The sequence below is a fragment of the Gossypium raimondii genome, chromosome 13 (genome assembly GCF_025698545.1).
Source record: "Gossypium raimondii isolate GPD5lz chromosome 13, ASM2569854v1, whole genome shotgun sequence".
NCBI classification, from domain to species: Eukaryota; Viridiplantae; Streptophyta; class Magnoliopsida; order Malvales; family Malvaceae; genus Gossypium; species Gossypium raimondii.
Window position 1 is genome coordinate 9,524,780 of NC_068577.1, and position 144,179 is coordinate 9,668,958.

The 144,179-nt window shown below is 33.5% G+C and overlaps 2 protein-coding genes, 1 non-coding gene and 1 pseudogene across 5 annotated transcripts; 3 read left to right on the top strand and 1 right to left on the bottom strand.

Moving 5' to 3' along the window:
* Positions 1–10,459: 10,459 nt before the first annotated feature.
* On the top strand, positions 10,460–77,225 carry LOC105782105 (ubiquitin receptor RAD23c). 3 transcript variants are annotated; one of them, XM_012606605.2, is made up of 12 exons: positions 10,460–10,627; positions 11,525–11,686; positions 12,046–12,099; positions 12,613–12,683; positions 12,763–12,810; positions 12,972–13,149; positions 13,488–13,640; positions 13,724–13,792; positions 13,892–13,939; positions 14,059–14,168; positions 14,255–14,333; positions 14,601–14,957. In XM_012606605.2, the coding sequence occupies exons 1-12, from the start codon at positions 10,562–10,564 to the stop codon at positions 14,715–14,717; spliced, it is 1,155 nt and encodes a 384-aa protein (XP_012462059.1). In that variant the 5' UTR covers positions 10,460–10,561; the 3' UTR covers positions 14,718–14,957. The 3 variants fall into 3 exon arrangements, with proteins under 3 accessions (XP_012462059.1, XP_052481881.1, XP_012462055.1); XM_052625921.1 differs by lacking the exons at positions 11,525–11,686; positions 12,046–12,099; positions 12,613–12,683; ... (6 more) ...; positions 14,255–14,333; positions 14,601–14,957 and adding exons at positions 73,323–73,484; positions 73,858–73,911; positions 74,635–74,705; ... (6 more) ...; positions 76,468–76,546; positions 76,814–77,225 and having other exon boundaries at positions 10,465–10,627; XM_012606601.2 differs by lacking the exons at positions 10,460–10,627; positions 11,525–11,686; positions 12,046–12,099; ... (7 more) ...; positions 14,255–14,333; positions 14,601–14,957 and adding exons at positions 72,214–72,381; positions 73,323–73,484; positions 73,858–73,911; ... (7 more) ...; positions 76,468–76,546; positions 76,814–77,225.
* On the top strand, positions 43,563–43,668 carry LOC128036380 (small nucleolar RNA R71). The gene has a single exon (XR_008193177.1). It is a non-coding gene; the product is annotated as a small nucleolar RNA R71 (small nucleolar RNA).
* LOC128035893 (NAD(P)H-quinone oxidoreductase subunit H, chloroplastic-like) lies at positions 58,150–59,021 on the bottom strand (annotated as a pseudogene).
* A 41,607-nt stretch (positions 77,226–118,832) lies between the features above and the next one.
* On the top strand, positions 118,833–123,690 carry LOC105782103 (ubiquitin receptor RAD23c). Its single transcript, XM_012606603.2, has 12 exons — positions 118,833–119,015; positions 119,901–120,062; positions 120,436–120,489; positions 121,154–121,224; positions 121,304–121,351; positions 121,509–121,686; positions 122,212–122,364; positions 122,448–122,516; positions 122,616–122,663; positions 122,785–122,894; positions 122,982–123,060; positions 123,328–123,690. Exons 1-12 carry the CDS (start codon positions 118,950–118,952, stop codon positions 123,442–123,444), a joined length of 1,155 nt encoding a protein of 384 aa, XP_012462057.1. The 5' UTR covers positions 118,833–118,949; the 3' UTR covers positions 123,445–123,690.
* Positions 123,691–144,179: the final 20,489 nt, after the last annotated feature.

Genomic DNA, 144,179 nt, shown 5'->3' on the forward strand with positions numbered 1-144,179 from the left:
TTTCAAGTGAAATAAACATAAGTACCTCCAAATTCTGTACAATGAGATATTAATTTTTAGTGAAGAGAGGTCAGAACTGTTGAGCAATGAAATAGGGGAAAATTGAAAGAATGAACTGTACTTATTGGCTAAGCCAAAAATTATGAAAATTTTATGGTAAGAATATATGTGAATCTAGTTTCAGGGAAAATTAATGGATCTTAATTTGGAGCTCTGTAGCTCCAAATAAAAATAATTTAGTGACTCTGACTCAGATAGCAGCTTTGAATATACATGTGAGTGAATAGTAAAATTATAGAAAATGTTATTTATAAGAGTGTTATGTACATTAAGGATGTGGAATGGAGAGGAGGAGGAGGAAATATAAAATATATGAATGATTTGTATATAAATTAGTCATATGCCCGATTATATTTGATAAAAGTTTAATTTAAAATGACATAATGTTTCATTTCAATTAGTTATTATGAATTGAATTGTAAATTCATAAGGCTGAAACCAAACAATTATTTGTTAGTATTATGCATGATATAATGTATTATTCTATATACATATTCATGGTTGAATTATGATTGTTGAGAAAGATAGATAAATTGGAATGAAAGTTCAAATTGAGTAGAACTCAGGGTTGAGTACTTTCGTTTAGTGATAAAGATGAATTGACGGAAAATACCATGGATGGACCATGGCAATAAGTGATATGTGATTCCATGTAAGACCATAGCTGGGCTATGGCATCGGTATATGTTATGTGATTACGTGTAAGACCATAGTTGGACTATGGCATCGAGAAAATAAGTACTCAATTCCGTAAGACATTCACTAATTTGACAAAGTTGGTAAGTGTTACATGGACTCATGTTCAAGTGATAGATTTGTTGTGATTGTTGAAGTTGAATTCAATTAAGTGATTTCACCAATTGGATATTGTATATGGCAAGATGTGTTAGTGAATTACATATTTATGAAATGATAAATGAAGTTCAATAAATGATACATGAAATTAATATGAAAAGATTTATGATTGTTATTGGTATTGTTTCTGGCATAATGTGGATTCTTCGATGTTGAAATGATTTAAAGGATTTATTGAGCATATGAATGAGTATGAGACTCACACGAGTTAGTATAGATATGTACTTGTGTCTTATAAGCTTTGAAATGATAAGACTTGTGAATTGTGAATTAATCTGTGTGAAAGTATATGGGATAGATTAGCGAATCTTTATGAGATATTGAATATTTAATATATTACAATGGTGGTAGCTATAAGGCTTGGATCAAATGAGTATATATTGGGCCTCGTAAGCCTTAATTAGCGATTAGAAGATAATAATTTGAAAATTTTAATTTGTATGAAATTTTATAACTTGGTTTAATACGTTTATAAGTGTATATGTTCTGGTAATGCCTCGTACCCTATTCCGGCGTTGAATATGGGTAAGGGGTGTTACAATGTGACATCGACAGATTCGGCCATAACGTTTAGGCCGGGTTTGGGGTGTTACAGACAAGATCTGCTATCTTTAGTCTGCTTCGCTGCAAACTCAGGGAGGCAAGATTGGTGTCTTCGATCTGTTTCGCTGCCAATACAGGAAGATAAGATCTGCTATCTTCAGTCTGCTCCGCTTCAAACTTAGGGAGGCAAGGCTGGTGTCTTCGATCTCCTTTGCTGCCAATACAGGAAGACAAGATCTGCTATCTTCAGTCTGCTCCGCTGTAAACTCAGGGAGGCAAGACTTGTAGCTTTCACTTGTTTCACTGTAATTTTAAGGAAATAAGGTCTGATGCGATCTGCTCTACTGCAACTTCAGAGAGATAAGATCCATCATTTTAATTCGCTCCACTACAACTTCAGGGAGATATGATTGGTTTCTTCAATCTACTCCACTGCAACTTCAAGGAGATAAGATTGGTTTATTCAGTCTGCTCCACTGCAACTTCAAGGAGATAAGACTTGTAATTTCATTCTACTTCACTGCAACTTCAAGGAGATAAGGTTTACTATGATCTGCTCTATTGCAACTCCAGAGAGATAAAATCTGTGATTTATAGCTTCAATCTGTTCTACTATAACTTCAGGGAAATAAGATTCGCTATCTTCAGTCTGCTCCACTGCAACTTCAGGGGGATAAGACTTTACTTCAATCCGCTCCACTGTAACTTCAGGGAGATAGGATTATTGGCTTTAATCTACTCCACTACAACTTCAGGGAGATAAAATTTTCCATCTTCTTCAATCTATTCCACTGTAACTTTAGTGGTATACGTTTGTAGTTTCACCAATCTGTTCTCTGGGGAACATGACCTATAGAATGGGTCTGTGCTTATGTCAAATGACTAGGATGCCATGATCGAAATGAGTCAAATTCTCCTAATTAGATATGCTATGAATGATATATGAATGCAAAATGAGAATGATCCCTTTTTTAATGCTTAGGGTGTCATCATTCATTGTTCATCAGAAGTCTTATCACTGATGTATTGCACTACTATCTTATTCGACTGGTATTTTCCAACAGAAAACTCGAAGAAACAATCACATTCTGCTCAACAAGCTTGCCCCGTTGTAATTTCAGAGTCCCTTCCACTATATCGTCTGGGACATAAAGTTTGTACCTCCCACTGCAACTTCAAGGGAATAACATTTGGTTTCTTCCATTCATCCTGCTGCAACTAAAAGGTATAGAATTTGTATCATCTTCAATCATTTTGATCTGTTACACCATTCCCTGGGTGTAACGACCAGATGTATATGCTTGAAATTTTCATGAATGCAGAGTGTCATTTTTTCCCAAGAATGATCCCCTTTTACACTTGGGTTGACATTGCTCGTTATTTGTCGAGATGGTATCACCGACAAAATGTCTTGTCTTTCAATATTTCCAACCCTTAGGCTTGATGAGTTCTAAATAATAGTCTTGTTTCAGATTCTCGTATTATTTAGAAGCTTCTAGAGCAATATGCGAAACTCCTTTTATGAAAGTATTATTTGTCCATTAATCGTTATTTCGATATAAAATGCTTGAAAAGATCATAACAATAGACAAGAAGGAAATTAATTAGGAACATAGCTCGAAACAATTAAATTAATCAAAGATAGCTAAGGCAATAAAAAGAAATTGATTGGGGCGTATCTTGAAAAGAATAAGGTAATCAAAGATAGCAAATTCAAAAATGGGTAAGATGGAAAACTAGGTGCCCTAGATATTGTAGCCTGAGCTTCTCTGTACGAACTTCTTGAGGACCATTTTGAGCTTAATATGTGTTTAGGGGATCTGAAGTACTTTGTCAATGCCCTAAGATGTAGCATACTTCCTCATTGTTAATTCAGGCATAGCAAGACTACCACATGCCCCACTTTTGATCAAAATTTAAGCTACTTTTTTCGAGTTTTCAACTCAAAACCCCTTTGGTCTCAAAGCGCCTTTTGCGGGTTTTCGCCTTGGCCTCTCCTCTTTTTCTTTCTTCTCTTTTTTTTGAATTTTTTTCTCAAGGCGCCCTTTGCTGGTTTTCACCTTGGCCTCTCCCCTTTTAGGTAAAATACTTCTTGACTGGATCTGAATTCACCGGATTGGGAAAGTCTTTGGCATCCATCTCGGTCAATATCAATGTTCCTCTAGAACAGACATTCTTTACAACATAAGGTCCTTCCCAATTTGGCATCCACTTTCCTTTAAAATCCTTTTGTATAAGAAGGATCTTTTTCAACATCAAGTCCCCCTCGTGGAATTCTCTAGGATGAACCTCTTTGTCGTAAGCTTGCATCATCTGACCGTGACGGATAGCTTTTAACCCTTTTTTTATTGGGTTCAACATTCCATAAACTAATGGGCCAGGTGTTGCCCCGGTAAAGGTCCTGGCCGACGTTTGATGAGCATAGAGGGTAAATAGTAACTTTTTTATGCCAATCTTTACAAGTCACGGTCATCTTTCCCACGTTCCTTGTTTTATTTTTTCTTTTTTGGTTGCCTATGGCGTCTGATCTTTGAACAGAATACAAACTTTTGACATTGTCCTTTTTGGCATTCTTTATCGGGGCCTGATCTTTTTTTTTGAAATTAGAATTTAATAACTTCGACCTTGTAACATTGGCATATGAAGCTATTTCTACCCTCTTAGTGAAGTAATCGAAGACCACAAAAATGAATCGATATTGGCTAAAAGCTTTTGAAAAGATTGGCCCTATCATATCCATGCCCCACATATGGAAAATTTGTGAAGAAATAGAGGAGATACATAGGTTTTAGCTTCCTCAAATTGGTATTTATGGCATAACTGATATTATTCACTTTCATGGTGGACTAGCAATACTGAAACTTCGTGATTAACTTGGCTATCGTAAAACCATTAGTATGTATCCTTCTGACACACTTATGGACCTTTTAGCCTTAACAGTATCCACAAGTCTTAGTAAGCCAGACATATCTTAATATGATCGTGCGAAAGCATCTTTGAATTCTTGGAATAATTTAATGACGTTTCACTTTGTTTCGATAGTAAGAAAGCTCCAATCTCTTTCTCTTCTCCTAGGCTCACTGTCCACTGACTTTTGTAACGTAGGATCTATTTTTTCATCTTGTTCTACCATTCTTAACAAATCAAGAGATAGGCTACAATCTCAGTCATATTCAAAGCCTGAGCTCCCCTTAGACACATATCTTACTCAAAAGGAGATTCTGAGTTAGTAGCAACATCGCTCATGTCGTTGATATCTGAAGACCTATTGTAGGTACAAAGGCATATTCCAAAGAATAAATAAATTTAAGGACAATTATTTGTATGAATAAAGAATAAAATAATATTTAAAAGAGAGTCCAAAGAACAAAAGAATCTATAAATGAAAAGAATGAAAGAATGTTTGCTCAAAAAGATACATTTTATTGAAATAAAGATTTTGGACGTAAGCCTATTTCAAAAAAGGATTCTTATTGCCTCTAGGCTTTAAAGTAACAAGTGTGTTTTGAATATTACTCTAGATTATCTCTAAAAATACAGTGATCTCTTCCACAGTCTCGTTGTTCAAAACACTCCCAAGTATGCAAGGGCTTGGAAACTTTATTCCTCAGTTCCCTCTTCGGAAACATCATTAATGTTTAGATTCTCTGATATTCCCTTTGGGCTTTTGACTTCTTCAAGGAGTCGCAACTTTCTTGCCTCTTCCTTCAATTATCGCATTTACTGCCTCGTCAAAGTGATTAGGTTCTGATGAAACATCAAACTTCGCAATTCCCATTTTAATGAACCTTTCGACCAACTTTTTAAACGTAGTGCATTTTTCAATTGAGTGACCCGTTATCCCACGTGGTACTCGCATTGGGCATTCTCAGTGTGTATCGAATAAACTTTGGTACAGCTCCCTATACGACATTGGAATTGGCTTGAACTAGAGCTTCTCAGTGTCTTGTGTCGGACTCTTGTCTTGATGAACCTTGTTGGTTAGCAGCCATCTTTCTTGGTTGATTCACCGTAATCAATTTTGAGTAACCCTTTCTATATGTACTCATGTTGTTCACCTCATTTTCCTTTTTCTTCGAGGCTGACCTTCTGTTACTTTCTCCAGCATTAATCTTCCTACTCCTATGGTGTTTTCAATCATTTTACCATTCATGATTATGTTAGAAAAGCTTTTTGTGGCACCTCCTAACATATGTGTGATAAATGGGGCTTTCAGTGTGTTAATAAATAGCATTGTTATTTCTCTTTCCAGGAGCAATAGCTAAAATTAGACGGCAACCTCCCTCCACCTTTGTACGTATTGCCTAAAACTTTCATTTGACTTCTTTTCCATGTTTTGTAGGGTGATTCTATCAGGAACCATATCTATTACGTGACTGTACTGCTTCATGAATGCTTGTGCTAAATCCCTCCATGAACTAATCCTGGTACGGCTCAATTGATTGTACTATTTAGATGTTGCTATCTTAGAAGCAATGTATTTGCAGTTGGTCGTTGTTAACATATCCAGTCATCCGCCTACAAAACATGGTGATATGAGCTTCAGGGCAACTGGTCCCATTGTACTTCTCAAATTCTGACATTTTGAACTTGTGAGGGAATACCAAATCCGGGACCAAGCTCAGATCTTTATCATCAATCCCATGGTAGTTCTTAGTGCTTTCCATTGCCCTGAATTTTTCTTCGAGCCTTTTACACCTTTCCTCTAGTTGTTTTGGCAATTCCTCCTTTGTCTTTTCCTTTTCAGCCATTTTATTGAAATTAGGGATAGTAGGATTAATAGGGTTATCTCCGAGGTTAGAGCCTGATCCGGCTTAGAAATTCATTGGTATTAAGGCACCGGCCTGAAACTGCTGAGGCCTGATTGTGACAGAGGATTTGCGCTGATATACCTCAGCTTGGGTCTACACGTGTGGAGGAGTAAAGCCTGAAGGATAGAAAGGTCTCTCATTGTCTCATTCTTCAGCATTAGCCATAGGGCCCTTTCCTTTATCGTTTCCCCCAGCCAACAGTTGAGTCAACTGAGTCATCATGTTTCTTTGAGACTCCAGCATTTTTTCCATCATATCTTGCTGAATCTTAGCTAGCTGCTCTTGCATTTGCAGCTGAAGTTGGTCTTGCATATCCTTTTGGAACTGTTCAAGTCTTTTCAATCTTTGGTCCATGTCTTTGGTTTTTGCTCGAGTACCGTAACGATGCTTAGTCGATAGACTCTTTTTAGGTTCATAGGTTAACTAGAATAATTTTACCTAATTAGGGTCATTTTGTGAAAATCTAATACATATGATGCAATGTAATGCAAATGCATGGAATGAATGCAAAAAGAAAGAGAGGCATTGATTCTGAATTCAATTCTATTAGAACAACTTTTCTAGAAAACAAATTTCTTTACATAAAATGAATTACATATGTAGCTTTGCCCTTATATTTTAGGCAAAGACATCGATCTTTTTCTTCATATCTGGATGCTAGGATCAAATCTTGCAAATTTTCCAAAATCTGTCTCTATTATCTCCTTTTTGTTTGATCCAAGCCACGACCTATTGCTCACCCCGTGATGCTCTTTAGTTTCTTTGAGATGTGACAACTCTCGAATAATCTTTGTCGGTTTGAATCCTCAAGCAACGAAGCATAGTCGTATATTCCTCTACGAACTTCTAGCCTTCTCTCGTTGTGTTTAATCAGACCATATTTGGGTAGTCGCATTATATTCCACTTTATCAAGAAATTCGTTTTCCATGACAAGCTTTTCTATTTAGCAATTAAATTTGAATCAACACCTCTTTCTATGATGAAAATGCAAAGCAATCATAAACAAAATAAAACAAAATACGTCAGTACAGAAGAAATAAACAACAGAATAGAACACCTATCTGGGTGACCACTAGGGTTTGGCGCGGCTTTACCTAGGGTAGGTTCTTAAGGCTCTCTATATGTGGTTCGGTTCTAAGGCAAGGGTACCTAAACCAGCAGATTCCTCGATCCTCACCCATTATAGGTTCATATGGACCGAGTTCAATTCAGGGGGATACATTTCCCTATGGCTGCACGGAGATGAAAATCTCACGAAGACATAGGTACAGATGTATCCCGAAAGCGATCTACTATCCTGCACGGAGGTGAAAACCTCATGAAGGAGTAGCTTCTCACTTCCACTTGAAAGGGTGTGACCAACGGTCATGCAATGTAATGTGTGGAGATATAAAAATTTAAAATACAAAACATGATGAAAACTATAACTCAAAACAGATGAAATGCAATGAGAAGCTTATATGTTAAAAACCAAAATTTCAACTTTCGACAAAAAAAAGGCAAAAATTAATCAATTTACGGCTTGACACTCTTATGGTCCCCAGTGAAGTCGCCAAGCCGTCGAAACCATTTTTATTTTGAAAAACGGGGTTGACTTTTAAAACGAAAATAGAGTCGCCACCAATTTTTTTTCGAGGTGTGAACGGGTCACCTTGAGATTAATTATTTTAATAAAACATTTTGATTTATTAAAATAATGATTTTGGTCTACAAAATTCAAGAAAACGGGCTTGGGAGTCGGTTACGCACGAGGAAGGATTAGCACCTTCGTAACGCCCAAAAATTGGTACCTAATTGATTAATTAACGTCCTAATGTAAAAAATTTGAAAAGATTTTAAAATATGATCCTCTTTAAAAACCTGAATAAATTGAATTTGATGTTAAGACCTCCTTGTTCCGAAGTAATAAGATGTCACATCCAGTAAGTTAGGATACGACATTTTAACCCTCGAAACTAAGCTTGTCTCATGCATTAAAGTTTAAAAAGGATATTTGGTTATTTGGATAAAAAAAATCGAATCCCAGTAAGTTAGGACACGATTTTCTCAAAGCTCCAAAGTACCAAATATTGCCTTATTTTTAAAAGTTTTCTTTTTTAAAATTGGGGAAAATTAACGCAATATTAAAACGACGTGTAAAAACTTTGATAAAAAACAACAATATGAAAATACAAATAAACAATTTATAAAACACACAAAGGCAATTATTTAAATACTAGCATCAATAATCAAAGACCAATGAATTTAAAACAAACAAGATAAAAAAATATAAGGTAAAATAAAATATAAACAAATTTAAAAATAATGAATTTGAAAATGAATAATAAGGAAAAGAAATTTGAAATCAACAATATACAAATCAATAAATATAAAAAAGTAGGTAATATATGTATAAGTTTGGAATAAATAATATATAAAAATGAAAATAGGTAATATATAAAGTAATAATATAAATGAGTTTAAAATAAATATTGTGTAATAAGGAATTTAGAACAAGTTATACACAAAACATCTTAAAAATAAATGATATATAAAATAGATAGTATAAAAAAATTTGCAATTGATAATATATGGAAAAAATTTAAAGCAAATAATCAAACAATTTAAAATGAATGATTTATAACACGAGTTTTTAAAAATAAACAACATTTGTGACATAATATTAAAAACAAATAAAGTATATAATTAATGAAAGAAAATAAAAGAATGATAAGAATAGTTAAATGAATGAACAATATGTAAATAAGAAAGTTGATGAATAAATAAATGAATAAAAGTAAAAGAATAATTAATGATTAAACAATTAAATGGATAAATAAAAAAATGTTAAAAAAACGCTTAAGTCAGCCTAACTCTCACAATATGAAGATTAAACGAAATTCCTCTACCAAAATCCAACTCAAATGAAAGAAACTTAAAAAGAAACGAAAATGAACGAAGAATAAAATAAGAACAAGCCACAGAAAATAAGAACGCAAGAGAGGGAGAAATTTGAGTGAATACTCTTAAGAATTATTATTGCTCCAAACTTAAGTTTTTTACAATGAAGGGAGAGGCCTCTATTTATAGTTGAGCCTCCCCAAATTTAACGGTACAGATCAATTACATCAATGGCTAAGATTAAAGGATATCTATAAATCTCTAAGATTACAAAATCATATCTTTTAAGATTGCATATCATATCTAAAATTGCATATCCTTGAAGATTATATTTCCATATGCGTCAAGCTTGTAGATGGACCTTCAACTTTTTCAAGTAATGGACCATTCCGATCGGACTAAATGATATAATTTTGTACTGGAATTGGGCTTTGTTTTATTATTTTGAGTTTATTATTATTTTTTGAGAGCCCGGATTAAATTAGCTTATTACAGCTAGTTATTTTCTTGCAACGTTGATTAATAAATATAGGATGTTTCGTTCTTCTATTCTAAATACTAGAATCAAACATATTTCCAAAAGAAAGAAATTAGAGTGGGGTGATGTAGCAAGATTAAGAATCAACCTTTCTGTTTATGACCTATGAACATATTAATTATGATTTCACTATTGTATGTAATAAATCCTTGATGAGATTTTGTTCTTTAGTTTAAAAGAAGCCTTTGACCCAACCGTTGAGAGAATAATTATGTAATCTTTCTTTTCTATCCAAACTCCTTTTATTACAAAAAAAAAAAGAAAAAAAAAAAGAGTGGCGTCTTTAGTTTTTTTCTAGTGCTACCATATATTCCTTGCTTGCCAACATTTCTCTCCCCCTCTCTCTTCCATATATAAAGGGTTAAAATGTGCCACAAATACTTATAATTTCAAAATTAAAAATTTAATCCATTTATTTTTATTTTATAATTTTAGTTTTTCTTTTTTAAGATTTTAAAATTCATTCAAACTCAATTGTTACCATTATTAATTTTTGGATAAGTTTAAAACAAAAAATTCACTTCATATCTATATAATTTTGGATAAGTTTAAAATAAAAAATTCACTTCGTATCTATATAATTAAACACTTAAACTTATATTTAATTTAAATTTAATAAAATTATAGATGTTAACAGTTTAATCAAAAATAAAAACTCTAAACAAAATTCCATTAAATAAAACTACAGGATCGACGGACTCGTAATTTTCCTAATTTTTATGAAATAAAGAAAATAAAAATGTTAACAATTTAACCAAATAATTTGATCTAAATTCCTTATTTTCGAAAAGCAGATTCGTGGAACATTTTAACATATATAAATAGGACCGGCGGATTTTGACAAACGTAGTGAAAGATCGAAATTGGCAAAAGATGAAGGTTTCCGTCAAAACTCTCAAAGGCACTCACTTCGATATCGAAGTCAAACCCGAAGATGCGGTTCGCTTCTCTCTCCCTCTTTTCCCAGGGATTTTACGTTTCTTGACTAGGGTTTTCCGTTTTCCCCTATATTTGAACATTAATTCGCGTTCATCTAGGACTGTATTAGTTGGACTTATTATGCACGTAGTTGAATTACCATGCCTGACATGTAAAATCGGAGATCGTGAATGATTTGTTCAATTTTAGTGTCTAATTCATTGAATATGTTTATTTAGCTTGTGAATAGTCTAGCTACTTCGATTAAGTTTTAGTGGACTGATACTCGTGTAGCTTGAACGGCAATATCATTTTCTTCTGGCGACAATTAGCAATTAAGTACTTCTTCCTACGTAATGCTTTTTACTAGTTCATTGAAATTAGTGAATAATACTTTGATTTGTGGGCTTCATTTTTGTATTAGTATTTCATTAACTTGTATCATTGAATATTAATTCATAGATTGCCATGTAATTGCTAGTTGTAGTTTGCTAGATATAAGTTTGAACTGGGGTATACACAAGCTTTGAACATTGAAATATGCTAATATCTCATATTTTGCAATGTTCTTTCACCTTTTAAAAAAAAAAATTTAGTGTGGCTATAAACACCGGATTAAATGTACAGAGGCTTCTTTTAATAGATCTTCTATAACCAAGGATCAAGTTCTGCATTCTATGGTTACATCTAATCAAGGGTTGTGTTTTTTAATGATGTGGATTTTCTAACTATATAAATAAGCTATTATTATTTTTATTGTTTTTTGCTACTTTTTATGCTTTTAAGGCTTATATATGCATATATATATGCACAGACATGAAATTCTTGGGATAAAATGCATTCTGCCTTCTGCCTTTTACATTACTTTGTCACTTGGTATTATACTATTCTGCTGCAAATGCTTGTCAATTCTTTCAGGTTGCAGATGTAAAAAAGAACATAGAAACTGTTCAAGGGGCTGATGTTTATCCTGCTGCACAACAAATGCTTATCTTTAAGGGAAAAGTTCTTAAAGATGACACGACACTGGCTGAAAACAGTGTCAATGAAAATAGCTTTATTGTGATCATGTTGACAAAGGTGAGTTTGGTTACAGTATCCTGATTTTTATGTTTGTAATCTTTCATCTAACTTGTTCTAACTTTTCTGAACTTTGTCCTAATAAACGCCTAACTGACATAATTATTTTTCACACTGCTGTTGAACTTGAAAGTTATCTTAGATATAACTTATGATGGAGTGTTGTATCATTATATATATATTTTTTTTGAAATCTGGTTGTTGCTTTCCTTTAGGTGCATCTTAAAAATCAAATTTTTGCTAAACTAGAAAATTTTCTTTGCACTATTTTTCGACCTCTTACTTGTATTGTATCTTAATTTATTTTTCATGACTGTCATTTTCATACTAATAATGTCCTTTTTGCTTAAATAAACTAGAATAAGGGTGCATCTGGTGAGTGTTCAACTGCTTCAACAGCTCCTACAAAGAAAGTAAGATTATAATTTTGCTACCTCTCTTACTGCTACTTGCATGCATTTTTAGCTACATTTCTAAAGGCATTTGTGATTGATATAACATGAAAAGCTTTGGGGTTCTGTTTTTGCCGTGATGGTAGGTGTTCTTTACTTCAATGCTATGAACTAGAACTTGAAGTGATAGTCAAGCATCTTGAGCAAATATACTTTGTATACGAGTAGATCATCTAAAAAGTTATAGGTAGCAAATAGAATGCTTTTAAGATTTTGGGTTTATAGATATAGCCCAGGTTTGAGTTGTTTTGAGTCCAACTGATAGATATGTTACACTATTGAGCTACAAACATAATGCATAATTTGGAGTTTGAGTTGGTGTTATTACCAAATTCAACACCTTAAATGTTTGAGTTAGTCACATAATGTCTGTTTTCCCCCCACTATACAATCTTTAGGGTATGTTGCTTCTGAAAACCATGCCTGTTTGCAAAGATTATTGTTGAGTAAGTAGTGATTTTTGATTCTTTGTAGGCTCCTGAGGCAAGTAGTCTGCCAACAGCTACAGTACCAGCTTCGACTGCACCTGTTGTGACGTCTGCTGCGTAAGTCCCGCTATTCAACACTTTTGGTCAGATACAGCACCTTTGCAATTGATTAATTGCTTATTAATTTCTTATTCAGGGCTGCACCTCCCGCTGAATCTGCTCCTGTTGCTTCAAGTACTCCTCTGTGAGTAACTTATTCTTGATAGTAACTTTCATGCTTCTAATTTGAAGGACAGAAGCTTGCATTTGATTTAATCGAATTGCTTTTAGTAGGAGAGATCTTGGTTTTTTTCCTTGTTTTCCTTTGCATAATTGTAATATCTTGAATAATGTCTTTGGAAACAGGTCAGATTCTGATGTTTATGGCCAAACAGCATCTAATTTGGTTGCAGGGAGTAACTTCGAGGGAACAATCCAACAAATTCTTGACATGGGTGGAGGGACCTGGGACAGGGACACTGTTGTCCGCGCCCTTCGCGCTGCTTATAATAACCCAGAGAGAGCTGTTGAATATTTGTATTCTGTAAGTACCTTCCTTGTATCTTGAAGAATATGTGCTTTCTTCTGTGCTTCTAGTTGCTGTTGTTTTATTATTCTCCTTAATGTAGTTGCTGTTGAATATATTTGCTTTCTTCTGCCCTCTCCCCTCCTCCCCCAAAAAAAAAAAAAAATTGTAAACAGGAATGTTGGATTTCTATCATATGGTGTCTTAAATTTTCCCCCCTTGGGAATGGTGGGTTTTGATGATATTTTATACTGCACCCTTTTCTTTTCTTCTTTTTAGTTTTCAACTAAAACAAGCATTCATTTGTTTCCTAAGCTGCATCTCATCTTGTCATAAATTATTGTTGCAAATACTAGGGCATCCCTGAGCAAGCTGACGCTACACCTGTGGCCCATGCTCCTGTAGTTGGGCAAACCACTAGCCCTGCAGAACCACCTCAACAGCCTGCACAAATGGCAGCTATTCCTACAAGTGGACCAAATTCAAATCCATTAGACCTCTTTCCCCAGGTAAAATTGTCATGCGGTAGACATTTGATAAATTTGATGATGGGCAAATGAACCAGTGACTTGATTTCCTTTTATTGATACAGGGCCTTCCGAACATGGGTGCAAGTGGTGCTGGGGCTGGCTCTCTTGATTTTTTACGGAACAGTCCACAGGTCTCTCTCTTTCTCATTTGGTTATATATGGGCTTGTTAGCATGACTGTCATGTAAATACCTACCTAGGACTACACTCAGTTTGCAATTCTCTTTTCAGTTTCAAGCTTTGCGAGCGATGGTGCAAGCCAACCCACAAATATTGCAGGTTATTCTCTGGTCCCTTGTTTCCCCTCTTCAATCTTCATGTGTGTGTTTCATTTTCTTTTCTTCTTCCTTTTTTCCTTTCACCTTTCCTCAATGTCTCCCTTTTTATATTTTTGGCAGCCTATGCTTCAAGAGTTGGGGAAACAAAATCCTAATCTAGTGAGACTTATTCAAGAGCATCAGGGTGACTTTCTTCGCCTGATCAATGAACCTGCTGAAGGTGGAGAGGGGTGAGTTTGTTGTTTTTAGTTGCTCATTTCTTGAACTTATATACTGCATGTATATCAAGTGCTTATTTGACATTCCTGTTGTAAAGAAACATTTTGGGGCAATTAGCTGAGGCGATGCCACAAGCTGTGCAAGTCACACCTGAAGAGCGTGAAGCCATAGAACGGGTATGTCATCTGTTACGTAAAGGCTGACTTGGATGTGTTCACTATTCTCTGTAATCATGGATTATTTAGCTATCTTCCCCACTGCCTCTGGAAATGCTTTCATTTCCTTGGACTTTATCTGAGTTATGAAATATGCATCACTTCTTTCTTTTAGGCAATGGTTTTACTTTTAGATGATTAATAAACTCAAATTTGTTGCATTGATCTTGTGCCTACAAATACTTTTGTAGTCTCCTTATTCTCTTGTTCATTCCCCATCTCTTGCAGCTTGAAGCAATGGGGTTTGACCGTGCAACTGTGCTCCAAGTGTTCTTTGCGTGCAACAAGAATGAGGAACTTGCAGCCAACTACCTTTTAGATCATATGCATGATTTTCAGGATTGAGTTGGTAAAGGAAATGACTAGGGGAAGTACAATTTCATTCTCTTTCGTTCTTTGGGTCCATTGTCATTCATGTTCCCCCTCCCGTCCCCCCAAAACTCTACCGACTTTATTCTTAAACAAGTGATGTAAGTGTTTGGTGTAGAGACAAGGAATGTGAAGATGTTAACTTCATTTTTTTTTCTTTTTTCTTTTTATTTCAGGACCCATTATTTATAACGTTATATACAAGTTTCTTTCTAAGCTTGTGCGTATTGTACTTTACATTTTATGCTATTATAAGCACTTGCGACGAGGAGCTGCACCCAACTTTCAAGTTCTTCGATCAATACTCTTAGAGGTCTAGACATGGAAAAGACTTAAGGCAGTATGACGCAGCCAAATTTTCCATAAGGCGAAGGTAAAAACAATGGACTAAGGAATCGTCGGGTGGTGAACTCACACTTTTGAAGTGACATTTTCTTGGGCCCATTTCCCCCAATTACTCCGTTGAGGTCTAACTCAAAAGTGAAAATGAACAGAATTTCATAATTGCTGGACAATATGACATTCCCAGGAGCAAAGGAGCAATAGATTCATGTTCAACATTGCGAAAACAACAGGATCCACTAGGTTCATACCTCGAAGGATCATAAAATATCGGGTTGAGAGAGGTGTCCACCCACATTTCTAAAGGAAGAACTTTAACTATGAAGGAAGACGAGCTTTCCAAATCAAATTCCAGAGAGTTAGTTGACTACCCGGGGAAATGTCAATAGAGGGAGTACTAAATGCTAGGATGAAAGAATAAGCATTAGCCAAGGTAAAAGTTCCAGATTTCGTAAGCCCCCAACCAACAAAATTTGATCCCTAGAGTGCTTAAGAACACATCAATTAAATCTTGCGGGAATTGGACAAATATCGAATAAAAACCACTACGATCCTAGCTATTGCAGACTTGCTCGAAAGACCAAAACTCCTCCAATGGCAGCAGGGGGCCTTGTACAAGATTGCGGAGAGGGCCTTGTCTTGACCACTTATCACTAAAAAAATTCATTGTTCTACCATCCTTAATAACCCATCTCATCTCTAGCTCAATGAAGTGGCGAATCTTCTTCAAAGAGGGTGTATTCTGTACAAGGTTTGGATTACTAGGGTCAGTGATGTATTTTGATATAAGGATTTTAGCCCAAAGGGTAGCCTTCTCCTGGATTAGTATCCAACCAAGCTTTACTAGCAAAGCTTGATTTTTAATTATTGCTTTTGATATACCCAAACCTCCATAGGCTTTAGGTTGTACGACCAAATCCCACTTTAGAAGTTGTCCATGATTTGTATGATCATAACTTTCCTAAAGAAAGTTCTTGTTGATTCAGTCTAGCTGACTATGAATACTGGAGGGGAGTAAACAACACTGCATGTAATAGTTCTGGATGGAGGCCATTGTTGACTGGATAAGAACCAACCTTCCAAGGGATAGAAAATTTGGCTTTCCAATAGCTTAGCTTGTTATGGAATTTATCAACAATAAAATCATAGTCATGTTTAGTGACTCTCTTCATGTGCATAAAGAACCCAAGATATTTCACTAAAGCATTGGATATGCTTTTTCTAGAGTCCGCACATTTAGGGGAAAAAGCCACTTGGGATTTCTCAAAGTTTATAGTTCGTCTAGATTCTACCATGAATAGCTAAATGATCCTTTGGATAGAGGATACCGGTGTAGCATAATTTTTTTGCCAACAAAATGATATCATATGCAAATAATAAGTGAGAGAACCAGGGTACACTCCTAGAGGGTCGGATAGGAGACCAAACTTGTTGATCCACCACTCTTGAAATTAACAAGCTAAGGAATTCCATGCATAAAATAAATATATAAGGGGAGACTGGGTCACCTTATCGGATTCCTCTAGATGGTTTGAAGCTATTCAATTTTGATATGTTTAACAGCACCGAGGTGGATGTCGTCGAAATACAACTCATTATCAACTTGACCCAACTAGGGGGAAACCAAAGAATATAAGAACTTTATGAATAAAGCTCTATTGTAGCTTATCGTAAGATTTTTCTAGATCTAATTTAATAGTCATAAGATCTTTTTCCCATTACAATGAGAAAGGGAATGGCAAATTTCCTGCACTATCATTGTATTATCCGAAGATAAGCACTTAGGGAGAAAATTGCCTTGGACCGAGGATGTAATGTCATTGAGGATGGGTTGAAGACTCATAACAAGGATCTTCGTGATAATTTTGTAGAAAGTATTGCATAAGCTTATTGGTCAGAATTGTGAGATCGAAGCAACTTCCCTAGATTTGTGAGTAAGCGCGATTGAGGTTTTGTTTAGCTCATTGGGGATCGTAGAGTTATAAAACACCATCACATCGTTGTGATGTGGGAAGACTCCTCGTCACGATGTCACCACCGTGAAAATCCTTCCCATCTTCATCGCATCATCGTGATGAGAGAAATCTTCTCGTCACGACGTCAAGAGTATTTCTGGCCTTGGCAGCTTCGTTGCTCTATCAAACTGCCTTGTCTCGTGGCCCGATGATCATCCCTTGAATTCTTGGACCTGAATTGACATCCTACACACTCAATTAGCCCATTATTCACTTACGAGGCCAAAGTCGGTCTTATGAGTCATCGAAATAAAAGAAAATGCGTAAAAATACTTTTTTATTAATATTTAGTTTCTAACCTAGTAATACTGAAAATGCAATAATTAATTATAAGACGCCTAGAAAACAAGCTCGTTAAATGTAGAAATGACCCAAACTAAATACTACATTTGAAGCCAGGTCACATACCCCCACACTTAAGTCCTTGTCTTCAAGCAAGCAAAACAAAAATAAAAAACAAAACAAATTGAAAATGAAAACTAAACATGCAAGAAAAGAAAGTGCACTTGAACTAGCTTAATGCAGGAAATTGGGCAGAAATGTATTAAAAAGATAATGTAAATAAACATATAATTCTAGCATGATACACAATTGACTCGCAATTTCTAAAATTAGACAGATTAGTTCATTAAATTACAAATCAAATAAATAAAAGAATATTAAGTATAGGTATCCATCAAAATAAATATATAAATATACAATTATGTTCAAATGAATACAAGTGGTAAAAATATCAAAACTTGGCACGACTGCCATCCATATAGAGTACTACTTAGGTCACATAGGACTTTTTGGCTTGTAACATTTTGCGGCTTAAGTTGGTTTGGAATTCAAGGAACAGACTTGACAAAATGGCTAAGCACAAAACTAGTTTGACACATTGTATTGTCCCTGATACTCCCCTAATTTCGAATAATCTCACCACCTTATATCCACTTCCAGGGGCGAAGCTAGAAATTTTTTTAGGGGGGGCCAAAATGAAATTTTAATTTTTAATAGTCTATATTTTTATAATTTTCAAAGGATTAAATCAAATTTTTATAATTTTAAAGGGCCAAAGTGAAATTTTACCTTTACTAAATTAAAATTTTAAAAATTTCTAAAGGACCTAAATAGTAATTTTCTATTTTAGAAGGGTCGGGGCACCTGCCAGCCCCCTAGATTCGCTTTTTTCAACTTCTCTCACCTTCCTTTTCTCTTCATCATTAATGCCCCGTATAGTATTCATGAGTACAATCATTCAAGCTTGAAATAAATTTTTTTTCTTTTCATCGAGATTTTTTGGATTGGCATTTTTCCTTATTTTGTACAAGCTCAAAATCTTATACTCACTATACCATACAGTTCCTTAGTCACTCAATTTTTTTTCTCTTTTCTTTTGAAACCACCATGATGCATCTCAATATCAATGGTCGGACATCAAAATCTGTGCAAGGACTAAAAAATAAATGATCAAATAGATTATATATTAGGCTTAAGGTTTCATTTAGGGTTCACCAAGAAAATGGATTCAAGCACAAATTAGGTACTAGGGAAAATATATATAGGGTTAGCTTTTTGGCTAAAAAAATTGCCTACCAAATAATGCCTTAGGTCGTCCCTAGGTATTTCAATGCATGGATTAAATCGGCTAAGTCTCTTGAACGCTTATAAATGTGTTATTTTTTATAGTATAAATATTGCACCAAAAATATATAAAATTAATTTGCGGTGTCTGCAAGCGTACAAGTCAGATTGTAATATAGTAAAATTTACAACAAAACATTGGTAAGTATTCTAAGGATCATACCCAAGGGAGGATGAAATAAATCTATAAAAACCTTTTTAGAATAATAAATTTAAATAGTAATAATTAATTCCTGTATTATGATAAGCCATAAAATAGATTAATAAGAGAATTTAAATAACTAAAACAAATAAACAAGAAAAATAACAAATGCATTAAATTAGTAAAACCAATTAGGAATATTAACTCGTTTCAGGGTTTGTATTTAACTTTGGATTAGGGTTTTAGGGTAGATTAGCTACCAATTAACCAATTATTACCTCCCGTCCTCTACTAATTAATCAATTGGTTGATACTTGCTTATCTCCCGATCTCACTTTCTCAACCAAGATAAACTAAAATTTACTTGATTCGACTTATCTCCCGATCTCGTCTCACCTATGATAACTTCCTAGGGTTGTCAAGCCTAAGGTTTAAGAACACGTAACCTATACCAACTAATCCTCTCAGGAAACCCTAAATTCTTCGTTAATCACATCCATATCCACTCGTTAAAAAACCCTTAAGGGATTTAGCCACTCATGTTATTCATAATATCTAACTCAATCGAATAAATCATGTAAATAACATGATTGAATCAGAAGAGAAATGAGATTAGAATAATCGTGGATTGATATCGAATAGAGAACAGTGTAGGAAATTATTAATCGTAATAATAAAATATATCGATTGCAATGAAGAAATAAACTGAATACTTTAATAAAATAAAATAACTCTTGGATCGAAACAAATTCCAAGAGGAAAAACAAATAGTTTATGAAAAGCCAAAATAAAATTAATCTAATCCTACTCTTAAGTGCGAAAATAACACGAATTAACTACCACATTTGATGGCAGGTCAAATACCCCTACATTTAAGTCTTTTCTTGTTCTCAAGCAAACAAAACAAAACAAAATAAATACTAAATATGAACTAAACTGAAAACAAGAAATAAATATGCAAGGAAAAGAAAATGTACTCGAGCTAGCTTAATAAAGTAAATTGGATAGAAACATATTAACAAGATAATGTAAATAAACATATAATTCTAGAGTGATATAAAATTGACTTGCAATTTCTAAAGTTAGACGGATTAGTTCAATAAATTACAAGGCAAACAAGTAAAATAATGTTAAGTGTGGGTTTTCATCAAAACATATATACAAATATACATGTATGCTCAAATGAGTATAAGTGGTAAAAACATCAAAACTTAGAACAATTTCATCCATATAAATTACTACCTAAGTCACATAGGACTTTTCGTCTTGTAGCATTTTGTGATTTAGGTTGGTTTGGAATTCAAAGAATAGGCTCAATCAAACAATTAAGCACGAAAGTAGTTTGTCACATGATATTGTCCTCGATACTCCCCCGAGTATACATATGCTCACCACCTTATATCCACTTCCCTCACCTTCCTTATTTCTCAATTTACTAAGGCCTTGTATAGTATTTATGAATACAATCATTTGAGCTCATAAAAAAATTATTATCTTTTTATTTCTTTTTTGAACAAAAGTGAGCGTACTTTTTTTCCAGCTCACATTGTTTTTATTTTTCATCGAGATTTTCTCGATTGACTTTTTGTCTTATTTTATACAAGTTCAAAATCTTGTACTCATTATACCATACAATTCCTTAGTCACTCAAATTTTTCCGTTTCCTTTGAAACCACTGAGATTTATCTACCTAATCCCTCAATATCGATGGTTGGACGTCTAAATTCGTGCAAGAACTAAGAAATAAAAGATCAAGTAAATTATCTATTAGGCTTAGGGTTTCATTTTTGGCTCATCAAGAAAATGGATTAAGGCTCAAAGTAGGTACTAGGGAAAATATTTATGGGATATCTTTTAGGCTAAAAAATTTCTACCAAACAATGCCTTAGGTCCTCCCTAGGTAATTATATACATGGATAAAATAGGCCAAGTCTCTCAATTTCTAAAACTTATAATTCAATTAAATATACATGCTATTTATATACCTGTTTATCATGTGGTATTGTAACACTTTCCACCCGACCCGAATCACCGAGTCTGAATATAGTGGGGTCCACATGACAATCCTACTGTGGGGTAGTTAAATTATCATATCATGAAAAGAACCACTGATAGAGGTCGTAGGTCTTGTTTAGGGACCTTCTCCTACTCAATTTTTTAAAAACATGCAAGGTTTTTAATGTTCAATTTCAATCATGAATGAATAATATATGCATGTCAAGTACATGTGACATTCTTCCCTAAACTATATGACATGCTTATCATACATATGCATGAACATACATTCACAGTCATATCAATATCATCATGATTATCACATATATAAAAGCATAAAAATTTAAAAGACTCTAACTAGCCAAAGTTTCCATGATTCCATCCTAGAAAAAATAAAAAAAATTCACCTCAAAGCATACTTTGGGTCTTCTATTTTGTCACCATGGACTTATGGTACAGTACCAGTTCACGTTTTCATTGTCATTGTCTTTTTGCAGCCATTTTTGTATCACTGTCGCTGAACCGCCATTACCGACCATAGTTGGGTTATCTCAAGTCACCGTCGAATCGCCTCTAGCCACCGTCATCAGCCTCCATCGCTAACCCTTGTCGTCGATCATCACCATTAGACCACCAGTAGTCGATTGTTGCCAGACCACTATTGGTCTCATGCTAGTTTGGTTGGGTCAGGTTTGCATCATCTTGATGGCCTAGATACGTCTCAGTTCTCCTAGTTCCGTTGAAAAATTTAGGTAACAAAATTCCTATGTCCGTTTCCAGCTCAAATATTTTATTCTAAAATAATAAAATTAAACCATGCGTGAAGATGATAGTCCACGATCAAAAATATACATGCCCGATAAATCAATAAATTTAATTTAATTTTCTAGGAATCACAACTTTGGCAAATTTATTTTATCATACATAATAATAAAATAATATCATGAATTCATTCCTTTAGACATGCATACAATTACAAGAATGACACATCTTATCAAAATAAAACTATAAACATAATACAACCCGACACTCTGATACCAATTTTTGGAAAAATAAATCCTATTCGAAAACGATTTTCTTGCATAGTGAAAAAATTTGAAAATCGTGCCGATTTGTGATATTTATAGCAATAAACCCTTTACCAAAATCGCACTTGTGTTTTTAGCTAGATGAATCCTTCTCATTCTTGGCTTTTAATTGAATGACCTTCTTCGTTATTCTCATACCACAAACTGCTTTGAGTGTGGGCTTGAACAATTTGAATCAAACACAAAACCAAAAATAGTTTCCTTAACTTTTAGTGTGAAAATGAAAATCTCTTCTCAATAGAAATTGGAAAAAATTTTATTTTAGAAAATAGATTTAATATTTGAGAATTAACTCTCACTATTTCCGGGCAAAGTAACAATATCTTTGAGTTTTATTTTTAACCCTATCGATGCCATCTATTTATAGGGAAAAGAAGTTAAACCTTTGTTGAATTATAGAAGTGTATTTCCAGTAGAAAAATGAAGTCCTATTATAACTAGAATTATAGGGGATGACAACCCTAGTTAATAATACTAGGGATTGTTGTCCTTCCCTTTAACATGCGGGGCTTTTGGGCCTCTCTCATAACAAGTTAAATTACAAGTACTTCCTGAACTTTTAACCTACTACTTTATAATTCGATCCAACCCGATATTTGTTTTTTTTATTTCCCAAAATAAATATATCAATTTATTTCCAATTAAATAATCTTCTAAACCCAATTCTAATTCTGTTAAAATCACGACTTTACCGTAAAAGAAACTATGAGAAAATATATTTAATATTTCTACATTTAATGGGTTCACTATGACCAAATTATTTATTTCCATTTTCAAACTTCATTTAATTCAAAAACCATAAATTCATTTTCAGGTCATTATATTTTGGAGAAAATCACATTCATTTCCAAATGTTTCTCATTTCTCCATTTTCACCATTTCTATTCATTTAATTCAACATGCAATTTATTTATGGTTTCAACAATATAGTGGAAATATTGATTGGACACATACGATTAGGGCTCAAATAATTTATAATTAAGTCCCCCCTTTTCGCCTATTAATTATAAAGTCATTTAGTCACAAAGTCATTTCACTATAGTATCGTGATTGAGCTCTTTCCAACGGCATACCATTATGAAAGCAACTACTCAGTGCTCGTCTAATGACCTTGTCATAAGTGTGTTACCCTTATAAGATATCATTAATCTCTTTGGGATAATATATGTTCTCCCAATATGATCGTATTTTATTTCATGGTAATCATTACATCTTCTTTCATGAAAGGTCAATCATTATCAAATAGTGATCAAATCATCCATCACAAAGACGGATGAACCTTGGCCACGTTTAATTTTCATCAACTATGTAATGCCAATGAGAGGGTATCATTTACCCATGTTTTGGGCTATGAATTCCACATTTGTGAATCACTCTACATACTACAGAAGTCGTACACCCAACACACCAGCTTTCAGTTCCTTATATATTTGAACTCAAACTTTTACTTACATCAAAGTATACGAGTCATACATACATAACCCGTCATTCACTTAGGATTTAGGTATGCCACACTGTAAACATCACAACTAAATAAATACATAAACGAATTCAGGATGTATTCTTCTTCGGTCCAGTCCAATGTACTATCATTCCAGTTAGTCACATCTATGTCTCTATCTTTTGGGAGTCATCCACTTTGATGCCCAAGACAAAACATCTCCCCAATTGGACTTGATAGATGGTATATTAGTCTTTTAATCGGTTTTGCTCATTTCTAATTAGACTAAGGACATGTTTAGGTTCATCTACTAATATAAGTTTTCTTTTCGTATTACAATACCACCACATAATACCGCTTAGTATTAGTTTAAACATTAGACAACTAGTGAGCCAATATTTGCTTCTATTTTAATTTGCATGCAGAAACCACATAAGGAAAATTATACAAAATAATATTAATGTAATTCATAATTTTTTGTTAATCAATCTGTTTGAAAAAAATACAAGTTTACAAACGAATATACTACACCCGTGGCATGAGATCCAACACTTCCTTCTTTTTCGTGTAACTAGGAATGTTGAATTTTTTCGACCTTAAATCCATACCTCTAATCCTAAACTTCCCTGGCACCTTGTCTTCTCTTTTTCTTTTTGGGAATTATTGCTTCTTAGGAATGCTGTCACCTTTAATTGCAATGCTAGGTATGGTAGAATTAGGGAGCGAGCTTTGGTTGGGGCATGTGAATTCTTTATTGTATCACTAGCTTTGAAGGTAAATACCCACCCTTTTCAATGATGGTTAATTGGAAGTCGCCTCGTCAAAGATGGAAAAAGCACAATACCAATGCATCATCACTTGGCAATCCCAGTAAAATAGTGGCGGGGACAATTATCTGAGATCATGTTGGTGGTTTGGTTATAAGAAGTTATCGATATATCCCCAAAGCTAACATCATCAAGGCTGAGTTGCATGTGTTGTGAGATGGCCTTAAACTTGTTGTTGATTTGAAAATCTCGCATTTAGAAATAGAAGTCGATTGTACTGTTGTTGTTTCTTTTATTTCTAGTATGCTTATTACTAATCCTTTTGATATGTTGATTAATGATTATAGTTTGCTCTGTGCTTCTATCCCGAATACTAGAATCAAACATATTTTCAAAGAAGGAAATTAGAGTGTTGATGCCGTAACACCTTATACCCGACCTGATCGCTAGGTTCGGGTACTAAGTGTCACAATCAACCCAATATACTTAACAATAATTCTATATTGATTTACTTTCAACTTTTACATTCTAAGATAGGTTTCTTATATATACATAACTTCACTCCAATCTTGTAACATCCCGATTTAGAGCTTAGTCGGAACAGTGGTTTCGGGACCACAAATTTGATGAGGAAAAAATTATTTTTACTATATTTTTATGGCCTACAATTTCACGGAAAGATTTCTTGAAAATTTCGTTCAAAAATTTTGACGTTTGGGCACTCAATTTAGTCAAAAGGACTAAATTGTAAAAAGTGTGAAAGTTGAGTTTTATATGTTAAAGGTATTTAATTGTTATGGAACTATAAATTAGGGGTCCTTATATGGTAATTATACCATTAGTTAGTGATGGAAAAAAATGGACATGAGATAAGTGAAATAGGATTTTTTTTAAGTAAGGGCATTTTAGTCATTTAGTAAATAAATAGAATTAAAAGGGAAAAAGATGTAAAAATTGTATTCATCATCTTTACTTGCTGCTGAAATTTGAAAGAAGCCATAGCTAGGGTTTCTTCACTTTCTCAAGCTCATAGTAAGTGATTTCAAGTCCCTTTTTAATGTTCTTTATGTTTTTGGAATCCCGGTAGCTTAATTTAGCTTATTTTAGCAATAATTTAACCTAGGGTTCATATTTGGAAAAATACCCATAGGTGAAATATGTTTATTTTGATGTTTTATGGTAGAATATGAAGTTAGGAATTATGTTAAACAACTTTTTCTAGTCGATTTTAAGTGAAAACGAGTATATTGACATAATCGGCAAAAATACCTAATGTTCATAAGTAAGTGTTAGAGTAAGAATTTGATGTTGTCATAGAAGGAAAAAATTTTCAGCATGTTATAAAACATAATAATAAGATATGAAGTTTAATTTATGAGCTTTGGGGCAAAAGTGTAAATATGCAAAAGTTTAGGGGCAAAACTGTAATTTTGCAAAAATTGAGTCAAGGACTGTTTTGATGAATGTGAGTATTAAATACGCCAAATTTGCTATTATAGATCAAGAAGAACGAATCCGGAGCTAGATCGGGGAAAGAAAAAGATTGAGGACTAAAGTGTTAGATTTGATCACATTTTTGAATTCGAGGTAAATTTACGGTAAATAAATGCAATATTTCAATAATTATTATTAATACTGCTATTTTCCAACAATTATGTACTTATTTTATGAAATTATTTAATGTTGACTTAAGAATGAGATGACAGAGAATCAGTGATAAAAGCCCCGTTGAAACATAAGGAATGTATCGGATACAAATGTCATGACATTTGGATAAAGAGATCTCATGTAATACCATGTCTGGGACATGGCATTGCCATCATTGAGATTATGTGAGGTCCCATGTAAGACCATGTCTGGGACATGGCGTTGGCACCGAGATGAGAGGTCCCTCGTAAGACCATGTCTGGGACATGGCATGGGCACCAATATGAGAACTCCCATCTAAGACCATATCTGGGATATGACATTGGCAGTACTGGAAACATCTCATGTAAGACCATGTCTGGGATATGGCTTTGGCATGTTATTATCAAATATCAGACCCAAGTATCCTTATTATTCCAATGTGGCTCAACGGGCTAGAAAACAAATTATGTTCTATGTAAGTTCAAGTAAAAGTATAATTAGCAGCTTCAGGTGAGTTATAAGAGTTAAGAATATATTATGTTATCAGTGAGAACCAATATTTCAGCAAGAGAAGAGTAAGTTGTAATCTAAAGCTATCTAAGCAGGTAAGTAAGTAAACAAGTAAATGAGATTAAGTAAAGAGAAAGCTTAAGAACATGATACTTGCATATCATTATTTATGTTAAATGCTGTTATTTATTTACTTGTAAACTTACTAAGCTTTATGCATACTTCTTTTATTTCTTTTTTCTTTCATATAGTATTATCAAGCGTAGTCGGGATCTTGAAGACGTCGGAGAGCGTTCACACTATCAACCACCACAACTCGGTATTTTAAGACGATAAATGTTTCGAGCTATGGCATGTATAGGGACTTGGTCATTTCGATTTTATATTCTTAAGATATGACCAAAAGATGATATGTAAATATTTGATGATGAATAGTTATTAAAATGACTAAGTATGAACGTGTTTGTTGTTATAAATGTCTAGGTGATAAATTATGCATAGAAATCATGAAAAAGTAAAAAAAAATGTTAGCGAATCAGTTTTGAGACAACAGTAGTGACGTGATTTTGAAAAATCACCAAGAATAGTAGAAAATGAATTAGAGGGTGGATGAGATATAGAATTAAAGCTTATTGAGTCTATTTTATATAAAAATAACACTGTAGACAAAGGAATTATGTATTATGAGATATTTGCATTTTAGTTAGACAAGGTCAAAGTGGTTTTCGGAATCTCCTGTTCTGACTTTAGAAAATCATTAAAACTTGTACAAAAATAGTTATGAATTGTAATTTATATGTCTAGATTTATTATTGAGTGTATCTTCTGTAGGAACAAGTGGGAACACCATATGAAGTCTGTAAAATGAGATAATTAAATTTTAGTGATGAGAGGTCAGGACAGTCGATCAGTGAAGTAGGGGAGACTTTAACTAATAAAATATACTAATTGGATAAAACCAAAAATTCTGAAAAATTTATGGTAAATATATATATGATTCTAGTTTTAGGGAAAATTTATAGATCTAAATTTCAGGTTTCGTAGCTCGAGTTATAATTGATTTAGTAACTACTGCGCAAGTGGACAACTTTGTTGTGAATAGTGAAATTAATTTCAAAAGTAAAATTTTATTCCCCGAACTTTTAAGTTAAGTCAAGTAACGCCTCATGCTCGACTCCGGCAACCGTCTCGGGTAAGGGGTGTTACAAATATATTTAGTTAACATGTTAAAAAATATCACTACAGATAAAATTTCTACTATTTCTAAAGTTCTTAGTATCAAATTACCTTATTGAGCAGGTTTAAGTTTATAAGTGTACAACAACTTGGGAATTAAAACTTCTATAAAAGCCTTCTATAAAAGCCTTCTTATTCGAACCCCGAGGCATAGCCTCTAAGGGTGCCTCTTTAAATGCATGTACAACTATGGCACCATTTGCGTAACTTCACAACGTTTGGCATAGTCCCTTCCTAACCCTTGAATCATTCTTTAATCCTGCATACAAAACAGTAAAATCATAAGTTTTGATGAACTTAGTGAGATTCTATACATCAGAAATTAAAGGCTCTCAAATTTTGGGTAAATAAGAATAAGAGTATAGAATTTAAAACTCCTTAGCAAAACTTAGGAATTTTGTAGTAACACTAGAGTAGCTAATGCTCATGTCTTCTTTGAACCAATCATTGGCGGATATAACTGCTGATCTGATCATAGGTGCACTCTTTCAAACAACCCATTTCTGGGGCCCAACCTTGTCTAGCTCCATCTTAGGCTCCCATTTTACCTTTCTGGCTCGACTAATCAAGGTTCCATATACACGAATATGCGATTTGACAACTACTTTTGGTGGACTATCAGGTATCTCACCATAACTGTGGATCCTTACCCTAATCTCTTCGTTCCACCCTGAACTCAAAATAGGCTTACTACATTACCCCGATAATTTTCTTTTTATGACTTATCCTGTGCTTAAACCCTTATTCTAAGGAAGACCCATATACTGAGAATCTCATTTGCTATCTTGAATTTGAGATTTGGCTGATACATGATCACCTTGTTCTTTGCAGACTTGTACTCGTCAATAATCTCGGAAGACTTTCCTATTTCAGATCGTTCTATTAAAATACTCCCAGTAACAGATAGTTCCCTACGAAGTATTTCTTTCTTAGATTTCCCTTGGCAGGCTTTCACATTTGATAGTCCTAAGAGGACTTCCCTGCTCTATACAGTCATGATAGACTTTCGTTTCTTCTATTATTTCCCGATGGACTTTCTACTTCAGATTGTCCTTGGTGTTTTTCTTTCTTAAGAAAGTCCTCGATGGACTTCCCTCTTATTCTAGCAACCTCTTTACCCATGAATACTTAGGATTAATATTTGCAGAATCATCTCACTTTATTACAACAAAAAACTTGTTTACTTATCGAACTTTGGTGGACCTTTATGGTGGATACCTATTTGCCAATACTTTGAAGGAATTCCTCTTTCCTCTCACATATACCCTTGTTAAGACATTTTTACCAGTTCTACTTACCTTCGCATTTTTGAGGATTCTCTTATTATCATGTTTGCCCGTGTTCGCAAATGCACGATGCTCATTTTGTTAGACTTCTTGTCGCGCGAATCATACAGTGATTTCCCTTTTTTTGTGCCTTGACAGGTTTCCTACTTACTATCCTGGGAGACTCCATTTCACCATAAAGTCTACCTGTTCACCACTAGATTATGTCATGGCTAACCATGGACTTTTGATTTTGAAAAATTAGTAAACCCCTTTCAAAATGTCGTCTCATAGGGCCTGTATGTCATTTACACAGTGTCGCCTTGAAGGACCTATATATTGTAGTCATGGTGTCACCCTAAAGGACCATTAGATAATCGTCATCACAGTGTCGCCCCAAAGGACTAGTAGATAATTGTTATCACAGTGTCGCCCCAAAGGACAAGTAGATAACTGTCGTCACAGTGTCGCCCTGAAGGACCAGTACATATCTGTTCCACGATGCCACTAAACTCCCTTGTATCCCATAACAATTCATCAATTCCTTCATTACGCTAATTTTTCCTATCTTCATCCAACCGTCATAATAACTCCTTCCATACTTCTCATTTTAAAAACATGTTTTTTTCACTTATTACTATAACATATAACATGCCATATTTCAATACATCAATATTGGTCTGCTGCAATTTGTTAAAGCAGATTAAACCATTTTTCGTACTTAAAGAGCTTGAATAAAAGCAATTTCATCATGTTTTACTTAGCTTTTCACTTTTAGTTATGAAATAATAAAGAGTGTGATTTGAGTCATTTATATGACTTTAGGGCCAAAATAGGTTAAAAGAAGACTAACGTGTTTGGTGAGTGTGCAAGACATCATTCAGATGTATGGAAACACAAGACTAGTCACCATGTTCCAACATAGAGGTTCGACGTCGCAACATAGTGAGAAGTATAACCAAAATAACAAGACTGCCTTTAGTGTCGTGACACAACCTTGAATTTAAGCCTGAGCCAAGTAAACTACAACCAATGTTACGACATAGGGCAGATGATGTCGTGCCACCGGCCTGATGTGAAGAATTAATGAGTTGATGGTGTTTTGGTCTACACAATGAACTTTAACATAAAAACGTCAGTCAAACTAGGGCTATGAACGATAGCCAACCTTAAATTTGTAAATAGGTTTCACTAAACACTTCTTAGACAACTTTTCTATATGTTTAAACTTTTATTCTAGTTTAGGTTACAAATTTTATTTACTTTTCAATTTTTACTCCTTTGTAATTAGGATTTCTTTTCAATTTTATTTTCACTTTTGTTTGACGGAGAATCTGGTTGGTAGATTCATCAAACTCTTATTAAAAAAAATGTTACTTTCCAACCTCCTTATATGCAAATACGCTAGTAGAGGGCCAAACCAAGTGACCATACTGTATGTGGTCAAAGACTGGATTGAATTGAGGGAGAGATACAGTCAATGCAAACTGAAGTGAATCAGGTGCAATTTAAGTGCACCTAAATGATAAAAACATTGACAAGACTAGAAGATCAGATGAGCCAATTGATAAGCATGATGGGGAATAACAAAAGGAAAATTGACACCGGGATCCCAAGTAGTATTGAGAATAATCCTCAGAGAGAAAGGAAGGAGCACATTAAAGCAATTGTGCTCTATTTGGGCAAAGTACTCAGTAGCCCAAAGAACCCAACTCAAGAGGAGTGCAAGAAAGATGTCGATGATTTTTGAGAAGAAGCTCCTTGAAATGATGATGCTGAACTAGAACCAAAAAAGGTAGTCGAGCCGACAACTAAGTCGGTAGCTGAGCCAAATAGAGAACCCGCACCAACCAAGGTACCATTCCCTTCACAGTTAGAGGATAAGTGGAAACAGGATCAAGCGAAATTTGTAATTTTTCTAAAATTATTCAAGTCGTTTAATGTTAACTTACCTCTAATGGAAGTAATTGAAAATTTTCCTAAATACTCCAAGTACTTAAAAGAATTTATGGCTAGGCGTATGAAAATTAAAACGGAGAGCAAGCTAATATAAATGCATCATGTAGTGTGATGATTTCTAAATAGATACCCCAAAAACTGAAAGATCCAGGGAGTTTTGCAATTTCTATAGAGATAGGGGATATTCACTTTAATAAGGCTCTATGTGATTTAAGAGCCAATATAAATTTGATGCCCTTATCGATATACAAGAAACTGAGGTTAGCGGAACTTAAAAACACACATATCACACTACAATTAACTTCTAGGTCTTCGGTAAAATGAAAAGGAGTACTTGAAGATATGTTGGTTAAGGTGTGTAGCTTTATAATCCTGGTCGATTTTATAATTATGGACTTTAAGGAAGACCATGAGATACCTATTATGTTAGGTAGACCATTTTTAGCCATGACAAGGTCTGCCATTAATCTAGAAAATAATGAGTTAATCATGAAAATCAATGGCGAGATTGAAGTATTCAAATGCGGTCACCAGTAGAATGAGGGAAGTAGGGAAAAGTTAGGGAAAACATGTTTTGAAATATTTGTAAACATCCCTAATTACCTTGATTTGGAAAAGGTATTTTTTTGTGATAAGTGCAGGTCAAAAGAGATTCAAGGAGCGGACCAAGGTGGAGTGGCATGATGGATTTTGGACCAACACAGATAGAAGATCGATTAAAGGGACATCTAAGAATACACTGACTAAGCTAACGGACGAATCCGACAACAATACTTGATATTTTTAAATTGAGTTAATTTTTTTGTGTATTATTGCATTTTAATAGACTTATGGGTAGTTTAAGAATTAATTTTATTTAACCTATCTAAAAATATGTTTTGAACATTTTGAAACTCGAGAAGAAGGGCCAAAACAGAGCCGATGTTGCAATACGAACCTGACTGCCTCCGGACGTACCAACATCCAGAGTTTGAATACTAGAACTAAAATATATGGAATTAAGGTAGTGTCCGCAAGTATACGGGTCAGGTTGTAATATAAATACAACGAAGAAGGTAACTTCTCCGAGGATTGTACCCAATGGAGGCGAGTACTAAATTAATGTCAACCTAAATACAAATAGAAGTAATTAGTGGTTTAAATAAATTATAGTATGATAAAACATAAAAGAATTTTTTTTGGGATTTTATAAAGAATGAAATAAAAATAACAAAAGGAAAGTGAGCTTTAGAAATATAAATTCTAACTTAATCAAATCTAAGTATGGGTGATTAGTTCACTTTGGTGATCATAACTAATTCCTATTTCAGGTTTCTACTTAATCAACTAGTTGCTACCCTAGAAGGATCTCTCGATCTTCCACTAGACTAACGAGTTGGAAAGAACTAATTATCTCTCGACTTTACAGTTCAAATCGATTTGGGGTAAAGGTGTTCACGGATAGGCCATACCAATTTTGGGTTAATTCCCACCTAAATTACTTCCTAGGGTCTCCAAGCCTAAAGTTTAAGTTCTTCCTCTCCCTAACAGCTGATCCACTATGAAAACCCTACATAGCAATTAATGAATCACACCTCCACCCACTAATCCCCCATAAAAGGATTAGTTCCTTGTGGATCTCATGTACACAGTAATCTTGATAATAAAGATAAGCATGAATAATGAATCAAGATAAATTTTTAAGAGAACCCTGAATTGTATTGATTGAAGTATAGAATCTATAGCAGTTTGATCACAGTTACAAGTCACGTTCTCTGACGAACACGGAATAGAATAGAACTGAAATAAACCTAACACCTAAAATAAAGGAAAAAATAAAGACTAAATTTACAAGGAAAGTAAAAGTTGTCTAAAATAAGTGTTTTAAGAGCCTATTTATAGAGTTAGGGTTGCCGTCGTCCTCAACCTTAGGTCAGCTGACGTTCTTGTGTTTTAATTTCCATTGTGCAGACCAAAATGCCTCTGATGTCGTGACACCCTAGTTCTTGTGTCGGGACATCAAAGGTAGTATGCATGGTTCAAGGCTAACTTCAGTAGTGTGTCGTGACATCTCTTGGCTATGTTGCGACATCCAAGGTAGTATAGTTGTTCTAGTATTCTGCTCCCTATGTTGCGACATCGAATCCCCGTGTTGCAACATAGCGACTAGCTTTGAGTTTCTATGCATTTGAATGATCTCTTGCACACTTAGTAAGTACGTTAGCTCACATTTAGGCCTCAGTCGGCCCCTCAGGTAAATAAAAGACTCAAAATGCAGTTTTTATTGATTTAACTAAACTAAGAAAACACATGTAAAACATACTAAAATTTCTCATCTTCAAGCTCCTCAAGTGTGAAAACTAGTTTAATATTCTACACCGAATTACAATAGATCAAACTTTCCTACACTTAAGTCATTGCTTGTCTTCAAGCAAAGCAAGACATAAATAAAAACATAAAAGAATACCCTTGAAAAAGTATAGTACAAAGATTGGTTTTGGAGTACATAACTAGGCATTTTCATGTTTACACATAATCCTGAAATGATATATAAACAACTTACTGATAACTCTTGAAAAAAGTTATATCTCATGCTTTTAGACCTAGCTAATTGCTTGTACTTAAGTACATTTTGTTGCATTTTAGAACATTTTAGTTAGCATTTTTAAATATTGCATTAGGACTTGGATTGTGTTGGAATTAGGTGCTTTTAATCGCTTGTAGTGGAGTTTTTTTTAACTAGTAGGAACATGTTTTTGAACGAGAACATAAAGGAGTGAAGTTTTTTCAAGGCAAAGTACAGACAGTTTGCCAGCGCGGATGCCGTTACAATGCCAGGAAGACCAAGTCAACATTTTTCGTACTGCAGTCTCGGTTCAAATTCAAACTTGTACCAAATAAATCCCCCTAAAATAGGAGAAGATAATCATAAGTTGTTAGCCAACCCTAGCCTAATCTATCTATAAATACCGATGAAGGGGACCTCACAAATGACAAAAAAAGGAGAGAGAGATCCTTAGGCATAAATAAGGGTATGACTGCGCAAAGGAAAGGAAGTTGAAGGTAGTCCTTCTTAGCCATCATAGGATGCTTTGCTGCCAAAGTGTGGATTGGGCATGCAAAAGTTATTTCTTGAAGTTCTTCCGTTATTTCCATTAGTGTTCCTTTGAAATAGTGAATTAAAGTAGTGGAACGCAATGTCGGATAATGTTTTCGTTTGGAATTTTATTTCCCAGCCCATGAGTTAAATCCCATAGGGTTGGGATTACTTTCGATGAAACTTTAATTGTTTATGGTGCAATATATATTTGATTTATTTTTCTGTTTCATTTGATTGTTTTTATTTCGTAATTTAAATGCAACGATCTCTAGACATAGAAGGCTATCGACATACTATAAACTGATTCTAATTCTAGAAAGGCTGGAATGGTTGGATAAAAATTAAATGAAATGAGCAAGTATTCGATAGACACTTGTAGTTGACTCTAGACATAGAGTCACAATCATAAAATAGGAACCCATGCAAGATATCTAAAAAGCCTATAGACACAGGCAAGGTAACTTGAGGTTTTGCTCTCGCGAGAGGCAAGCCATTTTATAACTCTTCCGTGTAGTAAAGTAGATACGATTTTGCCAAGGCATTACTGACAGTAAGGGTCAAGTCTGGGTAATCCCGACCTTCCATATCAATAACACTCTATCCTTATTCTTTGTCGTAGTATCTCTGCCACAACATATTTAGTTGTTTATTTCTGTTCGGATAATCACTCTCGTTATTGCCATTACATTTCTACTTTCACTTTTGCCATTACATTTCTACTTTCACTTTTGCCATAGCATTTCCAATCACTCATCAATTTTCATCTATCGCATACTTTACTGCATACTTACCTTAGTTTACCATTCATCAATCTTATCATAGCATTAACCAGATTATAATAACTTGACAACTTCTGTGCCTCGATCTGGTCCTCATGGGACCGGTACTCACTCATCACTTTATTACTTAAACTGACGTGTATACTTACACAAAATCACATATCATTTTACACGTGACACTTACCGCTCCTAATATTAACCACCTAAGTTCAGTATATTACAAAGTACACAAGTATTAAGGTTTTCAAATATATGCATCCATCAACAAATCATATATGTAATTTGATTATCCTAGCAAAATATAAACAATCGTGAAAGCAATTACTTAGTATGATGTCAATTGATCATTAAGTCTACCTAGGTCACATAAGACTTTTCGGCTTCTATCGTTCTGAAGCTTAGGACGGGTATGGAATTCAAGAACAAGAAGCATTGATTACCTCTAGACGTACCCACGTCCAGAGTAGAAATCCTGCACAGAATATATGAAAAACGCGATATCCGTAAGTATACGGGTTAGGTTGTAATACAGTTACAACAGAGTAGAAGAGTAGTCTGAGGATCGTAACCAAGGGAGGCGAACACTAAATTAATTCTAACCTAAGCATAAATAGATCTAGTTATTACTTTAAATAGATTACATTACGATAAAGAAAAAAGAAGGTTTTTATGATCTATACTAATAATAAAATAAATAAATAAGCTCAGGAAATCAAATAATAAAATCTATCAAATCTGGGCATGGGTGATTAGCTTGCTTCAGTAATCATAACCAACTGTTACTTCGGATTTTCTTATTCCATCGACTAGTCAATATCCCAGTAGGATCTTTCGATCTTCCACTAAAATAATGAGTTGGTAACAACTACTTATCTCTCGAGCTCACAGTCCAGACCAGTTCAGGGTTAAGGTGTTTACGGATAGACCATAACAAATTTGGGTTAATTCCCACCTTAATGACTTCCTAGGGTTGTTAGGCCTAGGGTTTAGGTTCTTCCTTTCTTGAATAGTTGATCTGCTAAGAAAACCCTACAAAATAGCTAATCAATCATACCTCCATGCACTAATCCCCCATAGGAGGATTAGTTCCTCATGGATCTAATAAACAATATAAACTTGATAAAACAAAGTAACCATGAATAATAATTCAAGAGTATAAAGTTTAGTAGAAGCTTGATTTGTATTAGAATTGAGCACAAAATCCTCACAGGGTTTGATTGTATTTCACAAATTTGATCTCTCCCAAAAAAGCAAATAACAAGAACTAAAATTAACTTAAAACCTAATAAGGGAAAAACTAAAGACTAAATCTAGGAAGAAAATTATACAATACAAAAGCCCTTCCCTAATATGTGCAAAATGAGCCTATTTATAGACTTTAGAATAGTCGTCGTCCTTAACCCTAGGCAACTGCTGTCCTCGTGCTTAACATTTGATTATGTAGACCAAAATGCCCTTAGCTCGTAATTATTTCCCGAACAAAGGTGATGTCGAGATAGACTAGGTCTTGTGTCATGACATCGAGGGTAGTATGCTCATTTTCCAGGTATCTTCAGGGGTGTGTCGCGACATCCTCATGCTGTGTCGTGACACTGAAAGAAGTCTTAGAATTCTTCTACTCTGCTTCCTAAGTTGTGACATACAATGCTCTGTGTTGCAATACATCGACCAGTATCGAGTTAGCATGCCTTCATGCTCATAAAGTATATTAGCTCACCCTTAGATGTCTTTCGCCCTCTAAGGTTAATAAAAGACTCAAATTACACACTTTAGTAAATTTAACTAAATTTACAAAAACATATTTAAAACTTAACTAAAATGCTTATGTTCAAGCTCCTAAAGTGTGAAAACTAGTTTAATCTACTACATCGAATTACAACAGATCAAACTCTTCCACACTTAAATCATTGCTTGTCCTCAAGCAAAACAAAAAAAAAAGTAAATGAAAAGACGACCCTTGAGCAAGCATGGCAGAAATGTTAGCTTTGGAGCATATGAATAAGCATTTCATATTCATACAGAATATTGGCATGATATATAGCTGACTTACCACTTTTGATATCAAGGACCTATGTTCAGTATATTACAAAGCATACAAGCATTAAAGGTCTCAAATGTAGGAATCCATCAATAAATTATATAAGTAATTTGATTATCCTAGCAGAATACAAACAATCATACATGCAATTATTTAGTATGATTTCAAATTGTGAATAAGTCTACCTAGATCACATAGGGTTTTTCAGCTTGTAACATTCCAAGGCTTAAGATTGGTATGGATTTCAATAACAATAAGCATCAAATAGTTTCAAGCACAAAAATAGTTTGGCACATCGTATTGTCCCATATTCTCCCTTTTAGTGACCCTTTCCTGCTCACCGCCTTATTTCTCCTTCTCTCCTCTTTCTTTTATCTCCTTATAGTAAACCTTAGCATCATATAGTAACTACAACTAGCTCACGAGTTTTTGTGCAATAATGATCAAGTTTTTCTATAGTTGTGACTTTGTCACTTTTCTTTCCTTTTCATAGTACCTCATTCATAATTGTTTCTATTTTTCACGTATTCTTTTCCTACTCGTTTAAATTTTTTTTTGAATATATCTTTTTTTTATAGTTTTAAGCTAACCTATAATCACTATACTCTACTAATCTTTCATATCACTTTATTTTTACAAAGCTACCATAATGTATCTATTTAACCCTCAATATGTATGGCCAGACGTCTATAATCATGCAGTTCAAGACTAAAGAAAAGGGTAAGCACAAATCATCGCTTTTATCTCACATATTGTATAGAGGTTCATCAAGAAGTGTTTTCTGGCTCAAAATAGATACTAAGGATGAATAAATAGGGTTAGCTTTTTGGCTTTGGGTGTATACCAAAGAATGCCTTAGGTCATCCCTAGGTTTCTGAATATTCCCAAATTTAGTCAACCAAACAATCACAAATTCAATAATTTATCATTCATACTAGCATTCTCGTTTCCTAGTATTCTCTATGTCATTTGGTACAATCAATTGCTTCATACCTATTTACAATGTAATATATAGAACTTAATAGTCTAATAATAAAAAATTTAAAATCACTTATCCTCATGCCAAATTTACTATAAATACAATCAACCTATGTACATGCTCCTAACCAATCACTTGTACTTTTACAAGCTCAAGCACACAAATGATAAGAAAAATCGAAGAAAAAAAAAAATTAAAAAAAATCTTCTATGTTACCCCCCACACTTTAGATAACTCATCATCCTCAATGTGTAGCCCTGAAAAAAAATAAGGAACAAAGTTACCCTATTGATCGTGATAGTTTCATAGACTATTGGTGGGTACCTCTGTAAACTCGAAATTATATAGGGTTTTTCTATATAATTTTACCACCTTTTTACTTAATTATTTTGTTTATCTTGAGTAATTATTATTGAAATAGGTTAATTTTAATTAATTAGTAATTTTGAACATGAATTTTGAAAGTATGTGAAATTATGCTTAATTACATTATTTTTATGCATATTTTATATGAATTCATGTTAATTTATTAATGTATTTATTTTTCACCATGTAGAAGGTCCATTGGAGACATGATTTAAATAAATAAAAGATGGTCATGCACAAACTATCCATATGGATGGCAAGACCATGCAATTTTGGGCATGGGGTTGACTATTTGACCCAGTAAGGAAGATGATGAATGATGTACATATTTGCTAAGTTATTGGACTGAAAAAAGTTGTCAAACAAGGGGAATTAAAAGCCCAATTTCAGCAATAGAAGATGGCTACCAAAAATATGTTTTGAAATATTTAATGGAAGGTCCTTACAGTTGGAAAATAATTAGAATTCAGCCCAACAACTTCCCTATTGAAACCGTACACTACATAGCTATTTTTATCTTGAATTTAAAATTCAAATTGAGAAGACTTGGTCATCCATTTTCCTTGAAGCATGGTCGACCACATAAGAAAAGGAAGCAAGAGAATTTAAACCTATTTTTAGTAAATACCTTGTCATCCCTCACTTCTAAATCGTTCCTTATCACTCAACATTTCTCTCTCATTCTCAATAGTTTTCTCTCAATTTCTTCTCTCTTTTTCCCTTGCATAGCCATTCATACCCTCTCCAATATCTAGCTTCAAAAGCTTTTTCAAAAGCAATATTTAGTCGACTACCTTCTAAACCCTTAAAAAAAACCTTCAATCAGAACGAAGGAGCGCTTCAGTCAAAATAGATCCGAAAGGCTGCTGAACTGAGTCTACTCTTTCCTCTTGTCATTTATTTTAAACTTGTTTGCTTTGAGTTTTATGTTTTTAACATCAAATATGAAGTTTTAATTCCTATATTCTAGAATGATTATATTAATTTAATGAGATTTCTTTAATTCATGTTAACATGTTTTGTGCTTCAGTTGATTATGTTTTCAATTAATATCATGATGCATTTCATTCATACATGATTGGGTGCACTTAAATTAGATGAGCAATCCTAACCAGATGACGACTAATAGACGCATAATTGAAAAGTGCAATGCTTAATTTAGGTCATTAAAACCGACTAAGTTAAGGTTCATAATATCTTTAGTTAGCTTTATTATCTTGCATGGTTTTTAGATTTATGTAATTGCAAATGTAAATATCCATGTGACTTTGCATAAATGCCAAGAAACCCTTAGTCTAATATGATCATTAACATGCATATTTAACTAAGTAAAAGATCTGAGAGGACTTAATTTGGTTTCCGAACCCATACGAGATCAAGTTGCCATGGAAATAATTTCGAGCATGTTAGCATGATGAAAGTAAGTTGATTTGATTAATATAATTATCCTAGCCCATTTAATGTTGATTGTTTTTGTTGCTAAAGCTCTCATTTCATACATTTAGGTAAATTACATCTAGATTAATTTTGCATTAGGGATCACTCTTACATTTAATTTATCTAATCATCACTATCAAATTTATTGAGTTTTTTTACATCAAATTGTTAATTATAATTTTGCAATTAATTGTTTAAGCTTATATAGTCCCCGTGGAGACGATAACTCATTTGTACTTACTTATTACTTGAACGACTATGTACACTTGCGTAAACGTTACAATTCATTACAACCTCCTCCTTTGATCATTGATAGTTCAAAATCATTACGCTTCTTCCATGTGAGGCTCCTGTAAAGAAAATTTAAGCACAAAACAACAACTAGTCTATTATTACTCCTACTCCTAACAATTTAAATTAAAAAAATGATCCCTAAAATTAATACAATCTTTAAAAACAAAAATTATAAGTTCAATCCTCCTCCTCAAAGACTGTCTCATCATCCGACGTATAATTAGGTACCCTAATATTGTTTTGCTGCACGAATTCCTAAAAAATAGGCCCAACTCCTGCATCTAGGTTATCATCCAATCTAGCTTGGGATGATTGCCCTCGCCAATTTATTATTGAGTGGTCAATTTTGCTTTCCTTTGAGATGAAGTTGGAGAGACCATCATCTTTTGCTGGCGTTTATTCTATTCCTTAATCTGTTTATCCCGAAGCTCAATGTACTATGTATACAATGTTTCGCCAATTATACTTTGGGATGGCTGCATTGATTGTTTCATGGATATCATCGATACACCTTCTCTTTTACATAAGGCCCTCTCTAAGTGAGGAAAGAAGACTCCCACTCTCTAGCCACTAACGCATCGCTTCATATTTTGGTATATCCATGTTCCGATGTGTACCTATTTTTCTACAAAATAGAATAAAGCAAAATCGATCGAAAAGTATTGACATTAGAAACATTCAAAGCAGAAGCTATTCTAGTGCATAGAAATTGAATCCACATTTTTGCTTCAGGAAACATTATTGCTTAATTAAAGAAGGTTGGAATACCAGTACTTGGGCGACATTTGCATTCACCCCTCCCCTCTGTTATCAAGTTTATAATGTTGTCATAGTTATATCTCAAAAATATTTCAAATCAATTTCTTCTGTAAAATCTTTTTCATAAAATGGAGCATTATAAAATTCACAAATAACCCAAGGGGTAATTCATACATCTTTCCCTCGCACAGGTATCATTTCCCATGTACAACCTTTGGCTTTTCTAGACTCTTGGTCTCATAAAGATACATAAAATTCCTGAACTACAGGGACCACGAAAAAGTCCTTTGGGATCGTTAAAAAATGTTCCCATCTATGATATCTAACTAAAGGTCTTATCTCCTGACAGAGAACCATCGATGGTTCAAATCCCCTCTCTTGGATAAATATTTTTCCCTGAAGTTCTAGAAAATATTTTTCAACAGTTGGATTTGATAAATTAAAGGGGTTTAGAACCGTCGATGGTTCTGATTCATTGGTTCTTCTCACTTTTCTTCGAGGCATTTTGAATATTGTTCAAGTTCAATAATTAATGAACTAACGAACAAATTTTCCAATGGAACAATAAAAATAGGAGTTAGGAACCCTTAACCTTGGAAAATGATGTGTTGGATTCCTTGTAATATTCATTTGTGGTCACTCCTTTTAGTTCTTCCCATTTGTTTCTGTATCAAATAGAGATGAATAAAAGAAATTTTATAGTAAACTAGTAAGAAGAAGTAAGAAAAGAGTTTTAGGGTTTATCAAAATTAAGAGGTTTTGAGGTGTTTAAAGTGTTAAGATTGGGTTAGGTAGTGATTTAATATGTTTTTGGGTTTTAAATAAGGTTTTTTTAGGGTTAAAATTGGATTAATAAGGTGTTTTAATTGGCTGGTTTGCGCAGTTGGGTCGGGTCAACCTTGTAAAACATCCCCAGTAGTTTGCCATTGTCGCAACATCGAGGTTCGATGTCGCAACACACTCTGGAATTTTGGAATTTTGGGTAAACTATCTTTGGTGTCACAACACAGGATTGCAGTGTTGCGACATTGGCCCTATTTTTGCCCAAACTTCCAATTTCTAAAGTGTCACGGTTCCTATAAAACATAAATTTCATAAAAATTAAAATCTAGACTAAACAGTTAGTTAAATATATAATAATTTACAAAGAATTAAATATCAATTTAAAATATCAATTTTTACTGTCGGATTCATCCGATAGCACCATTAATGCATATAAGGACGTTTTTCTGGTTCTTTCAATGTTAGCCCATCGCCCGTCGTGTCACTCCACCTTATTTCATTTATCTCTTTCCCAGAACCTGTTCTTTTGACCTGCATTGATCGTAGGAAGTACATTCTTTGATTCTGGATTATTAGGGTTAAAAGCAGATAATTCATTACAATGTTCCCCTAGTCCCTTTTATTTCCTCACTCTGTTGGTGACCACATTTAAAAAAATTTGTTTTGCCATTGATCTTCATTGTTAATTGATTTCTCTTTAGATCAATGGTGGAGCTTGATGTAGCTAGAAAATTTCTGCAAAATAGAATGGGTTTCTCACGGTCCTCTTCAAAGTCTAAAACTACAAAGTCCGCCGAAATGATAAAGTTGCGCACTTTGACTAACACATCTTCTAGTATTCCTTTCGGATGTAGTGTAATTTGTGTATTCTTGAGGTCCCTTAACCTAAGTTCTTCACATATTGATAGAGGCATTAAATTGATACTAGCTCCTAAATCGCATATGGCTCTATTGAATTGAATGCTCCCTATCTCTATGGGAATTGTAAAGCTTCCCAGGTCTTTCAGTTTTTGGTGAACTTGTTTAGAAATAATAGCACTACAGGAAGCGCTCATGTTAATTTGTTCTCCTACATTAATTTTCCTACGTCTAGACATGATTTCCTTTAAAATTTTGACATACTCAAGAACTTTCTCAATAGTTTAACTAAAGGTAGTTTCACATTGAATGTTTTAAACAAGTTTAAAAACCTTAGAAACTCGTCTTCATCCCATTTTTATCTCTTCCAACCTTGAAGGGAGCAATATCTTTACAACGATAGGGTCTTTAATTGTCTCTTTCTCTAGTTCAACTACCGGTGCAACTACTTCCTCTAGTTTTGGTTCATCATCAGCTTCCAACCTTGAAGGGAACAATATCTTTACCACAGTAGGGTCTTTAATTGTCTCTTTCTCCAATTCAACTACCGGTGTAACTACTTTCACTAGTTTTGGTTCATCATCAGCTTCTAAGGGTCCTTTATTAAGATCACTTGTACTCCCCATAGGTTCCTCCTAAGTAAGGTTCTCTGGGCTACTCAGTACTTTACTCGATCAAAGCACGATTGCTTTCACATGCTCCTTCCCTTCTCTCCAAGGATTATTTTTGATGTTGTAGGGATACCTATGCCAATTTGTGTTTTTATATCACCCATCATGTTCTTCAATTGGCTTATCTGATCTTCAAACTTAGTCAATGTTTTTGCTGGATTGGTGCATTCAGACTGCACCTGCTTTACATCTATCCTCATTGATTGCATTTTCCCTTTGATTTGATCCAAACGTTGACCACATATAGCATGATCATTTGGGTTGGCCCTTTCCTAAGGTTTTTGTAAATAAGGAGGTTGATAGTTAGCATTTTTAACCTGATTTGAAGTATTACCTCATCCTTGATTTCCTCCCCATCTTAGGTTTAGATGATCTCTCCATCCAGGATTGTAAGTATTTGAATAAGGATTTTCACCCCTATTCCTGATGTAATTCACATCCTTAGTGAATTGTTAATATAGTGGAAGAGTAGTTTGTCTCCTCCATATATAGACGGTGCATTCTTTTCAGATTTTATTTAATTGATTCTATCAATTGTTGATATTTGTCATCCTCCTAAACAGCCTTCACCGTAGATGGTCTTTGGCCATATTTGTTTCGTTCAATTGGCCACTGGTAGGAGTTCATCGCCATATTTTCTATTAATTTGTACGTATCCTCATACATTCGGTTCATTAAAGCACCTCTTGCGGCTCTATCCAATCCTAACCTTCAGTGCACATCCAACACATTGTAGAAAATTTACAGTCGTAACCACTCAGGAAATCCGTGGTGTAGGCATTTCTGAATCAACTTTTTAAAAGACACCCATGCTTCGTGAAAAATTTCTCCTTCTAATTGTTTAAACATAGAAATTTCCCTTCTTAGCTAGACCGTCTTGCTAATGGGGAAGAACTTTTGTAGGAATTTCCCTGCGAGTTCGTCCCATGTCGTGATTAATCCTAATGCCTGCGAATCTAACCAAGGAAAGGCATTACCAATAAAAGAAAAAGGAAACAACCGAAGAAGAATAGCGTCATCAGTGACCCTATTGTATTTGAAGGTATCACAAAGCTGGATGAACCATTTTAGACCCTGACTCGAATCTTCTATCATCGTTCCTCGAAACCGCAAATTATTTTGAATCATCTAGATCATAGCTGGCTTGATCTTGAAATTATTGGTCGTGATGGCTAGCCTCGTTATACTCCCTTGAACCATATCCAGATTCGATAACGTATACTCTCTTAGAGTCCTTTCATTATATGCCTTGAGATTGTTTGCGGGTAATTATGGTGGTGGTGATGGGTAGTCTAGATTGTTATTGTTAGCTTCGTTGAACAATGGATTCTCACATGGTTGTAAATTACCTTCAGTAGGTAGTTGATTCTGCATTAGTTGTGGTTGCTATTGACAATTTCTTCAGATTATTCATTCTAAATCTGTGACTAGCTCTATAGGTGTTCCCCTACTACAAATCATACACTAAACCCAAAGATAAAAGATTAGTATAAAATAAGAAAATAAAATCGTAGCTATAATCTAAAAATTTCCTAATTATTCTATTAATATGCGAAAAATTAAATTTAAATCAGTGACGTTGCCTCCCTAGAAACGATGCAACAACTTGACCGCCTCCGGACGTACTAACGTCCAGAGTGTGAATACTGCTACAAAATATATGGAATTTGAGGTGGTGTCTGCAATTATACGGGTCGATTTGTAATATTTTGTTTACAACGAAACGCTTCGTAAGAATTCTGGGGATCGTACCCAGTAGAGGCTAGTACCAAACTAATTCAAACCTACAAGCTAATAGATCTAATTAGTACTTTAAATTATTTATAGTACGATAACATAAATAAAAGGGATTTTTGGGATTTTTATAATAGTAAAATAATAATAAAGAAATAAATAACAAGAGATTGAAAAGTAGAATTAATCAAATCTACGTATAGGTGATTAGCTCGTTTCGACAATCCCCATCAATTTTCACTTTGGGTTCCTCATAAATCAAATAGTCACTATTTCAGTAGGATCTTCTGATCTTCTACTAAAATAACGAGTCAGTAAAAACTACTTATTTTTCGACCTCACAGTCCAGACCGGCTTGGGATGAAGATGTTCACGGATAGGCCATACCAATTTTGGGTTAATTCCTACCTTGATGACTTCCTAGGGTTGTCAAGCCTTGGATTTTGGTTACTCTTTTCCCAAATAGTTGATCCATTGAGTAACCCTATAAAATAGTTAATAGATCATACCTCTACTCACTAATCCCCTATAGAAGGATTAGTTCCTCATGGAATCAATAAACATTATATCGAATATATGTATAAAGAATAAAACAAGAGTAGAGTTTAGAGAATCCTATTTGTATTTGATATATGAAGTGCTGTAATCCTCAACCGTTTGTTTGCGTCTACAAATCAAGTTCTCCGATGAACACGAATGAAAAGAACTAAAAACAAGTCTAAACCCTAAGAGAAAGAAAAATAAACTAAAAACTAAATTTTACAAAAGAAACTAATAATATGAAAAGCTCTCTATAACAAGTGTGAAATGGGCCTATCTATAACAAGTCTATATTCATGTAGTTCAGGACCGAAGTAAAAGGGTAAATACAAAGTAACATTTTTGGCTTGAGTTTTGTATGAAAGTTAATCCAGAAGTCTATTCTAACTCAAAATAGGTACTAAGGATGAATAAACAAGGTTAGCTTTTTTACTCTAGGTGTATACCAAACAATGCCTTAGGTTATCCCTAAGCATCTCAATATTCGCAAATTTAATCAATCAAACAATCACAAATTCAACTATTTATCATACATACTAGCATGCTAGTTTCCTCGTATTTTTTATATCATTTGGTATATTCAATAACTCAATACCTATTTACAATGTAATATATAGAACTTAGTTGTCTAAAAATTGAAAATTTAAAACCATTCACTATCATGCCAAGTTTATAGTAAACACAATCAACCTATGTACATGCTCCTAACCAATCACTTATATTTCTACAAGCTTAAGCATGCATTTGACAATAAAAGAAAAGAAAAAGTATAGAAACAAAATAAGAAAAAAATTCCTATGTTACCCCCCACACTTTAGATAGCACATTATCCCTAATGTGCACCCCTATAGATAAGGAAAGAAGTTACCCGATTGATCGTTACATTGTAGTAGTCTTATGGTGGTTGCTTCCTACCTTGTTCGTTAAAAGCTCAAAAATGTTGTGCTTTCTTTCATGTGAAGTTCCTACATAGGAAACTTGAAATAGAATATATATATATAAATCTACTGTTACTCCTACTCCTAAAATAAAAATAAAAATCATCCCAATTATTTACAATAGAAAAAGTTAAAAGTTAATTTAATCATTCTCCTCCTCCTAGTAATCCATCTCATTCCCACCACTTCAGCGTCCTCCTCTTTACTACCTTCCCCTTCCTCGGTTCCTTGCTCTTCTACTTTAGACCACATTTTTCTGGCTGATAATTTGGTACTCTCATATTATTCTACCGCTCGAATTCTTGAAGAACTAGGCCCGTTTCTTGTAACCATCTTATCATCCATTCCATCTTTATGTTACTACTCTCGCCTGTTTCTTTACAAGATGTCGATTTTGCCTTTCACTTAAGTGAAGTTGGGACATCCATCTTTTCCTTTCGGCATTTTTTTCTAATCGTTTATTTTCTTTCGTTGAAGCTTCATATATTGCTTGTATAATGAGTCTCCTATGAGACATGGCTTCATGAACTACTTAGTATTTGTCATTGGAACTTTGGCCTTCATGCACAAGGTAGTCACTAAGTGGGGGAAGAAGACCCTAACATTTTGGTCACTAATGCACTGCTTCATATAATGGTAGATCAATGTCCCAATGCACACCTATTTATTCTTGGTCGAAATCTTTTGATTCCTCGTGAAATTTCCTTGCACATTCTTTGCTAATGTAATGTGGTTGTTCTGAGAAGGTTGAATCCTTGTTGTTGTCTTGACATTGGGATTCGTTTACTCCAAGTGGGCAAATGAAAAATATGCAACATAGTATAAAGGAAATAAAATAAAATAAACATTAAAGTAATAAAAGAAATAAAACAAAATTTAAAACAAGAAATAGAAGTTCTTTAAAGATTGAGACGTTCTGTGTTGCCACCATAAAAGAACCTCTAGCTAGTTCTCGGCACCTTGATCCGATGTTTGTTTTTCTGTTGATGTATTTGAACCAGTCACTTTGGTTTATTCGAATTATTTTGTCTTATTTTTTACCGTCGTGAAATCCACATTGTCAGTCATTTAGTACCAAATCCGAGCCAACCCCAAACTTTTTTTGAGGTATTATTGTCTCGAGCTTCCTCCTCTCCTTGTTATATGAGGCTTTGGTGACTCGAGCCTTGTTGCTGTTTTCGAATGAGAATGAGTCAAACTCCTCGACTTTTTTAGTTGGAACCTTTTCTGCTATTGCCAGAAAGTGTATTAACTCTTCTGTACTTTCATTCAATATCGGTTTAACCTCTATGTTAGTGTTTAATTCATCTTTTACTTATACCTCTATGGTTAGATCTATTACTATGTGAATTGGATCAGATACCATTTCCACTATGTTCAACTCATCCCCATAATCTTTAGTTCTAAGCTCAAGTTGAATCTCATCATGGCTATCGGTAATACCAAGGTTCTCATGATCCAAGTTGTGAAGGTCAAACATGTCCTCTTTGAGGTAGCACTTCGGATATTTTTTTTCATTATTTGCACCATCATGTTTGACATGTTTGATAAGACCTTAGAGTTGACCATCCTTGTGGTTTCACATGGAAACATCTCAGATGAATCACTAGGAGGCTTGTCCGAATGTTTGGGCATATCATGTTCTTCAAGTGTTAGAAATTGTAGATTGCAAATTCATAACTACTTATAAGCACTTATTAGAATGTGATGATTTACTCAAAAGATACATTTGATTCCATGAGACATGTTTTTCTAAGAAGTATGTCCAATTGAAATCAAACATAAAGAATTGTGACTTTTAAAAATAGTGTCTATTGGGTGTATATAAATAGAGGGTCTATGGTGCTCATAAATTACAATTACAATCAATCCTATTTTTAAAAAATTAAAGTAAGAGTTAGGGAATTCCTTGATTTTTCTAATCAAAGGAAATTCAAAAACTTCATTGTATCCTGGGAGGACCTTTGTCTTAACCCTTTAGTAACTTTGTGTGGGGGCAAATAGTTCGTTTTAGAATGCATCACCCACTCCTCGAAGTCTACTGTTTATTTCAATATCTTCCCCACTCTATATATCTAACAATCAAAGAGAAATACTTTGGAGATGGCGATGGAGGCTACCACACATTCAAAGTAATGAACTAAGAGTTTGTGAAACTTGACCAATTTGATGGTTCACACTTCAATCGTTGAAATGACAAGATGTTGTTCATTCTTACTATCTTAAATGTGGCATACGTTCTGGATCTGAACCTACAACCTGTGGAGGACCCCACCCTTAATGCGAACCCCGAAGAAATTATAAAAGTGGCCGAACTAAAGAAGAAGCATGAAGAAGAAAATTTCACATGTCAATGACACATTCTCAACACCTTGTCTAATCGATTGTATGATCTCTACATGTCGAAGTAATCCCTGGTGGAAATATGGAAAGCTCTTGAAGAAAAATACAACACCAAGCGGTAATGTACTGATAAATTTTTAATAATGAAGCATTTTGAATTCAAAATGCTCGATAGTATCCTGATCATAGATCAAGTTCATGAATTATAAGTCCTTGTAAGTAGGCTTCGTGACTTGAAATTTGTTATTTTGGAATTGTTACAAGTCATCTTGAAGTTGCCCTCATCTTGGAACAATTATTGGAAGAAACTTCAGCGTATGGCAGAGGACTTCACTGTGGAGAAAATACTTAGGCATTTGATATTGAAGAAGAAACTCGGAAGCGTGATGCGGTGTATCTTTCCCAAATTTCTAAAGTGAACCATATGAGTGACTCCAAGAACTCTCGAAATGGTAAGCGAAAGGCCACATCCGAGGCCAATGACATGCAAGACAAGAAGAAAAAAATCTCGCAATTGTTATAATTGCAATAGGAAAGGACATTATATTAAGGATTGCAAACTTCTCAAAAAGAAGCAAGATGCCACAAATTCTAAAGCCAACATGGTGGCGGACATGGACTTAATGGCCATGGTTACGGAAAGGATCGAGAGTTTGGAGATTGTTATGATTACTGAACTTAACATAGCCATGACTGATAAGTCTTGTAATTGATGGCTCGACTCCAGAGCTACCATCCATGTGTGTAATGACCGACAACAATTCAAGAGTTATGAACTAGTAGCAAACCGTGAAGTGCTTATAGGCAACTATCAATCGACTAAGGTACTCGATCAAGAGATGGTGGAACTTAACTTCACATCTGGGAAAAAATTAGATTTGACCAATGTGTTGCATGTTCCTGATATGAGAAAGAATTTAGTGTCCACGACTATTCTGTGTAACAAGGGGTTCAAGATTATCTTAGAATCTGATAAGTTTGTCTTGCTTTAGTGTCAGCAAGGGTATGTTCATGTTGAGCATTGATATGAATAAAGTTAATTCTTTTGCTTATATTGTTGAATCTAATCCTTTGTGGCATGCGCGTTTAGCACATTTTAATTTTAAAACTTTACAATATATGCAAAACAATGGTTATATAAGTCTAAGTAATGATGAGTTTGTGGAGAAATGTGAAATTTCTATTCAATCAAAAATTACCAAAAATTGGTGTCCTAATAAGTGTGAAAGGAATTCACAAGTGTTAGATTTAATTCATTCAGATGTTTGTGAATTAAATGAAACTCTAACAAAAGGTGGAAAACGATATTTTATCACTTTTATAGACAACTTCTCTAGATTTACTTATGTGTATCTCATGAGAAGTGAAGATGAGGCGTTTGATATGTTTAAACATTTTAAAATTGAGGTTGAGAATTTGTTTAGTTAGGAAATCAAAGTGCTTCGTAGTTATAGAGGTGGTAAATATTTTTCAAATGAATTTAATATATTTTGTGAGGAACAAGGTGTGGCACATGAGTGTTTCGTGCCTTATACTCTGCCAACAAAATGGTTTGGTAGAAAGAAAGAATCGTACTTTAGTAGATATGGTTAACTCGATGTTGTTAAATGCTAAACTTCCATATAATCTATGGGGTGAAGCATTATTGACTATATGTTATATTCTTAACAAAATACTGTAGAAAAAATTCAAAGTATCTCCATATGAGTTAGGGAAGAGCCAGATGCCAAACTTAGATTATTTCAAAGTGTAGGGGTGTTTGGCTTACTATAGAGTTCTCGACCAACGGAGAACAAAGTTAGGTCTAAGAGCCATCAAGGGTGAATTCATTGGATATGCCCAACACTCTAAGGCTTATCGTGTTCTTGACTTAGTGTCAAATACAATAATTAAAACAAGAGATGTCGTATTCATTGAAAATAAGGTTTTTAATGATTCAAAAGATTCAGAAAAAGAATATCAACCAATGGTCTCAAGTGATCAAACCAAAAAAATTCTTTGTGACAATAAGGATATGGAGCCGAGGAAAAGTCAAAGAGTGTGAAAAGTAAAGAACTTTGGTCCTGATTTCATTTCCTCGCAATCTCTAGCATTACTTGTTAAGGGAAATAAAGAATCTGTAATTAGGAAGATTGTAACGCTGAAGTTTGTGCAAGTGTACACAGTCATTATCAAGTAATGAGTAAGTATCGAGTTATCGTCTCCATAGGGATTGTATTTGTGCTAAGTCACTTAATTTGTAGAATTATATTAACAATTTGGTAAATAAAAACACAATATAGTTGAGATGTGGTGATTAAAATATATTAAACTAAATGCAATGATCCCTAATGCAAATTATCCTAAGTATGCAAACTATATGAATGAAATAGATTTTAGTAAAATTAAACACAATTCACAACAATTATAACATAAATAAACTAGGGCAATTACTTTTATTAAACTCAATTTATTATCAACATGCTTAATAACATTCGGAAAAACATTCCATCGCAACTCGATCTTTCATGAGTTTGGAAACCACATTAGGTCCTTTCGGAATCCTTTACTTAGTAAATACGCATTTTACTGATCCTTATTTACTAAGGGTTTCTTGGCATTCGTGTGAGTTAACAGGGACGTGTTAGGTTTGAAACAATTTAATCACACAAATCTAAAAAATATGTAGATAATAGAGCTTGGTTAGAGTTGTTATGCAACCTACAATTCAATCGGGTTAGGATCTAAATTGAGCATGCACATTTCAATGATGCGTCCATTACTCGTCATTTGGTTAGGATCGCTCAGCTAATTCAGGTGCATTTCAATCACGTATGAACGAAATACAAAGTTGATTTTAATTGAAAACATAAGCATGAACCAAATAAATATTATTTAATAAAAATAATCATCCTAGCTTAAATAAAATTAAGCTATCATTATTGTAAATAAGAACAAAGAACACTTAGCAAATATCTTTAAATTAAATTTAAAGAAAAGGAAGATTAAACCCAATTCAGAGTGGCTGTCACCCAAGACTATGAATAACGAGGCTCATTCGCTTCTTTGCGTCGCTTCTTTGCGTTGCTCCTTTGCTGATGGCTCTCCAAGGTGGCCGACCAAGGGTTCTTTAAGAGGCTTAATTGCTAAAATCCTTATGCAAGGATGATGAAGGGGAAAGATATCTAAAAGAGTTGAGAGAATGATGAATGAGTGAGAGATGATGGGATGAGGGATGATTGAAAAAGTAAGAAATGAGCTTTTATTTATAGGTGAAGCAAGGGAGCTAGTTTGCTAAAAATAGGTGTGTCCATCCTTTGAAACTTCCTCCAAGAGTGGCCGGCCATGAATTGAGGAAAGGTGGCTGATTTTTCCTTTATTTTTGGTCAATTTGAATGCCACAACAACTCAGGACTAAGACTTGGTTATCAGTAAATCTTCGAGAAAATCTCCAATTTCTTTAACTCTTCAAAGACTTTGTATAATTAAACCAAAAAATGGTTTATGTCATCCATGTGCAGCCAAAAATTGGGTTGACTTGGTCCCCAATTTGGACGGTTTTGCAATTAGAAGTAAACTCTCAGACTTGTCCAAAAATAGTAGATAGTTTAGAGGACCAAATAATATAATTTAACCACTTTAATTAATCAATTTACCTAATTAACTAAAACCCAATTTATTAATGAATTATTAAAAATGAACTATTAAACATAACTTTATATTTTATTATTTAATTTAATCATGCATGGCCCACTTTATAGCTTAAAAATATAATATGCTCAAATTAATATAAAATAAGCCATTTTATGCATGAAAACTATATAATAAAGTATAAAATCACATTCTAATAATTTCTATGTCCTAATTTCATATTTTCTCATTTTTGATTAATTTATTAAACAATTACTTGGTTTTAACAACAAATTTAAGTAAAATGTGATGAATTATGTAGGAAAAATCCTATATATTTTTCAGTTTACAAAAATCCCCATAATGTTTAATGTGGATGGTGATTCACAATCTTATGGTGAAACCATGACTTTTAGGGATGCAAGATTTTGGAAAGAGGCGATCAATGATGAAATGGATTCAATATTAGCCAATAATACTTGGATTTCTAGTTGATCTTCCTCAAGGATTGAAGCCTATCGGGTGTAAATGGGTGTTTAAAAGGAAAAATAATCCAACAGGGGGTTCTTCTAGCTTTAAGTCTAGGTTGGTGGCTAAAGGATTTAGGCAAAAGGAAGGCCTAGACTATTTTCACACTTGTATCTATCCATAAGTTACATATACATAAAATGGATGTTAAGATAACTTTTTTAAATGGTGATCTCGAAGAGGAAATCTACATGGAGCAACTACAAGGCTTTGCTCTTCCTAGGAATGAACATAAGGTGTGTAAGTTTATCAAGTCATTATATGTTTTAAAACAATCACCTAAACAGTGGCATGAGAAATTTGACTTGATTATCTTGTCCTATGGTTTTTTACATAATGGTGCAGCTAAATGTATTTACACTAAATTCATCAATAGATATGGTGTAATTATTTGTCTTTATGTAGATGACTTGTTGATTTTTGGTATGAACATGGATGGTGTTCGTGAGACCAAAGAGTATTTAGCCTCGAATTTTAAGATAAAGGATCTCAACGAGGGAGATACATTTCTAGGTATAAAGGTGAAAAAGCATGAAAAGGGCTTTGTACTAAGCCAATCTCACTATATCGAGAAAGTATTGGAAAAGTTTAAACACTTGAATATGAAGGATTTGAACACGCTATACGATTGGAACTTCAAGTTAAGTGAGAATAATGGTAAGGCTATAGTGCAACTTGAGTATGCCAACACAATCGGAAGTCTAATGTATGCAATGCATTCCACTAGACACGATATCGCATTTGTTGTGTGCCAATTGGCGAGATTTACAAATTGTCCTAGTACCGATCATAGGAAAGGAATTTGTAGGATTTTTCGCCATCTTAGGAAAATAAAAAATTTGGGATAATTCTATAGTGATTATCCCGCGGTACTAGAAGGTTACTCGGATGCAAGTTGGATTACAAGTCTAACTGACAATAAGTCCACATCGGGAAGGATTTTTACAATCAGAGGTGGAGCCATTAGTTGGGCCTCCAAACAAAAACAAGCATCTCACGTTCAGCTATGGAGGCTGAATAGTGGAATGGCTAAGAGATCTTTTGCTAGATATAAAGTTATGGCCACAACGTAAGTTCGCCATTTTCGTATAATGCAATAGTGAATCTACCATGTCTCAAGCATACAATAAGGTGTATAATGGAAAGTCTAGACATATAAGTTTGTGACATGAGTATGTCAGACAATTGATTAGTGACAGTGTGATAACTGTTACCTATGTTAAGTCAGTTGACAATTTAGTGGATCCATTGAAAAAAGGTTTTTAAAGAGATTTGGTTAAGAGTACCACCACTAAGATGGGATTAAAACCATTCTAATCGCTTCATTGATAATGGAAACCCTAACATATTCTAGCTAAAAGTTAGTTTCGAGGTTCAAAGGGTAATAACAAGTTATTGAATGACAATGTGAACTAAGGATCAGGATTTAATGTTTATATTATAGGAGGATAAGTTTTACTCTTAATAGATTGACATTAATTGTCATGAAATCCACCAATATGGACATGAAGTGATGTCACTTCAACGAGATTTTCTTTATGGTTTTCTCTCATACATTTTTATGAAACGGGATGAGCACATGGCCATAACGGTGCTAAAGCAAATTAAACTCTTACTCTAATACTTTACAGTTATGTGTGAAATTTTTCCAGTACTGACTTTAAGAATGATGGTCCAAGCGAATAGCCACCATTTACTTTGTTGATATTTTGAAGAGTTTGCACTAAAGGAAGGTTCAATCTATGGACACCTTTCTTTATGCATAATCATTGTGTACTTATTTTTTGGAATTAGCAATCTAGTTGGGGACTGTTAGAAATTGTAGATTGCAAATACATAATTATTCATGAGCACTTATTAGAAAGTGATGGTTTATTCAAAAGATACATTTGATCCGTGAGACATGTTTCTCTAAGAAGTATGTCCAATAGAAATCAAACATAAAGGATTGTGACTCTTTAAAATAGTGTCTATTGAGTGTATATAAATAAAAGGTCAATGGTTCTCACAAATTACAATCACAATCAATTCTATTTTTTTAGAAATTAAAGTAAGAGTTAGGGAATTCCTCGATTTGCTAATCAAAGGAAATTCAAAAACTTCATTCTATCCCGGGAAGAACTTTGTCTTAACCCTCTAGCAACTTTGTATGGGGGCAAATAGTTCTCTTTGGAAAGCATCACCCGCGCCTCGAAGTCTACTATTTATTTCAATATCGTACTCGGATTTTTCTTCTCCACTCTATATATCTAACAACAAGTGCCTCACACAAATTACCAGTGAACTCATGTGGATGTTCAACTATATTAGTCCCTTGATCATTACTCCACTAGTGCGTTGAGGCTTCGTTTCCACATTGGCTCAGCTCTATAATGAAAATTCTTTTATTCTCCATAATCTCTAATTCTTTATATACTCCCTTTTCAAATATTTCGTCATAAAAAATTATCTCATCGTTAAACCACATGTAATTAGTTTCATCCATAATTGAATGGTTTTTCAAGATTAATCTCTATGGATTAGTGAATAACTAAATAGATGTTCCTTTCCACTAAAGCATATACTGAAATTAACAAAGAAAAAGAAAGAAGTTAGTAAACTAAATTAATAAAATTCAAATTACAAATTGTATCTATAATTCAAATATTTCCTAATTATTCTATTAAAACGTAAAAATTACATTTAATTTAGTAATGTTGCCTTCACAGCAACGACGCCAACAACTTGACCGCCTTCGGACGTACCAACATCTAGAGTATGAGTACTACAACTAAAAGATATGGAATTAAGGTAGTGTTCGCAAGTATACAGGTTAGGTTGTAATATAGTTACAACGAAGCAAGTATGTACTCCGAGGATCATACCCAACGCAGGCGAGTACTAAATTAATGTCAACTTGAACGCAAATAGAACTAATTAGTAGTTTAAATAAATTATAGTACAATAAAACATAAAAGAATATTTTTTGGGATTTTATAAAGAATAAAATAAAAATAAAAAAAGGAAAGTGAGATTCAGAAATATAAATTCTAACTTAATTAGATCTAAGTATGGTTGATTAGTTTGCTTTGGTGATCATAACTAATTCATATTTCGGGTTTCTACTCAACCAACTAGTCGCTACCCTAGAAGGATCTCTCGATCTTCCACTAAACTAATGAGTCGACAAGAACTACTTATCTCTCAACCTCACAATTCAAACCGATTCGGGGTAAAGGTGTTCACAATAGGCCATACCAATTTTGGGTTAATTCCTACCTGAATGACTTTCTAGGGTCATACCTAGGTTTTAAGTTCTTTCTCTCCCAACCAGTTGCTCCACTAAGAAAACCCTACATAACAATTAATTAATCACACCTCCACCACAAATCCCCCATAAAAGATTTAGTTCCTTATGGATCTCATGAACACAGTAATCTTGATAATAAAGATAAGCATGAATAATGAATCAAGATAAAGGTTAAAGAGAATCCTGAATTGTATTGATTGAAATGCAGAATCCACAGTAGTTTGATCACAATTACAACTCAAGTTCTTCGACAAATACGAAATAGAACAGAACTGAAATAAACCTAACGCCTAAAAGAAAGGAAAAACTAGAGACTAAATTTACAAAGAAAATCTTAGAATTTAAAATCTGTCCTAAACAAGTGTTTTAAGAGCCTATTTATAGAGTTAGGGTTGTCGTCATCCTCAACCCTAGGTTAGTTGATGTTCTCGTGTTTTAATTTCCATTGTGCGGGCCAAAATACCTTTGGCTCGTTAATACTTCCCGTAAAGGACTGATGTCACGACACCCTAGTTCCTGTTTCATGACATTGAAGGCAATATGCATGGTTCAAGGCTAACTACAGCGGTGTGTCGTGACATCCCTTAGCTATGTCATGACATCCAAGGCAGTACAATTGTAACACCCCAAACCCGGCCTAGAAGTTATGGCCGAATCTGGCGGTGTCACATTGAGGTGTTTAGTGAAAATTGAACTCGTTGGTAAAAATTCATTTCTAGGTTTAAAAACCCCATTATTATTATTTAACAAATCATCTAGTAAAAAAAGTTTACCTTGTTATCTGCTATTGTGATAAAAGTTTGATCTAAAATCGCAGAAGCTTTTGAAAACTCTAATGTTTAAATTTCGTGTCTTTAAAAACAGTAATTATTTTGAAAATTCATCTTCTGCTAAATTAGCAGTTTAAAATAAGTAAGCAAAATCCCAATTAAAAATTTAAACAAACATAAATGGCCTTATTACAAAAACAAAACCCAACATAAACTTTAAATTTATTTAAAAACAATGTAGATCAGTTGCAGTTGTGTGGCCACCTCCGAGTCCCTCATGACACCAAATCGCTTATAATGAGGATTACATGACAAGAAAACGAAAGGGTGAGTTTACGAAACTCATTGTGTAATCCCTTACCAAACAGTTAGCATACAACATTCAGTAACAGTCTGGGCCTGAGCCCTATACAGTAATAGTACAGTGTGGGCCTTAGCCCATTACAGTAACAGTATGTGGGCCTTAGCCCAATATAGTAACAATGTGTGGGCCTTAGCCCAATACAGTAACAGTGTGAGCCTTAGCCCAATACAGTAATCAATACAATGCAGTAATGCAACCCATCCCAATCCAACTAACATACCACTCCGTACCACCAACACACCATGTGGGGATAAAATCGACCCACCCAGCCAACACACCAATATCGCAAAGAAAGTCGCCAAGAATAAAGATCGCAAAGAAAGTCGCCAAGAACTATATCGCAAAAGTCGCCAAGAATGATATACTTCCTCCATAACAGTATCCCAACCCCATACAGTATGTCATGTCATAAATCATATGTGTATGCTAAATGTCATACTCATTCATAGTCATACATATCATAAAGCAAATCAGTTATACATAACATAAGGCCATATCAATCATTTCATCTCCTAGGGGTATAACAGTTATTATTTTACCCTATGGGGGTAATTCAATCATTTTACCCTATAGGGGTAATTTGTTCATTTTACCCTACGAGGGTAATTCGGTCATTTTACCCTACGAGGTAATTCAGTTATTTTATCCTACGGGGGTAATTCGATCATTTTACCCTACGGGGGTAACTCGATCATTTTACCCTATAGAGGTAATTCAGTCATTTTACCCTACGAGGGTAATTCAATCATTTTATCCTTCGACAGTATTTCAGTTATTTAACCCTATAGGGGTATTTCGATCATTTTACCCTTCGAGGGTATTTTGATCATTTTACCCTTCAGGGGTATTTTGATCATTTTAACTTATGGGGGTATTTCGGTCATTTTACCCTATGGGGGTATTTCAATCATTCTACCCTATGAGGGTATTTCGATCATTCTACCCTATGGGGGTATTTCGGTCATTCTACCTTATGGGGTATTTCCATCATTTTACCTATGAGGGTATTTCAGTCATTTTACCTTATGGGGGTATTTCGGTCATTCTACCCAATGGGGGTATTTCGATCATTCTACCTTATGGGGTATTTAAGTCATTCTACCCTATGAGGGTATTTCAGTCATTTTACCCTATGGGGGTATTTCGATCTTTCTACCCTATAGGGGTATTTCGGTCACTTTACCCTATCAGGGTATTTTGGTCATTTTAACTATTTTGGGGTCTCGATGCAGATATCAACCACCCAGAATTCCTTCCAGGGCCTGCTGAATTACTTTTATAGATTCCGTCATTTCACTGATTCGGACTAAATAACGAGCTAATGAATCTCCTTCTTTTTGCCACTGGATTTCCCAATCAAATTCTTCGTAACACTCATAATGATAAACTTTCTGAAGATCCTATTTGATTCCAGATGCTCGTAGCATTGGGCCGGATAAACCCCAATTTATTGCTTCTTCTCCACCAATAACGCCTATCCCTTAAATTCGTTCTAAAAAAATAGGATTTTCAATGATTCCTGTTAAAAATAATCAAAAAAATCCAAACATTTATCTATCCAGCCGTAAGGTAGATCGGCCGCCGCTCCTCCGATACGAAAATAATTATGCATCATTCTCATACCGGTGGCAGCTTCGAATAGATCATATACTAATTCTCTTTCTCTGAAAATATAGAAAAGGGGAGTCTGTGCACCAATATCTGCCATAAAAGGTCCAAGCCATAACAGATGAGAAGCTATATGACTCAACTCCAACATAGTGGCTAAATAATCCCAACGCGTTACATACGGCAAATATTGTATAATTGTTCGGTTTTCTGCAATTTTATCCATTCCTCTATGTAAATAACCTAATATTGGTTCACAGTCAACAACATCTTCACCATCTAGAGTAACAATGAGACGAAGAACACCATGCATTGATGGGTGGTGAGGCCCCATATTGACTATCATAAGGTCTTTTTCTGTAGCTGATAGATTCATAAGTTTTTCCTCGATTCATTCTTACATGAATTGTTGAAAACGAAAACAAGTACATCAAAATGAAAATCTAATAAATCGACTAATTCAAAATTTACAAATTAACGATTTTTTGATTCCCGAATATCCAACTCACTAATTAATTCTTTATAACATATTTTATTTGTCTCGAAAGGTCCGCAATCTCCTTGACCGACTCAGGTAACCTAAATGGTCATAACAGTGTAAATGGGCCCAAGGCCCATTACTCGGCCCAAGTGGGCCCACACGCTTGGGTGGCCCGTTCAGCCCAAATTTCGCCACGGCTATGAGATATACTTAGCCCCGACCAGTATTTGCCACAAATCAATGATCATCGCACCCTTGGTTCCCAGGCAATGTGCCAATCAACCTCGACCACCACCAGTTAGGAATGAAAGCAATGCAGGTTGGAGAGAGCGACGAAAACCTTGAAAACCTCACCGATCTCCCATCGAGAACAAGGAACAAATGAGATGATATATATCTCTCCACAACAACAACCTCCCCAAATCCCAATATTCTCTCCTCAAATCTCTCCAAGTATCCCTCCTTAATTCTCTCTATGACCAGTTCAAACTCCATTTAGCAGTATTTCAATCCAACTCTACCACCCACACGAATTAGGCAGCAAAATAAATATTCCCTTTCTGATGCGCCACCACTCAAACCTTAGACCCCATGTACACTCCATACGCCCCTTACCACTAGACCAACAACTCATTTGTATCATATTTTAACCACAATAATTTAAGAACCTACTATCTAGATCCAAGGATTTTATTCACTTAAAATAAAAAATTTTGCATAAGCCAAGGCTTGAACCCCTGACTTCTCAGACACTTCCAAACACTCCTAAGTCTCTTAACCACTGAAGTAGATATTCATTTATGTCACTTCCTTGCACAACTAAATATTTGTGTGCAGTCTCCTAACTGTTCCCTTGTTCAAAACCTATTTCTTCTAGGCCCAAAATTCGGGGTGTTACAATAGTGGTTCTGGTCTTCTACTGCCTATGTTGCAACATAGAACTACCCATGTTGCAACATAGCAACCAACTTTGAGTTCCTATGCCTTTGAATGGTCTTTTGCACACTTACTAAGTACATTAGCCCACCTTTAGGCCTCAGCCGGCCCTTAAGGTCAATAAAAGACTCAAAATGAACTTTTCATTGGATTTAACTAAACTAAGAAAACATAAGTAAAACATACTAAAACTGCTCGTATTCAAGCTCCTCAAGTACAAAAACTAGTTTAATTAGCTACACCGAATTACCACAGATCAGAAACTCCGTGTTGCAACACCACTGACAAGATCAATGAATAGAGCAATTTAGCTCTATGTCGCGACACGACACCTTTATTTCATGACAAAACAGTCAGATTGTCCCAAATTCTAAAGATTTCAAGGTGTGTTGCGACATCAATCCCTGATGTCACGACATCAGTATCCTGCTAAGGGTGTCAGGACATAAAACCCCTATGTTTCAACATCACTACAATTTTTTATAGGGTCGACCTAACCCTCCATGCAACCCATTGGTTTTAACACTTGTTTAACCCAATTTTTAACCTAAAAACACCAACAAATTTTAAATCTAAAACACTTTTAACTTGTTTTTAAACTTTCTCTAACTTTAAACTCCCTCTAAAACCTTCCAAACTCTTGAAACTCAAAAACCTTGTTTTACTTGTCTTTCTCTTTTGCTACAAATTTTCTCCTGTTTTTCTTATGTTTCTATTTTTTGTAAGATAAAAGCAACACGACAACGAGGAACTTGCAATGGATTTTCAAAAAGAATCACAAGTTCTCAAGTAAGGTTAAGGCTTCTAAATAGATTTTTACTATTTTATTACATTATTTGCTTGATTTTTGTTATTTTTTAGTTAGAATATTATTCAAAATGCCTGCTAGGAAAATCTAGAAGTACTAGGGAACAAAAACCATTAATGGTTGCAAATCTCTTGAAATTTCCAAACGAGAATGTGGAAAAATATTTTTTAGAACTATAAGGAAAGACATTCATTCAAGAATAGGGTTTTGAACCATTGACGATTCTTTACAAAGAAATTTGGCCGTTAGTTTGGTATCATAGATGGGAGAGATTTTGCGTGACTCCCAAAGAAAATGCAATAATCCTCATAATCCAAGAATTTTATGCATTTTTTAAGGATTAAGAGACAAGGAGACTATATACGGCTATTTGGGAAACCATAATAGTACTAGGGAAAGAGGTGCACTCACCTCTTGTGAAATTTGTGAGTTTTACAATAAAATGTTTTCCTTGAAAACACAAATTTAACAAGTTTAAATGACATAAATATGGATAATATTGTGAACTACTTAACTGAAGAGAGGGGTGAGTGGAATCATTGACAGCATACCGGTCTACCGATCAATTTTAATCAAGCAATAATGTTCCCTACTATGAATGTTTCTAATGTAAATACTTTCTAAGCCATTTTGTTATATGGTAATTTGCAGAATAAATAGATATGCATCGGGGAATGGAGCATGAAACATTGTATCAATGACTAGAAGGTCGGGGTTTTCTTCCCTCACCTAGTGACGACAATACGCAAAAAGGCTAAAGTTCCAATGGAAGCGAATGAACAATTCACGAGGCCAACGAAAAGCTTAATAGGTGACTCTCGTATACATAGTATGTCAAGCTCAAGTGGAAAAAAATAAAGGATTGGAACCAGCGAAGAAAGCAAAAGATGGATGTCCTGGCATCTCTGAAAAGAAAAAAGGTATCAAAAGCTCGAAAAGGAAGTGAAATCTCGAACAACGAATGGCTGATTAGATGGATGCAAGAAACAGTCCCAGTTATTCAAGAATTTGCATGGAAAAATGGTATGAGAATACCAAAATTACTGCCACCCAAATATGGCCCTATTCGATCCCATAACAGATCCAAAGAGTAATTTTATATTTTTTTTTGTTTTTGGTTTTGAATTTTCTATGTAGGAACCTTTCATGAAGGAAAAACTACATTTACGAGCTTTCAACGATTAAGGAAGTAGTACCCACCATAAGAATACGTCAATGTCACAATCAATTGGGTAACTTCATTCCTAATCTATTTAAGGGTTGCACATTAGGGACAATATGCTATCTAAAGTGTGGGGGTAACATAGGAAATTTTAGTTTCAGTTTTACACTTTTTCATTTATTTTTCTTGTCAAAAGTGTGCTTGAGTTTGTAAAAATACAAGTGATTGGTTAAGAGCATGCATATAGGGTGATTGTATTTATGATAAATTTGGCATGATAGTGACTTATTTTAAATTTTTAGTTATTAGACTACTAAGTTTTATAAATTACACTGTAAATAGGCATTAAGTAATTGAATATACCAAATGACAGAGAGAATATAGGGAAATGAGCATGCTAGTATGTATGATAAATGGCTAAATTGTGATTACTTGATTGATTAAATTTATGAATATTGAGATACCTAGGGATGACCTAAGACAATGTTTGGTATACACCTAGAGCTAAAAAGCCAACCTTATTCATGAATCCTTAAAACCCATATTTGAGCTAGAAAACTCTTCTTGATAAACCTTCATGCAAAACCAAAGCCAAAATATGAACTTGTACTTGCCTTTTTTCTTTGGTCCATGAAATGCACGAATTTAGACATCCTGTCATATGTATTGAGGGATAAGTAGAGACATCATGGTGGTTTTGTAAATATAAGAGTGAAATAGAAAGGAGAAATGTGATATAGTTATTATAAGGTTCAGCCAAAATGTGTAAAACAAAAGAAAATTTCAGAAAAAAATCAAAATGAGTAGAAAAAGTACTTGAACAATTGAAAACAAAATCATTGTGAGTGGGAATCATTGGAAAAGTCAAAAGTGACTCCAAAAGTAAATGTAAGGCCCCAAAAATAGGTCCAGTAGTTTCGAGTAAGTTTACCGAGTTTCGAGTGAAAATTGAGAATTCATCGGGTTAATTAGCGATTTATATTCTTAATTAGTTAGCTTAACTTTATCTAAAAATCGTTAAATAATATTTGAAAAATAAAATATTTTTAGAAAAATTAATTTCAAAAAATAAAAATATTTTTAGAAAAATTAATTTTATGGTTTTAAATAATTTTTGGGTAAAAATAAATATTTTGGGTTAAATTGGAATATAAAAATAATTTAAAATAGGGGTTTAATTGGGTGATTTAAAATATTAATTAAATGAGACTAATTTGAAAAAAAAAAAGGGGAAATGTGTAAGAGGTTTTATAGAAAATAAATCATATTTTCAGAATTTTAGAGGGAAATGAGCAAATTGTAAAACAAGGGAAAAGGGGGAGTGGCCTAATGGCAAATTTCCCAAATTTTGAAAATCAGGTGGGGGTTTTAAGTTTTAAAAACTCTGCAACTACCTCACTTTTCACTCATTTTTCACCTGAATTGAGAGCGCTCTCTCTCTCTCTCTCTTCTCTCTCTCTCTCTCTCTCTCTCTCTCTCTCTCTCTCTCTCTCTCTGCTTATTTTCATAAACCAAATATCATAGAATAGATTTAAACATTTTCTCTCCCAAAATTCTCCCTAAAATCTCTCAAAATAATTTTAAAAGTTGGGCGAAAAATCATCCGAATTTCTTCAAGCATTTTGATTCAAACTTCCAAATCAATGATTTGAGTTCAATTGAAGGTAATTCACATCTTTAAACTTTTTTTAAGTTGATTTCAATCGTTATTTATTAATTAAAGTGATTATAATGGATTTTTAACTTTAATTTCTTCTTCCTTGAACTTGAGGATCAACAATGGTGGATCTTTAATTTTGAGTTGGAATCCAAATATTAATAGATGTGAAAGCTCAAAATAGGTCTAATAAGAGGTTTTTAATCTTAAACCAAAAGATCAAACATGTTTTATGGATCAATTTTGATAAACTCGAATTTGATGAAGAACATAGATGATTTTTTCGAAAAATTATGAAACAGATTAAATGATGAAATTAATACTTAAAATACATGTTATTGGACTAGGAATGAAGATTAGAAGTGGTTTGAGGTGCTGAAAAGGGAGTTTAGTTGAGGAATTCCACATTTCGACTTAGTTTTCAACATCGGTAAGGGAGTTTAGAGCAATGATCTAGATTCATATTCTTTATCAAATTTCGTTTTTCTTGTTATTATTCTTAGTTTGTAATGCATACTTTATCTCTATTAAAACTTCACATCAAGAGGAGGAACATGCAAATCAGAATTGAAGCCCAAACTTGCTTGTTTGAAGCCCAAACTTGCTTGTTTGAACACTTTGTTTTTTACTTAAAGAGTTAAGTGTGGAGGTGAGTGATATTGAGAGAAATTTGGTAAATTGGCCTAATTATGTGTTAAATTAAAGGTTTAATTGGTTTTATTAACGACTTAACTATATATTGGATGGTTGGATTTGCAAAAATAGGTTTTATTTTATAAAAGAGCGAAATGGCAATTGGTTTGGTAAGTTGTGTATTATGCTTTTAGCATGATTAAATTTTATAGAATAAATTGATATTTGGAGCATGAATTGTTGATTTATTGAACATTTGATAAATGTGTTCAATTGGTATATGAATATTGGGAAAATGATATTTGCCATGATTAATTTTATTGATGTTAAAATTGCTTAGCGACATGCTTTTACTTGCATTTTAACATCCTAAATTAAGTGATTAAACAATAGATTTGATGCCTTGTATGTATGATTATATTGGCAACATTGCATGGTGATCCATTGGATACAGTTGGCATGCCATATTTGTGAGTACTCACCATTATTTGTGATATTGTGAGCCTATGGCTCTTGGTGGATTGATTTGTTTGGAGTAGATAAGGGAGTGTTGAGCTTGAGTCTTCACTCACCAGGTTATTTGAAGCGCTATAAAGGAGCATGTGGCTTTGGCCCACTCAATTCGGAGGACTGTATTTGATTTGTGGGAGTTCGGAGATGCGTTTATCCAATATATGATCACACGTTTACTTATTGTCATGGATGTATTATGTCAATATAATTGATTGATTGTGCCAATATAATTGAATGTTATGTGTTAAAAGATGCTTTTATATGCCATGAAAAAAAATTATTCTTAATTATTCTTAATAGTATGTGATGTTATGGCGAAATATTAACATGTTGTGACTGAAAATTTAATGCTTAATTGCTTTGATTTATGACTGAAAATTTAATGCTTAATTGCTTTGATTTATGCCTGATTGGGTACAAATTACTTGATGTTTTTACTATCATTCATTGAGCTTTTTAAGCTCACACCCTCACATTACGTGCAGACAATTTTCGGGCGGAAGGAGTCGAGAAGCGAGTGCAAGGGCAATCCAAGAATAAGGCTCGGTAGTGGCTTAAAAATTTTACTTTAGAGACTATATAGGGCATTGTGATGCTTTTGGGACTAGTGTTATTTTACTTGTAATGGACATTGGACATTAAATTTTGGACTTTAATTTTGGTGATTTTATAGTTGCTTTGTCTAATTGATGTTTGATTTATGGTATGTTGATGAGTGTTCGTACGGTGGTTGATAACACGATGAATGAAGCATGTATTTTGTACTAACAATGTTTAATTGAAGCTTACCATAGAGTGGATTGCTTGCGACTAAGGTATGTAGCTTGTGTGAATTAATTGGTGTTTGCTAAGCGTGTAATTGGGTGTTAAATTTTGATTAATTGTTGCATATGTGTTGTAAATAAATTAAATTGGAGACGTGTGGATGTTTATGGTGATTAATTGTAACTATTTCAAGTTTAATGTGTAAGTAAAATATGTAAAATCGGGTAATTAAAATGGATTTTAAACAAAATAGGTGCAGTGGTTTGCACACGGGCGTGTGTCTTTTCACACGGGAATGTGGGTTTTGGGGGGTTTAATTTTTCGTTTTTGTAATCTAGTATTCTAATTTGCTTAATTTATAATTTAGTCCTAAAACTTGATTAGATTAATTAAAGCCTTTGATGATAGGGAAACTTGGTAATATTTTAGACTTGTAACTATTAATATTTGGTAGAAACAATCTTAATTTTTAATTTGAAAATGTACTAAAAGTTTGTGAAAGTTACGATTTAGTCCCTAATAATAAAACCTAAATTAGATATAGTAAATGAACTTGAATTAAGTTGAAATTTTTAGGGCTTGCATAATTTGAATAAAAGAAGGTAGATAACTATTTAGAAATAAAATCAAGATAGTTTAACCTTAGGCGGTAAAATAACCAAAATACCCTTATGTTTAAATATTTAGAAAAAGTTTTAAAATGGTTCACAAATTGCTTCCGTATTAATAAATGATAGTTAATTAGTCATAAATGAGGTATTATAAGGTTGGGGTGCACGTCGGGTGGTCGTCAGCTAGAGAGTCAATTCGGTGGCTAATGTAATGCTTCGAATTCGGGTCGGTCCATCCCAGTCGGGTTTGGGGTGTCACAATAAAAGTCACAAAATTAGAAACCTCAACAATTAGTGCACAAAAAATTGTGAGCTAACCATAGTTGCTTTATTATACCGTGACTTGCTATATGGAGAAATAAGGAAAGTAAAAGAATGAGAAATAAGGTGGTGAGCAGGCAAGGGATATTAAGGGGAAGAATAGGGAACAATGGATGTGCCAAACTACTTTTGTGCTTGAAATTGTTTTGATGCCCTTTTTATTAAATTCCATACCAACCTTAAGCTTTAGAACGTTACAAGTCGAAAAGTCCTATGTGACGTTGATAAATCTATTCATGAATGGACATTATATCAAGTAATTGCAATAATGGTTGTTTGTATTCTGTTAGTATAATCAAATTACATGTATGATTTAGCAATGGATCCATATATTTAAGGACCTTATTGTTTATATATTTTGTAATATACTGAATTTAGGGGTTTGAAGTTGAGAATGTTAAGTCATTGATGTTGGATTGTCGGTACGCCCTGTGACACAACGAAAAATTTATTCCGATGATCACCATCAAAGGATCAAAGTACGAGGAATGAATCGGGTTGAAACATAATTGGAAATATACCTTTAGCAATCTAATTTCCTTTGTGGTGTCGATTCCAAGCCGTAACAGAATCATTTTGGCATCTACGTAATCCACTCAGTCAAGCATGAACAATAAAACTCTTTGAACTTTTCAGAGAGAATTCAGACTGGCTGCTAGACCTCTTGAATTTTTCCTTACTTCTCAATCGCATCATCAGGGATCTTTTTCCTTTTATTAATTACCTATAATAAAAACGGAATAATTCCCTTTTACTTCTAGAGAAAATCATGGAAGGTATTAAAGTTTTCTTCTGTCCAAAAGAATATTAACTTTCATAAATATTAACTCTGGAAAATAGTTGCGAATCGTATTCACTAGGCGATATGTTAGTCAGGCGATATAGTCCGCCAGACGATACTGTCCACCAGGCGATATTGTCTGCCAAAGATGTATATAGGAAGGTATATGGCCAACATTTTGTATGAAGTCTATTCGCTTTAACCATAGGGTGTGACCTTGTAGGTTATTGTAACAGTAGTAGTAATACTAAAACATTTCTAATGTTACAAGCAATGAGTGGCATCTAGTAATGCATCATTGCTACCTAAGTTACAAGAAGTTGTGATTCGACATAAAATTTCTATGATAAACTTTTATCCTTTATATCTAGATTGGACGCAAGTCATGGTATAGTCACACTTGTATAGTCCAATCTCATAGTTCTTGATATTTTGAGTAGACTAAAATAAACAAATAAGTGCGATATCTCATATCAACTTATTTGAGTATGGCCATGCATTTCTAGTCTCACTTCATCAAATGGCCCAAGATATTACTCCCATTATGTATGAGGGATAAATCAGATTTTGATCAATCATATCCCACTACATGGTTTGTGGTATATCCAATATCAGTCTTTATAGTACAACTTTGACTACATCAAAATATACAACTCATGATGTTAGGACAATGGTGATTTCAAGTCTGAGGATCATATACATAGTTATCACTATGAGTAATGTTGTGATTATTACATAATAATCTAAGAAACATACTCACAGTGGGTCAATCCAATATGTTGTTCTCTAACACATACTCATGTATTGATTTTGACATCCCTATGTCAATGACGACACTTTGTCATCAATCAACTACACATTAGTCTCAATGTATTATCGCTGTCCAAACCCACAATAATACTTGACTAAGGAATTTTTAAGAATAATCATATTATTCTCAGGACTTTATTATTTATAAGTTTATTTATACACACAAAAATTGAAATAACAATGGCAATGTCTTATATTAACAACGTCAATGTCTTATATTAACAACAAGGTAAAGACGAGTATGTAATTACAATAATATCATGCCATAATTACATGTATATATGATTATTCCTAGTTATGTGTTCCAAAACTGGTATTTGTATCATATTTGCTCAAGAGTTGTGTTTTATTTTTCAATTTTTATGTTTTCTTGCTTGAGGACATGCAATGACTTAAGTGTGGAGGAGTTTGATCTACCGCAATTTGTTGTAGTAGATTAAACCATTTTTCATACTTAGCTTGAATAAAAGAAATTTCATCATGTTTTACTTAATTTTTCACTTTTAGTTATCAAATAATAAAAAGTGTAATTTGATTTGTTTATATGACTTTAGGGGCAAAAATAGGCCTAAAGGAAGACTAACGTGTTTCGTGAATGTGCAGGACACCATTCGAAAGCATGAAAACACGAGCTGGTCACCATGTTGCAACACGGAGGTTCAACGATGCAACATAGTGAGCAAGACACCTAAAATAGAAAGATTGCCTTTGGCGTCCCGACATAGCTAGAGGATGTCGCGACACAGCCTTGAATCTGAGCCTGAGCAAAGTAAACTACCACCAATGTTGCGACACCGGCTTGACGTGAAGAATTAATAAGCTAAGAGTGTTTTGGTCCGCACAATGAACTTTAACATAAAAACGCCGGCCAGACTAAAGCTATGGACGACAACCAACCCTAAATCTATAAATAGGCTTTACTGAACACTTCTTAGACAACTTTTCTGTGTCTTTAAACTTTTATTCTAGTTTAGGTTGTAAGTTTTATTTAGTTTTCAGTTTATTTTAACTTTTGTCTGGCAGAGAATCTGATTGGTAGATTCATTATTCTTGTGGATTTTTATTTTTTCAAATCATCAATACAATTTAGGATTTCTCTTAAACTTTTACTCTTGATTTATTCTTCATGTTTATCTTTTTTATCAAGTTTATGTTGTTTATGAGATTCATGAGGAACTAATCCTCTTGTGGGGAATTAACGAGTGGACGCGAGAGTACTTAATTTTTGTGTAAGGTTTCTTAGCAAATCAACTTTTTAGGATAGGAAGAACTTAAACCCTAGGCCTGACAACCTTAGGAAGTCATCTAGGTGGCAATGAACCAAAAATTTGTATTGCCTATCTGTGAACCCCTTACCCCAATCAGGTCTCGACTGTGAGGTCGAGAGATAAGTAGTTCTTATGGACTCGTTAGTTTAGTGGAAGATCAAGTGATCCTACTAGGTTAGTGACTAGTTGGTTGAGTAGAGCTCAACATAGGATTTAGTTATGAGCACTAAAGTGAGTTAGTCTTCCATGCTTAGATTTGAGTGATTCAACAAATTAGTTTTCCATTTTTTATTATTTTATGTTATTTATTTATTTTTCTTATAAAATAATTTCTCTTCACTTTATGTTTTAGTGTAATGTAATTTAATTAAAATACTAATTAGATCTATTACGTTAGAGATATTATTAATTTAGTATTCGCCTCCCTTGGGTACGATCCTCGAAGTACTCTCCTACTTCATTGTAAAAAACTATATTACAACCTGACCTATATACTTGCAAAAATTGTCTAACTCTTATTTGGTTGCAAGAATTATACTCTAAACGTTAATACATCTGGAGGTGGTCAAATACACAACCACATCGTGCATTCAGAGAGCATACCAACAATCATCTATATATATCCATGGTATTATGCATGCATAGTTTACCCTTTATCGTAATCATATACAACCATGGATTTTAGACTGGACTCAAAACAAACACTCGAGCAAAACATTTAGCAGCATGATAACAAAAAATAACCAAAATAGATTCCAGAAACTCACCTTAAGTCCTTTGTCCTCGCCAGCTTAGCTTGTCCAAACACCAGAGTCTCTTTCGTCCTAGAAGCTAAGTATGACAACCATATATATTGGTTAAACCGAAAGTATTCAAATCTTAAAACTTAGAATTCAGTATCATTCAAAAGCTTCCTAGAGATTTCAGAAATCCTTATTTCCCTTTCTCAATCCATGAATACAAAAAGATAGAAAGACTTACTAGTTCCTTAAATTCTCTACTCCCTAACCTCAATCCTCACGATCACTGCCCCATGCAATATTTCATCAATTTTCTCTCATTCGGAGCAACCAGAAAAGACGATGGAGAAGGAAGGAAAGTAAAACAGAAATGAGGAGAATTCTGCCTTCAAAATAATCCTCCACTCTCATATATATAACGATTCTTATGCACGGCTCAAGGCCCCAAGTAACCATCCATCGGCTATCATTTTGTCTCCCACTAAGGAATCAGCTGGTTCCAACGTAACCAAACTAGAATTGGTTCCCAACTAATTACCATTCAACCACCAAAATTTTCCAAGTTTTCCAGTAAAGCCCTCCAACTTACTATTTTATTCAATTAACTCTTAGCTCTCCATTAATTTCTGGGACTTAAAGAAAACCGGGTGTGACAAATATCGTAGCAAGACTAAAAACAACCTTATTGTTTTATGACCCTCTAGATGGTCCAATTAGTTATGATTTTTCTATTTTTTATAATTAATCCCTGATGAGATTCTCTCTTATTTTGGAAGAGGCCTTCAGCCCTCCCATTAGGAAAACAATTATGTAATCTTTCTTTTTTATCCAAGTTCATTTTATTACCAAAAAGAAAAAAAAAGTAGTAGTATCTTTAGTTTCTTCTAGTGTCACGGGTAGCACAAAGAAGCCCGCAACCAAAGCACACTTTGATGTTCCCTTTTGTTCATTGGGGGTCATTTGGCCTGACAAGATTGACCCATTCCTTGGAAGAGACTCAAGGCCTATCTGCTTGGATCCTAGCTAAATTGTAAGCATTGTATTTTACCAAGGTAATTATTGTAAATCCTAAAGGATAAACATGTATAGAATTTGAATCCCTTAGGACTCTCTTATTGTAGATAAGAACTAATCTCAACCATTAATGTAATTCGATCTGTACAGTTGGATTTGAGGGAGCTAAACTATAAATAGAGTCATCTCCCTTCATTTGTAATAATTCCATTCTTGAGTTAAAGAATATATTGAGAGCATTTACTCAAACACTTGGTGTGCGATATTTCTTTTTGGCTTTTTTGTTCATTCTTTGCTCTTTCGTTTTTAGTTTGCTTCCATTTTGCTTTGGTGTATTAGAGAATTTCTGCAAAAATTTTCATTTTTCCAGAGTAGGCTGACTTGGACAGGAATTCAACCCAAGAAATTGCCTAAAGCCGCGCGGTTTGCCAAACTAAATTTCTAGCCCCATGACATTAATAATACCATATATTCCTTGATGGTCAACATTTCTCTCCATCTCCTATATATAAATGGTTAAAATGTGCTACAAGTCGCTGTACGTTTCAAAAATTAGGAATTTAGTCCATATACTTCTATATCATTGATTTTAGTTCCTCTACTTTTTAGATTTCAAAATTCATTTAAGTCCAATTGTTAACATTTTTTTTGGTGACATTTTGAAATAAAATACTCAATTGATACCCATGTAATAAAAAAAGACTTTGTAATTAAATTGAATTTAACAAAATAATAATAATGTTAACAATTAAACCTAAATTTTAAAATAGGGATAAATTTTAAAATTATACATGAACTTTGATTTAATGTGTAATTGTATAAAGAAACTTTAATTTGGTGCAATTATACATGTGAAACTCTAATTGTGGTTCAAATATATACTTGAAACTTTAATTTTGATTAATCGTACATATTTAAAAAATAATACATCAATTTATTTTTATTTGGGAAAAATATATTTATTTATGTATGCAATATATAAATATAAAATGATGTTATATCAATAATTGTGTTAATTATTTACAAAATTGGATCAAATCAAAATTTTATATATAAAATTATACAAAATCAAAATTTATATATATAATTATATATTAAACCATAATTCATATATAATTTTAAAATTTATCCCTTTAAAATATGAAAAGTATAAAAATAAATTCCTTCAATTAAGAGTACAAGGTTCATATTCTCAATTTTCAAAAAGTATAGGTACTTGTGCCACATTTTAACCTATATAAATAGGATCGGCGGATTTAGACCAACGGAGTGAAAGATCGAAATTGGCAGAAGATGAAGGTTTCCGTCAAAACTCTCAAAGGCACTCACTTCGATATCGAAGTCAAACCCGAAGATGCGGTTCGCTTCTCTCTCCCTCTTTTTCCAGGGCTTTTACGTTTCTTGACTAGGGTTTTCCGTTTTCCCCTGCATTTGAACATTAATTCGCGTTCATCTAGGACTGTATTAGTTGGACTTATTATGCACGTAGTTGAATTACCATGCTTGACATGTGAAATCGGAGATCGTGAATGATTTGTTCAATTTTAGTGTCTAATTCATTGAATATGTTTATTTAGCTTGTGAATAGTCTAGCTACTTCGATTAAGTTTTAGTGGACTGATACTCGTGTAGCTTGAACGGCGGTATCCTTTTCTTCTGGCGACAATTAGCAATTAAGTACTTCCTACGTAATGCTTTTTACCAGTTCATTGAAATTAGTGAATAATACTTTGATTTCTGGGCTTCATTTTTGTCTTAGTATTTCATTAACTTGTATCATTGAATATTGATGCATAGATTGCCATGTAATTTCTAGTTGTAGTTTGCTAGATTTAGGTTTGAATTTGAGTATACACAAGCTTTGATCATTGCCATAAGCATCTCATATTTTGCAATGCTCTTTCACTTCTTTTTAATTAGTGTGGTTATGAACACTGGATTAAATGTACAGAGGCTTCTTTTAATAGATCTTCTATAACCAAGGATCAAGTTCTGCATTCTATGGTTACATCTAATCAAGGGTTGTGTTTTTTAATGATGTGGATTTTCTAACTATATAAATAAGCTATTATTATTTTTATTGTTTTTTGCTACTTTTTATGCTTTTAAGGTTTATATATACATATATACATACATATATATATGCATGTATACATACATATATATATGCATGTATACATACATATATAAGCACAGACATGAAAGTCTTGGGATAAAATGCATTCTGCCTTCTGCCTTTTTCATTTCTTTGTCACTTGTTATTATACAATTCCGCTGCTAATGCTTGTCAATTCTTTCAGGTTGCGGATGTAAAAAAGAACATAGAAACTGTTCAAGGGACTGATGTTTATCCTGCTTCACAACAAATGCTTATCTATAAGGGAAAAGTTCTTAAAGATGACACGACACTGGCTGAAAACAGTGTCACTGAAAATAGCTTTATTGTGATCATGTTGACAAAGGTGAGATTGTTTACAATATTCTGATTTTTATGTTTGTAATATTTCATCTAACTTGTTCGAACTTTTCTGACCAAAGTATGCTGACTTTGTCCTAATAAATGCCCAACTGACATCATTATTTTTCACACTGCTGTTGAACTTGAAAGTTATCTTAGTTATAACTGATGACGGAGTGTTGTATCCTTATAATTTTCTTTTGAAATCTGGTTGTTTCTTTCCTGTAGGTGCATCTTATAAATCAATTTGTTGCTAAACTAGAAAATTTTCTTTGTGCTACTTTTTGACCTTTTACCTACTTGTATTTGTATCTGAATTTATTTTTCATGACTGTCATTTTCATACTAATATTGTCCTTTTTGCTTAAATAAACTAGAATAAGGGTACAACTGGTGAGGGTTCAGCTGCTTCAACAGCTCCTACAAAGAAAGTAAGATTGTTGTTACCTCTCTTACTACTACTTGCATGCATAATTGGTTGTAAGCAATGATTGTCACTGTACCTTTTGAGCCACATTTCTTGAGACATTTTGCAATAAATATGACATGAAAAGTGTTGGGATTCTGTTTTTTCCATGATGGTAGATGTTCTTTATTTCAATGCTATGAACTAGAACTTGAAGTGATAGTCAAGCATCTTGAACAAATATAATTTGTAAACGAGTAGATCATCAAAAAAGTTATATACAGCAAATAGAATGCTTTTAAGATTTTGGGTTTTTAGATATGGCCCAGGTTTGAGTTGTTTTGTGTCCAACTGCTTTCTATGTTACACTATTGAGCCATAAACATATTGCATAATTTGGAGTTTGAGTTGGTGTTATTACCAAATTCAACCGCCTTAAATGTTTATGAGTTAGTTACACGATCTCTTATCCATGTTTCTCAATTTCACAATTGTTTTCCCTTTCTCCTTTCCAGTAGCATATCAATATGAAAGAATATTGACTCCTTCTTAGAACTATTTAGCTTGAGCTATTAACTCTCACAATCATTATGCAAATTCTGATTTGATCTTCAAATTTCTTTTTGAGTATGAATATAAATTTCTGTTTTCCCCCCACTATACAATCTTTAGGGTATGTTGCTTCTGAAAACTTAGCCTGTATCCAAAGATTATTGTGGAGTGAGTAGTGATTTTGGATTCTTTGTAGGATCCTGAGGCAAGTAATCTGCCAACAGCTCCAGCACCAGCTTCTACTGCACCTGTTGCAACATCAGCTATGTAAGTCCTGCTATTCTACACTTTTGGTCAGATACAGCACCTTTGCAATTGATTAATTGCTTATTATTTTTTTTCAGGGCTGCAGCTGCCGCTGAATCTGCTCCTGTTGCTTCAAGTACTCCTCTGTGAGTAACTTATTCTTGATAGTAATTTTCATGCTTCTTATTTGAAGGATAGAAGCTTTTGATTTAATCGAATTGCTTTTAGTAGGAGAGATCTTGAGTTTTTCCTTGTTTTCCTTTGCATACTTGTAATATCTTGAATAATGTCTTTGGAAACAGGTCAGATTCTGATGTTTATGGCCAAGCAGCATCTAACCTGGTTGCAGGGAGTAACTTAGAGGGAACAATCCAACAGATTCTTGATATGGGTGGAGGGACCTGGGACAGGGACACTGTTGTCCGCGCCCTTCGTGCTGCTTATAATAACCCAGAGAGAGCTGTTGAATATTTGTATTCTGTAAGTACCTTTCTTGTATCTTGAAGAATATGTGCTTTCTTGCGTGCTTCTAGTTGCTGTTGTTTTATTGTTCTCCTTAATGTAGATGTGGGAATAACCTAATAAGCTGAGCTCATCCTGAGAGGTTTTCTTGGAATGATGATTATGCCATTGTCATTTTTAATTTGATGTAATTCTATTTGAAACTTGGCCTTCTCCTTGCCATGATTTATTGGTCAATGATGATTGAATTTCTGCACACCCAAAATATGCCTCGTATCTTTCATTTTGCTGGTCCTTTTTGACTTGGTGGATAAGTTGACTTCACCCCCCAACAAAAAAAAAAAAACAATATGAACAGGAATGTTGGATTTCTATTTCAATCACATGGTGTGTCTTAATTTGTTTTATGGTGGGTTTTAATGGTATTTTATACTGCACCCTTATCTTTCTTTTCTTCTTTTTTTTAAAATATATATATATAACAAGCATGCATTTTGTTTCCTAAGCTGCTTCTTGTCATCGTGTCATAAATTATTGTTGCAAATGCTAGGGCATCCCCGAGCAAGCTGAAGCTCCACCTGTGGCCCGTGCTCCTGTCGTTGGGCAAACCACTAACCCTGCAGCACAACCTCAACAGCCTGCGCAAACGGCAGCTGTTCCTACAAGTGGACCAAATGCAAATCCATTAGACCTCTTTCCCCAGGTAAATTGTCATGCGGTAGACCTTTGATAAATTTGATGATGGGCAAATGAACCAGTGACTTGATGGCCTTTTATTGATACAGGGCCTTCCCAACATGGGTGCAAGTGGTGCTGGGGCTGGCACTCTTGATTTTTTACGGAACAGTCCACAGGTCTCTCTCTTTCTCATTTGGTTGTATATGGGAATGTTAGCATGACTGTCATGTAAATACCTACCTAGAACTACACTCAATATGCAATTCTCTTTTCAGTTTCAAGCTTTGCGAGCAATGGTGCAAGCCAACCCACAAATATTGCAGGTTATTCTCTGGTCCCTTGTTTCCCCTCTTCAATCCTAGTGTGTTTTTCATTGTCTTTTTATCTTTTGCTTTTTACCTTTCACCTTTCCTCAATGTCTCCCTTTTTTATATTTTTGGCAGCCTATGCTTCAAGAGTTGGGGAAACAAAATCCTAATTTAATGAGACTTATTCAAGAGCATCAGGGTGACTTTCTTCGCTTGATCAATGAACCTGCTGAAGGTGGAGAGGGGTGAGTCTTGTTGTTTTTAGTTGCTCATTTCTTGAACTTATATAGTGTGTATGTATATCAAGTGCTTATTTGACATCTCCTGTTGTAAAGAAACATTTTGGGGCAATTAGCTGAGGCGATGCCACAAGCTGTGCAAGTCACACCTGAGGAACGTGAAGCCATAGAACGAGTATGTCATCTTTTACATAAAGGCTGACTTGGATGTGTTCACTATTCTCTGTAATCATGGATTATTTAGCTATCTTCCCCACTGACTCTGGAAATGCCTTCATTTCCTTGGCCTTTATCTGAGTTATGAGATATGCATCACATCTTTCTTTTAGGCAATGGTTTTACTTTTAGATGATTAATAAACTCAAATTTGTTGCATTGATCTTGTGCCTACAAATACTTTTGTAGTCTCCTTATTCTCTTGTGCATTCCCCATCTCTTGCAGCTTGAAGCAATGGGGTTTGACCGTGCAACTGTGCTCCAAGTGTTCTTTGCGTGCAACAAGAATGAGGAACTTGCGGCCAACTACCTTTTAGATCATATGCATGATTTTCAGGATTGAGCTGGTAAAAGAAATGGCTAGGGGAAGTACAATATCATTTTCTCTTTCGTTCTTTGGGTCCATTGTCATTCATGTCCCCCCTCCCCTCCCCCCAAAACTCTACCGACTTTATTCTTAATCAAGTGATGTAAGTGTTTGGTGTAGAGACAAGGGATGTGAAGATGTTAACTTCATTTTTTTCTTTTTTCTTTTTCTTTCCGAAGGACCCATTATCTATAACGTTATATACAAGTTTCTTTCTAAGCTTGTGTGTATTGTACTTCACATTTTATGCTATTATAAGCACTTGCCACAACGAGCTCCCCCAACTTTCAAGTTTTTCGATCAATTTTCTTCCCTAAAATACCTTGTGCATGAATTTGGTAGCCCGTCAGAATGGTTAGAGTTGGCAGTGGAAACTCTAGAACCGTGGAAACAGTGTGAATAATATGCAGTGATGTTGGCCATGTATTACACCTTCATTGTACTCCTAATACATTATTGAATATCAAAATTATCGATGCGCCCTCAAGGTATTAGCGTCTTAGTGTCTCAGCATCTCATTTCATGTAATGTAAATAAATCTCAATCTCAATATCTTAAACATAACCAATTGTATATTTTAATCAAAATTTTTGTTTGAAATGATTTAATGTGTCACATCAATTTACTATTACACTGTTAACAGTAATTAACGTTCGGTAACTAAAATGTGCATGAATTTGGTAGGCCGTAAGAATGGTTAGAGTTGACAATGGAAACAATAGAACCATGGAAACTGTTCAAATAATATGCAGTGAAATTTTTGGTCGCAAAACATGTAAAATTTTGCTATTTGAAGAACTTGTTGGCCATGTACACTACTCTAAGATGTGGCAAAATGGTTCGGGATTGGGTTATTTTTGGATTTGGATCATTTAGGGTTTGACTAGAACTTGATTCAAATTATTTAAGTCTTAATTATATATATTTAATCAGTTCCTCTTTTAGTTCAAGATAACTTTGTATGGATTGCTAGCTTAATACAACTTTGTACGGAATGCATGATAAAAGTTGCATAAATGAATGTATGAAAACGATTAAGAGAAATAAATTCAATGTATTACTATAGAGAAATAAAGGTATGTTAATAATGTAAGAAATAATAAAGTGATAATTTAGTAGTGAATTTAGTAATGTAACAAAAATAACATACCATTATGAATATTGAATTTAGTAATGTAACAAATAAAGGTATGTTGTAAAAAATACATACGATTATGAATATTGAATTTAGTAGAGAATATATAAATAAATGTATGTCACTAATGTAAGAAATAATAAAGTGATAACTTAGTGATCAATGAATTTCATGAAACTAAGGATTAAATTATTAAGAGTGAAAATTTATTTATTTGTCATAAATTGATAAGTGAATAGATGTGGTATAGTAAAATTACTATAGAGAGGACTAAATTGTAAAGTGTATAAAAGGTGTTATGTGAAATTAATATTGTGATTAAAGACTTAAAATTTAAAGTGTATAAAAGTTACTATGTGTGCTAAAATAGTGAAATAAAATATTTAAGTGAGGCGTTATAAGAAAGTAAAGTGTTTAATGATAGTGAATTGAAATCTAAAGTGCTAAGTGTTGTGAATATATGTTATGCTTATATTTTTATGAATTGTGAATAAAGTGAACATGTGAAATAAAAATGTAGTGAATGTGTTTATGTGATTCAAATTGAATAAGTAATATGATACAAAGTGATATATGTGTAATATATCAAGTATGTTATGTGAAACTGATATATGAATAAATACCTTAGTGAACTCAGAGGAAATATGATATATGATAATGAAATGATTTGTAGTTGAGAGGGGCTGGGGGTTCGGATGGGAACCAAGTTAGTGATACAGGGGTTTGGAGGGGATTAGAAAAGGAGGATTAGGTTATGTGATGTGTTTGCTAGAGTTCCTGTATATTTTTCTAGATTTCCCGTTATCATAGTTCCGTTATAGACAGAGAGTTTGTCTTTGGCCTAGATTTTTGCATTGTATCGAAATTATTGAACTCCTTTGAGATTCATTAAGAATTCAAAAGTGATATGTGAAAGTAAAAGTGTATGAGGATGTGTAATAATATGTGAAAATAAAATAAAAGTGAACATGTGAATTAAGTGTTTATGTTATTTTGTGAAATGAGAGAAAGATCTTGATACGTGAATGTGAAAGTTAATTAGTGATAATATATATTAAACTAAAAACTATAAATTATAAAGTTAATTTAAATGATTTTATGTTTTGGAAATGAATTAAAGTTTAACTATATCATGGAAAGAAATTGTGTGAATAAATATTATTAAAATTAATTTTTTATATATATAAGGTAAGATTGAATTCAGTTGAGTACTTACTAAGCTATTCACGTAGCTTAACGCGTTTTTTTTAGGTGATGGATAAATTTTGAAAAGAATCGAGGATTGCTACTTCAATTTGGCATGTATTTAGGTTTATTAGTAAAAAATGTGAATTGTGTGTGAATGACAATGTTTTGTGCTATAAGTTACCTTGATTAGAATGAAACAAGAATATGTTTCAGTGGTGAGTTTAGTGTTTAAATGGTGGGTTTAGTGTCTAAATGTAGCATCTCTTACTCGGTTTAGGTGAGGAGTGTTACATTGATGTTGCAACCTAGAGTTCTCTAACCTCAATGTCGTGACATCACTTTTGCATGTCGCGACATTGCTTGTTCATCTTAGCCAAGGAGACAACCTCGATGCACCTCAAATGTCACGATATTCAACCTTCAATCTCACAACATGGAGCTCTCTGATGTCAAAGCTGCGCCATTGGTCTTGTAATGTTGCAACATTGACCCTAGACCTGGGTTGAAGAAACCAAGCGAGAGACTTCCATCCCTCAATGTCATGACTTAGAGCCTTTTGATTCACATGTCGTGACATTGGTCCTGTAATGTCACCGCATCGGGTTCATCACAACCAAAACCAAAAGGATAACATGAAGACTTTTTGGGTCAAACTTGTCTTAGTTAAGTTTAATGATAGGGACATTTTTGTAATTGAAGAATTATCATTACTGTAATAGCCCAATTTTCAGTAGTGTCAGAACAGTGATTTGAGATCACTAAATCCGATGAAAATTTTAAAAAAATTATTAATTAATAATTATAAGTTAAGCGTGATTTTAGAAATATATTTGAATTAGTGAATTTTGTGATTTAAAAGAAATTATTAGGTAAATTGGGTCGAAAACGAGGTATCGAGACCTCAATATTATAAATCGAGCCATAAATATTTTTATAAATATTTACGAGTGTCATTAGGGTAGTATTAAAGTTTCGTTAAGAAATTTTAATGTTTCGATGGTTAATTGATTAAAAGGATAAAATTGAAAAAATATATTCCGAGACTCCATTTCGGTAAATTGGACTCGTAAATATTTATCATAAATATTTACGAAGTTAGTTGTGTAGTTAATTAGGTTTTAATTAAGTGAATTTGTCTAAATTGAGGTTAATTATGAAAATGATTAAATTGCAATAGAGATAAAAGTTTAATTATAGATTAAAGAAAAATTAAAAGGACCAAATAGGAAATTATGCCTTTTCTAAAGTTGAGGCGGCATAAGTAGATATTTTATTTAAAATCTAAAGTTCAAATATATTATAATATTATAATAATATTACAATATTACTTAAAAGTTAAGTATATATATTATATATTATATTATATAATATTATATAATAAAAGAAACAATGAAATAAAAGATAGAAAAGAGAATAGAAACATAATAGCAAAATGAAAACAGGGAGAAAGGAAAGAAAAAAAGGGAAGGAAAGAAAGAAAATTTGGGATTTTAAGGTTCAAGGTTTGATTGGTAAGTCAATTTAGTCTCTCTTTTTTCTTGTAATTTTGATATTTTTGGAATCCTATAGCAAAATACTACTTGATTTAAGTTGAAAATTTGAAAGTTAGTAAATTTTTAGATGTTGTTTATGTTGAATAAATTGAAGAATTAGGGATTAAATTGATTGAATTTCAAGTTAGAAGTTAGTAAAAGGTTGATTTGTAAAATAAAACATAAGTTTTGAATTAATAAGGACTAAATTGAGAGAATTTTAAAATTAGGGATTTATGGTGAAAATGAAGAGTTAAAATGAGTTTATAGTAAGAATTAAGAGAGAATATGGAGTTAGATTGGGAAAATAAAATTAGTATTGATAAGGGATTAAATTAGAATTTAGGTAAAGTTTAGGTATAAATAAAAATATTTTGATGAAATTGTGTATTAATGATTTTTAATTGTTTAATTACGTAGCTAATGTAGTGCAAAAGTCATTATCCGAGAAAGGAAAGGAAAAGGTGGACAAGGAGTGATTCGAGAAAATTTCGATTAGTATTACCATAATTGAATTTAATTATTAATTGTTAAAATTAAAACTAATATACATGATAAGCAAATTGAGGTAAGTATCATGATTGAATTGAATGATAAATACGTATTGGTATTGAATTTATTAATAGTAATTGTTGAATTTTGAATAATATGTTTAATAAATAAAAATAAGGTGAATATCGATATTGAATTAAATGATATTGAATTGTTTGTGAATTGAAATAATAGATGTTTTGAATTGATTGAATATTTGAAATTGTTGTGGAAATGAATTCGAAATTGGAAAAGTAAAATAATACCCTATTAACTTATCGAACTAGATTGGATACAAATGGCATGCCATAGGATTTGTGATGTGATGAGGAGATTTGTAGTTCGTCCGAGAAGATGATTCTGTTAATATATGCTTCGGTTTATCTGAAGAGGCATCTAATGCCTTATTGGTGTGTTTGGGAGGATATGATATACTGGTGTGTTAAGGAGGATTTATATTATTCCGGGTGTGTTAGGTTGGATATTCTGGTGTGTTTGGTTGGATTCGTGTATCTTAGGTTGGATATTCTGGTGTGTTTGGTTGGATTCGTGTATCCGTCAAGGTCCGAGTCTTGTTAATAGGGGTAAATAATTGAAATGAGAAATTTTGAATAAGTGTGATTGATTGAGCTATGAAAAGAAATGAGAAAGTGAAATTGTGAATTGATATGTGAATTAGAAATCGAGATATGAGATTTGAATATATGAACCCAAAGTTCATGATGTGATTAAGAATAAATTTTTGTTATATGATATTAGTGAGTACAAATTGCAATAGAATTGATATTGAATATAGTGATAAATTGAATGAATTGTATATGAATTGAAATGAACTATTGGAATGAGATGTGAAAATCCAATGGAATTGAGATAGTGAAATAAGGTATGAATACAATTCAATACAAGATTTGAAATATTGCTTCTTGTTATTAATTATCAAGTTGATTTAAAGTATGAGAAAATTAATGAATAATTGTAGACATAAATTAAATGTATATAATTTATCGATTAATGTTATAAATTTGAATTATGGTAATACCACTGAGTATACCCATACTCAAAGATACTGTTGTTTCGTATGCGAGTTAGTAGAAAGCCGATTGTCGGTCCGCATCCGAGCAATCCTGACCTCAGAGAAATTTTAGTGATGTACCTTTCTTTTGATAATGTGACATGTATCTAGGTGATGTATTGATTAAAGTATGCTATGTATGTTATTTATTTGTGAATTAGTTATAAGTTATCCGATATGTTCGGTAATGCTCCGTAACCTAGTTCTGGCGACGGATAAGGGTTGGGGGTGTTACAATTACTTTGTCTATAAATACCATCATTAATAAACTATTTAGGGAGGTTAGAAAGTTAATATAGTTTTTAAATTAGATTATTTTTATATAATTGCTAGAACTTTAGGTTAAATTAGCACAAAGATCATTTTCTAGGTTAGTTTTATTTTTTACAAAATGTCTTTCAAATCTTTGTTTTACTCTTTTCAATTGACAATTTTATCAATTGGGCATTCAATAATTTCGAAGATTGAAGTTTTTTCTACCGTGGAATCAAGAGTTCTTCTACACTAATCCTAAGCATTTCTCAACTTTTACAATTTCATCCTTACACTTTGTTTTTATTGTATGAAATTAAATTATTTATTTATTTGCATTATTCTATGAAATTTCGGTTCGAATTATTAGAGCTGTCATCCTGGGAGTACAAGCAACCCAAACCGTCAATAGAAGAACCATCCGAGCTAGACCTAAAGGTTGTGAAAAGGCATATGAAGGATATCGAGTAGACTATTTCAAATAGTCGAGGTAATTATCCTTCTTCGTACACTTACAAGTTATTGCTAGGAGTAACTGAAAATGTGTCTATCAAGGGCTAGAGGAGCTTGATTCAATATCGAATATTTGGTTTCAGGAAACTCAAGTCTCAATGTTTAAAAGAGAGGATCATTTATCCCATCTATGATAATTTTTGGATGGACCCTGTTCAATATGCACTGAAGGAAGGAGGTATCATGATTGTGGAAAATGAAAATGGCGAGTTGATTCCAACAAGGATGGTTACTTGTTGGTGAATCTTTGCAGACTACAAGAAGCTAAACAAGGCTACCAAGAAAGATAATTTCTTGTTTCTTTTCCTGGATCAAATACTTAACAAAATCGCTGGGAAAGATTTTCCTTCTTTTTAGATGGGTATGATTGGTATGACAAATGACCATTTGACACCTCCTAGGTTAAAGACGATCCCTAATAACATTAAGGGAGTTCTCTTTCTTTGTCATTATTTTTTATTGTCAGTTTTGTTTTTTTTATTTGAATAAAATGGCAGACTTGGATAAAATTCTCATTGGATTATTATGTTAAAATAAATTATGTCTAAGAGATTGGAATTTAAGTGGGGCTGCTTGTTACCCCTCTAACCTTTCTTGGGAATTGATTTTAACATAATGTTCCAAAAAAATATTTTCTAAGTGGAAAAATAAATTTTAATTTGTTGAATAAAAGGGTCAATTTTGATCCAAGTTTCAGTTTTCGCTTTATTTTCAAAGTATTTTCTAGTACAAGTATTTAATTTAATTGCTTTCAATAAATAGTTGTGTTTTCAGTAAATATTTTAAACTAAAATATTTTTTTTAAAATTTTATTTTTAATAAATAAGATAATAAAAATTAATATATTAATTGTTATTAACTTTGTATATCATTAGGAGTAGTAATATTTTAATAATAGTTTATGTAATAGCTCATTTTTCAGTGGTGTCGGAAACAGTAGTTTCGGAGCCACCAAATTTGACGAGTAAGTTCGTAAATATTATTATTTAATATTTATGAGTCAAATGTGATTTTTAAAACGGTTTTTGATTTGATAATTTATGTTATATAAGTGATTTATTAAGTTCAAGTTGTTTTAGAAAATAAGGTATCGAGACCTTGTTTTTATAAGCGAGACGTAAATATTTTTATAAATATTTACAGAGTGTCATTAAGGTGGTATTAAAGTTTCGTTAAGAAATTTTAACGTTTCAATGGTTAATTAATTAAAAGGATCAAATTAAAAAAGTGCATTCCTAGGACTCCGTTCAGTAAATCAAACTCATAAATATTTTTAATAAATATTTACGAATCTATTTGTGTAGTTAATTAGTTTCGATTAAGTGAATTTACTTGAATTAAAAGTAATTAGGTATAAGGACTAAATTGCATATAGGGTTAAAGTTGAATTCTAGATTAAGGAAAAGTAAAGGACTAAAGAAGCAATTATACCATTGCTTATAAATGAGGTGGTATAAGTTTTTTAAAAATTTAAATTTAAAATATATATTATAATATTATAATATTATATCTTAATGTTTAAGTATATATATTATATATATTATATTATATAATAATAAAACAAAGAAATAAAAGAAAAAGAAATAGAGAAAGAAACAGAAAAGCAAAAGCGAAGCAGGAGAAAAAGAAGGAAAGGAGAAAACTAGGGTCTCAAAGTTCCATGTTCAATTGGTTAGTCAATTTAGTCCCTTTTTCTTTTAAATTTTATGTTTTTGGAATTTGGCATTAAATACTACCCGACACATGTCAAAATTTTAGCAATTATTGAGTTTTTAGATGTTGTTAATGTTGAATAATTTTAGTATTAGGGATTAAATTGATAGATTTTTAATTTAGAAGTGAAAAATGATTGAATTGTAGAATAAATTATAAATTTTGAGTAATTGGGACTAAATTGTGAAAAATTCAAAATTGAAGGATTTAAGTGAAATTAGAGAGTTAAATCTAGTTTAAAGTGGAAATTGAATGAAAATATTGAATTGATTGTGAAGAAATAAAATTAGTCTCGGTTTAAGGTCTAAATTGGAATTTAGACAAATGTTGAGTAAAAATTGAAATATGCAATATGAAATTGAATTATATTGTATTGATGAATTATAATTGTTTTAATTCCGTAGCTAACGTCACACCGGAATCCTCGACTAAAAAGGGGAAAGATAAAGTCGACGAGGAATAGCTCGAAATTTTTGGTTTATATTTCTATAATTTGAATTTAGTTGTTAATTGTTATAATTCAATTTAATGTATATGGTAAATGTTGAGGTGAGAACTATTGTGTTTTGCATTTGAAATGGATTGATTTAGTATGTGATGAATTTATTGAATTTATATTGATTGAATTGGTATATATATATTGAATATATTGATTATTTGAATTGAAATGATTATTGGTTGTATTTGAAAAGTGAATTGAAACCCTATTAACTGTATCGAACTGAGTCGAATATAGATGGCATGCCATAGGATTGGAAGAGTTCAGAGATTTCTTCGACTTCGAGTCAATGAGACACTGGGTGTCAATTTACTACTTCGGATTAATTCGATGGGGCACTGGGTCCCAATTTACTTAGGTTTAACCGATGAGACACTGGGTGTCAAATTATTACTTCGAATTATCCGATGAGGCACTGGGTGCCAAACTGGTGTGTTTTGGTTGGATCCGTGTATCCGTTCGAGTCCGAGTCGTGTTAATAGTGGTAAATGAATAATAAAGTTTTATAATTGATATTGAAATGATATGGTATGAGAAATGGAAGTGAAATAGTGAATTGAAATAGAATGTGGAATATGTTGCAAATATATGGAATTTATGAGTTACATACTCATGAAATGACTAAGGAATGGATATTGCAATTGTATAATGAAATATGAAATATACTCATGAAATGACTATGAGTTTATACTCAGTGTACGGTTTTGTTTCCCATGCGCAGATTAGGTACTTAACTTTTGATCGCTGATTCAGCATCCAACAATGATTCCGAACTCAAATGTGGTGATGTTTATCCTTTGTGTCGGCATGTACCTAGGGTGTCTAAATAATAGTTATTTTATGGTTTGATTGTAAATGAGTTTATAAGTTTAACTTTGGTTGGTTTTATACATATAAATATGTGTTTGTTTTTGAAGCCATATTATGGCATGATAAATTGAACTAAATTTAGATAGGTGCATGTGAATTTAATTCTATGTTTAAGTGCTCATGAACTAGGCAAACTGATTTGGATTTGGTATGTTTATAATTTGGATTAAAATGATGCTTTGATGACTTGTTTTGATGATATGAAATGTTTGAAATTTCTGTTTGTTTGATTTGTAAACTCTGGTAATGCTCCGTAACCCAGTTTCGACGAGGGATATGGGTTGGGGTTGTTACAGTTTAAGCTTATTTTTATTAGAGTTTGTGTTAACTTTTACCTTACAATTACTTTAAATACCACCACTTTCCCTCTCTATTCACATCACCTACCAACCGAGGGCCTCACCCTTTTTCCCTTTCCATTGCCACATATCACCTACCCTAACCCCCCAACCATCGACACCCATACCTGCTAGCAGCAACAGCCGCACGCCCTAGCTATTAACACCTTGCATCGCACCTCTTTTGTTGCAGCATTATCGAACCCTACAAGCCACCATTCGGCCATCCGCTATAAGCTACCAAGCCATCTCACCTTCTATATCCACCGCCCAAATTGCCGTTAGCCATCTAACCAACCCTTACCCGACACCAATTGCTTCACCCTCACATTATTTTCTAAAGTTCTTATTACTTTAATTACAAAGGTGGTAAGAAATTTCTTTCCAAAATTTTAATTTGATTTGATTATTTAAATTTTCAATTTTATATGAATTGATTATATTTTATTCTAATTAAAATTTGGGAAATTATTATTATTTTCCATCTTATGTGATGTTCAAGTTGAACCATGCCTCCTAAAAGAACTCGTGCCTCTGTTTAGGACGAAAAATCACAAAACAAATTCCACTGCGAAGAAGCTAAGATGAGATATGAGAGCATCTTTAAGAAAAAAATAAATGCTTCCGGAGAAAGGTTTTACTTTGGGGAAAAGTAACTACACTAATTTCATGGCAAACATTCAAAAATTTGCTGAGGCTCTAAAATGGGAAGTGTTTTGTGAAAAAAGGCCAAATTCAAGCGATGAGTTAGTTCTGAAATTTTATGCAAATTTGACCTTAGGTGCTTTAACAAAATTTTCCAACTAAGGAATTAAGGTACCTCTAAACCTGAGTTCCATTAATGAATTTTATGATCTACGTGATTTCGAAGATGATGAATATTCTTCCTTAATGGAAAATATTGAGGTGGAGAAATTGTAATAAATCTTATAAGAACTCACAGTTTCGGGTTCTAAATGGACTGTCGAAACACGAGACTCATACTTGTCACAAAGAATACTTGACCCCATTAGCGAATGTATGGTTTTATTTTTTCAAATTCAATATTATGCCTACCGCACATGGGACTACAATTTCAATAGAACGAATGGTTTAACTATACTCAATTATGACAGCAAAGACAATTAATGTAGGAAATATCATTCTTAAAGAAATTTGAAATTGTGTCGTAAGACGTTTGGGTACAGCCTATTTCCCTTTTACAATAACAATTTTATGTTTGAAGGATAGTATTCGTGCAAACGTAAAAAAGACAGGATAAAATCTAGGTACAATTGCTGATTGGGACCTTGTTTGAGTAGCAGGAAATTCTATTCTTCAAAAGCAAGCTAAGTCGATCGATGACATCGAAGAAGATGAAATTCCTATAGAATCAGAAACAGTGCAGCCAGTTGAAATTCCTGACTTGGCAAAGCCAACTAAACCAGTCTTCGAACCTGACATGACTACCCCAACGTTTAAAACTCATTCTCCTCGCCTAGATCTTCGAGATGAGCTATTGGATTTAATGCAACATATGTAGTGGCAAGAATAAGATTATTGTAGATACTCAAAAATACGAGATGACTCAATTAGAGATGCTTTTAAGAAAATATTTCACAACCCATTTGTTTTTATTCCTGAATTTCTTGATTTTATATTCGATCCATGGATTTCGATGTTGAGGAAGGAGCGAGGTGATTTAAGAAAAAACAAGGACAATGAAGCAAAAATGGGTAGAATTTTGGGGGGTCTACAAATAAATAAAAAAGGGGGATCTTTCTTTACTTTATTTTTCTTTTTAGGATATTTTAAGTTTTTATTTTTAGATTTCTTGGGATATTTCTATTTCTTGCATAATAAAATAAGATGTTCAAATCATTAATAAAATTGAAAAATTTGAAGAATAAGAAGTGTAGCAATAGATATGTACATATTTAGGATTGGATCTTTCTAGGAAAAGCTTGGCATTTAAGCAGTCAACTTGACTCACCTCCTTTTCTTGAGATCCTACCTGGTGTACAGTATCTATTCACTTATGTATTTTCGATCCATATTGTTTTTAACAATGGGGACATTGTTCATCTTAAGTAGGGGGACCACAAATTGAAATTATTTTTTTCAAAATTCATTTTTCGTATCCAATTATGATTAAGTTATATTTTACTCAAAATTTTGAATAAAGTTATATTATCTCAATAATTGTTATGATTAGCTGAATTATGACATAAATGCTATTTTTAATAAAGTATGTAAATCAAACCATGAAATTTTTAAATCCTTAGAATAGATAAGCATGCATGAAAGTTTAAGTCTCTAGAATTGACTTAGTAATTTATTGAGGCGAAATCCTAGGAAGCATGGAATTTTGAAATTGATTTAGGCAAACTTTTATTTGGACCGTTTGAGCCTTTCAAGCCAATCTTAATGAATAACTATCCCTTGAAACCCAACTTTGAGACTATATGGCCTAATTTTATTCAAACCTTGCAATAGTAAGTCATCCATTCTCTCATAATTATCTCTAAAATGTCCTAAACACTAGACTCAGTCTATCCAAAATATTCTCTAAAAATAAGTTTGGGGGAGTTGAGAAGAAGTATCAATACTCAAAAAAATTTGTAGTACATGCAATAATATGGTCGAGTGTGTTAAAAAAGAGAGCATATGTACTCGAAAAAAACAGATGTACAAAGAGCATGTGTACTCAAATGTAAAATTAGTTGGTAAATTTTAAGGTATTTATTCCGAAGGTCCAAAGCAAGCCGAGTCTAGGTTTTTTAGCTTAAAATTATCTATCTTTTACCTACCCCTAGCCAAGCCACGTTACAACCTACTCAAAAGACCTATTGATTCAGATTTTTGTGCTGACTACATTAGTGGAGAGAAATTGTTAAACTCAACTTATGAAGGCATAATTAAACTTAGGGATGCAGTTTAGTATTGAATGAGCAAATACAAGTTAATTGGTAAGAATTTAGCATATCTTTATTGAGAATACATTTAGTCTATTCTTGCTATCATGATAATAAAGAGAATAATTCAAACAATGTGTATACTTGAGTTGCATAATTTCAAAATTCTTGTTCTTGAGCATAATTACACTAAACTCATAATTGTGGGAAATGATTTTGGAGAAATTTTTCAAAGGTTATTTTCTTAAAATTCTTTTTCAATTTTTGCATTACTCAGGACGAGTAATTAATTAACTCTGGGGGTGTGAAAATACTAAAATATATAGACTTTTTTTAGCACCTTTTGAGCACTAATTCATGCAATTTCTAATAATTTCTGTTGAATCTTATATTTTATTATAAAATAATTAAATTGAGCTTAATTTATAAAAAAATTGAATCTTAGTTATTTTTATAAATTTTTCATAATTTGGGTTATTTTTAACAGTTTTGCACAAAAGGTGAAAAATCAGCTCAGCAGTCACCTTGAAAGAATTAATTGACGAGGCACATTGGGAGCTCAAGATGATGAATTAACAACCATGGAGGACTTAAATTTATGCTCTTGTCGCAAATTAGATGACCTAATTAATTTTTTATTGAAGAAAAATGGGCAGCTTGAAGTAGAGAAAATGACCTGAATTGAGCAAATAAATGAGGATGAACAAGCCCAAGAGAGCAACCCAAACCTTCCCATCTAGCTGAGCCAATCAGCTAATTTTGGCTGATTTTAACACTTACAAATCAGCCCTTTAACTCTTCCTAAATGTCGTTCAAACCCCTCATGTTTTTGTGCATTTCTTTTCTAGCCACAAGCTAAAAATAGCAAAATCAATTCAACATCTTCTTCCACCTAGCATGGCCAGCCATAAAGAGGGGGATTTGGTGCTATTTTTAGCTAATCAATGCTACCATCTCCCACTATAAATACCTTTCACCACCTCTTTATTTTTCATCAACTTATTCATCCATACAGCTTTTCATTCATTTCCCTCTTTCACTTTCTTTACCTTTCGAATTTTCTTTCTTCCCTTGCAATTTACCCTTTTGAAAAATAGCTAGCACGCCCCTTGTAGCAGCAACAATCAAGTATTCATGAAGGCCTTGGATCGATGGAACAAGTAGAGAAGAAGAGAAGCACACTAGACTGGCTTCAGAACAATACCGAGATTTGTTTTATAGTTCCCTTCTATTAATCTATTTTTTTAGTTTATGTTGTGATCATGAATATGAACACTTGTTGGGTTGATGTTCTTAAATTATTTAAAATGACTTAAATTTCATTCGTGTTAGATTAATTTCATCTTGTCCACTTAATTTGTTAAAATCATGTTTGTGTTGTTATAAGCCTTGGTAGTTTGTTCAATTAACTAAAATCATGACTATGTATACTTGCATTTTAATTGCAAGGTAACAAAAATAATAATTATTAATCGGATTGAAATTATAATTAATCGACACAATATCTAATTGGTGTATGTTTAATCTTTTAAGGTAGTTGAGGTTAAATTAACGATGGTATTAAACAATACTTTAGCCTTGCATAACTTGTAAGATTATTTTGATTAAATTGTTTCAATATAGGAATATATTATTACATCACTTTATCTTATACTTGCTTATGAAAATTGATTAATTGTTTGAATTAACATAGAAACATGTTTAAGAGATTAATTGATTTAGTAAGTATGTATGTGCATTAGTTAACAAAAGACCAAGTTTCCATGAAATTATTCGTAACAACATGAACATAGTTTTGATAAATCTAAGTTCAAGAATAAAATTGATCTAACACATTTATGTCATATTGATTAAAACCATTTTTAGAAGTTGTTCATTTGGAATTTTATTTTCTTAGTTAAACACTTAGTTCATTTTTAGTTTTCATATCACCTTTTCAAATCAACATCTTTTTCCTCACCAAATTATTTAATTTTACATTTAATAAATAATCGCTTGCACAGTCCCTATGGATATGATAACTCGACATACTTGTCACTTTATTACTTGTTACAATTGTGTACACTTGCACATTTCCATCGTTCCAGTATGACACTTGTTCAATTTCCTTAAGCAAGATGAGTCATATTTATATGTGAGTGTGTCTTCTGAAATGGGGTTCTTCCTTCTTCTTTCTTTTCCTTAGGTGGTATATACTAAAACCTTTCTTAAATCTGAATGTATCCTACCTCGATGATCTAAAAGCTAAGGTTCTTTTATGACCAGTAGTTACTTCCCATCAGGGTAAGTATTTTAGCTCTGCATGTTAAGTATTGAATGAGTAAATATGTATATGGTAATTGAACAACGAGATTGTAAGTATATGGTTTCTGCATGGGAATGACATCGATTGAAATGATAAGTACTTTTTATGTACAATAATATTAATGGTGAAATTATGTTTCTAAGAAACGGTTGCTGCTAGTTCGTGATGGATATATGGATCTGGAGCTTTTAACTGCATTTAGTAAGATTCAGGTAAGTTCCATACTGACTCATGCATTTATATTGTTCATATTGTGATTCATCTATAGAAAATCGATTGAACTATAGATCTGAAGTCATGAAGATTATAGTATGTGATGATTGGGAACGAGTATTGAAACATTGAATTATGGCTAAGTATGCATATGTTTGAAATGTATACTATGAGACACGTGTTCTGTTTGGGTGTATAGTTGAAATTAGATTGTGTCAATGCATGAAAATTCTGTCAAGAGAGTTTGTGTCTGTTCACTGAGGTGGTGTCTAATGGAGTTTGTCGGGCACTAAAAGAAAGAGAAGTGACAAAACCATTCTATGAGATACGAACCTTTGTTAAAGTCAGAGGAGTTAATATCCTAGTAACTGAAAGAAGTATTTGTCAGTTTTATGATACTCCATATCTTTATCATGATTACTTGTACAAAACAGATCTCAAGGAATTCAATAATGTAGACATAAAAGAGACTTTGATATTCTTAATAGAAGGAAAATAAGTGTGGACATATAAAATGGCAACAACAATACCTGAAACATTCAATCAACCATTAATGACCCTAAAAGAAAAAATATGGATGAAATTTGTATGTTCAAGGATCTGGCCTACAGTTGATCTTTCAGATATTAACCCGATCCAAGCTATCTTAGTTTACGCCATCATGCAAAAGAAGCAAGTATGCATTGATACATGGATATATCAAAATATGATTGAATCTGCACGAAATAAAAAAAAAGAACATTCTTTCCGCATCTGATTACAGGGTTATGTAAAAGAGTAGGAGTGCCTATGGAGCAGCTGGATAAAGAGATGAATCCTCCAAAGAAGTTGCTAGGAGATAATGTTTATAAATAGTACATGATTTTATAGAGGAAACAAAAGGAGGAGAGGAGGACTCCAAGAGGAAGATGAATAATGCATAAAATATATATATTTTTAGTATATTTATTTAGGTTAAAATTCTATTAAGAAATTAAGTTCATTGTTAGGATATTGTAATTAGTAATGTTTAATAAACTATTAGAATTCAATTGACATATTTATAAATTTTTGTACAAACTCCTTACATAGTAGAAACACAAACAATATGAATTTTCAGTAATCAACGGAGGAAGCACTCAGAAAATTACCAACGAAACTATTACAATCAATCGAGTAACTTCTTTCCTTTATTCTTATGACCATACATTGAGAACAATGTATTTTCTAAAGTGTAAGGGGGGTAACATAGAAGTTTTTGTTTAGTTTTTACGCTTTTCTTTGATTTTCCTTGTCAATCATGTGCTTGAACTTGTAGAAAAACAAGTGATTGGTTAGGAGCATGTACATAGGTTGATTGTATTTACAATAAATTTGGCATGAGGATAGGTGATTTTAAATTTTTATTATTAGACTGTTAAGTTTTATATATTACACTATAAATAGGCATTAAGCAATTGTATAAATAAACTATTTTATAATAATGTCTTGAGAGTAATATGATTATTCTTAAAAGGTCTTTAGTCAAGTATTATTGTTGGATAGGACAACAATAATGCATTAAGACTTACATGTAGTTGATTGATGATAAAGAGTTGTCATTGATATGGAATGTCAAAATCGATGCATGAATATGTGTTAGAGAACAACATATTGGACTGACCCGTTATGAGTATGTTTCTTGGATTATTATGTAATTGTCACAACATTACTCATAGTGATTAATATGTATATGATCCTCAAACTTGAGATCACCATAATCCCAACATCGTGAGTTGTATATTTTGATCTGATCAAACGTATAATCGAATCGGTTGTTCTATAAAGGCTGATGTTGGATATACCACGATCTATGTAGAGGGATATGGCTGATCGATATAGGATAAGTCCCTCCTACATATCTTAGGCCACTTGATTGAGTGAGACTAGAAATGCATGGCCATGCTCAAATAAGCTGATATGAGATGTCATACTTATTTGTATATCATAGTCTACTTAAGATATCAAGGAACATGGAATGGACTATGCAAGTGTGACTATTCCATGACTTGTGTCCAATCCAGAGATAAAGGACTTAAGGATTATTGCATGAAAGGTTAATCATAAAAAGGTTATGTCGAATCATGATTTCTTGTGACTTAGGTAGCAATGATGCATTGCTAGGTGCCACTCATTGTTTGTAACATTAGAATCGTTCTAGTATTACTGCTAACGTTATAAGAACCTACAGGGTCACACCCTATAGTTGAAATGAACGGAATAAAACATAGTTGGTATTGTGTTTGGTTTTCACTTGAATTAAATTAATTATAGAATTAATTTAATTGGATAATCAAATATCGAACACATTATGTACAAGGTCATTATGCATAATGAGAACATGAATTTGGTTAGTATATAAATTCAAATAAATATATAGTTTATCAAATCATTATTATAATTAATGTAATTATAATTTTCGGTTTAAAACATAGTTATATTTATTTAATTTCTAGAAACCCTAAAAATAGATATAAAAATCTCGTTTTTTTTTTACTTGGTGTCTAGCAGCCGTCAAAGCAAAATTTTTTTCCAAAACAGTTTTGGGGATTTCTTCCGTTCATTGTCAACTGGGTGGATTACGTAGAGGCCGGAGTCACGATAGATTAAGGCTTGGTTCCATAGTAGATCAGATTACTCGTTGCTGAGGCGTTGCTATCTACTTAGAATAAAGATTCGGTAATTTCGAAACCTTTATTTCACCCCGATTCGTTCCTCACACATGGATCCATGGTTAGGATCGCCAAATGTTTTAATTTTCCGCTGCGCCATAGGGGTGCCGACGTTCCAACAAAAAGAAGGAATTTTGAATCTATTTTTAGTTACCCTTTACCTTCACTTATAAATACCATGCACCAATCCCTTAATCCATCATCCCTCAAAACTCATTTCTCTTCTATCATTATCATTTTCTATACATTCCATTTCCCTTTCCCTTCCCTTGCATATTCACCCATCCCCTTTCCATCTTTTAGCCACAAAAGCATTCTTTGGCAGACCACCTTAGGAGCTCCTTAGCAAAAGAAGCATCAAGCAGAACGGAGGAGCACATTAGTCAGAATAGATCCGAAAGGCTGCTGAACTGAATAGAGTTTACTCTTTCCTCTTATTATTTATTTTAATCACGTTTTCTTTGAGTTTATTTTTTTTGACATCAACGATAATATTTTAAATTCTATTTGCTAGGATGATTATGTTAATTCAATAAGATTTATTTTATTCATGTTTAACATGTTTAGGCCTCAGTCAATCATGTTTTCAATTAATATCATGATGCATTTCATTCATACATGATTGGGTGAACTCAAATTAGTTGAGCGATCCTAACTAGGGCTAGTAGACGCATAATTGAAAAGTGCAATGCTCAATTTAGATCCTTAAACGCGACTAAGTTGAGGTTAGTAATATCTTTAGTTATCTCTATTGTCTTGCATAGTTTTTAGGTTTATGTAATTAAACTGTTGCAAATGTAAATGTCCCTATGACATTACATAAATGCTAAGAAACCCTTAGTCTAATATGACCAGTAAAATGCATATTTCACTAAGTAAAAGATCCGAGAGGACTTAATTTGGTTTCCAAACTCATGAAAGATCGAGTTCCCATGGAAGTATTTTCGAACATTGCTAAGCATGATAAAGTAAATTGAATTGATTAATATAATTATCCTAGCCCATTTAATGTTGACTATTTTTGTTGCTAAAGTCATTAATTCATACATTTAGGTAAATTGCATCTAAATTAGAATTGCATAAGGATCAATCTTTGCATCTAATTAATTTTACTTAATTTAATCATCTCAATCCAAATTATTGAGTTTTTACATCAAATTGTGAATTTATAATTTTCCAATTAATTGATTAAGTTTATACAGTCCCTGTGGAGACGATAACTCATTTCACTTGCTTATTACTTGAACAATTGTGTACACTTGTGCATATTTCTCGTTACAATAATCAAATGTACCAAATGATATAGAGAATACAAGGAAACGAGTATGTTAGTATGAATGATAAATTATTGTATTTATGATTATTTGGTTGACTAAATTGGTGAATATTGAGATACTTAGGGATAACCTAAAGCATTGTTTGGTATACACCCAAAGCCAAAAAGCTAACTCTATTTATTCATTTTTAGTGCTTATTTTGAGCCAGAACCCTTTTTTGATGAACCTTTATACAAAACCTGAGATAAAAATGATAACTTGTGCTTACCATTTTCTTTGGTCCTGAACTGCATAATTATAGACGTCCGGTGTAACATCCCAAATTTTAGGCTAGAAGAAATAGGTTTTGAACAAGGCAAACATTTGGTTAGGTGTTCTATTAAACATTAATAAAGAGGTTACCAAACTTAAGAAACGAGTTTTATCAACAAGTCTAAATTTTTGGAAGACACTTCGATGTGACACGCCAGATTCGACCATAACTCCTAGGCCGGGTTTGGGATGTTACACTTAGTGGTATCAGAGTCAGGTTGCAAAACTCGGCTGTGGAATGGGTTTTGAAAATATTTGAAATTTTTGGAAAACTGCTTTTGAAGTGTTTTAGAAGGTTTACAAGTGTGGCACATCGAGTCTCCAGCGCCGAATCCATAAGTTTTCTTTATACTATAAACTGCTTGAACTAAAATACACTAAGGGACTACTATAGATAGTAGGACTATACTGAAACTCATTAGTTAGAGTAAACTGAGACTGTAGGAAGCTAGAAACTGTACGGAGACCTTGATTTGCGAAAACAAAACTCTGATTACTGCTTTTCATAAGACATCTGTTAATAATTACTGGAATTACAAACTGATGCATAAAACTTCGTAAACAAATAATACGTTATTTGATATGAGCACTAGAGGTACACACGGACGAGGTACAAGAGACCATGGTAGAGGTCGTAGAGATGCTCGAGTTGGGTCCTCGTCGTTTGGCCATACACCTAATTTGGAACTAGAGTGTGCAGCGGAAGCGTAGTGGTGGAGTCTGTGTTATGCGACTGATCTGATAATTGGAAATTTCGAGGACGAAATTTATTTAAGGAGGGGAGAATTGTAACACCCTGAATTTTGGGCCTAATAGGTTTTGAACAAGGCAAACATTTGGTTAGGTGTTCTGTTAAACATTAATAAAGAGGTTACCAAACTTAAGAAACGAGTTTTATCAACAAGTCTAAATTTTCGAAAGACACTTCGATGTGACATGTAATACCCCGAAAATTACTACAGTAATAAAGTAAGACAATATCCTTGATATAGTAAAATAAGGAAATAAAGTGATAAAAGGGTAATATTGAGTTATGTCAACATTAGGAAGTATATTATGACATATTAATTCAAGAAATAATTAAATTGCAAAAGTGAGAAAATTTTGTTTCCCAATAGTAAATACTCAAAATTTGAGGGGTTAAAGTGTAAATACAAAAAGTTGAAGGACCAATATTGTAAATATTTAAGGGTGGAATAATTTAGAAACTAAGGAAAATGGATGAATTAGGACCAAATTGAAAAGGTGAAGAATTTTGAGGACTAAATTATAATTTTACCAAATTTAGTGATGACTCAAGGATGAAATTTCAAAAGATTATAAAGGGCAAAATGGTCAAATAGAGGGAGAGAATTCTAGAAGGTAATGATGATGTTTGTGATATTTTTAATTAATTAATTAATTAAATGTTATTTAATTAAACATTTAATTAAGATTTTATTAAGATTTTAGTATTATTTTATTATTAAATGATTAATATAAAAGGGAGGAAAGATGATGACAGATCATCATCTTTCCATGCAACCAACATTAGAAGAGAAAAGAAGAAAGAAAGTTTTCCTTTCTTTACAATTTGGTCCTTTCACCAAAAATTCACTATTTTTGCTTAGAAATCAAAAGAATTTCCATAGCTTCCAAGAGAGAAAAATAATAAGGAGAAATTGGGGAGATAGAATGTCAAGTTAGATTCAAGAAATAGAGGCTGGAGGAGAGAGAAAATCAAGTTAAAGATTGAAATCAATAGCATACGGTAAGAACATCAAGATTTCAATATATTTTTAAGTTTGTTATTGTTGAAAAAGTATGGAAATGATGTTATAGTAGAGTTTTATTATATAAGGTCTTACGTTCTTGATATATTATTGAAGAGAAATAAGTGAAAGTGATGAGAAATATTATAGAGAAACGGAATAAGGGAGTTATACACCTAGTAATCAACATTTTGCACTAAAACAGTTTTGGACAGCAACAGTAGGTTAATTTTGAAAAATCACCATAAATTGTAGAAACAAAATTATAGTATTAATAAAATGTGTAAATAAATCTTATTGAGTCTAGTTTCTCATAGAAGAAACGGTGTAAGTAATGGAATTGTAAATCATGAGATATAATAAATTTTGTGAGACAAGTTCGAATGAATTCGGGTTCCCTATTCTGACTTGGAAAAATCATTAAAAATTGTACAAAAATAATTATGGGTTAAAATTTATATGTTTAAAATTATTAGTGAGTCTATTTTAATATAAACAAACAGGAACATCATTTGAATTCTGTACAAAGATATAATTAATTTTTAGTCAAGAGGGGTCTGAACTGTCAAACAGTGAAACAGGGGAAACTTTAAAGAATAAAATGTACTTATTGGATAAACAAAAAATTCTTAAAATTATATGGTAAGAATATACATGAGTATAGTTTCAGAGAAAATTTTCGGATCTCAATTCGGAGTTCTGTAGCTTAAGATATAATTAATTTAGTGACTATGACCAAGTGAACAGCTTGTTATGAGTAAACAAGTTAATAGTGGTATAATGTATATATCAAGGATGTGGAATGGAGTGGAGGAGGAGGAAAATATATGTGAATATTCATCTAATATGAGTTTATTTTAAAATAGCTAATTTACATGTTTTAGGTTCAGGGACTAAATTGAATAAAAGTAAAATTTTAAGGGTAATTTTGTAAAATGTCAAAAAGTGACCAAATTGCATGAAACGAATTGTTTTATTATTTAAATTAATAAATTGAATGAAATATTAATTTATATCAAGATTGGGAGGAAATTCGAGGAAAATAGAAAATTACCAAAATGCCCCTAAATTTTGGTATTTCTGCAATTTAGCCTGGTAAGTTCGTGTAACTTGAATTATATTCTTAGATGATTGAAATATATATATTGGATTGAGAAATTGATTTGAATTGTGAACATGAGAAATTGTGAATTGAATGAAATGGAAATGAAGCTTTGAATTACATGAGTAAATATCGGGTCTCGTAGGCCCTATTTATTATGAATATAATATTTCGAGGATATGTTGTAAAGAATTATAAAAGCACGTTAAAAATTAGTTTTAATTCAGATGAAATTTTGTAACTCGGTTTAATACGCATGCAAATGTATGTATTCTAGTAATGTCTCGCACCCTATTCCGCCGTCGAATACGGGTAAGGGGTGTTACAATGTGACATCGTCAGATTCGGTCATAACGTTTAGACCGGGTTTGGAGTGTTATATGACACACTAGATTTGACCATAACTCTTAGGTCGGGTTTGGGGTGTTACATCTGGCCAATACATATTGAGGGTTAAATAGTTACATTACAGTGGTTTTTTAAAAATAGAGCGACAGGAAAGATCAGTGGAGTATAGTGATTATAGGTTAGCTTAAAAGTACATAAAGAAAATTAAACGAGTAGAATAAGTTCGTGAAAATAAAAGCAATTGTCAATGAGGTACTGTGAAAAAGAAAGAAAAGTGACAAAGTCACAAATATAGAAAAACTTATTCATTATTGCACAAAAAAAACCTCGTGAGCTAGCCGTAGTTACTATATGATGTTGAGATTTCCTATAAGGAGACATAAGGAAGGTAAGAGAAGAAGAAATAAGGCGATGAGCGAGAAAGGGTCATTAAAGGGAAGAATAGAGGACAATATGATGTGTTAAACTGTTTTTGTGCTTGAAACTATTTGATACTAACTATTCTTGAATTCCATACATGACCTAAGCCTCAGAACATTACAAGCCGAAAAGCCCTATGTGATTTAGGTAGGTTTATTCATAATTTGAAATTATACTGAATAATTGCATTTACGACTGTTTGTATTCTACTAGGACAATCAAATACCTTGTATAATTTATTAATGGATTCCTACATTTGAGACCCTTAATGCTTGTATGCTTTGTAATATACTAAACTTAGGTGTTTGATATCAAAAGTGATAAGTCAGCTATATATCATGCCAAGATTATGTGTGAATATGAAATGCTTATTCATGTGCTCCAAAGCTAACATTTGTACCATACTTTCTCAAGTGTCGTCTTTTCATTTATTATTTTTGTTTGTTTTACTTGAGGATAAGCAATGACTTAAGTGTGGGGGAGTTTGAATACAAGTATTTTTGTTAAGTTTTAATTATGTTTTCACAATTTTAATTAAATTCAGTAAAGTGTGTAATTTGAGTCTTTTATTGACCTAAGGGGCCGAATAAGGCTTAAATGTGAGTTAATATACTTTGTGAACATGTAAGACACCATTAGAAGGTGCGCTAACTCGATATTGGTCACTGTGTTGCAACACGACGCACTGAATGTCGTACATAGTGAACAGAATAGAAGAATTCCAAGACTACCTTTGGTGTTGTGACATAGCTTAAGGATGTTGCGACACACCCCTGAAGATACCCTAAAGATGAACATACTACCCTCGATGTCGTGACATCACCTCTGTACAGGAAATAATTACGAGCCAGAGGCATTTTGGCCCATACAATCAAACATTAAACATGAGGATGACAGCTGACCTAGGTTAAGGATGACGACTAATCTAAAGTCTATAAATAGGCTCATTTAACACATGTTATGGACAACATTCGTTTTGTATGATTTCCCCCTTAGATTTAGTCTTTAGTTTTTCTCTTTTTTTAGACTTTAGGTTTATTTTGGTTTTGTTATTTGTTCTTGTCGAAGAAATCAGATTTGTGAAACATAATCAAACTCTGTGAGGATTCTGCACTCATTTCTAATACAGATCAGGCTTCTTGTAAACTTTATACTCTTGAATTATTATTCATGTTTACTCTTTCTATCAAGTTTATATTGTTTATGAGATTTATGAGGAACTAATCCTCCTATGGGAGAATAGCGAGTGGAGATATGATTAATTAACTGTTTTGTAGGGTTTTATTAGCGGATTAGCTATTTAGGAAAGGAAGAACCTAAAACCTAAGCTTGACAATCCCAGGAAGTCATTAAGGTGGGAATTAACCTAAATTTGGTATGCCCTATCCGTGATTACCTTAACCCTGAATCGATCTAGACTATGAGGTTGAGAGATAAATAGTTCTTGTTAACTCATTATTTTAGTGGAAGATTGGAAGATCTTGCTGGGATTTCGACTAGTTGATTGAACAAGAAAACTCGAAGCAACAGTTGGTTATATTATTTGATTTCTTGTGCATTATTTATTTCTTTTCTTTCTTCATTATTATTAGTATAGATCACCAAAACTTGTCTTTTTATCTCATCATAATATAATTCATTTAAAGTACTAACTAGATCTATTTATGCTTACGTTAGAATTAATTTAGTGCTCGCCTCCCTTGGGTACGATCCTCGGAGTACTCATCTACTATGTTGTAACTATATTACAACCTGACCCGTATACTTGCAAATACTGCCTTTTCATATATTTTGTGCAAGATTTCTACTATGGATGTTGGTACATCTAGAGGCGATCAGTAGATCACACAATCTCGTTATTAATTCGATATTTTTTCAATTGTTTTAAAGCTCAATTTTGTCGCATGTATATAGGTTTTATGAATTGTTAATTTTGAATGTTGGCATAACTTGAACTCTATCTTGTGCTTGATTTTGGCAATGTTAAGTTTAATCTAAATGGTGAGTTTTTAGAAAATATGGTTCAATTATGAATGAAAGTTAAAATAGCTTGTTTAAACATAGATTAGCATAGTTGAGAAGTTGATTTTGAGTGGCTAGTTGGTTGGATGAATGGTTTGTGATTGAATAAGTTGAAATGGTAAATTTGGTGCTAATTTGAAGTTTTGTTAAAATGGTTGAATTGAAATGGTTAGAGGCAATATTTTAGTATGTGTTTGAAATGTTGTTGTGTAGGAAAAGTTACGTAAATATGCACTAAATGTAAAGAATGGGAGGTATCCATGAAATAGGTACCAAATGGCCTAAATTTTACGAAAAATAGAGTCCATGTTCCGACAACCAATCTTCCTCATCGTAATGTTGGCCAACAATAAGTCACGTCACGACATTAAGTGGCCTAAGGTCACAACGTAACAAAATGTTTGGTGACGTCACGTTGTCGGCCTTGAAATTTTGAAACTTTGCAATTTGGTCATATTTCATGCTTGAGTCAACAAAAGAGCTTTTCTAAACTTGATTAAGGGTCAAATTTAATTTTGTATCATAAAGTGAAGGTGTTTATGATATGATTGAATGTCTAAATGATTTATTTACGGTGTATTGGACGGTAGTTGCTCCTGCAACGAATGTGGCATCCTATGGCTCAGACCCAATGATTGGGTTAGGCAAAGGTTTTTACAACCAAAGTGTATAAATTGTATAATTGTTCTGAATTTTTTTTAATAATATATAATAGAAGGTCTCATAAGGATGTGATTGAGACTGGTTTCGAAATCGAAGCTCAAAATTAAAAGATATTGTTAATTTTAATGACTAAATTGAATAAAATGTAAAAATTTAGGGAAAATGAAATTAAAATGGTTCATGCATATTGGGGGTTGATATAAAAATATTTGGTATTGATAAATTAAATTGAATAATTGTATAGATCGAGAATTGAACCAAATCGAAGATAATCAGGGAAACGACAAAATTGAGGAATTATTTTTAAAGATACAATTTGCTTGTTGTTTTGCCAAGTAAGTTTATATGGAACTTACTAATTTTTTTATGTGATGCTGTATTGTATTTATTCTATCGACATGTTTAGTCTCAACTGAAATAGGTGAAATTGGCATAATTGGCTTATTTTGGACTAAATTGTAGAACATGAAAATGATGGCTATTATGAAAGGGTACAAGGTACCAATATGAATGTTAAATGTTTAAAATATGTATGACATGTGTATAGTGATACATGATTTGAAATGATATTATTACAATAATGATGACCGTGTGAGCTTAGTAAAAGATTAGGATATGTATGATATGCCACTAGGGTTAAATACGAAATCGAATAGGGGTATACATGATGAATGAGATCCAAAATTTATTGTAGATTCTAGATTTATATGTATCATTGGTTTAACCTAGACTGGTAACCTCGATACGATGTCAACTTGTGTGAGTAAATCTGTTATATTGTCAGCTTGTGTGAGCAATATAATCTTATGTATCGGAGTTCAATTTACGAAGGTTCTCTCTGGAAAAACTTTAACTTAATGAAAATGGAAAGATTGAAATGAATTGAATATAGATAAATTGATATATGATTTCAAATGGAAATGTGATTTATGATTTATTATCTATTCAAATTGATATACAAATGAACTAACCTAGTGGTTGTTTATGATTTATGTGTTAGTTATTTCAAGATATACTAAATAATGCTATATTGATTTTGATTGTGTTAAATGATTAGCTTATTGAATTGTTAAGGTAAATTAAGTAAATTACATATGACCTTACTAAGCATTCAATAAGCTTACTCCATTATTTCCCCTTTCCTTGTAGATTGTTACATTGCGAAATGTGTCAAGTGGAATGTTTGAACCTCACAATATCCCGTTTTTGAATCGGTAGTTTATTTTTATCATTTTAAGTCCAAATTTGTGGCATTCACATAGGTGTTTTGCATATGTTAACTTTGAATGTGGAACATAGCTAAAATCTACCTAATGCACAATTTTGGCAATGTTAATGTCTTGATGAAATGGTATGTTTTGGTAAATGGTTTGTGATGTGTATGTAGCAATTGAGCGGGCTTATTTGGATATGAATTAGTGTTGAAAAGCTAGTATTTAGGTGTTTGTTTGATATATATATGTCATGTTAATAAGATGATATGTCTAATGGTTGATTATAAATTGATAAGAAGTTGATTGTATTATTTGCATTTGTTTTGGTATATTTTTTGAAATGTTTTGGTGCAGGTGAAGTTAGTCATTTGTGCACAAAATCATAAGTTTATGTGGAAGCTTGAAATAGGTACCAAATGGCTCAAAGTTTACCAAAAACAAAGTCCACATCCTAGTGTGCAACTTAGCTCGTTGCAGCATCGACCAAAATAATGAGTCACGTCGCGACATTGAGTGACCTTAAGTTACGGCCTGACATACTATTTTGAAAACATCCCGATGTGGAGAAATTGACTTCACAAATTCGGCTTTAAAGTTTTAAAACTTTGCAATTTTGTCATATTTTGTGCTTGGGTTATCAAAAGAGCTTTTGTAAGCTCGATTGAGACTCAGATTTGATTGTTTATCATAATTTAAAGGTAACTGACTCGTATTAGAATTTATAAATGTTTTTTTACTGTGAACTTGACGGTAGTTTCTCCGAAAAAAAATGTGGCATCCTGTAGCTTGGACCCGACGATCAGGTCGGGTGAGGAGTGTAACATTTAGTGGTATCAGAGTTATGATTTAATCGATTCTAGGACTAAAATGTAGCTTGTGTTAAGTCTAGAAATACATGCCACAATAATTTGCAATAGTGTGATGCCTTGTGAATCAAATTGACTCTGTTTTCCATATAGTTAAATTATGTCGGCCGAATTAAATAGAGTCATACTAGATGAAGTCAATAGTAATGTTCATGCTTTCAAACAGTGAGCTGCCCAGAGTTTGCCCATTCTATAAGGGCCTAGAAACCAGGAAAAAATGTCTTTTTTTCATATGATGAACAAGTGGTTCACTTAGCTTATGGGAGCTAACCCTTCAACTTTACAACCGCAAATGCACCCTTCTCCCTCGATTGTGCCTCTTGTGGCACCCCTTGTCCTCAAAATCTTAATCTGGTACCTATAAATCGACTTCTAATCGATAAATTCTAAAAATGGGTTCCTTATTCCTACCTTAGCCATTATTGGGATTCCTACTGAATTCGTCAATGCTACGGACACTTATATACACATTTTGGCGTCTCCTCTCACTATTTCAGACTTGGACACTAGTCCTCCAACCTCGCATACATCCCCAATTGGCTTTCTCTACTACACTCCTCCTACTAGCAAGGTACAAATCTTCTTTTCTTGGAGGAAACACATCGGTGTGGGACAATATCCGTTCTCCCCCTTGTTGTTTGGCAAAGGAAAGATAGGGATTTTCTCTTGGAATTAAAATACTTAGCCTACCCTTCTTCTTCTTCCAAGGGTATTCACAAACCTACCCTACCAGAGTTGGCGGGTTCTTTTTCCATGATGGTTGCAGAGTGTGACTTATGAGTTGGGCTCTCCAAAGGGCTTGTGATGAGATCAATGCTAGGAATCTGAGAGGAGAATTCTCTTTGGCAAGCAATCTCTTAACCAAGTCCACTAATCGTATGAAGCCGTTGTCTGCTAAAATCACGAGCTTACACAGTCAATCTCCATTTGGGAGACTAAGTACCAACCCTCGATTGTCTAAGAAAAAGAGTTAGAAGAGAGGGTTCGTCAGCTGTAAGCCCTTGAGAAAGAGTACCTCGCCAAACAAGAGCAGATATAAAGGGAGAACAAAAAGGCTCTAGAGATGTTGAAGGAAAATACCATCGCGAACATTCGAGCATTTCTGCCTAGCTTGAGGTCTAACTTAGTGCTGCATGTACAAGTCACTATTGGTCACTTCGACTTGCATTGTGTGAACTTTAATTGTGTGCGAAAACTCACAAACACCGACCTTGACTTCAACACTCTAAACCTCAAGGGGGCTAAATGTGAAGAATTCCATAGGAAGTGGAAGGAATCCAATACTCTTTTATGATCAAGACTTAGAGCTGTCCAACTCTGCTTCCTCAAAAGAGGCTGACCTAGAAAAAACCCCAGGGATGCCGCCACTTCTCCTACTCAAGGGGAAATTAGAATATTGCTGTTGTACCCTGCACTGACCTTGTAATTTAATGACATTTTTCTTTACCTTCTTTACCTATCTTTTGCATCTACTTTATTTAGTTTTTTCCCTTATATTGTCTTCGAAATGCATAATGTCAGGCTTACAACAGTTTGCCAATCTGTACCCAACTTCATAACACGTAATAACTTTACAACAACTTAAAGGACTAGGCCAGATCCAATGTAGCATGCATATAAGGGCTACTCCTTACCTTTCTATATCAAAAGGATTGGCTAAATTGAAGCTCTGATACCATTAAATTGTAAAACCATTTTCTCGACTCGATCGTTGAGTCCAGAGCCAAGTGTCACAAATAACCTGAGTTATTTAACATAAATCTAGCTTTGTTTATTTACAAATTTAAGTACACCATGATTAATCTGAATTTTCCATATGACTATGATACCTTTAATTAACAACAGGTTTCAAAATAGGGCTACAATTAAAATTTCTACAAGTTCTAAAGTTCGTACATCTGCATCTTTTTATCAAGCATGAACAATTAATTACATTAACTTGGAACTTAGAACTTTACTATAGATACACTTAAGTAATTTCCCCTAAGGTGTAGCCTCTAAGGGTGCCCCTCTATACGCATGGTATAGCTATGACGCCATTAATGTGAGTTTGACAGTGTCTAGCTTGGTCCATCCACATGATCCTCGAGTCACTCATTTACCCTACATTTCAAACAGTACATTTGTAAGTTCATATGAATTTAGTGAAATCCTGTACAGCAAAATTCATAAAAAAACTCTTAAATTATTGGGTAAATAACAATCAATGCACAGAATTAAAACTTCATGAGTGTCTTAGAAGATTCCACAGGTTTAACTGGCATTGTCGATGCCCATACGTGCTCTGAACTAACCATTGGCGAACATGTCGACTGGTTTAGTCGTAAGCATGCTCTTCTAGAAACCCTTTTTTCTAGGACTTGACCCTGTCTAGTTTCAACTCAGACTTCCAATTTTTCCTTCTTGATTCGACTCATCATAAGATAACCATATACACAAACGTGCGAGTTGGTTTCAATTATTGGAAAACATTCAAATATCTCACCACCTGGCAGATTCCTTCCTGTCTCCTTTCATTCCATGCCAAACATAATATAGACATGTCATATTGTCTCGACATTTTCCCTTTTATGACTTAACCTATGTGTGTACCACTTTCTTTAGGTAAACATGTTTCCTAATATTCTTATTTGCGACATTGAATATTAGATTTGGCTGATAAATAAGCACCACTTTCATTGCGGACTTGCACTTGTAAGATAATCTCGTAGGTCTTTCCCCTCTTTAGAACATTCTACTAAAATACTCTTAAGAATAGATAGTTCCCGATGAACTATATCTTCTTTAGTTTTCCCTTGGCAAACTTCCACCCTTGATAGTCTTTTGTGGGCTTCCTCATTCTATATGGTCCTGGTAGAAATCTTATTCTTTTGTAAATTCTTGATGGACTTTCTCACCAAAATAGTCATTGGCAAACTCCCCTTTTAAAAGGGTCTATGGCAGACTTTCTCTATTTCTGGTGGCTTCTTTACCCACAGATTCTTAGGATTAAAATCTGCCTAATCATCTAGATTTAACACACCAAATGTTGGTTTACTCACCAAACTTTGGCGGATACTTAAATACTTTGGAGAAAATACCCTTTCATTTCACATATATCGCATTTAAAATGCTTCTGCAATTCTTCTTACCTCCATATTGTGGAGGATCCTCTTATTAGCATACTTGCCATTATTTTCAAATAAGTTATGATCATCATGTCAGACTGCTCACCATGAGTGTCATACAATAACTTCCCTTTTTATTCCCTGACAAGCTTCCTTGTTTACTGTTCTAGCAGACTCCATTTCGCCATAAGGTGTACCTGTTCACCACTGGATCGTGTCATGGCCAACCATGGACTCTTGATTCTCAAGAATCAATAAACCCCTTTCAAGGTATCACCACGAAAGACCTGTATACCATTTACATGGTGTCACCCTGAAGGACCTATATACTATTTACACGGTGTTGCCCCGAAGGACCAGTAGATAACTGTCAACATGATGTCAACCCAAAGGACCAGTAGATATCTATTCCACAATGCCACCAAACTCCCTTGAATCCTATAACAATTCGCTCATTCCTCCATTACACTAATTATTCCTATCTTCATCTACCCCATCAAAGTAAATCCTTCCAAACCCTGCATTTTATAAACATACATTTCACGCAAGTCATTGTACTTATTATTATAACATACAGTACACTATTTATCAATAAGACAATGCACAACCACATTTGGCATCCAGAGAACATACTTGCAATGATCCATATATTTTCACAACTTTATGCATGCATGGCATACTCATTCACTGTGATCATAAACAACCAATAGCAAACACACGAGCAGAACATTCCAACACATTAACAACAAACACCTAAGTGGAGCACAGAAACTCACCTTAAACCCTTCATCCTCGCCAGTTTAGCTTATACAAATGCCAAAGCCTTCTTTTTCTTGGCAGCTAAGCATGACAACCATATATATATATATATATATATCAGTTAAACCAAAGGTGTTCAAACCTTCAAACCTTGAATCCATTATTATACAGAAGCTTTTCAAGAATCCTTACTTCTTTTTTCCTCTAATTGAAGAGTACAAAGAGACATGGGAGTTTACCAGCTTACTACATTCTCTACTTTCCAGACTCGAGTCTCACATTTACCGCCTCATGCAAAGCTTTCCTTAACTTTCTTTTCTTCGAAGCAACCGAAGAAGACGATGCAGATGAAAAGAGAATATAAACAGAACACGGAAGATTTTTTCCTCTACTGAATAAGGCTTCTTACTTATATATATAACTCTTCTCGTATGATCACCAAAGCCCCAATTAAACCATCCATCGGCAATCATTTTGTCCCCCACTAAGGAACCAACCAGTTCCAACATAATTGAACCAGAATTAGATTTCCACTAATTATCAATCAGCCACAAAAATTTCTAACTTTTCCAATAAAGCTCACCCACTTACTATTTTATCAAATTAACTCCCAACTCTCCTTTAAATACGATACTTTAATGAAAACCAGGTGTGACATCTATAATTCAAATAACAAAGTGCAAGTTATCAACAAATACGTCTTTCATATCAACTGCAAAACATCATGCTAAATGTACTATATTATCATACCATTTTCCGAATCGAATTGATTGATTCATCACAATTCTATATAAATCTTCTAGACTTATAAATTCGGCTCAAATAATATTTTAAAATAGCAATTCATTTCATATACTATTATTAAAATTAATTTTTAAATCCATATTAACATAACTTGGACTCAAACGGATACATGAATCCAACCAACACACTAATTTACCACATTGTGCCTCATTAGACAAACCAGAGTAAATACATTGCGCCCAACGCTCATCAGTATAACCGAAGTAAAAGTTGTGACCAACATTTATTGACCTATAGTTGAAGCAACTTGTACTCAACACATCTGACCACCTCCGGATGTACTAATGTCCAGAGTATGAATACTGCAACAAAAGATAAAGAATTGAGGTGCTGTAATATAGTTTTTACGATGAAGTAGGTAAGTACTCCGAGGATCGTGCCCAAGGGAGGCGAGTACCAAATTGATGTTAACCTAAACGTAATAAAATTAATTAGTAGTTTAAATAAATTATAATACGATGAAACATAAAGAAGAATTTTTAGATTTTTATAAATGACGAAATAAAAGATGCATAAATAAAGTAGACTTCGGAAAACTTAATTTATAAACTTAATCAAATCTAGACATGTGTGATTAGCTCGCTTTGCTGATTATAACTAATTCCTATTTCAAGTTTCTATTCAATCAACTAGTCGTTATCCTAGCAGGATCTCTCGATCTTCCACTAAACTAACAAGTCGACCAGAACTACTTATCTCTAGCCCTCACAATCCAAACCGGTTCTAGGCTAAGGTGTTCACTGATAGGCTATACCAATTTTGGGTTAATTCCCACCTAAATGACTTCCTAGGTTCATCAAGCCTAGGGTTTAAGTTCTTTCTTTCCTAAACAGCTGATCCACTAAGAAAACCCTTCATAACGATTAATTAATCACACCTCCACTCTTTAATCCCCCATAAGAGGACTAGCTCTTCATGGAATCCATAAACATAGTATACTTCATGATAAATATATGCATGAAAAAATAAATCAAGAATAAATTTTAGAGAATCCTGATTGTATTCGATTGATGAAGCACGAAAATCTTAAAACATTTTATTGTGTCTACAAATCAAGTTCTTCGAAGAACACGAATGAAAAGAACTAAAAAGAAATCTAAACCCTAAGAGAAAGAAAAAATTGAAAATTGAATTACAAAGAAAAACTTTGAATATCAAAAGTTTTCCATAATAAGTGTTAAATGAGCCTATTTCTAGATTTAGGGTTGTCGTAGTCCTCAATCCTAGGTTAGTTGATGCTCTCATGTTAAACATTTGATTGTGCAGACCAAAACACCCCTGGCTCGTAAGTGTTTCCCATATAGGACCGATGTCGCGACACCCTAGTACCTGTGTTGCAACATCAAGGGCAACATGCTCATATTTAGGGTATCTTCAAGGGTGTGTCGTGACATCCTCAAGCCGTGTCGCGACACTGAAGGTAGTCTTGAAATTCTTCTATTCTGCTCCCTATATTGCAACATCAAACTCTTCGTGTTGCAACACAACAACTAGTATCAAGTTAGCACGTCTTCTAATGGTCTCCTGCACACTCACAAAGTATATTAACTCACCCTTAGGCCTCATTCGGCCCCTAATGTCAATAAAATACTTAAATTACACTTTTTATTGAATGTATGAAATTATGAAAAATCGACTAAAACATAACAAAAGAGCTTGTATTCAAGCTCCTTAAATGTGAAAACTAGTTTAATCTGCTACACTGAATTTTGAAAAATTAAACTCCCCCACACTTAAGCCATTGATTGCCCTCAAACAATGTAAACATATAATTAAAATAAACGAAAAAGAAGGTATGAAAACAAAAAAGAAAAAAAATTAGTTGTAAATAAAAGTAAACCAAACTACAAAACATAAAAAAAAAAAGAAAATAACTACTTGGTTTCTTTCTTTAAACAAGCTAGAATTGGTGAATATGGTTGTAAATAAGAACCTCACCCCTAGACTCACCTACACTTAACTTTTGGTTTGTCCTCAAGCAAATCAAGTCCAAACACATAGCATGTAATAAGAAGACATCCCTTAGATTTTATTGCTACTAAGAACATGATTGTCAAATATGAAAGGTATAACAATTCTTATCGCACAAGTAACTTAATTTTGATAGTTTGATGCTTTGAAATTTTTTAAAGCAAAAAAAATATTAGTTTACAAAGTTACATTACTAACAAATTAGAAGTAATCCCCATGACCAAATATTTAACAATATCACCATTAACATAAATAAAAAAGACATGCAGTAGACACAATCATGTGAATTAGAAAATATTCATTGAGTATAATTGTTAGCAATTCCGTAATATTATGCACAGAGAACGCTTAAGTCACATTGGTCTTCTAGGCTTGTAACTGTTTGAGGCTTAGAACGGTATGAGTTCAAAGAAAGATATGGCTCACAATGATTCAAACACTAGAAATAGTTAGGCACATGACATTGTTCTCTATCTTCCCCCTTAATGTCCCATCCAAGCTCACCGCATTTTGTCTCCCTCTCTCACTTACCTTATCTTTCCATGTAGGAAGATACAATATAATACTAGAAACCATGTTCGACTTAATGACTTTTGGTGCATTGATGACTGAGTTTTCGCTCACTTTTGTGACTTTTTGTTTTGTCACTTGACTTTTTACTCTTTTCTCAGTCATGGTGTTTTTGTTTCTATTCTATACTCTTTCCACACATTTTTACTTTTGAATTTCTTTTCTTTTTCGCACATTTTTGCTCAACCTATAATCATTGTATCACATTGTTTCTTCCTTTGTCGCTCTTTGTTTTTGGAACCACCATAATGTATCTACGTAAACACTCAATATCTATGGTCTGACTATTTTATAATGTATTAAAGGACTAATGATAGGGAAGAGTTCAAGTTTTATGTGTGGTCGTTGGGTTTTAATTTTGCTGGTTCATCAAAAAGGAGTTATCAGGCTCAAATAAGGACAGTAGGGATTCATAGCATTAAGGTATGGTCATTTGAGAACTGACTATTCAAATAATGCCTTAGGTCATCCCTAAGCATCCCATCATACACAATTTCTTTCATGCTTCAAATTAAACCGAATGAATAATAATCAATTCAAGCATTCATGTCTCTAAGACTATCTACAAAACTTATATTTCATATGGCATCATTAAACATTCTTACTTAGGTACTTCTAATCTATTATGCAATTTAACTAGGTAACCTAATTAATTTCCTTAAAATAATCAAATTATCTCATATCAATAAAAAAATTCATAATTGACAAAAATCATTACATGCTTCACTATTTTCAACCACTACTCACTATCTTAATAATACAAACAAGAAAACTTCCCTAAGTAGGTCAGATCCTTATTGTTATGATAATCTCAGGATTTGTGTGCTCCAGGCAAACAAAAAGGTACCTAAAAAAATACTACGACAAGAAATATGAAATAAAAATAAAAATAAGAAGAAAAAGAAAAAGAAAAAAAACAAAGAAGTGTCAAAAATCGATGACAGAACGTCTAAAAATACTCAGATGAACTTGGCCTTTTCATGTTGCAAGGTACGTTCTGCCTAGGATGTCACGACATTAGAGTGCGATGTCGGGACATCAAGCTAGTTTCTAGCTTCTTTATTTTTTTTTCAATTCTATTCCACCATAGTATCTACTCCTAAAAAAACTTGAACACAAATAACATTAGTACTAAAAACTAAAAATAACGAGAAATAACAAAAAAACAAAAATAAAGAAAACCGAAAATAAAACAAAATATAGAAATTCTTTAGAAATTGGGATGACCCGTATCGCCACCATAGAAGAACTTCCTTCTAGTTCTTGACACTTTGATTCGACGTTTGTTTCTCTGTTGATGTATATGAACTAGCCTTTTCGATTGATTTCATGTTGTCTTATTTTCAATCGGCGTGACATCCACATTACAAGCCATTTGGTACCAAATCTGAGCCAACCCCAAATTACTTTCCAAGGTATTATTGCCTCAAGCTTCCTTCCCTCCATTTCGCGTGAAGTTTTGATCCCTCTAGCTTTATTGCTTTTGTTGGTTGAGAATGGATCAAACTCATCGACTTCTTCGACTAGCACCTTCTCTGCTACAACCAAAAAGTGTATTGGCTTTTCTAAAATTTCATTCAATATTGGTTTAATCTCTATGTTAGTGGTTAGTTCATCTTCCACTTATACCTCTACGATAAGTTCTGCTGCTATGTTAATTGGATCAGAGATCGTTTCAACTATGTTCAATTCATCCCCATGGTCTTCAGTTACAAGCTCCGGTTGAATCTCACCATAATTCTCACCATGGTCATTGATAATACAAGGGTTCTCTTGATCTACGTTGTGAGCGTCAGACATTCCTCTTTCCCGGAAGGCAGCACTTCGTATACTTCTTGCATCATTTTGATCATTTGCGCCATCATATTTGACATGTGTGACAATACCTTAGAGTTGTTTGTCTTGGTGGTTTCACATGAAGGAATTTCACACGAATCACTGGAAGGCTTGTTTGAATGTTTGGGCATATCATCATCTTTTTCAAGTGCCTCATACAAATTATCAATGAACTTATATAGATGTTCGACTATATCAGTACCTTGTTCATTACTTCACTGGTATGTTGAGACTTTATTTTTAGCTTGGCTCATCTCGATCATGAACAATTTTTTATTTTCCATGATCTCCCATTCTTCATATACTCCCTCATTGTATATTTCATCATCAAAGCCCATCTTATCATTGAACAACATGTAATTAGTTTCATCCATGTTTGGATGATTTTCTCGAATTACTCCCTATGGATCAGTGACTGACTAAACAAGTATTACTCTCTTCTGAGGCATATACTGAAATTAACAAAGAAAAAGAAAGGAGTTAGTAAACTAAATTAATAATACTAAAAATAGAAATCGTATTTATAATTCAAAATTTTCCTAATTATTCTTATTAAAATGTAAAAATTAAAATCAATTTAGTAACGTTGCCTCCCTGGCAGCGGCACCAACAACTTGACTGCCTCTGAACGTACAAACGTCTAAAGTATGAATACTGCAACAAAAGATAAAGAATTGAGGCATTGTCGACAATTATACGGGTCAGGTTGTAAAATAGTTTTTACAACGAAGTAGGTAAGAACTCCGAGGATCGTACCCAAGGGAGTCGAGTATTAAATTAATGTTAACCTAAATGCAAATAAAATTAATTATTAGTTTAAATAAATTATAGTACGATGAAACATAAAGAAGAATTTTTGGATTTTTATAAATGATGAAATAAAATATGTATGAATAAAGTAGACTTTGGAAAGCTTAATTTATAAACTTAATCAAATCTAGACTAGGGTGATTAGCTCGCTTTGGTGATTATAACTAAATCCTATTTCAGGTTTCCATTCAATCAACTAGTCGTTACCCTAGCAAGATCTCTCGATCTTCCACTAAACTAATAAGTCGGCAAGAACTAATTATCTCTGAACCTCACAGTTCAAATCGGTTCAGGGCTAAGGTGTTCACAGATAGGCCATACCAATTTTGGGTTAATTCCCACATAAATGACTTTCTAGGGTTTAAATTCTTCCTTTTCTAAACAGCTGATCTGCTAAGAAAACCATTCATAACAATTAGTTAATCACACCTCCACTCCTTAATCCCCCATAAGAGGATTAGTTCTTCATGGAATACATAAACATAGTAAACTTGATGATAAATATATGCATGAAAAAATAAATCAAGAATAAAATTTAAAGAATCTTGATTGTATTCGATTGATGAAGCGCGAAAATCCTCAAACGTTTGATTGCATCTACAAATCAAGTTCCCCGAAGAACACGAATGAAAAGAACTAAAAAGAAATCAAACCCTAAGAGAGAAAAAACTGAAAACTAAATTACAAAGAAAAACTTTGAATATCAAAAGTCATCCACAACAAGTGTCAAATGAGCCTATTTATAAATTTAAGGTTGTCGTCGTCCTCAACCCTAGGTCAACTAACATTCTTGTGTTAAACATTTGATTGTGTAGACCAAAACGCCCCTAGCTCATAAGTGCTTCTTATACATGATCAATGTCGCAACACCCTAATGCCTGTGTCGCAACATCGAGGGCAGTATGCTCATATTCATGGTATCTTCAGGGGTGTATCGCGACATCGATCATGTCTTGGAATTCTTCTATTTTAGTCCCTATGTTGTGACATCAAACTCTCCATGTTGTAACACAGTGACCAGTAACGAGTTAGCACGCCTTTTAATAGTCTCCTGCACACTCACAATGTACATTAACTCACCTTTAAGCCTCATTTGGCCCCTAAGGTCAAGAAAAGACTCAAGTTACACTTTCTATTGAATGTAAATGAAACTACGAAAGCTTGACTAAAACATAACAAAAGAGCTTGTATGCAAGCTCCTCAAATGCCAAAACTAGTTTAATCTACTACACCGAATTACAGCAGATCAATATCCTATGGTATGTCAACTATATTCGACTTTGCCCGAATAGTGGCAACAAATCATCCAATTCATAATATAGCTTAATTTTGCATTTCATATCTCCAATTCATCAACCAAGTCATCAATATATACATAGCATAACATGAGTCATCTCAATTCACATCCAATTTCATAATTTCATCAAGTTATGCTATTTTTAATTTTATTCAATTTAGTCCTCTATCTCTATAATCAATCAAATTCATACAAATATGATTCGATAAATCATATTTAACTTACCTCAATATCCTACCATGCAAATAATAGAAATATGCATCAATTCACGTAATTTGAATAATAAAAATATTAACTGAACACTCGAGTTACTCATTGTTGGATCTCGTCTTTCCATTCCCTCTTGAAGTTTCCACATCGTCTTTAGCTACGAACTATAATCTAATAGTACATAATATTAAATACCAGCCAAATCACAACCAATTACAAAAAAAACACACATTTTACAATTTAGTCCCTAAAACCAGGACTAGCATAACTTTCAATTTGAAGTTTCAAATTGAAATCCGATTTCACTATTATTCATTAGTGGCCTCCTATTTCTTATTACTACTATAAATTTTACGGTTTATTCACTTTAATCCCTAATGTACAAACCCTTGTTAATGCATCTTATTCTTCTTTATTTATTTTGGTTCGTTTGGGGAGGATGATTTTTCTCATTCTTCCCACTGAATTGCACATATATATTATAATTAACTTAGTTAATTAAGTAATCAACCTCAGTTTAATATATATAATACTTAATTTATTAAATCTAATGATAACATGCTTTTGTCGTCCAACTTTCAATGTTTAGACATGGTATATTTGATATTTTGAACCTTGGGTTATTTGCAATTTAATTCCTCAAGCCATTTTCTAATTAAAAATCTATAGCGATTGAACTTTACAATTTAGTCCTAGACCTCAATTAAGCCCTAATTCAACTAAATTATTTGTCCAAAAATTTACGGGATCGATTACATTTTTTGACACCACTGGAAACTGAATCGTTACAAATTTATTTAATTTCAAATTTATTGATGTGAGTATGCTTTTATTGCTTAATGATTTTATATTATGAGATTGATTTATGTTTAACACCACTATACTTTATATGTTCAACGTGCAGTTTGTTTGTACCATGCATAAATATTGGGAGAACACGCAAGTAGTAGTCCTTATAGTCATAACATTTGAGCTCTTGAATCTGAGCTACATTCATTGAACTTTTGTAATTCCTTTCTTTGGCGTTAAGTTATAGGCATTTACCTAGGTCCCTTTTACATGTCTTATACTTATATCTTTAAGGTTTTGATACGATTGGTATATTTGGCATGGAATGAAATATTTTGGTTTGTCTTGGTTCCTTTGGTCACTTTTACTTTGGATTTGGAATGTTAATTCTATATGGTGAATGAATGGTTTTTAACTTATATTTTACTTGCCTAGCCAAACAATAATTTATTATGTTAGATGACTTGCAATTGTATGTTTTAGTCTTGTTTTCGCATGTTAAACATGTTGGAATTGGTTTGGTCGCATGTTGCATGTGTTTAGGTACCTCTAAGGGTTAAACTACATGACTTACATTACCTTTTTTTTTTTCATTTTTGGGTTAGTGCTTTGAGATATCAAAAACATGTCTTGATACCTTAAGAACAAAAATAAAATTTCATCCATCTCTAGGTGTACATCACATGACATAACACTATGGTTTCAAGACATAAGGCCTTAAGTCTGGAGACATGGAGATTTTGTCTTGAAACATAAAACATCTAGCTAGTTTAGCAGATATCTAGTCCAAGGACTTGAGACATGGTTTCATTGTCTCGTGACCTCAAACTTCGAAGCTAAAATTCTAAAATAGGGGAGGCATGTCTTGAAACATGGCTTCACTGTCCTGCGTTTTGCTAGTTTGACTCAGGATCCGTAACCTGGCTCCATGTTTGGCCTTTTTTTTATGTAGGATTGTTGTGTACGAGCCCAACTGACTTCATTCATGTGCTTTTAACACTCGTATTCTCTATTGACTTTGCCACACTTGCTCTATTTTTAGCTTCAATAGTTGTTTTCATCGTTTCTTTAAGTTACTTCAGCAACTGATTGGCTTCTTGCACCCAATCGGCTTCCAGGTCAAGCATAAACGGTTACAATGTAGATATATGTGAATTTTCTTATAAGTTTTTTTTTTAATAAGGGACAGAAGTAGAAGTTGTTCAACTATCGAATTTGATACTAATGTTAATTGAATAGTTGAACATAAATCTTTTGCTTATGTCACGATTTGACCCTAAATTATATTTGTTTTTCTACTTTTATCCTTGAACTATTATTTTCATCTTGAAAACCAAAATAAAATTAAAGTTACTAATAAGAACATGATACATGACAAATTCTTATCGACACGTATGATTTTTGTAAGTAAAGTAGGCTCATACCATTACTTATACTTATTTTTTTACCAATTTGCTTTTAATTCAATCAAATTGATAACAAATATTGAAATAAAAGGTTAAACTATGTATAGGTCTCTATACTATTCACAAACTTGAAATTTAGTCCCTATACTTTTATTTTAGAAACCCCGTCCTCTACTAAAAAAATCACAAAATGAACCTAAATTTAACAAAATAATTTTAATAATATTAATAATTGGACATGAATTTTGAAATCGAGAAGTAGATAAATTAAATTTTTAGAAATAAAATAGAAGAACTAAATTTCAAATTTACAAAAGGTACAGGGACTTCGAGAAATTTTAAACAAATTAAAAACAAAAAGAAGGTATATTTTATCGAGTTAAATGAATGAGAAAATATTAAAATAAAAGATTAAGGGTTTTTTTTTTCAGTCAAATGAATAAGAAAATATTAGAATAAAAATAACAAAAAAGAAGGAAAGAATGTTTATTATCGTTTGATGAAAAATAATACACGTGTCAAATGATTACAGCATCCATCACATTATCGAAAAGTACAGAAGCAGCGCACGTCTCGGCTTTAGAGTTGGAATAGAAGCAAGTTTCTTCTAGTACTACCAGATATTCCTTGCTTGTCAACATCTCTCTCCCTCTCCCATATATAAATAAGATCGGCGGATTTTGGCAAACGGAGTGAAAGATCGAAATTGGCAGAAGATGAAGGTTTTCGTCAAAACTCTCAAAGGCACTCACTTCAATATCGAAGTCAAACCCGAAGATGCGGTCTCTCTCTCTCTCTCTCTCTCTCTTCCCCCCCCCCTTTCCTGGGATTTTACGTTTTGCTAACTAGGGTTTTCCGTTTTCCCCTATATTTGAACATTTACTAGCGTTCATTTAGGACTGTATTAATTGGACTTATTATGCACGTTGTTGAATTACCATGCCTCAAATGTAAAATCGGAGATCGTGAATTATTTCTTCAATTTTAGTCTCTAATTTATTGGATATGTTGATTTAGCTTGTTGAATAGTCTAGCAACTTCGATTAAGTTTTAGTGGACTGATACTCGTGTAGCTTGAACAGCGGTATCATTTTCTTCCGGTGACAATTAGAAAATAAGTTCTTCCTACGTAATGCTTTTTACTAATTCATTGAAATTAGTGAATAATACTTTGATTTCTGGGCTTCATTTTTGTTGTAGTATTTCATTACCTTGTATCATTGAATATTGATGCATAGATTGCCATGTAATTGCCACTTGTAGTGTGCTAGATTTAGGTTTGAACTGGAGTATACGCAAGCTTTGAACATTGCCATAAGCATCTCATATTTTGCAATGCTCTTTCACTTCTTTTTAATTAGTGTGGCTATCAACACTTGATTAAATGTACAGAAGCTCCTTTTAATAGATCTTCTATAACAAAGGATCAAGTTCTGCATTCTATGGTTACATCTAATCAAGGGGTGTGTTTTTTGAATGATGTGGATTTTCTAACTATATAAATAAGCTATCATTATTTTATTTTTTTTACTACTTTTTATGCCTTTTAAGGTTTAAACACACACACACATGCACCGATATGAAAGAATTGGGATAAAATGCATTTTACATTACTTTGTCACTTGGTATTATACAATTCCGCTGCTAATGCTTGCCAATTCTTTCAGGTTGCAGATGTAAAAAAGAACATAGAAACTGTTCAAGGGGCAGATGTTTATCCTGCTGCACAACAAATGCTTATCTATAAGGGAAAAGTCCTTAAAGATGACACGACACTGGCTGAAAACAGTGTCACTGAAAATAGCTTTATTGTGATCATGTTGACAAAGGTGAGATTGGTTACAATATTCTAATTTTTATGTTTGTAATATTTCATTTAACTCGTTCTAACTTTTCTGATCAAAGTATGCTGACTTTGTCCTAATAAATGCCTAACTGACATCGCTATTTTTCACACTGCTGTTGAACTTGAAAGTTATCTTAGTTATAACTTATGACGGAGTGTTGTATCATTATATTTTTCTTTTGAAACCTGGTTGTTGCTTTCCTTTAGGTGCATCTTATAAATCAATTTGTTGCTAAACTACAAAATTTTCTTTGTTCTACTTCTTGACCTCTTACCTACTTGTATTTGGATCTGAATTTGTTTTTCATGACTGTCATTTTCATACTAATAGTGTCCTTTTTGCTTAAATAAACTAGAATAAGGGTGCATCTGGTGAGGGTTCAACTGCTTCAACTGCTCCTACAAAGAAAGTAAGATTATAATTGTCACCTCTTACTGCTACTTGCATCCATATTAGCTCGTAAGCAGTGATTGTCACCGTACCTTTTTAGCTATATTTCTAAAGGCATTTGCTATTGATATGACGTGAAAAGTGTTGGGGGTTCTGTTTTTGCCATTTTGGTGGATGTTGTTTACTTCAATGCTATGAACTAGAAGTCGAAGTGATAGCTAAGCATCTTGAGCAAATATAATTGAATAGGAGTAAATCATTAAATAAGATTTAGGTAGCAAATGGAATGCTTTTAAGATTTTGGTTGTTCAGATATGGCCCAGGTTTGAGTTTTTTCTTGCCCAACTGCTTTCAATCTTTCACTACTATAAACACAATGCATAATTTGTAGTCTGAGTTGGTGTTATTACCAAATTCGACCACCTTAAATGTTTATGGGTTAGCTACATAGTCTCTTATCCACGTTTCTCAATTTCACAATTGTCTTCCTTTCTCTTTTCCAGTAGCATATCAACATGAAAACAAATGGCCTTTATCCTATTCTCTCCTCATTGACTCCACCTAGAACAATGTAGCTTGAGCAATGAAGTCTCACAAAATCATCATGTGAATTTTGATCTTCAAGTTTCTTTTTGAGTATGAATATAAATGTCTGTTTTCCCCCCACAATACAATCTTTGTAGGCTCCTGAGGCAAGTAGTCTGCCAACAGCTCCAGCACCAGCTTCTACTGCATCTGTTTCAATGTCAGCTATGTAAGTCCTGCTATTCTACACTTTTTGGTCAGATACAGCACCTTTGCAATTGATTAATTGCTTATTATTTTTTTTTCAGGGCTGCACCTGCCACTGAATCTGCTCCTGTTGCTTCAAGTACTCCTCTGTGAGTAACTTATTCTTGATAGTAAATTTCATGCTTCTTATTTGAAGGATGGAAGCTTTTGATTTAATTGAATTGCTTTTAGTAGGAGGGATCTTGTGTTTTTCCTTGTTTTCCTTTGCATACTTGTAATATCTTGAATAATGTTTTTTGGAAACAGGTCAGATTCTGATGTTTATGGCCAAGCAGCATCTAACCTGGTTGCAGGGAGTAACTTAGAGGGAACAATCCAACAAATTCTTGATATGGGTGGAGGGACCTGGGACAGGGACACTGTTGTCCGTGCCCTTCGTGCTGCTTATAATAACCCAGAGAGAGCTGTTGAATATTTGTATTCTGTAAGTACCTTCCTTGTATCCTGAAGAATATGTGCTTTCTTGTGTGCTTCTAGTTGCTGTTGTTTTATTGTTCTCCTTAATGTAGATGTGGGAATAGCCTAATAAGCTGAGCTCATCCTGAGAGGCTTTCTTGGAATGATGATTATGCCATTTTGTCATTTTTAATTTGATGTAATTCTATTTGAAACTTGGCCTTCTCCTTGCCATGATTTATTGGTCGATGATGATTGAATTTCTGCACACCCAAAATATGCCTCCTCTGTTACATTTTGCTGGTCCTTTTTGACTTGGTGGATAAGTGTGCGGGAATTGTGAATTTTCCTTTGATGATAACTCTTTTGAGTTACCCTCCCCCCCAAAAAAAATGTGAACAGGAATGTTGGATTTCTGGTGGGTTTTAATGATATTGTATACTGCACCCTTATCTTTCTTTTCTTCTTTTTTATTTTAAAATATAAAAGCATGCATTTTGTTTCCTAAGCTGCTTCTTGTCATCGTGTCATAAATAATTGTTGCAAATGCTAGGGCATCCCTGAGCAAGCTGAAGCTCCACCTGTGGCCCGTGCTCCTGTAGTTGGGCAAGCCACTAACCCTGCAGCACAACCTCAACAGCCTGCGCAAACGGCAGCTATTCCTACAAGTGGACCAAATGCAAATCCATTAGACCTCTTTCCCCAGGTAAAATTGTCATGCGGTAGACATTTGATAAATTTGATGATGGGCAAATTAACCAGTGACTTGATGGCCTTTTATTGATACAGGGCCTTCCCAACATGGGTGCAAGTGGTGCTGGGGCTGGCACTCTTGATTTTTTACGGAACAGTCCACAGGTCTCTCCCTTTCTTATTTGGTTGTATATGGGCTTGTTAGCATCACTGTTATGTAAATACCTACCTAGAACTACACTCAGTTTGCAATTCTCTTTTCAGTTTCAAGCTTTGCAAGCAATGGTGCAAGCCAACCCACAAATATTGCAGGTAATTCTCTGGTCCCTTGTTTCCCCCCTTCAATCCTAGTGTGTTTTTCATTGTCTTTTCATCTTTTGTTTTTTTACCTTTCACCTTTCCTCAATGTCTCCCTTTTCTATATTTTTGGCAGCCTATGCTTCAAGAGTTGGGGAAACAAAATCCTAATTTAATGAGACTCATTCAAGAGCATCAGGGTGACTTTCTTCGCTTGATCAATGAACCTGCTGAAGGTGGAGAGGGGTGAGTCTTGTTTTCAGTTGCTCATTTCTTGAACTTATATACTGTGTATGTATGTCAAGTGTTTATTTGACATCTCCTGTTGTAAAGAAACATTTTGGGGCAATTAGCTGAGGCGATGCCGCAAGCTGTGCAAGTCACACCTGAGGAACGTGAAGCCATAGAACGGGTATGTCATCTTTTACATAAGGGATGACTTGGATGTGGTCACTATTCTCTGTAATCATGGATTATTTAGCTATCTTCCCCACTGCCTTTGGAAATGCCTTCATTTCCTTGGCCTTTATCTGAGTTATGAGATATGCATCACATCTTTCTTTTAGGCAATGGTTTTACTTTTAGATGATTAATAAACTCAAATTTGTTGCATTGATCTTGTGCCTACAAATACTTTTGTAGTCTCCTTATTCTCTTGTGCATTCCCCATCTCTTGCAGCTTGAAGCAATGGGGTTTGACCGTGCAACTGTGCTCCAAGTTTTCTTTGCGTGCAACAAGAATGAGGAACTTGCAGCCAACTACCTTTTAGATCATATGCATGATTTTCAGGATTGAGCTGGTAAAAGAAATGGCTAGGGAAAGGACAATATCATTTTCTCTTTCGTTCTTTGGGTCCATTGTCATTCATGTCCCCCCTCCCCTCCCCCCAAAACTCTACCGACTTTATTCTTAATCAAGTGATGTAAGTGTTTGGTGTAGAGACAAGGGATGTGAAGATGTTAACTTCATTTTTTTTTTCTTTTTTCTTTTTATTTCCGAAGGACCCATTATTTATAACGTTATATACAAGTTTCTTTCTAAGCTTCTGTGTATTGTACATCGCATTTTATGCTATTATAAGCACTTGCGACAAGGAGCTCCACCCAACTTTCAAGTTTTTCGATCTGTACTCTTCCCTAAAATACCTTGTGCATGAATTTGGTCGCCCGTCAGAATTGTTAAGAGTCGGGGATTAGAACCGTGGAAACAGTATGAATAATACGCAGTGAAATTTTTTGTCGCAAAGCATGTTAAAGTTTTGCTATTTGCAAAACATGTTGGCCATGTACACTAGTCTAACATGTGGCAAAATGGTTCGGTTTGGATTGGGTTATTTTTGCATTTGGATTATTTAGGGTTCGATGGGAATTTGATTCAAATTATTCAAGTCTTAATTATATATATTTGATCAATTCCACTTTTAGATTACTAGTTGCCATACAATAATAGTCTCCGACTCGAGACCAAGATAAGCTTCGGTCGTCGACCCATGACCAGGCTAGATTCCACTAGATGGATGCACACGAGATGTAGATCAAAAAGACAATTAAGGGAGCTCACAATATTAGCTCACCGGAGTCGAAGGAAGTTCGTGGTCTCAGCTTGCGTACACCTAAGGAATTTTCATGGAGGGGACCGCGAACTCCGTCATGCGACTTGGAACGATATTCATTTTCAACATGCTTTAGGTCTGCTCAAAGTGTCAGTCCTATGAGTAGTGGGGTTAAATTATGAACATTGATAATATATATAGATACTCGAATGTTTCCTTTAATGGGACACAGAACCTTACTCAATAATTGGTCTGATGAGCATGGACAAACTTTTGATCATCATATTTTTTAGTTTTCCAGTTTTCTTCAGTTCCAAAGCAGAAAATGGCTCACCCAAATAAGAACTTTCCCTTCCATCTTTTGTCCAAACAGGCTAGAGCATCAAGTTCAGGCAGTCAACCCAACGAGGAACACTTGTTCGCTAAATGGTTCACTGATAGACCGAAAAACTTCGGTAGCACGGCTCATCAGGGAGTTTCCGGTCCTTTAGACCTGAACGTATCCACTGGTCAAGGGTTGCCACTGCCCCCTAATCAAAAGGAACCCCGACAGTAATTTTTTGCTCTCAGGAGTAGATGAGATTCATAAGGGAGCAAATGACTACACAAGAGGCACAGTTTGAGTAGCAACAAACTTTTCAATTGGAATTATTGAAACAGAATGAGGAGTTGAGAAGGTATGTAAACTTTGACACTTCTGACTTTCATGATAATGTGAACGAGCAGGATGAAGTTCTGGGCATGCATGCAAGGAATAGCAAAGCGAGATAGACGAGTTGCGGCAATATGTACGAGTGTTGCACCCCGAGTCTCAGGACACGAATTGATTGTTTTGTTCTAACAATCCATTGGCTCCTAAAATAGCAACGGTGAACTTCCCGTGTGATTTCAAAGTTCCAAAGGACATGTTTGAGGGGAAAAGGGACCCGTGAGCCCATTTGATGCAATACAATGACTACACGAACGTACTAAGAGCATCAGATTTAGCAAAATTTAAGGCCTTTTCTATGAAGCTTAAGGGAAGTGCGAAGGATTAGTATTTGTCCTTTCCTTGGGGATCAATTCGAAGCTTCTTTTAGTTGGGCCGAATGTTTTTGGGAAGGTTCAGAGCTCATAAAACAACCATGAGCACACCTATGAGAGTAATGTCGGTTAAACAAAAGGAGAGTGAGACCCTCCAAGCTTATGCCAACCAGTTTCGTGTAGTGATTTTGAACACGAAGAATTTAGAGGATCAATGAGATATTGATGCCTTCATAATTGGGGTACAAAATAACCACGTATAATACTCCTTTACTGATAACAGATGACAGAGTTTGGTTGATCTCTACGAGCGGGCCCATAAGTTCGCAGAGGCAGAATAGATCAAGAGGGCATCACGTGGCACTTTTCAGAGGGAATACAAGCAATTCAGAAATCGAGAGGGAGTTCACAACAGGCAGGGTCCTCGTAACCAATCGTTGTGAGCGAGAGGTGATGGACCGCAAAGAAGTCAGATGCATGGTGATTCTCTCAGGGCTCCCTAAAGATCTCAGTCGGAGTATACCAGAAGATATATCCCATTGCAGGTTCGAAGTTTATACTTCTTCAAACGCTATTCACACTTACATTTTGAACTAGATAAAAAGCCTTGGGATTCTGCTTAAGCCATCTCCAATGAGGCACAACACGAAGAGATCCAACTTGAGAGACAAATATGTCTTCCACAATGATGTTGGGCACAAGATTGAAGATTGTTTCACCCTGAAAGATGTCATTGATGAAACAGTGAGAAACGGTGAGCTCACCGAGTTTGATGATCAGGGTGTTTCCCAGCAGGGTCAAAGTTCGCGGGACTATCTTAAAGGTAAATAGAATGTTAGGGGTACCATCCGTATGATAGTTAGAACGGATGAAGAGTGGGCAACCTCTAGCACTAAGAGGAAGGCACACCTCAACGGTGTCATGCCTATCGGTTCACCTAAGAGGTTGCACCAACAGGAGAGATAGAAAGTGGATTTCACTCATGAGGATGAAGAGTTAGTGTGTGATGAAAATGGCAATGATCCTATGGTAGTGACAACAACCATTGCCGGTTTTGAGGTGAAAAGGATTCTTGTGGACAGTAGGAGTGCCATTGAGGTTCTAACTTAGGATGCTTTTTAGAAAATAGGGTTAAAGAAAAAGACACTGAAGAAGGCGAGCCTACTGTACGGTTTTACAAACTATACCATCGAAGTAAAAGACTCTATTACCTTGCTAGTGACTTTGGGAGATGGCAAGCATACCACCACGGAGTATGTCCAGTTTTTCATGATGGACCATGTCTTATAATGTAATTTTTAGACATTTGATCATGAGGATGGCAAGGATGATGGTGATCACTTTTTGTATGAAAATAAAGTTTCCCATGCAATTAGATCATCAAAGAGCAACTAGGCAATGCCACATGTTGTCAGTACAACAGGCTCATGATCAGGAAAAACGAGGGCAAAGTTCGCAGCAGTCGAAATTGGATAGGCAGTTGTTAGATTTGGATAGCCTGGATAACAGATGCGATGAGCGAGCTAAAAAGCCAGAAGTAGTCGAGGCTATAGAAACTTTGCAAATTTTTAATGGTAGTACAAATAAGGTGGTGAGAATTTCATCTGCGTTGACGAGTGAGGAAAAAAAATTTTGATTCGTTGCTTGAGAGCTAATGCTGATATTTTTGCTTGGTCTGCTGTAGATATGCCAAGGGTGGACCCTCAGGTAATTGTGCACAGGTTGAATGTTCTATCTGAAAGCCAGACCTGTGAAGCAAAAGAAGAGATGGTTCGCGCCGTAAGTTGTAGAGGTTGTAAGGTAAGAGGTTGTGAATATATTGGCTTCAGGGTTCATCAGGGAGGTCGAGTACCCGAATTGGATCTCGAATGTTGTAGTGGTGAAGAATGTGAGTGGTAAATGGAGAATGTGTATAGATTTTACCAATTTGAACAAGGCTTATCCCAAGCATAGCTTCCCACTTCCTTCGATTGACAGACTTGCTGACGTGTCTTCCGGTAACAAATTCATGTGCTTTATGGATATTTTCTTTGGATATAATCAGATCTTCATGGCTCCTAAAGATCAAGAGAAAAATAACTTTTGTTATAGAAGAAGATTTATTTTACTATCGTGTGATGCCTTTTGGTTTAAAAAATGCAGGTGCAACTTACTAGAGGTTGGTGAACCAAATTTTTAGAGAGTAGATCGGGCGAAGTGTCGAGGTTTATGTCTATGAATTGTTATTTAAGGGCTCCACTCTCACCGAGCATGTTGATAATCTATCAGAGGCATTTGCAATATTGCAAGCCCATCAAATGAGGTTAAACCCAGATAAGTGCGCCTTCGGGGTTAGAGTTGGTAAATTTTTGGGCTTTGTGATCTCGAAAAGAGGAATTGAAGTGAACCCTGAGAATATTCAAGCCATCCTGGAAATTACTCATCCAATGGTAATAAAGGATATCCAACAGTTGACTAGAAGGATGGTCGTGCTCAATAGATTTGTGTCACGAATGGCTGACAAGTGTCTACCGTTTTTCAAGGCCCTTTGCACCTCTTTTTCCTGGACAGAGGAATGCCAAACAGCTTTTGAGAAGCTCAAAAAGTACGTCACATCCCTTCCATTATTAATGTCACCTTGTGAAGGAGAAGCCCTTTATTTATACCTTGCCACATCTGAGGAAACTGTGGCAGCTGTCTTGTTCAGGGTAGAAGGTGTTTGACAATCCCCCATATACTATATCAATAAGGTGCTGCAAAATGACGAACTTAGGTAAGCGAAAGTTGAAAAAATTCATTTTCACTTTAATTATTGCAGCTTACAATCTGCAATCATACTTCCTAGCCCATCCGTAGTAGTCGTGATGAATCAGCCCATCAACTAAATTTTGTCTAAACCTGACACCTCCGAAAGAGTGACCAAATGGAGTATAGAGCTCGTTAAGTTTGGTATAGAATTCACACCACAAACTGCAATAAAGGGGTAAGTTTTGGTTGACTTCATGGTTGAATGTTTGTTTGAGACACCCACCAACTCCTCAGGTAACCCGATTCATAAATGATAAACTCCATATTATAAAATAGAAAAATAATATATTTAAACTGTAATTCGCTACAAGTTTCAATAGCGGTCTTTGGTCCTTTACGTTACCTCTATAATAACTTATGAAAAATTTCTAATTTGTACTAATTTTTTTCTATTTGTTGCATGCTACATAATAGTTAGTCTGCCACAAAAAGAAACTATGACCACTAACAAATCAAAATATTAGTTGGTTTGTGTTGATGGATCTACGGCAAAGACTGGATCAGGAGCAGGAGTACTCTTGGTGGATCCTAAAGGAAACGAGTGGCAATATGAACTCTCTTTTTTATTTCAGACATCTAATAACGCTGCAAAGTACGAGGTGTTGGTATCATGGTTGCAGTTAGCTCGACAGCCTAGAGTGAGAGAACTTGTTGTTCATACAGATTCCCAGTTGGCCGCCAAATAGTTGAACAACAAGTATGAGGTCAATGAGTCAGGGTTGAAAAAATTCCACTCAACTGCAACCCAGTTGCTAGCAGAGTTTGATAAGATACAAGTGAAACAAGTCCCAATGAGCGATAACATACGAGCAGACGCAATGTCTAGGCTAGCATCTTCTATTGTCATCGAGCAAAAGGGAAAGATTCTATTGGAGCACAGGAAAGCCCCAAGTTACGATGCACTCCAAGTATATGTTGTAGATCAAGAAGACATATGGATGACTTCTATAGTTTGTGTATTACAGGGGATAAATGACTGCTCAGATAAAAAAGAGCTCACAAAATTACAACACAAAGTTGCGAGGTATACCCTTTTAGAAGGTGTATTGTATAACAGAGGATTCTCACAACCACTGCTACGATGTCTGACGCCATCAGAGGTTGAGTATGTGATGCGAGAGATTCATGAAGAGATTTGTGGCGAACACTTGGGTGGAAGATTGCTCGCCCAAAAAATCTTTAGGCAGTGATATTATAGGCCCATAGTTCAGAAAGACACACATGCAACTTAAGGAGTCAAAATCCTCGGCTCATTCCCCATAGCCACAGCACAGAAGAAATTCATAGTGGTCGCGGTGGACTACTTTACCAAATGGATTGAAGCTGAGGCTCTAGCAACCATCAGTGAGAGGTAAATGGAATCTTTCCTTTGGAAGTCTATTGAGTGTAGGTTCGGTGTACTACGTCCGATAATCATGAAAAATGGTACACAATTCCAAGGGAAATTTAAGAAATTTTGTGTTAATCTTTATATATCTTTAACTCAAAGCTCTATGAAAACACCCCAAACCAATGGGCAAGTTGAGACTATGAATAAGAAGATTTTGATAGCTTCAAAGAAGAAAGTGGGAGAGGCTAAAGGTGCTTGGTTAGAGGAACTACTTGGAATTTATTGGGCCCTGCGAACATCCCCTCACACTGTAACAAGAGAGACAACATTCTCGATGGTTTACGGCGCAGAAGTAGTAATTCTCGCTGAGATTGGCATGCACTCACATAGAACAATATACTTCAACGAAAATGCCAACCAATAAGCTCTGAAGCTCAACCTTGATCTCATTGATGAGGTTAGAGAAGCAATAGAAATTAGGAACGCGGCACATGCCCAGCAAGTAGCTCGCTACTATAATTCTAAGGTAAAAAAACAAACAGTTTTAAGTTGGTGACCTTGTGCTTAAAAACACTGAAGCCAGCTTCCCAACTTCGCAACAAGGAAATATGTCCTCAAGATGGGAAGGATTGTACAAAGTTGTACAAAAGATAGGCTACAGAGCGTACAAATTGGCAAGACTGGAAGGCACAACTTAGAGCCATGTTTCTTTGTTGCGAAGCTGAGAAGCTGGCTTTAGTGTTTTTAAACATTCTATAAACCCGTACATAGAATGCACGTTATTTTAAAAAATATTATGCGTAAATTTTGATACTTTAATGAAAAGATTTTCTTTCAATAGTATATTTACTTTATATGATCCTCCCTCCAAAATAATTAGCGAGAGCTAAGGCTCGTAAGTTCAATACCACAGCCTCCAAAATAGTTAGTGAGAGCTCAAACTCCCAGCTATAATCTTAGAACTCACGGGTTCAGTATTGTAGCCTCCAAAATAGTTAGCGAGAGCTACGGCTCCCAACTATAATCTTAAAGCTCACAAATTCAATACCGCAGCCTCCAAAATAATTAGTGAGAGCTCAGGCTCCCAGATGTAATCTTAAGGCTCACAGCCTCTAAAATAGTTAGTCAAAGCTCAAGCTCCCAGCTGTAATCTTAAGGCTTGTAGGTTTAATACCGCAATCATCAAGACAGTTAGCAAGAGCTCAAGCTCCCAATTGCAAACTTATGGCTCGCAAGTTCGGACAACGCAGCCTACAAAGTAGTTGAAGCTCACGAATTAAGTTTAAAATTGGCTCAAAAATAACCTAAAATCCAAAACTTGTTTAAATTTGTTTAAGTTAAAAATTTGCTCAAGTTCACGGAAAGGTAAAATGTCATAACATTAAAAAATAAATTCGAAAACTTCAATTCTTTCGTCAAGATCACCACAGACCTCATTCTCCCTCCCTTCTCCCTCAACAACTTTAGCATTATCGATAGTAGAGTCAGCAGCGATGTCATCACCAGCAGGCATAATAGTTGGTTTAGAAGGACTCTCTTCGAGGTAAAAACCCCTGAAATTTTCCATTTGGATGTGAACTCATCTTAAGCGACTCCTAAAGGACAACAAACATCAAAGTCAAGATTGTCTATCTCTACCTTAGCGAGAATATCGAAATCAGCCTTGTGAACATTAAAAGGCCCAGCAGCAACTTGAGCGTGCAGAAGAATATTGGGTTTGAGCTCAGCAGTGACATCACTCAACATCCTCAAAGTGTTCTTCTTAAAACCCTCAAAAGCCTCTTCTCATTTTCGTTTTAACTTCACCGTTACAGCCTCATGTTCTGCAGTGATTTTGTTTACAACTACTTTATGCTCTTCTACAACCCTTCTCAACTCAGCATCCAAGGCCGTGATATCGTTGGATAGTGCATCATTTTTCACTTGTTCAGTTCTTAACTTCCCAATGAGCTCATCATTTTGTTTGTAGAGCACATCATTCTCAATCCTTATCTTCTGCTATTGCTCCTGAGTGCTTTTAAGATTTCCTTCAAGCTCCTTTTAAATAGCCTTTGTCCTGATAATTTTCTCTTCAAAGCCCAGACTGGTCATGAAGGCCTCAACGAGGAAAGCTTGCAAAGATGAGCTGAGTGTTAACAATGCAGATTTCTGCGAACTCCCAGATGAGTCATCAACACATATCTTCTTCTTCGCAGCCTCTAGCACTAAAGCTCTCCACTTCTCTACAATACCTTGCAGCTCTTTAGTGTTTAAGTTACGGTGACTCGGAGCTAGCTTACCACAGTTTTTAGCAGGTAGCTCCTCAGCAAGAGGTGCAGTAAGGGGAGAAATATAGGAAGAAGGAGAGTTACCACGAGCAATGATAGGAGAACTCTTATGAGCCACAGTTTGTGAGCTCATTAACGGGGACGCAAGGGTGGTGGCCACCATAGAAGTCCCCGTGCGATCTGCTCTCCTTTTGCGGTGAGACTTTATCTTGCCACTATTTGTCTCTTCCTCACTGCTAGCCACCATGTTAATAGCTCTCGTATCAATTCTATGCCTCTTGTGCTGAGCCTTCAGAACAGCTCGCAAGTCTATAGCCTCGATAATTTCCATGGCTTCGTTAAGTTCCTGTGAAGTGCTGATAGTTTCCTCAATATCACTTTCTAAACTGCAAGTTGTGTCTGAATCACCAAAAACCCTAGCACTAGCGTGAGTAGTTATCAAATTAACATATGGACCACTTTCTACCAGTTGTGAGCCCAACACCACCCAGGGACAAGGCTTTATCCTACAATAACTATAATAGAAATTTTTGGGTTCTTCTTTTAATCCTATTAGAATTTGATCCAAGTGATCATCATCACCATAGAGAACATATGGCCATGATTTCCCCTCAGAGGCCACACCTAACACCTCAGTAAATTCTCTACTGTTACCCCGTTTATATCCATTAGGGCTATGACCATCTTCTCACGGTTACGACATATTCAATAATTAGGGAACTACCAACGCGGAGCCTTCTCAATTGGGCTTCACCTCTATCTATTCTAATAGTTCGCTGGAAGGAGTACACATCCTCACTCGACGCGAACCATTCTGTAGAAAAGCTAAACCCATCTACGAGCTTGCATTTCACCTTGATATACTTCCCCTAGTTCAACTGAAGGTTGGGACATCAGTTCACAATTATGGTTGGACCTTTTCCTCAATGAGAGAAGTAATGAAAACCCACTGAATTCACTCGGTTCTGGGCCTTTAACAGATACAAACTCTAGAAAACTGTGAGTTGTGGTACTTCATTGCGGCAGTAACAGTCAACAAAGTAGGCCACAACGATCCACCATGAAAATCTACAAAGTTGACTAGGGGCAATCTGGTAATCATCAATAAGATTGCAGAAGAACGGGTTCAAAGGCAGGTGAAACCTAGCATCCAAGGCATAGAGGAGGAGCAAGAACCTACCATCATTGGTATCACTGAGCCTGTGTGAAACCTCAAGAATAGAGAATTCGTAGGCAAAATTAAGAATCTCGATTCCTCGCGTATGTAAGGCCCGATGCATCTCTTCTTATTTTGTAGTGTAGGGGAAAAAGTTGGCTTTGACAGGGGTTTTAAAAGCACGCTCTCGCAGTGGGCAATGCGAAACTAATTGACCATGAGCTCCTCTTATTCTCGACATGTTTTCGACGCAGAAAGAAGAAGAAAATAATAGAGGAAATTTAAAGCCTAAGATGAAAAGTTACTGAGATTTACCTTGAAAAAAAGCTTTAACTAATTCTGGTTATAAAAATATTAAGAGTGAGAGTTTTAGGGTTTTAGAAAACCCCCTTTTAAAGAAGTCTCTTCCCTCCACATTCTGATGGTTCAAATAAACGAGGGACACCAACGGTCAGATACACGTGAGCAAGATTTATCCCTACATGTGGTGAAGTTGGCATAAGGTCATAATAGACACTGCGTATTCTACAGGTTGTAATAAACGCGAATTGGTAGCCCCAAAGAGTGCCACTTTATAACCCTCCTTAGGCTTACTAGGGGGGACTAGATTGTCATACAGTAATAGTCACTGACCTGAAACCCAAATATGCTTCGGATCGCCAACCTGCGACCTGGCTAAACCCTACTAGATGGATGCACACAAGACGTACAGCGAGAGGACAGTGAGGGGAGCTTGCGATATCAGCTCATAGGAGTTGAAAGGAGCTCGTGATATCAACCCACAAGAGTTGAAGGGAGTTTGCAGTCCTAACTCGCATACACCCAAGGAGTTTACATGGAAGGGACCGTGAATGTCAGCATGCAACTTGGAACGATACACATGTCCAATATGCCCAATGCCTACTCAGAGTGTCAGTCCTATGAATAGTAGGGTCAAGTCATGAACAGTGGAGTCAAATCATGAACAGTGATAATATGTATAAATACTCAGATGTTTTCTTTAATGAAACACAGAAAGTTACTCAACACTAGTTTAGTAAAATTTTGTACGGATTGCATAACAAAAGTTACATAAATGAAAGTACAAAAACAACACAGAGGAATAGATTCAATGTATTACTACCTATGGTAAATGCATTCTCTCAAGATTATAGTAGATACATAGAAATTAATTTACTTTTTTGAAAGTGTTATTTAATAATATAAAATTAAATAATTTAATCTAAAATGCTAATTAAATTAATTAGCAATCATAGTTGTATTTATATTTCAAATTGGACAATTAAATTACTTTACCCTTAAAGTTTAATATGGTAAAATTTTCATTTTAGGATAATTAAAATTGATTTTACTTTGGCCTACAAAATGTGGAGGATTAGTGACTGGGCTCGCTCCGGTAGATACATTGAGAAATAAAAAAATTGGGTTTACATTATTTAATTGAATTAATAATATTAATTAATAATAAAATAATTATTTTTGAAATAAAAAACTAACTATTAGGTTGGGTAATAATATAAGCTTAGTTTTAATTTAAATTGAAGGTTGTATTACAGATATAATTAGATCCAACACATGAAGATTCGAGAAACTCATTTTTGGGCATGTGCCATGATATCTAAGGGAGTGACTCCTTGGTGTCATTGGCCTCTTGAGTAGGGAGTCCTAGTAGGACTCAGTTTTCTATTAAAACATTATTATGCTTCTCTCATTCAACTTTTGTGATTTTCTCATACATATATAGGGGTGCCAGAATTTAAAAGAATTTTTGTAGGGGTACTTTATTGAAATTTAGTGAGAAATTTATTTGAGTTATTTTTCTTAACTCAAATAAGTTCTATTATTCTTGAGTTTTCCTATCTGATTTGTGAGATCGTAATTGAAATTCTCATAAGAACCTATAATTCAATTTTAGAAGTTAAATTTTAATTCCCCCCATTCTATAGAGAAAGTCAACTTCCACCCCTTAAGAAATCTCAATTTTCGTCTAGTGTTCAGTTCTTTGAGTTAGTGTCCCTTCTTTAAGCATTTGAGAGTTTGAGAATATTGGAAATGACATTCAGTTGAAATCTTAAAGGATTTGTATTCAAATTGGATCGTTTGACAATCGAAACCATCTCATATGCTACTTGCAGTTTCACCTATCTCCCTAACTCAGAAACATAGATACTTTATTTTATCAAATTTATTACCAAATATCATGATAATGGTATTTTTTTATGAAAAAAATTTAAAATTCTATTGTGCCAACTCAAACGCTTTTTATATCAATTTTTTTAACAATTGGCATTAGAGCTTTGGTCGTGCTATGTAGAATAGTATAAATTGTTGACCAAATTGGTTCCTCTTTCTCTTGTGTATATGTATATGATATTTATTATGATATTAAAATGATAGCTACTTTTTTGATATAATGAAAGGTATGTGATTACATATGTATCGATATTGTTAAACTGTGAGCTCGCCTCCAACCGATGTTAGACATAGTTAGGGTATAGTTAACATGCCATAGGATTCGTATATGTATTAGTGGGAGCATTCTGGCACTTCCGTGTATTCATTCTAGCACTTAGGTGCAATTCATTCTAGCACTATGGTGCAAATTTATTCTGGCACTTCGGTGCAATACATTTTGTGGAGTGTTAAGGGGATCAATACGTTAATGTCTGATCAATACTTTGGTGCTTATTGTGGAGTTTTAGGGGATAAATCTGCATAATCATACTTGTGTCTGTATCCAATTAATAGGGTTATAAATAAATGTTTATTATGTCATTTTGATTTTGAAAATGATACGTTATTCTAATTTGTGGATAAACTTCGTTTTGAATATGATAAGCGAACATCACTCTAATTTTGCTCATAATAAGTTATCCTAAAAATGACTTGTTTTAATTGCTTTTATGTTTAACTTCAAATTATGCTAGTACCACTAAGTAATCAATACTCAACATACGAATTTGTTTGTTATCGTGTGCAGGTATCATAGGCTTTTAAGGTGATCGTGCATCATCAGCATTCAAGCAATCAACACTCAGTTCAGCTATCCATTGTAAGGTTTTAATTATGTTTAATTATGTATGGCATGTACCTAAGTAATTAGGAAGTGTTTTGGAGTGCTTATGATATTTTGTTTGTATATATCTATGCTCATGTTTTGGTATACTTGGTAAGGTGACCTATAAGGTTTTCAAGGTTGATTTTCAAGCTTTGTTTATTAGCTAGTTGTGCATGGTTGTATAGGTTTAAAAAAAAGTATGTTAGTTGATAAATTTGTCTAGTTGTATTGGACTGTATGCTTGGATGGTATTTGATTGTGAATACATGTGTTGAATTGATTGTTATTGCATTGGTGCTATGTTTAGGCATGTTTTAGGTATAACTTGTTATGGTTGAAATGCTTAAAATAGGCATTTTTAGTTATTTTGTCATTCAGTCTCGAGACAGGAAGGACATGTCTTGAGACCGTTAGAATAAAATTTACCTTATTGTTCGTGCAAAATCTTAATGTCTTGAGACATTCCAAGTTAGTCTCAAGACAAAGTGGCTCTAGTCTTGAGACAAGGGTACATCGAAGTTAAACTAGTTTTGCCCTATTTCAGGTCTCAAGACATCCAAACATCGAAGCTAAAATAACAAAACAAGGGAGGCCTATCTTGAACACAGTCTCGAGACTTGAGAAGCCATGTTTCGAGATGTGTCATCATCGAAGCACAATGTTGAAAATTTATTAATAGAGTTTGGATTTGAACCTTAACTTTATTTTTTATCGAATGCAAACATATAACCCTATTTGTAGAATCATATAACATTAAATCATCATGTTTATGTTGATAATTGTTATTATATGTGATTATTATAAATTAATGTCAAATTGTTTTATTAAATTACTTGAAATAAATTGAGTTGTTTAGGCAACGTAATGTGACGTCACGCATTTAGATTCAACGTCTGGATCGGATGTGGGGTGTCACATCTAGTTGATGCAAAACTTTATATTTTCCATGAGATCAAAGTTTCAAAAATCATGGAAAAGTCAAATTTCAAAAACATGATCAAGTTTTATGTTAAGCATCCTGAACATTTATGGTAAAAAGGATAAGACAACATGGTTTACTTGCTAAAAAGGACCATTTTATGATTTAACATCAAGATTGATGAACATCTGATAAGTTTAAACCTTAATAAGAACCTTTACGAATTTACACTTTACTTAAAGTATTATGGCTTTGGAATGGTCATTGGTTCACTTGATATGGATGACCTCTTAACTATAAAAGCAATGAAAGTCTCATTACGAAATTTAAGTTGAAATGCAAAATGCTTTTGAGATGATTGATCTTTAATTGATGATCTATTTCCTTAGAATGAAGATTAAGCAAAACTAAGAAAAAAATCATTTGTCAAAGAAAATATGTCAAAATTTTTTTTTAATAAGTTTCATATGAAAGAATTTAAGATCATGAATATTTTATGAATTAGGATGAGAAACACAACAAGGATGGAGTTGAGTGTATGAAAATATTTTATATTAAAAATTTTATGAATTCATGTTGTGTGATGTATCCCTAAAAATAAGGCCTAACATCTTGTATGTTGTAAGTGTTTTATCTTATGTCATGCATTGTGTAAGTGGCTTACACATAAAAGAGTGTTAAAAAATGTTATCAAATATGTCAAAAGGGACCATCAATTGGGGTGTCAAGTTCAACAAGTGTTAGAAGTTTTAAGATTATTGGATTTTTTTATTGTGACTAGATAAACTCTTTAGATTATATGAAGAGTACCTCTACGAATTGTTTCAGCTTGCACAATCGATAGTAGAAGTTGATTTCTTATTTGCAATAGCAATTTTCAATCAAGGCTTATGATTGAGAAGATTATACTCAAAGGCAAAGCGAATAATTTTTTAAGGGGTGAGGTAATATTACAAAATTTTAAGGGGCAAAGTATTTAAAAATTTATTAAAAGGTATTGAAATAAATTTTAAATTTTTTTGAGGAGCCAAAAATGTAAGTGTTCCATTTTAAAGCTCTAAAAAGCTTTGATTGAATGAATAATTATATGGAGGGGTCTTAAATTAAAATTACCCCTTTTAATTAGAGGGCAAAGGCCCCTTTGCTTCGCAACTGATTCTGCTTGATTAGACAATCAAACTGCAATTCAATCTTTCATGAAAAGACCAAACGTTTCAACAATAAGCGCTTTTTTTGTTGTTAATATAGTGCAGAAAAATGGTTAATTATCTTGGTTTTCTTGCTGTCAATTTTCACTAAGCAAACGAGTCTGAGTTTTGAGAAAATAACTTAACTACTACAGATATATGATTTGAAATTAATCATAATAACATAAAAAATATACGATATTAAAATAAAAAAATTAAATACATAAATACATCAGATTAGCAATATACACGATAATTGTTTATTATAAAGTTGTCATTAATCGTTAGTGTCGAGTTGATTTGTAATGTTAAATTAATTAACAACATTGCTAATGTTAGAAACTCAATCACACATGTAAGTGTGTGGAAACCACATATTTAGAATACTGATTTATGTTTAAAAATAGCATACAATAAATAATGAAATGTATGATTTAAAACTAATTAATTATAACATATGAAATATGTATGATGTTAAAATAAAAATAGATTAAATTGTAAGTAAAACTAAATTTAAACATACGAATACATCATATTAAGATTATTGTATGAATACAACTATTTATCATGGTGTTGTCATTAATCCTAAGTTGATATCAAGTTAATTAGTGACACCATCTCAATCAACAACATTATTAATACTAGGTTTTCACACCACAGAGTGTACGGGAACATTTTATATTAACAAATGATTATCGGTGGAGTGACAATAAATTTTATATAAATTTGTTGTTCTTGGTTCGCTTCTCAAATAATTTTTTATTTGAAGACAATATAAAAGTACGAAAAAAATAAAAATACCCTTATAATAATATTAGTTACCCATTAAAGGATGTTTTAGTAATTTCACAATTGAGTTGATGTCGCGTTGACTCATGATACCAACTCAATCATACATTTTATATATACTATAGATATACTAATAAAGTATGCATAAAAATTAAAATATCTAAAATGTTAAAATTAAACTTTGATTGAGTAGTAAATTTAAGGTTTTACTAACCCAATGAACATGTGTTCAAATCTTATCATATTCATATACTTTTTTAAGTAAAAGACTAACGTGTCTTTAAATAATCTAATTTATTTTATATGTGAAAGGATATTAAAATAATTTTCTTAACTGAATTGAGATTCAATTAATAAGTACATCAACTCAGTAAAGATATAAACTCTATTTTTAATTATTTTTATATACATAAAAATAAAAAAATTACTTCAACTTGTAATTGAATTGAATTTAATTTAATTTAATCTCTTTGTTGTCATTGCTATTTTTACCTTCATTATTTTAACTTATTTACGATTGACAGTCGCATTAAACAACAGGATCTCTTAGTTAAATATTGTATAAAAGAAAAAAGAAAAAAAAAAGCTGCAATTACCCACATTATGATATATGATAAAGAAATTGACTTCTCTGTTCCTTTCTCTCGGACCTTATTATCATAAAAATTCAGAAATTTCAGATTTATTTGTCGCTTTCAATAACAGAAAAGTGTGGGTTAGTCAAATCATTCATGAAAACAACTTTAGCATGAATTTGAGGACTCCAATTTTGGCTGTTGCTGATTATGTGAAATGGAATTTTCCTTCCTTCTCGGCCTCACAATGTGCCCTTGTTTTATTTCCTTTTTCAGATGCATGTGTAACAAATTTGTTTTCATTTTTTGTCATATAAAAACAAACAAAAACTCTATAAATATCAGGTTTATTAAAAATAAACACAAACTGAAAGTCCCAAAATGCCCTAAACTGTTGAAATAAGTAACTAAAATGATGGAACAGAGCGAGAAGTTGGAGCTGTAAGTGTATGGTGGTTTCTGTGGGTTAAGAAGTGAAGAAAATGCGGAAGGTAAGAGGAAAGGTTTGGGTTGGGTTGGGTAGGATTGCACAGATGATGAAGGATGTTGTAGTAGAGTTATGAGTATCAGCTGCACCCAACAACATTATGACACATATCCTTAGTCTCTCCAACATATATTATTGTCTTTGAATTTGAAACGACTCTACCCAATGGAAAAAGCTAATGAACAAAAAAGATGATGCATAGAACAACAGACGCAGAGCACGCCGAAAGAGACGCTTAGCAACCGACTCCAAACCACACATTCGCTCGGTTACGAGGAGCCTGCCATTCTATTCTTATCTACATCACTCTTGACCCTGCCAAAAAAATTGAATTAGGACACCAAAGTCCCACACCCCCCCCCCCCCTTGCATTGCATTTGCTTATTCTAATTATTAACTAGTATATATCTAAAACTGACATTCCCATCCATTAATTTGATTTCAAATCATAATGATGGCATACTAAAGAAGACGCGGTTCCTTTCTATGTATTCATCATTCTTTGAGATTCTGTGATTTTTTCTTTGGTTTTGCTTGCATCATCACAGACGTCAAGAGCTTACCTTTTTGTTGTAAAAAATAAAACATAGATCTTGTAAATGTTGATGGTAAAATTTATTGAATTTTTAGAGTTATAATTAAATGATAAATTTTGTAAGTATTAAAGACTAAATTTATTTAATTTTTATATTTAAAATGAAATTGATAGAATGCATAAAAATTAAAAGGCTAATTTTGTTACTAGACCAATAAAAAAAGCTCATATAAGTTTGGAGTTAGTATAATATTTAATTTCAAAAAGTTTAGTGACTAAATAAAAAAAATAGTTAAGTGACCAAAATAAAATGAAAGGCATAGTTGGATGATCATTTTTATAGTTTACCCCTAAAAAATAATTTTCAGCATGTTCACGTCATCGTTTAGTTAAAAAAAATTTAACAGAAGGGCTAATTTGCATATTTCGAAATGAATAAGGACTAATGTACTCATTTTTTTAGTGGAGAGACCGAAATGCAATTCACCCCTAGTTAGAGGCTTCCCTAGTACTTTTACCACTTTCTGATGGAGTGACTATTATTATTATGAAATTTTTATTTCACTTCTCTTCACATAATAAGAGCAATCAAAATTTTTAAAATAAATAATTGATAAAATCATATAGATAAATTATCATAATTAAGTTCAATTGTTCAAACAAATAAGAGTTCAATGGTTATTGATTAAATTCATATGATAAAATTAATGTGTGGCAAAAATAAATTTTATAAATTATCGTTATGAAAATATTAAGACAAAAAATGTTAAAGAAGGTGAACTTGTAAAAAAATTATAATAATAACAATTTAGTAAAATGTATGTTTAAATAATCTTACATTTCACCACCCAAATATGAAAACCTTATATCATAACTAAATGAACTAAATAAGGCAATGTAATATACCTAATCTTAAGAGTAATCTTATATTTCGGTAATCTTATTATTAGAGATGATATTATATTCCATTAACCAAACTCTCATTTATTATTTAAAATTAACAATGCCAAAAAGTGCACACTTCTGTACCAGATAAAGAAGTATAGCAATGAGTTTTACAATCTAGTTAGAGCAACCACTAGCTCTAAAAAGACTATTCCTTGTTTATCAAGGCTAATGTCCATTTGTGCTGAGTCTCTAAAGCCATTCTCGTGGATTCTTGCCAAATCTCAAGAAAAATGGTTAATTTTGACAAATTGAAGCTTTTCTTCAATCCATAAACAAAACAGAGGGAAGGGAGATGGTTCACTAGTATATTAAGAGTACAGAAGGCGGATAAACTCGATAAATATCTAGTAGTGAATTTTGGTGGCATAAGCAATAAGAAAACTCTCTCCCAAAGTATCATTGATAAGATTCATAGCAAATTAGCGCATTGGAAAGCAAAATGCCTCTCTCAAAGAGGTAGACCGACTCTTATTATGTTTACTCTAGTTGATATTCCTTTATATTGATTAGATCGTTAAAGCCTTCTAGTGGAGGCATTGTGTTGGGGAGAGAAAACTTCACCGGCGTAATTCGAGTACCATTTGATGACCTAAAGACCAAAGAGGATTGGAAACTAGACCAACAGACTTGATGAATAAAGCCCTTCTTACTAAACAAGCATGGAGAATATTGATGAATAAAGAATCATTAACTACTAAAGTCTTTAAAGTGAAATATCATATAAACTATGAATTATGTGATGTGATGTTGAAAGCTTCTGACTTGTAGATTTAGAAAGGCTTCTAAAAGGAAAAGACTTTGTTTACTCGAAGTTAATGTGCAACTTTGAAATGGAAAATCTTGTGAGATTATTTTGGTTAATGAAGTCGTGGTGCTTCGAGAGGAAATCGATAAAACATGCATATAATTGGTTTGGGATTTCATGAGAAATAATGTAAGATTTCAGGATGACAGGATGATCAGATTTACTCTAGAAAAGGTGACTTGGTAGGATATTAGAAGTAGAACCTTCTATATCCTAGGTAGAGAAAATAAACTTATATGGAAATTTGATAGTTGTGGTGTTTTCTTTATGAGATCTATCTATAAAATTATTTGAAAAAGAAATAATTTAGAGAGACATAAGTGATCTGCATGGGACCAAGTGGTGAGACCTTTGAAAACTCAAACTCTAATTGAAGTTTTTTTTTTTTTTTTAATGAAAAACTTGTCATGGATGTATTCCAACTTTAGAAGAATTGGCAAGATAATCAATTAATCTATGACTAATTGCCCTTTTTGCTTCTTGTACTTTGAGTCTATTGAGCATATCTTTGCCAGAGCTATCTAATTTTTTTGACTTAGACTCTGTTTATTTTAATGAAAATAATTTATGAAAAATGTTTTCTGTAGTTTTTTGTGTTTGTTAAATAAAAATAATTTGGTCAACGAAAAATGACTTACAGTAAATAGAAAATAAGCTATTTTTCCACTAAAATGAATTACCCTTTTGAAAAGTAAGTCATTTTCCAAAAAAGAGCTTATTTATAGGTAATTTTATTTTATATAAAATTAACTTAAGTCAAATTTAATATTATTATATTAATAATTTATTTTTATTTTAAAATATTTAAAATGAATAAAATATTAATATAAAATATTATAATTTTCAATATTATTAAATATACATATTTAATTATCTATATCTAATCATATAATAAATTATTTAATATTTCAATTTTATTTTAATAATAAAATTTAAAAATAATAATTTTAAATAATATTCTTTATACATTATTGAAAAATATTCAATATTAATATTTTAATAATTAATATTTATTACAATTATAAATATATTAATAATAATTTTTTGTAGTATAAAAGTTAAAATATGCCATAAGTCTATGTACTCTTCAAAATTTGGAAATTAGTGCCTGTACTTTTATTTTTAAGAATTTAACATTTCTAATTTTCAGATTTGAAAATCAAGTCCAATTGTTAACATTGTTAAATTTTTTTGTCAATTTTGTTTATGTCACATTTTAAATAAAATGCTCGGTATTCATGTAACTAAAAAGTGACGTTATAATGAACATGGATTTAACAAAATATTTTTAAAATGCTAACAGTTGAACCTGAATTTTAATATCCAAAAAGTAAGACTAACCCAAAAATAAAAGTACATGGACTAAATTTAAAATTTACTTAACATTACAATGACTTATGACATATTTTAACCTAGTATAGAAATCAATATTTTAATTATATAAATTTGAATATTTATTTAAGTAATGCTTAGCTTGATTTATCCCTTACAACTCTAATGTGTCAATATGTACTCTCATATATGTAATATATGTAATTTAAATTAAGTTTTAATTAAGCATTATTTATTATTAAGTTTATATATGACATTGATTATTACAAATATTTTTATTGTTAAAAGGAACTTGCACTATAATATTTTATAACAAATATATGTATGTCGTGTTTGTTTTACAAAGAAAATGTAAAATATAAATTTATAGATATAAAATAAAATCAATTAAACAATGAAAAGATAACAAAATCTCAAATGTATATTTGTTTAATTGAAAACAACTTTTATGAAATATTTTCAGAAAATCTGTCAAACAATAGAAAATATTTTACACAGATTCATCCAAACACCAACAAATATTAGTTTTCCCATAGAAGTAAGTTATTTTCCAAAAATCATTTTCCGAAAGCCATTTTCAATAAAACAAATGAAGTCTTAGTAATGTTTTATTGGAATTCGAAGTGGCTCACGTTGGACGATCTAAATACTAAAGAAGCAAGAGAATTCTACACCCTCTTCACTTGTACCTTATGGCGAATCTGAAATGAGGGAAATGATGTCATTTTTAGAGGAGCTCAACCTAATCCAATAGGTACCCTCTGCTTTATTAGGAACAAC

Excerpts from the sequence above, each read along its gene's own strand:
- LOC105782105 (XM_012606605.2), top strand. The coding sequence starts at position 10,562 with ATGAAGGTTTCCGTCAAAACTCTCAAAGGCACTCACTTCGATATCGAA. Across the intron at positions 10,628-11,524 it reads AAGTCAAACCCGAAGATGCG|GTTGCAGATGTAAAAAAGAA; the intron begins GTTCGCTTCTCT and ends CAATTCTTTCAG. Across the intron at positions 13,641-13,723 it reads CATTAGACCTCTTTCCCCAG|GGCCTTCCGAACATGGGTGC; the intron begins GTAAAATTGTCA and ends TTATTGATACAG.
- LOC105782103 (XM_012606603.2), top strand. The coding sequence starts at position 118,950 with ATGAAGGTTTTCGTCAAAACTCTCAAAGGCACTCACTTCAATATCGAA. Across the intron at positions 120,490-121,153 it reads CAACTGCTCCTACAAAGAAA|GCTCCTGAGGCAAGTAGTCT; the intron begins GTAAGATTATAA and ends CAATCTTTGTAG. Across the intron at positions 123,061-123,327 it reads AACGTGAAGCCATAGAACGG|CTTGAAGCAATGGGGTTTGA; the intron begins GTATGTCATCTT and ends CATCTCTTGCAG.